Raw genomic sequence first — 143,514 nt, 5'->3', positions numbered from 1 at the left:
CCCCAGAAACCTCTTCAATAACATCAAACACTCTGCTGGCAGAGAGGGCTACCATACCCACTATTCCGCTCTCTGTCGGATAGATGGCGCTAAGCGCCGTAGTGACCCATTATATGTCACTACATATGTATGCTGAACTTATTTCACGACGTACGTAGCCAACCACGCTCATTGGAGGTTGCGGGGTGAAGGACAACAAACTAAACACAAAAAGGGGGTTTAAAGAAATGAGTTTTCAATCTAAATGATGTAAAAGTACACAGCTCCCAGTGTCTTCCTAATATCGGAAGCAAGAGCGTTCCAGACGGCCGCAGAAGCCGCGTCTGCAAAGCGCCGCGCAGTGCGGTGGCCGTCGTCTTTGTTCGATGGTTGAGCCAAAAGCCGCCGCCGCCGCCGCTGCTGCTGCGAGGATGACCACCGGAGTTCGCGTGATGATGGTTTATGCTCCTTGACGAGATCAGCGGCGAGGTAATGTGGTTCATTTGTGGAAAGCACTCGGTGGTAATTGCTGGCAGTTGCAGTACAATTAGCATCTCTGCCTCACAATGTACAATCAGCTGATAATTATAGAACAATTACTCGGATAATTGGAAGGTGATTGCCAGTTTAGGGTTTATGGGTAGCAGCCGAGGAACAAAGGAGTTTAAAGCTTGCGTCACAGTGAATAAGCGACAGCAAAAATCAGATTGATAAAATAGTGACATATAATCAACAATTCCTCCGCCCTCCCAACCGCCGTGATTCTGAAGGTCGACACTGCGAGATGGCCGGTCGCGACTGCGGCAAATGGTGAAAGGCGGCAGCGGCCAGAGTCGTAGTGCGGCATCGGGAGGCGCTGCCGGTCAGTGAACGACCGGCTGCGGCACCGTTCACAAAGTCGCTCTCCCGCTGACGATCGCCGTCTCTTGAGGAGGATCGCGCCGAGTTGCGTCGTTCCATAGACATTGTAAGATGCGTAATAAGATGCGGTGTGTTGGAGAGCCAAGCCGCAACATTTACAATTTGAGTACGACGTTTCGCCAGTAATTACAACTAGCTTCATCAGCTAGTTACAACTGGCTAGCTTCATAAGCTAGTTACAACTAACTAGCTAGTTGTAACTAGCTGATGAGCTAGTTGTAATTACTGGCGAAACGTGGGTCACCAAAGTGACAAAAAGCAAAACGAACAAAAACCGTAGTACAGCGATGAAGTCAAGTAAATCAGAGAAATTTAACCTGTTAATGTAATATCGGAGAGCTCAAAATAACAACTAGCATCGGAAGGTGGCAGGATGGGAAGATCACAGCAAGTTATGACTAAAACTGATTGATAACGTCCTTCCAATGATTGCCAAGTTTGTACCCATCTTCTCGGCATCACACGGATGCTGCGAGCAGCTCGAGAAGGCAGGATGCCGGGTTGGGGGGGGGGGGTCTTGGCGACCAAGATATTGAAGAAGAGTCTTTGTTGAACGGCCTCAGTCTCCCCTTTCATCCCCCTGACTTCAAGAGCCCGGGGTCGCGTTGTACCGCACGGCCAATCACGCTCCTACCTGCGATTACAGCCCGTTTTTCTACCTTACATGTAGCGTTGCGGCGGGTACTTCTGCGACCCATTGTCTGTCTGGCACCTGGAAACCGTGGGACTTTCCTCCTAGGGACCCAACCCGTTGTGCCAGGCGATCCCCCATCAGGACACTCCGTGTGTGCGCTGCGTGTGTGTGCTCAGTGTGGGGGCCAGGGGGGGGGGGGGGGGTCGCAGCACTTGCAGAGTTGTTTCCAGGCCGTGGCACCACAGGCTAATTTGCGACTCATTTGTGGCAAGCACTTTGTGTGTGTGTAATGAGTGCAACCTTATAATGTCTTCCTAGGGGGGGGGGGAATCCCGGTTTGGACGATTGGCAAATTCTAATCGAAATTCCCTGCTCGCTATCTGCATAAACACCGAAGACGTTAACGTCAATTACATTCACCGGAAATTACGCTTCACCGCCGGCCAATTTCTCGAGATGATAATCCCACGGCAATGAATCTCTCGATATCGGGCTGGGCGCTCCTGCCATGGCCTTGGCGGTGGCGCTGACGGATGGGACCTCGCCGCGCCTCCTCTGCTCAACGTCGGCAGACAAAGCGGCGGTCGAGCGGCAGGGAGGCGCGGACTGGGAGTGGAAAGAGGCTGGGCCGTGGTTGATAACGCGCGCGCGTGAATCACATCGCAGTCACGGGTTCGTAGATAGCGCGCCCTGAATCGGACAGAACAAACGCCGCGTCCGTATTTGGCTCTCGTCGATAAGTGGACGTTTGTAATACACACTTTGTGCGCAGCGAATGGCGATTATTGATGGCCGTGGCACCGGACAGGGAAGGGAAGACGTGGAGAGATGCAGCTGGCTTATTTGTAGAGCGGGCGGGCGGGTGAATGAGGGCGGTGTCAGGCACTGTGAGCCACGAGACTGGCTGGCCACCCAACTGTAGCGTTCGGTGCCGTAGGCGACGATTCAGGGACACAGAGACAAGGTACCTTACGGGGTAGTATCTCTTGGAATCTCTCATTTACTTGATACAACAAGCGTGCTGTGACGGTTCCACCTGAAGACGGAAGCTTGTGTTGCCTCCGAAACGTCGTGATTTTTATTTTATTTTTATTTTATTTAACTTTTATTAATTTAAATTTTAAATTTTTACCTACGTGACTTTACCGAAAACAACCTAAGAATATGAATCCTTGCAGTCACGAAAGCTTCAAATCTAGAATTAAGGTACCTACCTGGCTGTTCTACCCGGAGACCCATGGACTTAGTGTGGTGGCTCTTAACCTGGGGTGCATCTCGCACCGTGGCGCCCCATACACCCGCGTGTGTGTCTGTCGGCGTTTTCCAGGAGAACAGAAGCGTCGCCGTGGCGGCCTCCGTTGCCCCCTTGAGCACCGCACGGCACGCGACGGGACGCGCCGATGGACGGAGGCCCCCGGTCAGCGGCGCGGGTGGTGCGGAGCGACGCTGCCGTGCCGGAGAAGTCGTGAATCGGACAAAGCTGCGCACGTGCCCACGCCGCTGACGACCCCCACCACCACCCACCCCGCCCCCTTGCGCCAAGTGGCGGCGTCACGAGGTCGGCACGCCGCTCCCCGTCACTCAGTCTCTGACGGGCCAAGTTCAGAAATCCCGGGCTGCGCCTCCCTCCCCGTGACGTTGGCTTTGCAGATGTCCCCCCACCGTCCCCTCCTCCCCCCGTGATGTTTCATTGTCTGCGGTGGTCATATTCCTGCTGTGACTCAATTTGAACCCGGGTGGCCCCCACTATCAGAGTTTATATCAGACTTTTAAATCTATTGTTGTTATAATTGGTAGACTCCATCGCACCCTCCTCCGCCCCTCCACACGCCATGGTCTGGCGTTCCCTTGCTCTCGTGGACGAACCAAGGCCATCCCCGTCCGGGGGTGGGGATTGGGATGGGGTCCACTGGAGATGTCAGCTGGCAAGGAGCTCCGGGGGCGGGTGCAGCCGACACGGCTCGGCGTTCGTGCCGGAGCTGCGCGCGCGCGACACCCCCCACCCCTCCTGGGCGCGTCGCGACTCCCGGAGCCCGCTCGAGAGAGACGGGGAAAGAGAGAGACGAGGGGGGGTAGAGAGAGGGGGTAGAGAGAGGGGGTAGAGAGAGAGGGGGTAGAGAGAGAGGGGGTAGAGAGAGAGGGGGTAGAGAGAGAGGGGGTAGAGAGAGGGGGGTAGAGAGGGGGTAGAGAGAGAGGGGGTAGAGAGAGGGGGTAGAGAGAGAGGGGGGTAGAGAGAGAGAGGGGGTAGAGAGAGGGGGTAGAGAGAGAGAGGGGGTAGAGAGGGGGGGAAGGGGTAAGAAGGAGGAGAGCTGAGCGTGAAATATTTTGTGAAATCTTTAATTTAAGAGGGGGGGGGGCACATAAAGCAAAGCATTGAAAAAAAACTAAATGATGAACGAAGCAAAGTGCCGACTACACCGAGCATCTTCTTGTTTCCTCTGATCGTAAAAAAAGAGACGGGGGGAGAGACGGGGAGACAGAGAGGAGGACTCACTCTTGAACGTAATGAAATGGCGCGTTGACGTCTCTGCTGGTAGCAATGACCTTGGGGTCACTTAGTCAGTCGCGTGACCTATGAAACGGTTAAGCGGCGTGACTGTTGCGATAAATGCTTTTAGTTGTCTGCGCAATGTGTTTACGTTTAGCACGGTTGGCTACGTACGGTGCGAAAGAAGTTTAACATACACACGCGGGTTGTATTCTGGATGACGGTATGTTGCATTAAATAAAAATTACAGATTAAAGTAGTTAACCGAGTCCACTGCCAGCAGATACATGGCTTCATCGTGGATGGCGGGGAGTGGGGGGGGGGGGTATTAGTGCAATGCACGTGATCACACGATCGCCCATGCTTTGACAACTCAGATTAACTGATGTGCAGAAGAAGAAGAATAATAAAGAGATAAAAAGGCCACTGGCGAGCTTCGTGAATTATTACGCAGAGTCTGGGGCTACCTTGGAAGGCGGCGGCGGCGGTGGTAATTCAATAGTCGGGCGCTGCAGCTGCAACACTCCAGATGACACAGAGGGCGGTGGTGACCTGGGTGAGATCGCGAACGCTCCTTGCTGTTTGGGGCAATCGCCTCTCTCCCAGACCGTCAGATTTGCGTTGAGATTTGGAGATCCTGTGCGAGTGGGAGCCATTAAATTCGGTACGTGTGGTGAGCCGCATGGCGTATCAACGGCAGGAGATGGGAACAGCTGTTCCTGAGAAACAGGAGACGCGGGCTCTATTGCGAACTACTGTCTCTAAGAAACTGCGGGGTGGATGGAGGGGGGGGGGGTCACACAAAGGTCACACCGCTGAACAGCGGGGGGTGGGGGGTACATCAGCAGCAGTCCCCACAGTACCGTGCCAGCATGTCTCGCCAAATTTCTCCAGCAACACTTCCTTTCCATTACGTATCTAAAATATTTACACACTTCGCGGGGAGCGCGTGGGAAGTCCCGCTCGCCGCTCTTACTTTTTGTGTCTCTGCACGCCTCATCATTTGTGAGCCCTCGGGGTGGTGGGGTGGAGGGGGGGGTGCTGGCAAAGCGCCTCGCCGAGATCGCCTCTCGGCGTCCGTGATCGAGGAGGCTTCGTGCGCAGGGCGGAGCGATCTCGTGCGCCTGGGTGCGCGAACACGAATTGTCATGGCCTCTCTCGCGCACAAAATACGGCGGTCACGAGCATCGCGAGCGCTCTCCGACGCGCTTTTTGCGGCCGTCTGGAACGCTCTCTCCTTCCGATATTAGGAATCCGCTGGTGGCTTTGCAAATCATCATCTAGATTGACAGATCTCATTTATTTAGAATTGCGTTTTGTGTTTAATTGTCCTTCCCCCGCACCTCCGATAAACACGGTTGGCTACGTACGGTGCGAAATAACTTTTATATATATACAAAGACCCACAGACACCCAGACCCATAGAGACCCACAGAGACACCCATGGAGACACATAGAGACCCACATATTAGCACGGTTGGATACGTATGGTGCGAAAGAAGTTTAACATACATTCATATACAGAGACTCAGAGACACACCAGACCTATAGAGACCCATAGAGACACACATATAGACCCACAGAGTCGCACGGTTGGCTTAGTACGGTGCGAAAAAAACTCAGCATACATACAGCATATTTACCAAGTTTCAGATGAGTCTTTTTTGACATGCAGGTGAGAACTCAAAAGAGACCAGGATGGTTGGAGTATCATGTGTGGGAGTGATCTCGGGCATGAGTCTGTCAGTAGGAGACAGGGGAGGGGGGGTGATTGCTGCTGCTCTGTAATCCCAATTGAGTCAGGTGCGTGCGGTACAATTGATGAATGTGGTTAAGATGGACACTCACGCGGCCACACAAGGGCCTGATCCCGCCAATCACGACACGGAATCTGTGCCGTCAACATCGGTTGGATGATGATGCTGCTGCAATTACTGGCGAAACGTCACGCTACTCCAATGGTAAATGCTGTGGTTTTACTCTCCAACACCCCCGGTGTGCTCAGCTAGTAACGAATTGGCTTGTTTTGTTCACGTGACCGAACCTTACTAAGTGGCCGTGTCGGGTGGTGGCGGGTTTAACGGCACATTTATATTCACGCGATAGAACCCACAACAAACCTCTTATGGGCCGGCTCAGAAGGTTACAACAACAACAATGAAAACAACCCACGATATGCAGTGTGCAAAGGGCAGCATAGGAAAGGCAAGCTAATTCACTCAAGTCCTGCAAGCAGCAAAGACACTGGGAGATGCGCACTTGCATTCACCCAATGTCTCTCTGGGCCTCATCCAGACCGGCTGCTCTCACAGCGCTGCTGCTGCTGCTGTTGGAGCCCTGCGCAGGTGCCGCCGGCACCACGGGAACTCCTCTCGACCTTCGCAGCTCGGAACCATCGCAGCCGCACGAGCGGCAAAAGGGGCACGGGACACCAGCTGGAGGTTTGCTACCCAAACCCACACACACAAACCCACACACACAAACCCACACACACAAACCACACACCCAAACCCACACACACACAAACCCATACACACAAACCCCGGCCACGCCACGCTGTACCGCATCCCTGCGGAACGGATACCGGGGGTTTGGGGCACTTCACGCGTAGCCCCCCAGTGGGGGGTCCGCACGGGGGATCCTTTGTCCCAGCCGGGGGGCGGGGGGGGGGCTTCCCGCACGGTCGAGCTGCGACACCACCCGACGGGGAAGAGAGCGAGAGAGCGAAAGGGAATCTCCCTCGGGGGTTCTCGAACGCGCCACTCGCCCCACCAGCGCTCCGTAACGGGGCACAGGCCGTGAAATCCGAGCCTAGCCGCCGTTCACATCACTTCTCGCATCCATATTTCATTTTTTCTTCCTCCGTCTGCTTCTTCTTAGATGCCCACCCCCCCTCCCCCCGCTTTGAAAAAGGAGACGCGATCCGAGTTGACCTCTCCGTGTGGCCTTCAGCAGCTGCTCGCGTCTAAAGGTGCAACACGCGGGCGCGCGACTACCACCAACACCCTTTCCCGTCTCTCTCTGCTCCTGCACGGGCACCCCCCCCCCCCACCTGCGTTCACTGCCGCGTGGCGTGAGAGTGTGTGTCGGGTGGGAGAGAGAATGTAGAGTGGAGTGGATGGCCACCGTGAGGGTGAGCGTGCGACTCAACACGCCGCCCCAGCAGTGACCCCCCGCGCGACTGTTGAACGACACGAAGATGATTTGAATATCACAGAGGCAGACGAGTGGGAGACTACCAGTAAGCGAGAGGGTGGGGCGGATATTGACACGTGGTTTTTGCCAAAGCAAGTGATGTAATGTGTGAGTAATTTCTCAAAGTCGGCACACACACACACACACGGGCCACTCCGGTGTACGCGGCATTTATCGTCAGCCAAATAACGCGGCTCGAGCCCAGCAGCCGCCCTGGTTAATACTGCCCTGGAGCACACCACTGAGTTCTCCGGATTGTAAGGCACGAAACCCGTGCCACTGGCTGTCACCGCGTGCGGGGGTGGGGGGGGGGTTCCCACCTTCGCGAGGCAGCATGTGGAGACGGACACTATATGTAAGGGGGTCTAATTGCTCATCGTGATCATTTAGATGTGTAAGGCGCCCTGAGACGATGGACATGAGAGCACCGCGCTCCCCCCAATCCCCATCACTGGTGCACATCGTTGATGTTCATGGCGTATGGCTGATTTTTGGATTCGTTATCAATATTCGAGGTCGGCACGGGAACCCAACGCCTCCGTAGGTCAGTACTATCGATCGGCTCATTGCGAATGCGCATCGTTCGCGTATCGAACGCTGACATTTCACAGCCGCCTTTTCCTTCCCGATGGGGGTCTAAGCCGAGGTCGTTCATCGCGCAGGGCGCTCGCTGTCCCACGAGACGTAGAGCAGCCCTGCCCGTGAACCGGCTGAGCTCTGCGCATGAGCTTGAGGATTGACCGCTGTCCCACGTGGGGTGAGGCATCGGACCGCGAAGAGTAAATTAAGATTTCGATAAAATTCGGATTTTTATTAGAGCCATCTGACAACAGATATCCGAGGTTGTTCAATAATCTGCGATGAAATACAATATGTCTAAACCGAATCTAAGATTTACCGAGCAGGTGAACGAAACCACTGCGTGGCTTAACTTAGTGGACGTGCTGGAGATGTACCGTGTCCAAACACGGAACTAATATGTTGACCCCGAAGGTCAAATTCTTAAGGTCATATTTTGATGGTAAAAATACAAAGAACGCAATGGGAATCCTGCAGGTCGCTGTTTTCCCATCTCAGCCTCGAATGAATATCCTCCTCCTACTCCTCCTCCTGCTCATCCTCCCCCTACCTCCTCCTCTTTCACCCCCCCCTCCTCTCTCCTCCTGCCGCATGGACGGCTCCGCTTAAACCCTAACGACAAACCCATTCGTCCAGAATCACAATCGTTATTTATATTGGAGGAGGAATCCGTTCAGCTAAAAAGCTATTTTTTCTCACAGATGTCCAGTAAGGGGGCACGGGGTCAGAACGTCACAACAACAAACAAAACAACAACACCGCAGGAGTGCAGAATATAGCAAAGGGAAACAAATGACTTCAAATAATAATAATAGGGGTTTTCCTCTTTTTTCTGGCAACAAAACTGAAACCTTTTTACAATGATTCATGTCTGCATTAACCACAATACTTGCAGTCAAAATGCAAACATAAACACACTATGATAATATATGCATTGTCCTTGAAACTGATTGGTCCACACCAAGGGACGGCTTTCTTTTGAGCCTCGACCCAATTGGTGCTCGACCAGAGGACGCCAAAAGGCGTACAGCTCAAATCACTTCAAAATATCACTTCAAAATATACAAATACAATAAAACCATATTGTTTTAATATCATCACGTAAAGCCCACTGAGCTATTAGCTTCTTGTTTCAGCAGCGACCTGGCTATCGCGAATGATCGCTCAGCAAAGTGGCTTATCAATATCATCATCACGTGGACATTCATAGCAGGGACAAAAATCTTCGAAATCATCAAAACTCCCCGTTGCCCGTGGCTGTTACCCCGCGTGTCAAAATCGCTTCCCTCTCGCGCGCGCAATGCATCTCGTTCAGTTTAAGTTCGGCTTCATTGACCGTGGAAGACTCGATATTTATATTTGTTAAATGGCATTTTTTTATTTGGCAGGGGGCGTGGGGGGATGGATGGAGGGGTGGAGAGGGGGGGGGGGGAGAATCGATAGCGGTGATTTCATTTTTTTTCGGAGAGATTTTAGAGGCGCGAGGAACAGTCGAAGGGGGTCAATGGGTGATGAAAGGGGCTGCCACATGTTATAGTTTTCCTTGGATCGTCTCGTCGCGTCTTCTCTCTCCTTCGTCTTTTTTTACGATCAGAGGAAACAAGAAGATGCTCGGTGTAGTCGGCACTTTGCTTCGTTCATCATTTCGTTTTTTTGTTTTTTCAATGCTTTGCTTTATGTGCCCCCCTCCTTTTTAAATGAAGGATTTCACAAAAGATGTCACGCTCTGCTCTCCTTACCCCTTCCCTCTCTCTTTACCCTCCTCTCTCTCTACCCCCTCTCTCTACCCCCTCTCTCTACCCCCTCTCTCTACCCCCTCTCTCCCTACTCTATGCCTATGTTCCCCCTATTTTCTATGTACATATTTGTAAAAAAAAAAAGTTTTTACTACGACAAGTGCTGCATCTGCACCCAGCCCCTTCTCGCAGTCCTACGGCCTCCGACGGGTCGCTCATATCTGCATTCAGACCTCTCCGTCTTCTGCCACCGAGCACACGGCCTCCTCCAGCGCCCACTGCTCCTTGAAGGCCTTTGTCTTCTCTCTCCTTCGTCCGTCGGTGGCAGCGCCTGGGTTCGATTCTCCGACTCGGGCGCACCGTGATGAGTTTATATTTCTGTCTCTCTCTCTCTCTGTGTTCTGCATGGGATTCCTCTGGATTCTCCGGTGTCCGCCTATAGCCAAGGAAACACCGCACGTTATCAATCTCGGCTGAGTGGAGGGTGTCCAGGAAACGAACTCAGATCGCCAGGTTTATGGCGCCAGGAGCTATGCACAGCCTCACACCTCTAAGCTCATTTGTGTATCACAAGACAAAGCCTCCCCGTCTTGACACCGACCGCCCATGCCGTTGTGGAATGGAGGAATGATGCTCTTCGAGCCTTCACCGGGAGACGAGTTACCACCATTCGCTCCATCACACTGCCTGCTCCACCGTGCCTATCAGAGCCAGGGTGCTGTGCAAGTGCACGTGTGCGCGTCTCCGCTCCGCTGGTCATCGTGACAAACGACGGATTCTGCCCTCGTGCCCTGCGGCCTCGATCATCCCGTCCTCGTACATCGCGACACCGCTGCCCCGCGTGCTGCCCAGCCATCAGCGGCGTGAAGGTGGGGTCACGACCTGATATCGCCCCGGGTCACGTCGGGTCATTGCCTCCCGTCCGCGGAGGGGGAGGGCGAATAATTCACGACGACGACAGCCACGGTCGGGCGCCGTCTCCTCAGGGTTGAGGAGGCCCCGGGCATCATCATCCTCGTGGGCCCGAGCCTGCCGCTCACAAGGAGCCGCCAGTTCGAGAGCGGAGCAGCGCCCCTCACCGCCGTCCCCCCCCCCCCCGCGCGCCGCCTCTCGTGGCTACGAAGAGCCCGTCCTCCCCGCCTCGTGCGGCTACGAGGAGCCCACTTCGTCATCCACAGCGCTCCTGGTCACGTCGAGGACGGAGCCGGGACGGAGCGACTTGCCGCCCGAGATGGCCTCGCGCGCAGCGGCCACGTTGGGGTGGCGGCATCGCGAGATCCGCGAGAGACGAGGACGACGTCGCCCCTCGGTCCAGCAGTAGTGGGATAAGTCAGCTTGATGGTGGGGCGAGGAGGAGGAGGGGGGTGGTGGGGGCTGGTTGATGGTGCGTGGTGGCACGATCGAAGGGCCGCGTACGCGTGGTCTGCCTTCGGCGTCGCAGAGCGGAGACGGAGAGAGCGTCAGCGGGCCCATGCGCGGCACGCAAGGACACTGCTGCTGCTGCTGCTGCTGCCACGATCGCAGAACGCGTGGCACAACCACACGTGGGTAGCAACCGCCGCGAACAGAGGCGGTGACGACTCCTGCAGACAGCCGCGTGGGGAAAGCAGTCGCGGCAGATTGTCAATGACGCTCACCAAGCAGGGCCTAGACAAAATAAACCCCCATCGCTGCTCTGTAGGTGTGCGAACCTCCGGCTAGCTATCATCCCACGAGAATAGTGGCGCGTAATGACCGTCAGATCCATGCACGGTCGGTGTCCTAGCAAAAAGCTGCCTTCATCCGCTCGGAATGAGCGGGTGGGGTCCACTTGTCACCCGCGGTTTTCTCCCAAATTAGCCAGATAATCCTTCACATGTTTTTCTGCATTCTCTCTCTCTCTGTCTTTCTCTCTGTGGTTTTCGGCTCGCATCCATGTTGGGTTGCGGGTGCTGTTCCTGAACTCGTTCGGAACTTGTCGCGCATCCGTCTCGTGTCTCTCTTTCTCCCCCCCCCCCCCCACGTGCACAGAGTGTGCGGGCCGCCACGTTAACCAAACTTCACTTAGATTATTTGGACTGTTTTGATGCGATAAATTGTCCGCGTGATTTGCCACTTTGTTCGGCTGTCATTTGCGACAGCGAGGCCGCGTCCGATTTCCTCCCACATGTTGTATACAGAACTCTCAGTCATTTGGCTGAAAACATCTTAACGTATGGAGGATCGCAGAGCTTGGGCAATTGTTGGTAGCGCTGGCTCCTCTCCGCGTGGCTGCTGCTGTCTCCCGCTCGTTTTTTTCTGCTTAAAATTTTGTTGAGTAATTATTTGTGTCCAGGTCGCTTCTGAAAAATAAGCTAATAGCTCAGTGGGCTTAACTTGGTAAAATTAAAATAGTTTCGTTTTAATTGTATATATGTATTTTCAGGTTATTTGTTTAACTTCCCAATACTTTGAAGTCCTATCGTGTGTTTGTACTGTTTGTTGTTGTCACCTTCTAATCACAGTGCCGCGACTGGACATCTGTGAAAAAGAGCTTCATAGCTCATCGGATTCCTCCTCTGGCATCAAATAAAGATTCTGATTCTGCACTGAACGCCTCCGTTTGCGGTCGCTGCCTGTGCCCTACCGAGCGACGCTAACGGGGAATGTTGTCACGGCAATTGAAGTAGAAATTGAAGAGTAATTGACACGTTCGGACTTGGCAATGGGGAAAGTGGGCGGCCATGCAGCGCAACATTGAAGTGGGATCGTTCGTAGTTTGGAAAAACGCGTCCGGTTTCACCTAACGGACAGCGTTTTTCGTCTTGCTAACTTGTTTTTTTGTTGTAGATTGTGCTTTTTTAGTCTTTGGTGACATTTCTAAAATGTTTTTATATTGTTTTGCTTTGGTAGTCGGGGTTTTCGTTTGCTTGGTGTGTGTGTGTTGGGATTCTTTTGCGCCGTGCGTAGCCAATTGGGATTTGGTCCTAAAATATAATGTAACATACAGCGTTGTGGGATGCTGTTGGCATGAATGACGCCGCTATATGAAATGAAAGCAGCGCGGGAGGTGGGCACAGCGCTGGACGCGGAATGCGCGGGCGCCAACGCGTCGCCTTTAGCCAGGTGACTGTGGTGGCGGTGGTGGCAGCGGTGGTGGTGGTGGTGGTAGTGGTGGTGGTGGTGGTGGTGGTAGCGGTGGTGGTGGTAGCGGTGGTGGTGGTGGTAGCGGTGGTGGCGGTGGTGGTGGTGACGGTGGTGGTGGTAGCGGTGGTGGTGGTGGTGGCGGCGGCGGCGGCGGTGGTGGTAGCGGTGGTGGTGGTGGTGGCTACGCTGCTGCACGTGGCTGCCAGTAATCCAGCACGATGGAGACAGTGGCGAGGGTTGGTGGATCACCACGCGTGTTGTGAAACTCCCTTCCCGCGGGCGCTGACGTGCCGTACCCTGGCTCGCCACGATAAGTTGCAGTCCAGCAAAAAAAATGGGATAGAGTGTTTCCCCCTCGCACATGTGGGTTCTTGCTGGGTGCTCGGGTTTCCTTCCACACGTACGCTCTCATAAATTTGTCGATAACGCCTTAAATATATAGAGAGCACCGCAGAGTTTGGCCAATTGTTGGTGCCGACTAGCCGAAGAGGAACTTCCGAGCACGACGCTCAGACACCCTGCCCGCGCGTGACGCGTCGCTTGCCGCGGTCGCAAAAGCGATTGCCGGAGATTTGGACGCCGGTGAGTGATGGTGGCTTGTCCTGCGCGTGCCTCACCCGTCCTGCGCGTGCCTTCGGCCTCCTCTGTCCGCTGGTGGCAGCCGCAGATTGATGCGAGAGGCACCCAACACGCAACAGCGGAGGCCCAGTTTCACGCGCACTTGCTGACAGCGTCTGATGAGGCCCTTAATAGAAAGGAATGGAGGTCATCACATCTCTGACCTTATGGAACAAAAATTGATTCCTTTAAGGAAATGAGCAATTGATAAGAGTTGGCCCTGTCTCGGGGATGAATAATACATGTGTTACAGAGGAATAATCTCCCTCTTGGGGCGTGGATTTATTGCCTCTTACAGAAGATGGTTTCATCAGATCACACGCTCATATATCTCTAAACTATCTGGGTACGGACAATGATTGGAGGTGAAATGGTAGTGTCGTGGTTAGCGCACCGTGCTATCAACCTGCCGACCTGAGTTAAATTCCCAGCCGTGGCCAATATCCAATCTGCCGGACAAGTCCTGGCGCCCCATCTCTCCGGCACCGCATAGTGACCGGTGTGGTGATGTATGGTCAAGCGACTGCCGTGATTGATACGTTGTGGGAAAACCTTAATCTAGCAGAGAATTTACGAAAGGTTCACGCATTTTATCATTATTATCTCATAAGGTGAACTTCGGATGATCCGTGGGTGAATAATCTGCGCTGTGGACTAACCGCGAGATATTAACTACTTCGCCTGGTATACAGGAGGTTGTGGGTTCGATCCCGACCCTTCTTCCTGTATTTTTGGAGTTTTGCGTGTTTCTCTCCCCGTGCTCACGTGGATTTTTCTCCGGGTCCTCCGGTTTCTCTCTCCACATTTATAATCAACATCCCGCGTTTAGAGTATTTGGCTGTTATACATTTTCACGTGATAATAATAATAATAAGCCACTTCGTTGGGCCATGATTTGTGATAGCCAGGTCACTTCTGAAAACATATCTCTACATCTCAGTGGGCCTCATATTGTAAACAAAAATAGTAACATTTGTTTATTATTTATTTATAGACACAAGTTGCTTTCAGTTGAACCCATAGGCTTTTGCGACAAATATTATCCAAAATAGAGGTTTTTTTGGGGTTAGATGGCGTAAATATAAATGTGTCGTTAAACCTCCCACCATCCGACACAGCCAATTAATAAGATGTGTCACGTAAACAGAACTTGCCAATTCGTCACTAGTACAGCACTAACCGGTTGTGTTGGAGAGTGAACCCACAACATCTACAATTCGAGCGCGACGTTTCGCCAGTAATTACCACGAGCATCATCAGGCGAGGGCCATATTTGTGGAGAAATCTTCCTGCTGTTTCGCTCTTCGATAGACGGAGTGCAAATGTGATGACGTCATGAGCCAATCAAGTGCGAAGGTCAGAGGGGGGGGGGGCGGAGGGGTCAATGTGTTCATATAAATTACAACGGACATCCGTTACCGGTTAGGGGTGTTCATCGGGTAATCAACGTACGTACATTATGCGCGCACACTATTGCAAGTTGCTTTCATTGTGAGCCATGTCACACCAGTGGAGAGTCCGCGGCTCTGCGCCCACGTGACCTCGCGTGACCCTGCGTGACCCCACGTGACCCCGCGTGACGACGACCCTTCAAAGACTGCGGCGAGTCAACCGATGCGGCTCTGAGAGGGCAGTCGACACGGACGCCGCGTCGTCCCCACGCCGCGTCGTCGTCCTCCTTCCTTTGTTCTGTCGGCAGCGGCTGTGCGACTCGGAGCGACGGTTTCGGAAAAGGGCACCGCTGAGACGCGTAGCCCCCCACTCCCCCCCCCCCCCCGTGGCTGGTGCTGCAAAGACAAAGATCCCCCGTGTAGCCTCAACAGACCGTTGGGGCAAGTTGCTGTTAGCGAGCAGCACCCTATGAAGGCCGGCACGGCACACGCGCGGGAGTGGGTGGTCAGCACCATTCCCGGCCGCCTTTGTCTCCCCAGTGGTGATGTTTTTTTACGCACCGCACCAGGTTGAGGCTGAGTCGACCTAGGGGAAGCCCAGGACCGGGTCTTGACCGTGAGCGGGAATCGAACTCGGGTCGCCGGGTTCGTAGCGCAGCGTAGCGCTAACCGTTCCCCCACACAGCTGGTGCCACACACACACAGGGCGCTCGATTGAGAGCCTCAGCCATGCCAAGCACGGTCAGTGGAGACTGAAACACGTCGACATGTTTATTTATTCAGCTTGCAGACTGAAGACTCGATTCATGGCCCGTGCCGCGTTCTTGTAAAAGCGGCGGCTCTGTTAACAGCCCGTTGACTCGCGCAGAGGTTAGCCAACACTGTGTCGATTATGGAAACATCAATTTGGATTCAGTCACAGACCTCGCGCGTGCAGAGAGGGGCAACGTGAAACCACCCCGCTGTTCACGGCATCCTTGAGTGTGGTGGAGTGCGGGCGAGGTGACGGGGAGGGTCCGGGGAGATGGAAGGATCTCGAGTTTCGAGAGCCATGAACCTGCCCTCTGGCAATTAACTTGACGAAATGATGAACGAAGCAAAGTGCCGACTACACCGATCATCTTCTTGTTTCCTCTGATCGTAAAAAAGAGAGACAGAGACTGAGAGAGAGAAAGATTACCGATGCATTAAAATGTCCACAACTTCTTTCGCACCGTACGTAGCCAACCGTGCTAATCGGAGGTGCGGGGGAAAGGACACCAAACTAAACACAAAGAGCAGTTCTAAATAATTTAGTTTTTTTCAATCTAGATATCAAAGTGCACAGCTCCAGTGGCGTCCTAATATCGGAAGGAAGAGCGTTCCAGACGGCCGCGGAAGCGCATCTGAAAGCGCAGCGATACAAGTGGCCGTCATTGTTCGATGGCCAACAGCTGCTGCCGCTGCCGCTGCGAGCATGAGACACGGAGTCTTGAGACTCAGTGAGGCCATCCTGGGTAAACATGCACGTTCATAATAGCGCCATCCGTGTGCTCTATAAGGGCATATACTCGGCACGCTGTCAGTAAACGACAGCGCATGTGATCCATTGAGTACACAGCTCGCAAGAACACGCGCGCGCTCTCTCTCTCCCTCTCTCCGTGGCCTCGAGTTGGTCACGACAGCACCCGGTGTGTAAACAACCACGGGGGAGGCGATGCGCAGACGAGGGCTGCCGTGATATTTGCACCGCCGAGCTGCTGGCGGCGTTCCCCTTCTCACATTCATCAAGCGTGGAGACGGTGAGACACAAGCCCCAAATGTGTGTAGGGGGGGGGCAGGGGGGGGGAAGTCACCCCCCCCCATGCCACAGCCGACCTCGCCCCGCCGCTCCCAAGCCCCCCGCCGGGCTGAGCGTGAGCTCTTTAGACGATCTCGCAGGCCGGCAAGGTGCTCGACACCTGCCCAAGGCATGGAGCCGAAATCCCGAGGGGGGTGGGCGCCAGTTGTTCTTTCCTCGCGAGAGGCGACCGGTTCGAGGCGTCGCTCGCCGCTTGCCATCGACCCCACGGCCGGGGACCCACAACTCAGGTGCAGGCCTCGGGGTTCGTGGTAGCGACAAGTGCGCGAACCGCCGAGCCGCCGCTGCCCTCGAAGTGCCGCCGGCGGGCAGCGGTCGAGGGCGAGACGACGCGAGACAAAGGGGGCCGTTGTGGGGGTCATGGGCCACGTGGGGTCGCCTTCGTCTCTCCGGTGGCGATGTCTGCGCGAAGCCTCCGCGACTCGTCAAAGCTCGGGGCGAGCTCGGGGAGACTCGGGACGCGATGATTCGTTTGCAAAGTTTCATTGCAGAGAAACCAGTGCCGGATTATCCCAGCAGCACAAGTAGCTACAAATGTAGTAGCTACGGGACCCGCACTTTCAAGGGCCCCGCGCTAAATGCGTTCAAGCTATCAATTCCGGTTCAGTGATTCTGCACTTGCTCTATTACTCGAGTACTATACCGCCTTCAACTTGTATGAATGACTGGGTATTTAAAATGAGCGATTTGTGTTTTTAAATTTAGGGCCCCTTTATAACATCATGCTACAGGCCCCGCACTCGCTTAGTCATGAACTGAGAGAAACGCTTTGGTACCGCGCCCCGCACACAGACACGACAACAGACACACACAGACACGACAACAGCTGCAATTTCTCCACCAACGCTCGTGCCAGGCTCGGTGCACTTTGAGGCCACGTGAAGTGTCGACGGCTCCCTGGTCGTCACAGGTGCCGTGTGTGACGCCGGGGCTTTCTGACGCACGAACAACATCTCCCGAACAATCTGTTTGTCGTGTGTGGGGAGTGGTAGAGTAGCGTTCAGAGCGCTACGCTACGAACCCGGCGATCCGAGTTCGTTTCCCGCTCACGGCCACCAACACCAGCGGAAACTATCTGAATCGGTTCTGGGCCTCCCTAAATCAGTCTCAAGTGCAGTGCGTTAACATCGCCACTAGAGAGACAAAGGCGGACGGGCGTGGTTCTAGCCACCCACCCCGTCGTGCGCCGTTCCGACCTGCACAGGTGCTGCTCGCTAACGGCACTTGCCCCGACAGTCTGTTCCAGGCTATACGGAGGGGGCGAATCTTTGCCTTTGCGTGCGAACGTGAGTTGGTGGCGCGGTGCGCACCGCCCGCGTGTGCTCCTGACGGCCGCTGAGAGCGGTGATAATCTGCGAGGCGCTGCGTGCTGCTGAGCTACCCGAAGCTTCACGGCGCCATCGTCGCGAGACTCGGGGCGACCGCTCTGCGTCTTGCAGGAGACGCGTTCATTATTTTTCCCCGGCAGGACTTAATCTAAATCGCGCGATTGAGTTCGCGTCTCACGGGGACGGCGGATTTAATTTACGTCCTCGCGTTCGATTTCGTCGAACACGAGCGGGAACATCGCACATGGCTTCGGGCATTTTGATTATTTCAAAAAGAAGAAACTTTAAAAAGCCGCTCATCGCGCGAACATTCATATGAGACGGATTCGGGAATGCACGCAGCCTCGTGGCACGATCTCGGTGCAGGGGCTCTTTTCCTCGCTGCAGGCCACGTGGCACGGCAGCTGCCCCTACGGCGGCGTTCTCACTCGCTCGTGACCTCCTCTAGGACTGTGGCCGAGCGACGGTGCGCGACTTGGAGCGGCGCCAGGATGTTGCCCATGGTGGTGATGGTGCTGGCGATGGTGGTGATGGAGGCGATTGTGGCGATGGTGCTGGCGATGGTACTGGCGGTGACGGTGGTGATGGTGGCGATGGTGGTGATGGTGGCGAATGTGGCTATGTGCTGATGATGGTGCTGGCGGTGACGGTAGTGATGGTGGTGATGGTGGTGGCGATGGTGGTGACGATGGCGATGATGGTGGTGGCGATGGTGATGGTGCTGGCGGTGACGGTGGTGACGGTGGTGATGGTGGTGGCGATGGTGGCAAACAGTGCCGGATTAAGCTAGTGCGGCAGCCTGTAGCTGATGTAGTTGCTCTTGCTCCTAGGGTCACCCGGCACTGCTAATGTGGTCGGGCGACGCTGGCCCCAGAAGCGCTGTCGGGTTGACGCCCGCGAGGACCGCGGCTCCACGCGAGCCCGCCGGCTCCACGCGAGCTCGCCGGCTCCACTGCCCGTGGCCACACAGCGCGGTGGGGCGGGCATTAACAAAGCCATCGGCTTTGGGGAATTATAAACGCAAAGAGACATATTTCGCAGACAGGCTCGCAGCTGCCGTTAAGCTTCTCGTGAAGCCATTAACGGGTCTCGGCTTGCCTCTCGTGAAACTCGAGATCGAGAGAGAGGGAGGGAGGGAGGAAGGGAGGGGAAAAATGCGGCAAAGTCTCGAGTTGGATGATGGCCAAGGCGGCGACGTCGTTCAAGAGAGGGGCGACAATCAGAGTTGCCGCCCGGGCACTCGCAGCGGTCGCCGTCATCTTGAGCGTCGCAGAAGAGCGCGGGGCTCGTGGCTGTCTGGGTGGGATCGGCGCAGAGATGCGCGCCATGGAGCACGCGGTGCCTCTTGGGCGAGCGTCGGCGGGAGGCTGACGATGGTGGTGGGGCCCTCGTGGCGTAGACGCAGCGCGAAATATCGCTCAGGAGCTCCAACATTGACACGTGGACGAGGGCTCGACACGTGGACGACGACTTGCCGTGGAGGCTGCACGGGCTGTTGGTGCAAATGAGCGCGTGCGAAGGCCGGAATGGGGCATTTAAGACGGGGTGTGACCAGGAACACGCCCGGCCGCCTTTGTCTCCCACCGATCTGTGTATGATGAAGCTATTTTGTATCCTTAGTAGCCAACCGTGCTATCGGAGGTGCGGGTGAAGGACAAGAATCAGATTATTTATTTATACTGCAGGGGGAATCCGATGAGCTATAAAGCTATTTTCCCAGATGTCCAGTCGGGGCGGGTAAGAACGTCACAACAACAAACAGTGCAAACACACGACAGTAGTGCATAGTACAAAAAAGTAAACAAATCACCGAAACACAAACAAATAAAACTGAACCATCCCCATTCTACCGGGCAAAGCTCACCGAGGTATGAACGTATTTTTCTGAAGCGACCTGGCCGCAAATGAAAGCTCAACAACGAAGTTTACCACGTGGAAATTTCAATAGCAGTAAAATAATTCAAATAATTTCAATGCATGTTTCTGAATGCGGAGGACCCGGAGAAAAAAAAATCCACGCGACCACGGGGAGAGAAAGACACCCAAAGTCCGAATATTCAGCAACAGGCGTCAGGGTCGATATCAAACCCACGACCTCCTGTGTACCAGGCGAGGTCGTTAACACCTCGCCGCCGTGGGCAGGGCTCTCGCTTCGCCATGCAAGGGCCTTGTGGTGGCTCAAGGCTCGGATCGTCGACGACGTGCGCCCTGTGATCGTCAATGGGCTCGAGGTGGAGTGGGCGCCGCTGGGAGGCGTCGATCTGGTGAAAGGCGCTTCCTGCAGAAAGACAAATTCACCACCCCCCCACCCCGCTTCCATCCTCGCCAAAATCGTGGCCATTGACTAAGCCTGGCCTAGAGGGGACAAATGTGTCCTATTGAGCTGCCATCACCGCTTTGTGGAGAAATCCATCGCCTCCCCCCTCCCCCCTCCCCCCTCCCCACAGTGTGGGCCCATCAACGTATTGACCAGGGCGCATCCTTCTTGGCTTTGAGACGCGTCGAGATTAGGTTCCGAAATGATGCAGCCGTAAGGCTGTAATGTCGGCCAGCCATCCATCATCATCCCCACCACCACCTCCACCACGTGACATCTTCCCAGCGGAATGCTAATGACCCCGTTTTTTGTGCGAAATGATATTGCCATTTGTCAGCGGCAACTGCAATTACTTATGGCCTAAATATGACTTATCATCGATACGCTTAAAAGCAAGTCAATTATTTTATGGTTTTTCAATTCCCCCGCGGATAACCCGTGAGGTAACGATACGGGGTCTGGGGCTGAGCAGAGATGAACTCGGCTGATGGACGAGACTCGTCGAGACGGGAGCCCGCGGCTGGACAGTCCGTCTGGGAAATGAGCCCGAACGGTTTAATTGTCACAGACAGGTACGAGGCAGAGGCGCAGCCCTGCAATTGCTCATTTGCGCCACTGCTGGTGGAAGGCCCTCCCCACTGGACCGAGCTCGAGAGAATTCGTCTTGGCGTTTGTTTTTTCCTTCTTTGTTGGCCGACTCCTTCACGCTGACCCGACGTGTTGGAAGGGGTGGGCGTACTCACACTTTACCTCCCCCAACACACGCGACCTCGGAATATTTCAGAATCAGAATATTGATTGAAACTGGAGGAATCCGATAAGCTATAAAGCTTTTTTTAGATAGCCAAATAGTTATTTTTTTCACAGATGTCCAGTTTTTCACAGACCTTGCCGATCGACTGACTGCGGTTGAACCCGCTCAGGCCGCTGGGTGGAAGGCACCGCGGGTGCTGTAAGAAACTCGACCATTGCCTCAACTGCCGCGCAATGAAATCCAACTGGTGACCTCTGGATTGCGAGTCCAGCGTGCTGACCATTCAACACCGGGGCATTGCCACCTCTGGGTCAGCTCAAGGAAGTAGCGAAATGACAAGGGTTTGCGTTTATTTATTTGTGTTCACAAATTTGTTATGGAATATTCAGTGATGTTTTACTTGACTTGACTGTCAGACGGGCCGATGAAACAACGATTAATGATCGGTTCAGCTGTTGGGTTTGGTCAGTTGTAGCAGTCGGTGTGAACACACGACTCGAGTCGACGCGTCTTGCCAGGCACACGAGGACCGCTGAGATTGTGCAACGCGTCGTTCAGGAAGTCGAGGGATTACGATGGTTGCTATTTGGGCGGCACGGTGGTAAGATGTTAACTACATTGCCTGGTATACAGGAGGTCGTGGGTTCCATCCCGACCCTGACGCTTGCATATTTGGAGTTTGCGTACATCCGACATACACACACAAAACAAGGAGGAATACACAGGGCGTCCTGCCTGATTCAAACCGTGCACATCTACAACCAGCGGCAAACGCGCCACCGCTTGGCCGCTACTTCGTAGCCGATTGGCACGGTTGGCTGCGTACGGCGCGAAAGAAGTTCAACATGCGTACAGGGGCAGGTGTGCGGGTGTCCACGTTGTACACCCGCACTCGTGAATCGAGCGGACATCAGCAGCAGCAGCAGCATCGCGCTTGGGTGTCGGAAAAGTACAGAATCTTGCGTCGAGTCGGAACCAACATCGGCTACTCGCCGACATTCGATTGCATTTTGGTGCCAGTGGCCCCCCACACTGCGCTGTCCACTCGACTTGTGCCTGTGCGTGGGTGGTGAAAATGCAATGCGCGTCATCATATTTCACTGCAATTGAACTGAGATGGGCATCTTTCCGTAACGTGTTATTGCTCTGGAAGTCCGTGGGGGTTTTTTAAGCGATCATACTTCATTGCTTCCCAAAAATCAGACCGCTCGCAATAATTTGGTCTTTGACAAAAATGTATCCCAATTGGCCGTCGCCCCCTAATCCATGTTTTTGGTTCTGTAAGAAAGACATTTCTGGGTTCTCGTTTTGTTTAAATCAAAGTCAGCCGAGCGCGTCTCAAACAACAACTTTTACAGAGCGACGGGACAGAGGCGGACACGGAGGCAGAGATGGAGGCGCAGGAAATGTGCCCGCCACCACCGCCATCGCAACCATCACCACCACTCGCCACCACCGCCATCGCAACCACCACCACCACCACTCGCCACCACCGCCATCGCAACCACCACCACAACCAATCGCTACCACCGCCACCGTAACCACCACCACCACCTCAACCACCACTACTACCACCAATCAAAACCACCGCCACTTCCGCCGGCTCGCAGCGGAACGTGCGGAATGGGTAGACAGAGCGGCGTCGTGCGGAACGACACAAACATCGTGGCAGCGACGCGGTGGTCTGAGGGCCCAGCACACGGAGAGGGGAAATGGCGAGTGGCGTTTTTATTTAAACAATGAAACTATAAACTACTTTTATTTTAATTTACCAGGTAAGGCCCACTGAGATAAATGGCTCATTTTCAGAAGCGACCTGGCCGCAGTAAATGATGAGCTCAGCGAAGAGGCTCATCAGCATCGTGTGGAAACGTACAGCAGCCAAACACTCGAAACGCGTGACGTTGATTCTCAACGTGGAAGGTAAACACGGAGGACCCGGATAAAAATCCACGCCAGCACGGGGAGAAGACGCGAACTCCAAATATACAGCAGCAGGCGTCGGGGTCGGTACCGAACCTATGACCTCCTGTATACCAGGCGAGGTAGTTAACATCTCCTAGCCACCGTGATGGTCGTGGTTCTCGGTGTGGTGCTGAAAAGGTAATGCGCAGCCCTGCAATTGCTCGCTCACGCCCCTACTGTGGAAGAGTGTCCACCCGAGGGGGCCCTTGAGAGCACTTTTGGGGGATATTTGGCCTATTCCTACACGCTGATTCTCTGGGTATACAGAATCATTTATTCTAGGTTTGAAGCTTTTGTGACTGCAAGTATTCATATTCTTAGGTTTTTTCGGTAAAGTCACGTAGGTAAAAAATGAAAATTAATAAAAGTAAAATAAAAATAAAAATCACGACGTTTTGGAGGCAACACAAGCTTCCGTCTTCAGGTGGAACCGTCACAGCACGCTTACTTTTATTAATTTTAATTTAAATTTTTTACCTACGTGACTTTACCGAAAAAAACCTAAGAATATATACACAATCATCATAATCATTTGTGCCCCATGTAATAGGTAGTCGGAAGTAATTTTTTTTCACAGGACATCTGAACTATCCTTCAACTTTTTTTCTATCATTTACAGTTATGGGGGACACTTTTCCACACGCTCTGCTCTGAGTATACTCGTTGCTTGATTGTCCAACCGATATAATTCTTGTTTAGTTCTAAATGCTGTAATTTAGCCAAATCAAGTGTAATACAATACCGAATTCAATGTGATGGGGAATGTTTGTATGTGTCTGCGAGCTGAGACCAACTCACTGCGCGTGAGAACCAATCGCGAGCGGCTGCGTGGATTCGAACCCAGGTTCTCAGCAGGGCCGGCTCAGGGCGCTGACCTCTGGGTCACCCGGCACAACTCGAAAATAGTTTTGAAGTTGTGAACGACGTTCAAGTGACACCGGGCGCCTTGTTTTTGTGAATGGCCAAGGGTACAATCATGGCAGATAGCTCAAGTATGTAAACATGCGGGAGTGTGGTGAGGAGCGGTGGCGCAGTGGTTAGCGCACTGCCGCGACAAACCTGATTACCGCTCACGGCCACCAACACCGGTGACGATTATTTGAACCGGTCCTGGGCCTCACCTAGGTCGACGCAGCCTCAAATGAGTACCTGGTGTGGTGCGTGGTAAACTTGAGCACTGGGGAGACAAAGGGGGCCGGGCGTGGTGCCGTCCATCGACACCCTCGTGTGTGGTGTCGGCCTTCGTAGGTGCCACTCGCTAACGGCACTTGCCCCAATAGTCTGCTAAAGCTACACAGGGGTTCTTTGTCTCCAATTTCCGTTCAGATCTCCCCCCCCCCTCGTCCCCACGTGTGGCATGGCACAGTCTCACCCCCTGTCACAACGATGATGATGACGATGATGACGACGACGACGACGATGATGATGACCACGACGATGATGACGATGATGATGATGGATCAGCTTGGAGAGAGACTTTCACTGCATGGTTGAACTCATTATTAGGACGTATATTTGTAAGTAATCTATTTACCTTCCTATACTTTGCACTCCTATCGTGTTTTTTTGTATCGTTTGTTGTTGTAAACCTTCTGACCATGCGCCCCCTTATTGGAACATCTGTGGAAAAAAAAGCTTTACAGCTCATCGGATTCGCTCCTCCTGGAGTATAAAATAAAATATTCTCGTGCGAGCTTGTAGCATGTTATTAAGGGGCCCTAAATAAAATAAAATAAAACACGTAAATATTAAACACGAAATTTTAACTTGCTTAGTAAAGTAATTCTATTTTTTCATTTGTTATACATCCAGATAATACGACAAACACCCAGTCGTTCATACAAGTTGAAGGCAGTCTAGTACTATAGTAATAGAGCAAGTGCAAAATCACTGAACCGGAATTGACAGCTTGAAAGCATTTAGCGCGGGGTCCCTTGAAAGTATGGGGCCCGTAGCTACACGTGTAGCTACTTGTGCTACGCGTGTAGATACTTGTGCTACGCGTGTAGCAGCTTGTGCTACGCGTATAGCAGCTTGTACTACGCGTGTAACTACTTGTGCTACGCGTGTAGACTACTTGTGCTACACGTGCAACTACTTGTGCTACACGTGTAGCTACTTGTGCTATTGGGATAATCCGGCACTGGGCCCAGCAGCGATGTCGCTCGCATTTCGTGCCTGTTCGGCAGAGGAGAGTGCAGGGTAACCTTGGGCTTTTCGCGACAACACACGTCCGCCAACTCCTTCACTGTTACACGGAGGCCTGCGCCCTACGATCCTCCGACACCCATCAACTCGTTTTGCCTCCCACCAAACTCCACTCCATGGGTGACAGGGGGGCTTTTCCTCGGTCGCCCCTCGGCTGTGGAACACACCGCCTGCTGAGACGAGATCCGCTGAGGCAATCTCCACCTTCAAATCTCAATTAAAAACTCATCTGTTCAACAATCTGGCTTGAATTCCCTCCTCCACTCTCCCACCTTGTACGTTCCGTCCCTTGAATGCTTTCTATGCTTCTCTAATATCGTATACATATGCCATTGTTTTTTTAATGTACTCGTTTTTTTATGGACAACATTAAATACGCTTTAAGCGTGGGAAAATCGCTTATATAAATACAATGCATTATTATTATTTCGATAATTATTGTTTGTCGGATGCCCTCTGCCTCATCGCCGTCCAAATGGCACGATACCCCCCCCCCCACCCCCTGAACGTTTAAAGCCGAATTTAGCTTTCGAATCAATGGATTTTATTTTTTAAACATCCATTTGCAGACCGTTGTGATCCCACTCTCAGATGTTGCGTTCAGATTGCCACGCTGAGGAATGCCTGGCAGTCCTCGCGGAGTGGTTAACCAGTGGGACTTGGTCACAACGCCTGCACTCGTGCAGTTCGTGTTTTCTAAGGGGCTGTTGAGTTGCCAAGCAACCGGCTTTCCGCATTGCCTCACCTGAATACGAGAGGTCATCAACATGCAATGTGTTAGGATTCTGCCCAAAACCAGACTTTAGATATTTACATGGCCAATGGAAAATGAAAATAAAACTCACGTGAGATGAAGCGATTTTGGGGGAAATGCGGCCCAAGCTCAGCCTCGGTGGGTACGACCAGCGAGATGTTAAACCCCTCGCCTGGTTTGCAGGAGGTCGTGGGTTCGATCCCGACCCTGACGCCTGCGGTATATGTGGAGATTTTCGTGTTTCTATCTCCCTCCGTGGATCGCGTGGATGTTTCTCCGGGCCCTCCGGGTTTTGCCTCCACATTTAGACTGAACGTCGCGTGTTTATGGTATTTGGCTGCGATAAATTGCCACGTGATGATGACGATGGCGAGCCACTTCGTTGAGCTATCCTTGATGTTGGCCAGGTGGCTTCTGAGAAATACCTACAATAGCATGTGTGGGCCTTACCTTGGTAAAATAAAAAAAAGTTCAATATCGTTGTAGCTGCCCTCAGGAAACCCCGCGAGGAGATAGGATCGGCTCACGTGGGAAGTTTTATGTTGGCGAGGAACGGGCAAGACGCGCTCCTTTCGGTTGGACACAATGTCCACTTATCATACTCAGAATATGTATTTACACTGGAGGAATCCGATGAGCTATAAGCTCTTTTTCCCTACAGATGTTCAGTAGGGCCACGGGGTCAGAACGTCTCAACAACAAACAATATAAAAACACGATTAGGAGTGCAAAGTAGAGGAAAGGCAAAATAAATCACTAAAAATATACAAATAAAACAATATATATTCGTTTATCTTACAAGCCATCTGAGGTATTAACTTATTTTCTAAAAGCGACCTGGCCAAGAACAAAATGAGCACAATGCAGTTATTCTGAACTGGTGGTTTTGCACAATGCGTCCGGCCGGTTCGCTTTCGTGCACGTGTTTGTCGAGTCGTCGCGTCTGTGGCCACATCTGTTCGTCGTTGCACGCTGCGCAATAAACGGAGATGCGTGTCCAACGCACTCGGCCCAATTTGCATAGAAACGAGTTGCCCACACCGCGTGCTGCCCACGGTGTTTGGTAAACGCACGTGGGTGTGTGTGGGGAGCGGTGGTGCAGCGGTTAGCGCTACGCTGCGTACGCACCTGGCGACCCGGGTTCGATTCCCGCTCACGGCCAACACCGGTGACGATGATCTGAACCGGTTCCTAGGCCTCTCCTAGATCGACTCAGCCTCAAATGAGTAGCTGCGTCTCGACTCTCGTGGCGAGCACGCGGTCTCTCCGTCGAAGGTGCCGTCTCAGTCAGAGGTCCCATTACGACAGAGGGGGCCCTCCTCACCGTGGCTGTTAAGTTTGAAAGCCGGTGACATTAACGGAGAGAGTAATTACGGCGTAAGTATCCATATCATTCCCATTATGAAGACGCATTTATTGTTTAATGTTATCAGCGCTGCTACGCGCCTGCACTCGGAGGTTTATGATTTGTTTACAAACGCGACTAATTAAGGATGCGCCTACATCTCCCCCCCCCCCCCGTGACAAACGCCGTCATCTGTGTCCAATTACTGAAATTGCCCTTCCCTTATGTAAATAGGCCCCAACGTCCCATTAAGCGTTTAATTAATCGGATTATCTGCTTAAATTCGAACAAAAAAATCTCATCGTGCGGCCGCTGACGTCTCTCGCGTCTACGGTGGCAAGGGGAATTGAAACCGCGTGTTGATTAGTGGGCACGTGTCCGTGTTAGTTAGTGGGCACGTGTCCGTGTTGATTAGTGGGCACGTGTCCGTGTTGGTTAGTGGGCACGTGTCCGTGTTGATTAGTGGGCACGCACGCAGGAGCAGCGGGGAGTTTCAAGGGCGGCGTGGGGGGTGGACGGCGAAGCGCTCGCTCGTTGTGCCAAATCGGGATGATGATTTACGGCCCATTGTCAAACCACTGCGCAGATGAAGGCCACCACCCCACCCCCCACCCCCCACACCCTTAGGTGTGAGCAGCTGTTCAACCATACTTCACCACAATGGCAATGGCTCATGAAGGAGGGAGGGTGGGTGGTGGGGAACCCAAGGAAACCCAGGACCAGTTCAGATAGCTCAACGCCGCTGATGTTAGCCGTGGCCCCCGGAATTTAATTCAGGTGGGCGGGTCAAAGTGAATGTGCGCTATTCACTGTGCCAATGCTCCGTCGCTATTCTGACCGCGTGCACGCTTACCTGGTGTGTACGTCGCAGTATCACAGGTACACAGAAGTGGACGTTATTATTGGGCAACTACACTGTGGGTAGCTGACAGGTCACAAAGGGGGTGGAATTTGCTGTGCCTCTTTCGCATTTAAATCGCACTGCATTCATCTATTGTGACGTTTAGTCTACGCTTGTTAAATATAATTTCGATTTTTTTTTATATCGTGTTCTTTAATTGTTCTCGATGGAACAACGCAGGTTGCCCTTGCAAGAGGGGCGATGCTGCTTCGCGTTTCTCGATGGGTTCACTTCACCTAAAGGAGACACGCACAGCCAAAAAGTTTGGACGCTGCTGTGGCGAGACGTTAACTACCTCGCCTGGTACGCACGAGGTCGTGGGTTCGACCCTGACGCCTGCTGCTGTATATTTGGAGTTTTCAGTGTTCTCGCAGTGGTCGCATGGATTTTTCTTGGGGTCTTCCAGTTATTCCCTCCAATTAAGAAGCACGCGTTTCGAGCGTTTGGCTGCTCCACATTTCCACACGGCAAGCCGCTTCGTCGAGCTATCAATTGTGGCCAGGCCGCTTCTGAAAAAAGAGTTACATAGCTCAGTGGGCCTTAACTAGTAACATAAAAAGTAGTAAAAAAATATTTTTTATATAGTTTGGCCTTGCCACAGGCCCGGTAGGTTTGGTAAGCGGAGTAAGCAGCGATGATTAATTTGTGAATCGAATCGTTATACAACAGAAGCCCCTCTTAACGACGGTTATTGGTTCAACGAAACCGGTTGTTAAGTGATTTGCTCGTTAAGCGAGGACAGGGAATACACGTTAAAGGCTTAATTCGTTCCGATAGCATCCAAAGTTACTCCTTCTCACCCAAAACAACGTACTCGATCATATTTAATCAATGGATATGAATACACAAAGATACCATACTCGATCATATTTAATCAATGGATATGAATACACAAAGATACCAACAACACTATGAACACACAAGGCCCTTCGTGAGTCGACGAGATGTTGACATGGGTGCTCGTTCAGAGGGGTCTGTCCCGAGGCCTCCTGCCGGCAGCGAACCTTTGACACTTCACGTGGGCCTCAAAGTGCACCTGGCCTGGCACGGACGCCGTGGTGACGTCACCGACACTTCGTGTGCGAATGGCCGGGTGCTGGTATATTGGTATTGGTGTGACAGCAGGAGTCGAGAGCATTTCATATACCTGTCAACCCCTTCTTACAGACCAACTCAGACCTTACTGGTCACCCCGTGCCCCTTATAATTCTCAACGTTCATCCTACAAAGTCCCATCACAAGGGAGAAACACAAACAAAGAGACAAACATTTTTTGCCCGCATTGAAACGGCTGTTCTACCCCGTATGGACCTGAAAATCAATTTCCCTGTACAGGAACACGGGATTAAAAACCGTACGGATTGACAGCTGTGATTTCAACCAACTCGTTCGATAAGGAAAGGTCACCGGCTGGAGGAAGTCTTCTGTAAGTTGGGATTGCGCTGTACACCACCCACTCGCCACCCCCAGTCGCTCACAATGCCCCTTTGCCGGACAGCACGCGGTGGTGACCACCACGGCGCTGTGTGACTCTCCTCCTTTTGACTTCGGTGTCGAAATCCTGGGCGTGTTGCTGTTTGTGTCAAAGTACACACCCGCTCGTGTGTGGGGGGAGCGGTGGTGGTGTAGTGGCGTGGGGCGCAGCACTACACATCCATCGCTGTCAACCCTTACGGTTTACCCCGTGTTCGTGTACAGGGAAATTGAGTTTTCAGGTCCGTACGGCGTACAGCCGATGAAATACGGGCACAGTTTTGTATCTATTGTGTTTCTCCCCACGGGGTGACCAGTAAGGTCTGAGTTGGTCTGTAAGAAGGTAGGGCACTGAAAGGGGTTGACAGGTAAGCGAACCCGGCGTCCCGAGTTCAATTCCCGCTCACGGCTAGCACCAGTGCCGATTATTTGAAGCGGTCCTGGGCCTCCCCAATGTCGACTCAGCCTTAAACGAGTAGTTGGGGCGGTGTGTAAAAAACATCGCCACTGGGGAGACAAAGGTGGCTAGGCGTGGTGTTGGCCACCGACCCCCTCGTGTGCCGTTCTGGCCTTCATAGGTGCTCCCTAACAGCACTTGCCCCAACAGTCTTTTTAGGCTATACGGTGATTCTTTGTATTTGGTCTGTGTGTGTCTGTGCGTGTCTTTGTTAGCGTGTGCGTGTCTGTGTGTGTGTCAGTGTAGTCGCTAACAGCACTTGCTCCGACAGTCTGTGGCAGGCGAGCCGAGTTCGATTCCCGCTCATGGCCTGCACCGGTGTCGATTACCTGAACCCGTCCTGGGCTTCCCCTAGGTCGACTCAGCTTCGAGTGAGTGAGCTGGCGTCACGTGTAACATCGCCACGAGACAGACAATGGCAGCCGGGCGTGGTGCTGGCCACACGCGACCGTGTTGGCCTTCATAGGTGCTCGCTTACAGCACTTGCCCTTACTGTATGTTAAGGCTACACGGGGGGGGGACCTTTGTCTATAGTGCGCACGGCATTGTGAAGGTTTGTGTCTGTGCTTGCACGTGCTCTTGAATGTGTTCACCCATGCACGTGTGCATTGTGCACAGGCTGTCAGGCAGCAGGAGCCACTGTGACGTTTGTCCCAGGGTTTGGCAGCTTTAATGACCCCCAGGACTCCCAGAGAGGGCCGCCTCAGTGTGATTAGGGACTCCGTGGAAACCAGCGGATAGCACCTTCATCCACACACGCACACACACAGAATGTGCGCGCATGAGCCGGCTCTGAGCGTGCTCGGAATTTTTATGGAGCCGAGCCTGAGCCACGGTTGAGCCGCTCGTGTATCTTTGAAAGCAACTGACTTACGCATCCTTGAGCTGAGCCCCCTCGAGCGATACGATCCACTCCGGTGCTCCACTACCATCGGCCCTAATTGCGATTTGTAAATTTGGAGAGCTGCGAATTTAATTAGCATGGAGAACCCGACACGAGTCTACGGCGCTGTTTAATTTAAAAATATATATTTAATTCGTGTCTCCTTTGCTGCCGTGAAGATGCTCGCGGCACGGTGAGGTTGAGGGAGGCCTGAACTATTGAAATTGGGCGCCACGGTGGAGAGATGTTAACTACCTCGCCTGGTATACAGGAGGTCGTGGGTTCGATCCCAACTTTCCGTGGTCGCGTGGATTTTTCTCTGGGTCCTCCGGTTTTCTCTTCCACATTTAGAATCAACATCACGCGTTATATTTGTCAACTATACATTTGAGCCGTTTATTTGAGCTATCATTTGTGGCCAGGTCGCTTCTAAAAAAGAAAGCTAATGTAGCTTACCTGGTAAAATAAACAAATAGTTTAGTGGCACGGCGAATCCTGGCACGTCAGGGGCACCCTGAGGGGTGGAACACCACGTGGTGCCTGCCCCATTATTCCACCATTCATGTCCGGAGATTAAACTGTTACGGTTGGAGAAGCACCTTCTTGATGAGATCATTCCTTGCCTATAATTGTTTATATATTAAGTCCAAATCCAAACCGGGCTGTGGTGGCTATGCACACCGCCTTTAATCCAGCACTGTGGAGGCAGTGAGGGTTGGTAGATCACCGCACAAATGTTTGCGAAACTCCCCAAAAGCGTCCAAGAGGTGCTATACCAAGGCATGCCAGTAGAGGGCAGTACAGCAAATAATGTAGACTCCACCTGTTCTGTCTGTATGGGATAGAGCGTTTCCCCCTCGCACGCGTGGGTTAATTACCTGGGTGCTACGGTTTCTTGCCGCATATAAACTCTCATTCATTGGCCGATAACACCTTAACATATCGAGGATCGCAAAGCTTGGGCAATTGATGGCGCTGGCTTACCGCGTGACTGCTGCCTTTCCACTTGTCTGTGGTTCCCCCTCGTGCCTCTCGAGTCGTCCTCTGCCGGCGAGAGCGAGCGAACACTGCGCAGCGGCGGCGCCTTTACAAGTCGACGCCGTTATTATTGTTTGTAATCCACTGGTCCGTCGTGTGGTCCTCTCTCATGAGATGTTAACTACCTCGCCTGGTATGCAGGAGGTCGTGCGTTCGATCCCGACCCTGACGCTTGCTGTATTTTTGGAGTTTGCGTGTCTCTCTCCGTGGACGCGTGGAGTTTTCTCTGGTGTTTACTTCCACACTTAGAATCAACATCATGCGTTTAAAGTATTTGGCTGCTATGATTTACACACGACAATCAACTTCGTTGGCCTAACATTTGTAGGCAGGTGGCTTCTGAAAAAGAGCTATATAGCTCAGTACGATAAAATAAAAAGTTTAGTTTTTAGTTTTAATATATTGGCACTTCTGCACTCACCCCCATCCTTGGTGGCCCTCCCTGCTCCACGCACAGGGACCCCTCCCTCCGAGAGGCGGACGCCGGCTGCTACTCGGCCACGCGCCTGCTGCCGACTCCCCCCCCCCTCACTCTGCCCCCCTATCTCATCGCATATCCGCGGGGCCGACTGCGTGATGAATGGGCGAGTAAATGAGGCAGCCGATGAGCCATCGCTCGTGAGCAGTGTTGCCAAAAGCAGTTCTAAATGATCGTTTTCTGCAAAGGCACACACACGCACACACGGATAATAAGAGTGTCGCGGACGCCAAGAGGGCAAAGTTGGGAGAAGGTGGCATCTCCGATTATCACAGTTGGCTACGTACGGTGCGAAAGAAGTTTAACATACATCAGCAACATACAAAGTGGTCCCAACAGTGACTGAGAACATCGGCAGGTCACCCCTGCATTTTTCTCTGGGTCCTCCGGTTTTCCCCTCCTGGATGCTGTACATTTCCACTTGATGATAAGCCACTTGGTTTAGCCATCATTCGTGATAGCCAGGTCGCTTCTGAAAAAGAGCCGTATAGCTCAGTGGGCTTTAGCTGGTAAAATAAAATAAAAAAAAACTAAAATTTTGATTTAATGCTTTCGTGACTGCAGGGATTCATATTCTTGGTTCTTTCGGTAAAGTCACGTAGAAGGGAAATAATAAAATTATATATTCAGCGGTTTTGATGCCCACTGCAACCACGTCGTTTATATTACGAGGGGGGCATCAATTTTTCATGCCACGTGGAGGGCGTCCTTTCCTTTACACCGGGACAAAGCGCTGCGGGGGGAACACGCGCCTCTCGAGTGAGAGGAGGAACACGCGCAGTGTACATACACACACGCACATACACACACACACATACACACACATACACACATACATACACAAACGCACATACACACACACTACGCAGAAAAGCGAATGAGTCGGTAATCCAACGCGGGATCCCCCCCCCCCCCAATCACTGTGGTCTGGCTTTGAGAGGATTTACTGTTCCTTAGATTTGGCCCTCGCGAGTGATTACCCCCGGAGTTGCCTCTCACGCCTCCGACTCGGCCTCCTGAGCTCATCCCGAGGCAAACATCCAGCCCAGCATCGCGGCTCCAGTCCCTGATCGCTGCTGTCCGAGACTCCGGATTGCACAATCCAGACTCCAACATCGATGCCGCAGGGAGATGCAAACTCAAGCACCGCAGCCCGCCCTGGAGACCAGAGGTCGCAAACGGGTTTTGATTCCTTACCCGTACCCGTACCCGGCCGCACCAGGGTCGTAAACGGGTACCCTACCCGTACCCGGCCGGGTACGGGTAGGGTACGGGTATCGGGTGCCTGATTGCGACCTCTGGGATGAAGCCATGTTGCAGGCGCGGGTGGGTTGATTCTAGGAACTTGAATTGTGAGAAGAGACAAGACGTTGGGAAATGAGTGACAAACGGTGACTCACCAGTGACTCACTGCGTACCCGTACCCGGCCGCACCAGGGTCGCAAACGGGTACCCGTACCGGGCCGGGTACGGGTAGCCGGGTATCGGGTAGGGTACGGGTATCGGGTACCCGGTTGCGACCTCTGCTGGAGACTCACCCAGACCCGGGACGAGGCGACCAGACCCGAGCCCCGACCCACGGCGGGTCAAGGTTCGATCACGAGTCGCAGGTGGAGGCGGCTGCAGCCCCACCACGCGTGCGGGTTCAGACCTCACCCCCACGCTCCGGGCAAGCCCCGCACCCCCCTCCCGCTCCTCCTCCTCCATCTCCATCTCCCACCCTTCCCCCCCACTCCGCAACTCATCACTGCAGCTCCCCCCGCGGAGCCCAGGGCCTCCTCCCCCCCTCCACTGCCTCCCCTCGCTTCCTCCTCATCCCCTGCTACATTCCCCTCCCCCTCCTGCCTTCTTCCCCTCTTCCACCCTCCTCCCCTCCTCATCCCCTTCTGCCCCTATCCCCCCCACTCCCCTCCTCATCCCCTTCTGCCCCCCCACTCCCCCCCTCATCCCCCCTTCATCTTCGCCCCCCTCATCCACCCCCCACTCCCCCCCCTCCCTGAAGCAGCGCGTCCGAGTGATGGGGGCGCAGATTCACGGCGAAGCGGGGAGGGGGGGGCAGGGGGGGGGAGGGAGGGGGGGCAGGGAGGGAGGGGGGGCAGGGGGGGAGGGAGGGGGAGCAGGGAGGGAGGGGGACAGGGGGGAGGGAGGGGGGGCAGGGGGGGAGGGAGGGGGGGCAGGGAGGGAGGGGGGGGCAGGGGGGGAGGGAGGGGGAGCAGGGAGGGAGGGGGACAGGGGGGAGGGAGGGGGGGCAGGGGGGGAGGGAGGGGGGGCAGTGAGGGAGGGGGGGCAGGGGGGAGGGAGGGGGGGCAGGGAGGAGGGAGGGGGGGCAGGGGAGGGAGGGGGGGCAGGGGGGGAGGGAGGGGGGGCAGGGAGGGGGGGCAGGGGGGAGGGAGGGAGGGCAGGGGGGAGGGGGGGCAGGGGGGAGGGGGGAAGGGCAGGGGAGGGAGAGAGAGAGAGGAGGGTGAGAGGTAGGGAGGGAGGGTGATGAGGGCACGAGGGGGAGGGAGAGTGGAGCGAGCAGAGAGCGCAGGGAGGGGGCAGTGGGGAGGGGGCAGTGGGGAGGGGGCAGTGGGGAGGGGGCAGTGGGGAGGGGGCAGTGGGAGGTGGCAGTGGGGGAAGGGGGAGGGGGCAGTGGGATGGGGGAGGGGGCAGTGGGGAGGGGGCAGTGGGGAGGGGGCAGTGGGAGGGGGCAGTGGGGAGGGGGCAGTGGGAGGTGGCAGTGGGGAAGGGGGAGGGGGCAGTGGGATGGGGGAGGGGGCAGTGGGGAGGGGGCAGTGGGATGGGGGAGGGGGCAGTGGGGAGGGGGCAGTGGGGAGGGGGCAGTGGGGGTGGGAGTTGGGGGAGGGGGCAGTGGGGAGGGGCAGTGGGGGAAGGGGGAGGGGCAGTAGCCAGCGAGTCGCGCCGTTTTGGAGTCGAGCGCGAGTGAGCCGCGCGGAGCGAGTTAGTGGCGAGAGTGGTGGCGGTGGCGGTCGCTGTTGGCCGTCGTTGTTGTTGTTTGTTGTTGTTGTTCTCGGCGAGTGAGCGAGTTGGCGAGTGCCGCGTCTGGCTGGAGAGGGCAGCGAGTTGGTTGGCGACGGCGGAGTGGAGACGCCGCCCGCCGATGCCGCGGCGCGCCGCGTTCGGGGTCCGCGCCGCCGCCTGCTGCTGCTGCTGCTGAGCGCGGGGGGGGCCCGGGGACATGGAGACCGGCGCAGGGGGCACCCCCGTGGGGGGCCCCGCGAGGAGGACGAGGAGGAGTGGGGGGCCAGGGGATACCTCGGGCCCCGTCGCCATCCTCGCCGCCGCCGTCGTCGTCGTCACCCTCGCGGCGTTCGGGTTCACGCCCGGTGAGTGAACCCCACGGGGACCCCTACCCCTACACACGGGGACCCCTACACACGGGGACCCCTACACACGGGGAGCCTGCACCGCGACCCCTACACACGGGGACCCCTACCCCTGCACGGGGACCCCTACACACGGGGACCCCTACCCCTACACACGGGGACCCCTACACACGGGGAGCCAGACCCATTCACCCTCCCTCGTGAATCCACGCGAATACAGTACACACACAGTACACAGTACACACAGTACACATCACACAGTACACACACACACTACACACAGTACACACCACACTACACACACACTACACCACACACGCTACACACAGTACACACACACTACACTACACCACACACAGTACACATCACACAGTACACACACACACTACACACAGTACACAGTACACACAGTACACACCACACAGTACACACACTACACAGTACACACACACACTACACACACTACACACAGTACACACCACACAGTACACACACTACACAGTACACACACACTACACACACTACACACAGTACACACCACACAGTACACACACTACACAGTACACACACACACTACACACACTACACACAGTACACACCACACAGTACACACACTACACAGTACACACACACTACACACACTACACACAGTACACACCACACAGTACACACACTACACAGTACACACACACACTACACACAGTACACACCACACAGTACACACACTACACAGTACACACACACACTACACACGCTACACTAGACCACACACACCACACACACTACACAGTACACACACTACACACAGTACACACACTACACACAGTACACACACTACACACACACTACACACGCTACACTAGACCACGCACACTACGCGGTGCACGTCGCGCTTTGTGCGAGTGGAGGTTTCCGCTCGCGCGTTCACCGGCGACTCGGGCATCGCGTGCGGGGATGTTGGTGGTGTTATTGGTGGTGTTATTGGTGGTGGTGGTGTTGTTGGTGGTGGTGTTGTTGGTGGTGTTATTGGTGGTGTTATTGGTGGTGGTGGTGTTGTTGGTGGTGGTGTTGTTGGTGGTGTTATTGGTGGTGGTGGTGTTGGTGGTGTTGGTGTTGTTGGTGGTGTTATTGGTGGTGGTGGTGTTGGTGGTGTTGGTGTTGTTGGTGGTGTTATTGGTGGTGGTGGTGTTGGTGGTGTTGTTGGTGGTGGTGTTGTTGGTGGTGTTATTGGTGGTGGTGGTGGTGTTGGTGGTGGTGTTGGTGGTGTTGGTGGTGTTATTGGTGGTGGTGTTGTTGGTGGTGGTGTTGGTGGTGGTGTTGTTGGTGGTGGTGGTGTTGGTGGTGGTGGTGCTATTGTTGGTGGTGCTGTTAGTGGTGCTGTTGTTGTTGGTGCTGTTGTTGGTGGTGCTGTTGTTGTTGGTGGTGCTGTTGGTGATGCTGTTGGTGGTGCTGTTGTTGTTAGTGGTGCTGTTGTTGTTGGTGCTGTTGTTGGTGGTGCTGTTGTTGTTGGTGGTGCTGTTGGTGATGCTGTTGGTGGTGCTGTTGTTGTTGGTGGTGGTGCTGTTGTTGTTGTCATTGTTGTTGGTGGTGTTGGTAGTGCTGTTGTTGTTGGTGTCTTTGTTATTGTTGGTGGTGTCATTGTTGTTGTTATTGTTGTTGGTGCTGTTGTTGTTGGTGTCGTTGTTGTTGTGCAGTGATGCTCCGAGCCTGCGACCCTCGAGTCGAAGCTCACTGCTGCTGCTGCTGCAGTGTCTTTGTGTTTGTGTGTACACAGCTGTGTCGTTGTGTGTCGTGTGTGTAGTTGTGTGTAGTGTGTGTTGTGTGTAGTGTGTGTATATATATAGGTGTGTGTGTGTAGTAGTGTGTGTTGAGTGTATTGTGTAGTGTGTGTGTGTTGTAGTGTGTGTTGAGTGTATTGTGTAGTGTGTGTGTGTTGTAGTGTGTGTTGAGTGTATTGTGTAGTGTGTGTGTGTAGTAGTGTGTTGAGTGTATTGTGTAGTGTGTGTGTGTAGTAGTGTGTGTTGAGTGTATTGTGTAGTGTATGTGTGTAGTAGTGTGTGTTGAGTGTATTGTGTAGTGTGTGTGTGTAGTAGTGTGTGTTGAGTGTATTGTGTAGTGTGTGTAGTAGTGTGTGTTGAGTGTATTGTGTAGTGTATGTGTGTAGTAGTGTGTGTTGAGTGTATTGTGTAGTGTGTGTGTGTAGTAGTGTGTGTTGAGTGTATTGTGTAGTGTGTGTGTAGTAGTGTGTGTGTAGTGTGTTGAGTGTATTGCCTACAATAGTGGGGAGCGGTGGGGTAGTGGTTAGCGCGCTACGCTGTGAACCCGGCGACCCGAGTTGGATTCCCGCTCACGGCCACCACCGGCGACGATCATCCGAACCGGTCCTGGGCCCTCCCCTAGGTCGACTCGGCCTCAAATGAGTACCTGGCGCGGTGCGTAAAAACATCGCCACTGGGGAGACAAAGGCGGTCGTGCGTGGTTGCTGGCCACCCAGCCCCCTTGTGTGCCACAGTGCTAACAGCACTTGCCCCGGACAGTCTGTGGCAGGCTACAGCGGGGGGATCTTTGTCTTTGTTATTGCCTGCTGGCTAGACAATTGGAGGCACCTTCTGGACTCGACTGGCACACAACAACCACCACCACAACAACAACCACCACAACAACCACCACCACAACAACAACAACCACCACCACTACAACAACCACCACAACAACCACCACAACAACCACCACCACAACCACTACAACAACCACCACAACAACCACCACCACCACAACCACCACCACAACCACCACTACAACAACAACCACCACAACAACCACCACCACGTGGTTGTTGGAGGCACAACAACCACCACCACCACAACCACCACCACAACAACCACCACCACGTGGTTGTTGGAGGCACAACCACCACCACAACCACCACCACAACAACCACCACAACAACCACCACCACGTGGTTGTTGGAGGCACAACCACCACCACCACCACGTGGTTGTTGAAGGCACAACCACAGAGATGGTGTGGCCACTGCCGCCTCGCACATCGATCCGAGACACGGACCCACCAGGCAAGAGACACATTTGTAATGGACACGGCGGCAAAAGTCGGCTCGCAGATTTAGTACATCAAGGACTGCATTGTAACAATCGCCCTTTACGTATCAGGAAGCCGCTGGGAGCAGCTAAGTTTGGCAACTAATTTCTTTAGAACTGCGGCTTTGTGTTACCGTAGTATGTTGTCTTCCCCACCTCCACCGCACCTCCGATTAGCTACGTACGGTGCGAAAGAAGTTCAACATACACACGCATCGTGTCGACTGACTAAGAGAAGGCGCTTGGGCTTGGGGGCGATTGTCTCTGGCCGTCTGTCAGCGGTCGACAAGAATTGCAGTGGCAGCCACACCACGGCCAAGGGGCTGGTGGGTTGGGGGTGGACACAGTCAACTCACGTGGGTTGTCAGGTTGGGGAGCACGTCATCCAGCAGTGGATCGATCGTGGCCGATGATGTGTTTGTGTGTTCACACCGCATGTCACTCCAGCTGTGTGTGTGTTTGTGTTGTGTATGCAGCGTGTATGAACGTGTTGATTAGTGTGTGTCTATTGTGTCCACGTGGGTAGAGCCTTCACGTTCTACTGCATACACGTGTCCCAGTGCATGTTTCTGAGGTGTGTCTATGTAGTGTAGTGTGTTTGTGTTGTGTGTTTGCGTTGTGTGTTTGTGTGTTGTGTAGTAGTGTATCCGCGTTGTGTAATGTGTGTTCTGTGTGTGTAGGCTGTGTGTGTTCACGCCGTGTGTACAGCCGAAACTCAATGTTTTCTTTGTGTATGTATCTATGTATTTATATTGTGTATATTTGCGTGTGTATCTATGTATTTTTATTGTGTATATTTGTGTGTGTGTGTTTTTGCGTGCGGTGTGTAAACATCAGCACTGGGGAGACAAAGGCGGCCGGGCGTGGTGCTGGCCACCCACCCCCTCGTGTGCCCTGTTCGCTTTCATGGCTGCGTCTCGCGAACGGAAACTTGGCTCGGGTAGTCTGCCCAGGGCTTGCATCGGGATCTTTTGCCTTTGTATGTGTACACGTGTGTACACGTCACGGTGTACGCGTCATTGTGTACGTGTCATGGTGTGCACGTCACTGTGTGCACGTCACGTGTGTGCACGTCACTGTGTACACGTCACTGTGTACACGTCATGGTGTTTGCGTCACTGTGTGCACGTCACTGTGTGCATGTCATCACGTCACTGCGTACACGTCACTGCGTATACGTCTGTCTCTGCGACTCAAACTCTCCGGCCTGCATTTCAAAATCCGTATTTACGATGCTCCAATAACACATGATACGGTATTTATAGACGCGGCTAAATTTACCATCACAGCGAATGAGCAAATGTGTGCACGCGCGTGAGAGACACGAGTGAGTGAGTTGGTGTGGTGGAGTGTGAGAGACACGAGTGAGTGAGTTGGTGTGGTGGAGTGTGAGTGTGAGAGACACGAGTGAGTGAGTTGGTGTGGTGGAGTGTGAGTGTGAGAGACACGAGTGAGTGAGTTGGTGTGGTGGAGTGTGAGTGTGAGAGACACGAGTGAGTGAGTTGGTGTGGTGGAGTGTGAGCGTGAGAGACACGAGTGAGTGAGTTGGTGGTGTGAGTGGAGACACGAGTGAGGTGGTGAGTGTGAGAGACACGAGTGAGTGAGTGAGTTGGTGTGGTGGAGTGTGAGTGTGAGAGACACGAGTGAGTGAGTTGGTGTGGTGGAGTGTGAGTGTGAGAGACACGAGTGAGTGAGTTGGAGTGGTGGAGTGTGAGAGACACGAGTGAGTTGGTGTGGTGGAGTGTGAGAGACACGAGTGAGTGAGTTGGTGTGGTGGAGTGTGAGTGTGAGAGACACGAGTGAGTGAGTTGGTGTGGTGGAGTGTGAGTGTGAGAGACACGAGTGAGTGAGTTGGTGTGGTGGAGTGTGAGCGTGAGACACGAGTGAGTGAGTTGGTGTGGTGGAGTGTGAGCTGTGAGAGACACGAGTGAGTGAGTTGGTGTGGTGGAGTGTGAGTGTGAGAGACACGAGTGAGTGAGTGAGTTGGTGTGGTGGAGTGTGAGTGTGAGAGACACGAGTGAGTGAGTTGGTGTGGTGGAGTGTGAGTGTGAGAGACACGAGTGAGTGAGTGGTGTGGTGGAGTGTGAGAGACACGAGTGAGTTGGTGTGGTGGAGTGTGAGAGACACGAGTGAGTGAGTTGGTGTGGTGGAGTGTGAGTGTGAGAGACACGAGTGAGTGAGTTGGTGTGGAGGAGTGTGAGAGACACGAGTGAGTGAGTTGGTGTGGTGGAGTGTGAGCGTGAGAGACACGAGTGAGTGAGTTGGTGTGGTGGAGTGTGAGTGTGAGAGACACGAGTGAGTGAGTTGGTGTGGTGGAGTGTGAGAGACACGAGTGAGTGAGTTGCTGTGGTGGAGTGTGAGTGTGAGAGACACCAGTGAGTGAGTTGGTGTGGTGGAGTGTGAGAGACACGAGTGAGTGAGTTGGTGTGGTGGAGTGTGAGTGTGAGAGACACCAGTGAGTGAGTTGGTGTGGTGGAGTGTGAGAGACACCAGTGAGTGAGTTGGTGTGTCTCTCTCTGTGCTGCAGTGTCTCTCTCTCTCTGTGCTGCAGTGTCTCGAAGGAGAGACGCCATCACAGCTATATTGCTCTCGTGCCGCTCTTGACGCGCGCGGTCCTTCTCTGCGCTTGACCTCGTGCATGTGAAGTCGCGGTTGTCGCTCTGCGTCTTCATCAGCGGCCGTTCGAAGAGAGAGAGCGTTTGCCGTGCCGCGTGTGTGTTCGGGCTGCATTTGTGTGTGTAAGAACACGCGTGTGCGTTAGAACATGTGTGTGTGTGTTAGAACGTGGGGAGCGGTGGCGCCGTGGTTAGCGCTACGCTGCGCTACGAACATGGCGTCCCGAGTTCGATTCCCGCTCACGGCCAACATCGGCGACGAATATTTGAACCGCTCCTGGGCCTCGCCTAGGTCGACTCGGCCTCAAATGAGTACCTGGTGCGGTGTGTAAACATCGCCACTGGGGAGACAAAGGCGGTCGGGCGTGGTGCTGGCCACCCACCCCCTCGTGTACCGTTCCGGCCTTCATAGGTGCTCGCTAACAGCACTTGCCCCAACAGTCTGTTAAGGCTACACGGGGGATCTTTGTGTGTTAGAACGTGTCTAACACTCACTGAACTCTTACCAGTGCTCATTGCGACGTGCGGACTGGGATGTGTTAGCAATTAGATTGTGTGATGTGTGGGGAGGCAGATGGTGTCGAGATGGAGGCACATAGCAGAGAGGATGTTGAACGTCTTTGGCACCGTACGTCGCCGACAGTGCTAATCGGAGGTGTGGAGAGGAGGGGGTGTGATGAAGAGGGGTGTGATGAAGAGGGTGTGATGAGGAGGGGGTGTGATGAGGAGGGGGTGTAGTTCAAGAACAGCACGCCCCTACCTCTCACAACGCATCCTCGCAATCTTGCCGTGGTGCTGTTATCCGGGCGAAGTGAACGCTCGTGAAGGTCAGACCGCGGTGGTCCCAGGCTGTGTGCACACAGCCAGTGGCTGCCGGCATGTCATTTTCCCCCCCAGCTCGAGGTGGGGTTTGGGGGGCAGAGTGCCACACGGACCCCCCCCCCCTTCATTCCACCATCTCCAGGCCATTGTGGGGGTGGCCCTCTTTTGTGTGCGAGGGCTGCGGCAAATTGCCTGTTCACCCTCCCTCCCCCTTCCTTCTCGGTGACCCTGCGTGTTGACCTCTGCGTAAAGGTGCCGAGTGAATCGGTTTTGGAAAATGTTTGGGAGCCTGCCAATGGTGATGTCTGCCTGTCTCTCACCAGTGCATGGCCACGTGAATCTATGCTCCACCATTGGGGCACTCAGTGTGTCTCAACAATAGGTGAGCAGGCTTTTGGGATGGTTGCGCCAACCATTGTATCGTCTCATGGGCGGCAAGGGTGGTGTCGCCTCGCAACAAGAAACGGGGCGGCCTGGGTTTGATTCCCGACTCGTGCGCCTTTCAGGGTGGAGTTTGTATGAACTCCCCCTGTTCTGCATGGGGTTTCCTCCCATATCAACAGAAAGAAAATAGAACGTACAATCTTAAACGACGTTGGCAAAATATATTCGTTGCTGGTAAAAAAATTACCTGCAAATTAATTGGGATGGCACACAGCTGAAAAATAATTTTGGGGCTCGTGAAGTTTTCCCGGCTAAACAATGATTACAGTGCATAAATAGCCGAATAAGTCTAAACATATCGGCATGTTGGCGTGTTCTCATCAGATGCTGTACGCCAACGCCGTCTTTCTGCCGGTGTGAGTTGGGGCCTCGTCTCTCAGGAGGGGCCCCCACGTTGAGTCCGTCGGGCACCGGTAGCTCTGGTAACCAGCGTGGGGGTGGGTGGGGGGGTCTGTAGGTTACGTATGTTGAACTTCTTTCGCGTCGTACGTAGGCAAACGTGCAAATCGGAGGTGCAGGGAAGGACAAACTAAACACGAAAAGTAATTCTAAAGAAATTACTTTTCAATCTCGAAAATTGTAAAGTGCATAGCTCAAGTGGCTTCCTAATATCAGAAGGAAGAGCGTTCCAGACGTCCGTCGGAGCGCGTCTGAAAGCGCGCGACGCGGTGGCCGTCTTTGTTCGATGGCCAGCAGCTCAAAGCCGCTGCCGCTGCGGGGATGACCGCCGGAGTGTCGCGCGGTGCTTCACGCTCCTTGACGAGATCGGCGAGGTATCGCGCGGGTTCATTTGTGGCAAGCGTTAGGTTACCGGCAGGCTGTGAGAACGAGAACTGAGCGATCGGTGAAGTGCAGCGGCGGCGGCGGCGAAAGTGGATTATGACCGCGAGCATTCCAGAGGCAGCCTCGCTTTGGAGACGAGCGCGAGCTCGAGCACACAGCCTGGAGTGCGTGCTGTGTGCACTCAGAGGAGGAGGAGGAAATGTGAACGCACCAAAGCCAGCCGTGTCTTTGTGCCCGGCTATTGCATTTCTCAGTTGGCCTTTGTGCAGAAATTCACGGGGAAAATAGATAGACGCATGCTTGCGTGCGTGCGGCGTCGCGATCGGATAACCCGAGACACTTAAACGCGCAGCGGCTCTTCGTAGCCCGTGTATAGATTCGCAACTGATAGAATTGATAATGGCGTGGAGCAAAAAAAAAACACCGTTCCCGTCCAACCGACACAGCCAAGCGAATTAGAGGTTTGAGAAACGGTGGCGCAACACGACTGCCTCCCCCCCCCCGCCCGTGCCCTCCCGCGTGTGTGCGCGTGAAACGTGTGCGGGAAAGGTTGGCAAAGCCGCAACGGGCGTGCAGAGTGGGCTACAGTGCGCTGCTGAGGAATGCGCGTGTGGGTAAGTCACCGCCACTTTCGCAGTGTAAATCAAACGCGAACTAATGCACACGGTGGGGGGGGGGGGTGCACACGTAGAGATGGCTCCTCCAGCACGGATAATGCACCGCAGCTTTATTAATAATTCCGTGGCCGGTTTTTGCTCAAGAAAGCCTCCCTCCCCTCCTGTGGAAACCCACACGGAACCATGGTTGGTTCCCTCCAACAAATACGAAACGACCGCCGGAGACTAAAGAAGTTGCTTTGATTTGCGGAGAGTCTGTGCGGGGTATAGCCCTGTGAGCCATTCGGCTCTTGAATTGGGTGCAACCGCAACAAACGAAAACATGAACAAGAAAACATCTTAAAGTGACTCCGCGCAAACAGAAAAATCCAGGAAAAAAACAGACGGGTTGGGTGAAGTAGAGAGACGCGGGGTGGTTGTGGCGGAAGGCGCCCTCGGTCGGTGCTAAGAACGAGCTCTGGAGAAGGGGGCCTGAAGCCGGTGCTCGAGGGGGGGGGGGCTGATTCTTGTTGTTGCATTGGGCCCCCCTGGGTTTCGCTTCGAGTCAGCAATGAGCGGGAGCGGAGACATCTTGAAAGAATGTTTTGGAAGCTGTGCCCGCATTTCAGTTGTGACCAATTGCGATCCTTTACGGAGCCGTGTTTGCCACCCACTGTGTTTGTTCTAAGGTGACAACTCCCCCTCTCCCTTCCCCCGAACTGCCAGGGATAGATGGGAACGACAATTGCTGAACGTGGAGTGTCTGTGTGTCCGCCGTGCTGTTTTTAAATCCTTTATATTAAGTTCACTTGCTTGCTTGCGCGCTTACGACCGTGCAAATCTTTCGGTCGTTTTTTAACCCACTTCCCGTGATCCAATCGAGCTGACATTTTGCACACAGACTCGTGCGTGACAATTTATTTTCGTGAAGTTTTTTTTCCAAAATTTTACACTTTTTAAGAAAAAAATAAATTATATTTAATTACCAATTGCTTAATGGTGGCAGGCAATCATCTGACCCATAGGTGGCAGCCATCTCAAGCCAGAGGACGAGAGGACTCTAGCCGCCACGCATATAAAGGATTTATAGTGAAAAACTTTTTTTACGGGTTAATTGTTTTTGTGTTCCAGTTTCGCGTGTTCAACGCTCCCTCTTCACGCGGCGCCTTCGTGTTTTACCGCTACACCTCCCTACACGTGCGGCGTGGTTTCACGTCGCGTTTTTACTCGCGTACACATTGCGCGTGTGCAAAATGCACCGTGCGTGCACGCGCCACGCGCTGAAACGAACGTGCCATGGGTTCCATTCCGTCCCGCGGAATGGACGCCGTTGTGGCCGAATTGGAAGCCGCAATGTCGGAACAACGTCGTGAGTGAGCGGTGCGCTCTGTGTTAGCGGCGAGCGTGCCCACTGACGTTGGACGCACAGATCCTTCATTGTGCACCGTGCACTCCCCACCTGCTTGAACGGTGACCGATCTGTCCGTCTGATGTTTGTATATAGGGTGCAGTACCGTGTGTGTTTATACACCGCGCGGTCGTGTGTTGTATGTGAGCGTCGTCTCTGGGCGCTTTGCACGCGATAAGCCACTTCGCATTTGAAAGGGCACCCCCAGTGGTAGCTGCCCTCTTTAGGCACAAGCTGATTTGAACACCTGGCCTGCAACCGGACATGAGTCTGCCAGCAAGGGGGGGTTTGGGGGTGGGCACGACGGAGCCGGGGGTGATGAATGCAGCTGTTTGTGCGATCCCAATTGAGTAATTGGCGGCCACTTTTTCGAATTTGGCGAAATTTTGACCATGACGTCGCCGCACAATGGCTGACTTTGTTTGTGTGTAATGTCGCCTTGTTTGTGTGTAATGTGGCATTGTCAGGGCTAGGAGGCAACGCGAGTTTAATATCCTCGTCCTCTGGTGTTTCGGGGTGGATCGGTGGAACCCTGATTCCCATGATTCATGATTTTTAGTGTCTCTTGTATACATTTCTTGAACCGCGTATGCTGTTTCCTCTTTTTGTGTATTTCAAATCTTATTGATGTCACGTTATGTTCACGTGCGAAGCGCTGTCCGTGGCAAGTCTTTGGCGCGAGGGGCACGATGTTCGATAACAAAGTTTGATTGATCGATCGGGAATATTGTGGTGAATGGTAGTGCCTCTAGTGGCTGTAGGCATGACGCGAGCCTTTTGTTCACAGCGGATAAAAAAACACGGAATTTCGTGCGCACGTGATGAGTTTTATGAGCGCAAGAATGGATAATCGAAATCAATCAATTGATATCCATTTCAATGATTGATATTCATATCAAGTATTTTTTTATTAATTGATATCCATTTCGTTCCAGATTACTGGCGAAAACGTTGACCTCGAATTGTAAATGTTGTGGGTTTACTCTCCAACACAGCCGGTGTGCCATACCAGCAACGAATTGGCACGTTTTGTGTTACGTGACAAACCTAGCGAATTGGCTGTGCCGGGTGGCGCCGGGTTTAACGACACATACATATTGACGCGATCTAACCCAAAACAACCTCTTCGTATGAGCACATGCTGTCGTCCTTGCGCACGAACCTTCGCTTTCTATGGGCAACGCCGCCACAGTCGTTCCCATCGTTGTTCAGCTCCGGCGGTCACGAGGGGCTGTTCGACTCTCGGTGCCGTACCCACCACCTCATATCCCATCCCGCTGCGGTTTGTTTTCTTGGGAATGTTTCTCGGCGGTGGGAGAAACGCCAGCGGGAAACGGCTTCGAGGTACGGGCGCCGTTTGGAAAAAGTGCACACGGCTGCTTCTTGAAGACACGAAGATAAAAAAAAACCCCGCAAGTGATCAAAGTCTGCTGCTGCGTGCTGCTGCTGCCGGCCTCGTGCCCGCTGGTGCCTCCTGGGTAGAGACCGGGCTGTGAGTGCACACGTGACGATTATCTGAACCGGTCATGGGCCTCAGCTAGGTCGACTCAGCCTCAAATGAGCACCTGGTGCGGTGTGTAAACATCGTCGCTTGCGAGACGAAGGCGGCTGGGCGTGGTGCTGGGATCCCACCCCCTCGTGTGCCGTTACGGCCTTCATAGGTGCTACTCGTTAACAGCACTTGCCCCAACAGTCTGTTAAGGCTGCACGGGGGATCTTTGTCTTTGTTGCCTCTTCGTGCCTGGGCTGCGTGAGATCCACCGGCGTGCCTGCTGTCCCAGAGGGGGAGAGACTTTGACCGCTTGTTCAGCTTCTAAAATATTTCCAGCGAGTGTCTGTGAAGTGCGCGCCGTGCAGGGTCTGGGGGGGAGCGGGGTCTCGGGGGGAGGGGGGAGCTGGGTCTAGGATGGGGAGCGAGCGGGGTCTAGGGGGGGGGGGTCTGGGGGGGGTCTAGGGGGGGAGCGAGCAACCGTTCCCTTTTGGCAGCGCGCGGCCACACACGTGGTTACCGTGCCGCACTGTACGGCGTTCACCAGCCAGGCTGCAGGCTGCGTGTGCTGTGTGAGCGCATAGAGAGGGGGGAGGGGGGGGCACGGCGGGGCGTGCCCCCCCCCGCTTGTTTGCTCAGGGGGGGAGAAAGTTTGCGTGCGGCGTGAAAGATAAACCGGCTCTGTGCGAACGTCTCGTGTGCGAGCTCAAAGTTCACGAATGCGCGACGCTGCGGGTCGGCGCGTCGACTTCGCCGAACGTGCGGGGCAGCTCACGGGGCAGCTCATGGGGCAGCTCACGGGGCAGCTCACGGGGCAATCGGTGAACCCGTGGGGCCGCAGCTGCCGTGGCCTGCGGGGGGACCCTCCGTTGTGTCCTTTGCCACGCGTGGAGAGCCGCTGACGAGGTGTTTACACCCCACGCGTGACGAACGGCGTTCAAAACCCCGGGTGTCGGCGGCACACAAGGGCTCGGCATTCTCACCCGTGCCAAAGGTTATTTGGGGAGGTTGATTGGCACGCGATAATTGAATAAAAACGAGACCCAACGATGTCTGGACAGAACATTGTTTGAGTTCCGAGTTAATTTCAGAGAGAAAACCCCATTATCCTCAGCCGTCATGCGCCAGATCCTGCGTTGGCTCCCTGTCTGCATTCCTCGTGCGTCTCCCCTTGCCACGGTCATTTCTTAAGTCTCGGGCGCGAGTTTTGGAGAGAGAGAGAAAAAAAGTTTTCGGATCGAGTTTGGGGGCCAAACAAATTTCTGGTTTGTTTCTCCTGGCAGCAGAGGTCGATGAAACTCGGAAGAAAGGCCAAGCAAACCGAGAACCCCATTTCAAAAGACGGTACAACTGTAGCGGTCACGGCACGTGGCACCACGGCACAGCGCATGGCACCCCAAGCCCCTCCTGCAGCGCTGTCTCTGGGAGAGAGGCAACTTGCAAGGGGCCTTGGTTTCAAAGCACCGCACACGCAGGCGTTGCTCGCTGTACAATAAACTCCGTTGTTGATTTTCACGGACGCCGTCATCTCCCCCGGAGGCTAATGAGTAATCGAAAGTAACCGCTGTCAGGCCTTGGTTCACACACTAATGAAAGGGATCCCGGTATTTAATGTAACCAGGGCGCTTGTGCGATGGGGAGGGGTGGTGGTCGTGCAGTGCTGCTCAATGTCAAGAGGTTCAGCAGCTTGCAAATCAAGTCGTGCGCGCGGCACGAAGTTGCATCGACCGCCTTCTCGACGACGCTCAAGCGCGTCGCGACGCGGAGCTGAACGTTGCACAGACGTCGCTTCGCCATGGACATGCGCTCTCTGCGCGTGTAAACGGGCCGACGCGGGCGCGTGGCTCTCCCCACACGCCCATGCGCCTGGAGCCCGGGAACAGCTCGCGGATGGCACCGGGGCCCAGGGTCTACCCCCCCCCTCCCGTGCGCTCCGTGAGCCACGAGGCGCCGCGGGCTCGGCTCCTCCCACTCCGTTCCCCCTGCCGCCCCCTCTCTGTGCCCTCTGCAGCCAGGCAGTGGGGGTCAGGAAGCAATCTTTAAAAAAAACTGTGTTTAAAAAAAATGGTGCCGCGTTCCCACGGGCGTTCCTGAGCCGCGGCGGCTTGGATCCTGCTCCAGAGTGAGCCCCCCGTCGGCTCAGCCTCCAACCACCCTCCTCCGTCCGTCCCCTGCACCAACTTTCCTTCACTTCGCTCTGTGGTCGGAGAGAAGCAATCGTATATATTTTATACGAGATGTTAACTACCTCGCCGGGTGTACACGAGATCGGGGGTTCGATCCCCTGAACCTGACGCCTGTTGTATATTTGGAGTTTGCGTGACTCTCTCCGCAAGGTCGCGTGGATTTTTCTCCGGGTCACGCGTTTAGAGTATTTTGCTGCTATACATTTCCACGTGATAAGCCATTTCGTTGAGCAATAATTTGTGATAGGTTGCGTCTTACCTGGTAAAACAATAGAACGTTTTTTGTTTCAGTTTAATGAACGTTTGAGTTGGCTCACGCTTTCCCAAGCTCGTATCTGTCCGGGCGGTTCACATTCTCGCCGCGCGTTTCTGACGAAGTCGATCTGCATGAGGCCCTCGCCGAGGCCGTTCTCGTCCTCCGCGTCGGCCCCCTTCAGGCCCGTGACCGCCCGGAGGTTTGCGCAGTGCCCCCTTCGCGGCACAGCCACGGCCCGCAGGCCACTGCAGGGATCCGGTGGGGGCTTGGCCCGCGGCTTCGAGACGCGACCCCTCCCCCCACCCCGGGCACGCTTCCCAGTGGTGGTGGAAGCGTGCTATGGGGGGGGGCAGGGGGAAGGTGGTGGGGTTGTTGAACAAACGCGTGCTGTAATTGCATTGTTGAGGAACTGTGCTGCCTGGCTTTGTCTTTAATTTGCTGGAACGGAGCCTTTATGGGTTTCTGGTGGAGAAACTCTACCCCGCCGCTCTGGGGGATGGGAGCTGAGCTGGGGTGGGGGGTGGGGGGGGAGCGGCTTGGAGACGGTGGCGCCGAGGGCCGAACGGCGCGAGAGGCGGCCGCTCTCGCGACGTCCCCCGCTGAAGGCGCTCCCAGCGCCCCGGCGCCCGCCGAGGGGGCCGGGTTGGGACTGTGCCGCTCGGGGAGCTGGAGAAGCAACTCGGTGTCGTTTGTGGCAGGGGGGGGGGGAAGTGGTGGATAGCTTCGGCTGCAGTGCCGCCCCCGTTAAAGCCGCGGCTCGCCAAGGCGAGTGCAAAAATGAATCGACGGCGCACTGCTCGAGTTGTTTAAGTGGCCAAAAGCAGCCGCGCGCGATCGGAATTTATTGCTCGAAAATTACGTCTGCTGCCTCCATCGTGATCGGTTTTGTGCGCCCCCCCCCCACCACCGCCGCCGCAGTTTCACACTGCATTTGCCTACCCCGCGCAAGTCGTTCACACGGATAGTAAATCGTGCACTGCTGTTTGGTCAGCGGCGGATTTATTTATTGAGTGTGTTTGTACAGGGAAGGGCTATTAGGTTGCAGACTGGGGGGGGGGCGTTCCACAAGGGCGCCCTGTGCCATTGAACTGTCTTCACAGAGTGGCCCCGCTGCTAAGCCACCGCCTCCGCAGCGCAGGCCTTGTTTACAAAGAGGGCCCAGGATTTTCCATCTCCCCCCCCTCCCACTCGGGGGGGGGGGGGGGGGGGCGCCGTGCGCTCGGCGCTTTGAAGCGACTCTTTGCGCGCGTGCCGATTGTGCGCCGCCTCCGCGCCCGTGACGCCGGCGTTGACGGTAAACGCTCTGGAAGGACAATTGCCCCGGAGAATTCCAATTTGCGGGGCCGTATGTGGGAGCATTCATAACGCCGGGGCTTGAGCGTGCAGCCTTTCTGCGGACATTAAACACGGCGCCCAAACTCCCCGGTGGGGGGCGGCTTGGGGCATGGGGGCGGTGAGCGGGGGGGGGGGGTGTTGGGGGCAGCTTCCCTCGCTTCACCTCACCGGGAATGCCGCCGCCGATGGAAAGTCTCGTGAAATTAAACCATCCTCCCTCCGCGTGGCGAGTTCTTTGCTCGAGAATTCGTTCCACCAGCCGTTTGCAAGGGCAGCCCGCGTAGACTCACGGGCAGGCGGGGGAGGCGGAATATTTGCGGTGCGGCATTCGGCAAAAGCCGATGGCTGGGGGGAGGACGGGCCCCGTCGGTAGATTGGCGTGAAGCCGTTTTCCACTTTTTCGAGGTTTCAAAACGGCGAGACGAATCGTGAGGAGCAACGGCAAGGCTCGGGTTGTGTTGAACTGACACTACGCCGGCTGCCTTTGGTGTGGGCCGAGGAAACCCTTAATTCGGCCGCGGTGAACGCGGTGCAACCAAGCTGGCCCACGTGTGAATGGACTCGGCAGGTCGTTTGCCCGCTGCGTTCGTTGTACAAAAATTCGCAGGCCCAGCTCGGAGAGAGGAGTTGTTGACGTTGCGCTTGCTGGGGTGTGCACGGTGGGGCCTTGCCACCCTCTTCATAGCTCCCGAGCACAACGTTCTAGCACCACGATAGTTGGAGAGCCGCATCACATGCCACTTGTACGCAAACACAGCAGCGAGTATACAGCAGATGACAAACTAATTCTGATTTAAATAAACAAAATAGGTGATGGAATAAACTAGGTATTTAATGTATTTCCCCCAGAGTTATTCTTTAACAATACAGTTTAACTGTACATTTTGTTGTCACCAAGATATTCCATAGTGACCCATTCCCTGCCATATTTGATAAATTATCTTAAAGTCAAATTACTTTTAAGATTTACGTTTTTTTATAGACCGCTGCCCGTAAGGGGGGCAAGCCAAACAGCCACAAGGAGGGCAGCCAAAGACGGCTGCCCTCAAGGGGACAAGCCAAAGACGGCTGCCCTCAAGGGGACAAGCCAAAGACGGCTGCCCTCAAGGGGACAAGCCAGAGGGCTGCAAGGGAGGAAGCCAGAGGGCCACCGCATGCGGCTCCGGAGCCGCAGGTTGCCGACCCCTGGCCTAGCGGCTCCCATGGCCGCCCCGCATCGCCGGTCCTCGTCCCCGCCGACCACCGCCGCTGCTCACCGCGGAGGGCCGCGCATGAGGGCGCGGATGTTCTCCAGCGGTGAGGGACGTGGAGGCGGCCGCTTTTGGCACACGGAGGATTCGCCGCTTTATATACAAGGACGCCGCGGGTTAGCTTAAAGTGGAAGGTGTGTTTTGAGTTAGATGAGGCGAGATTACGTTGAGAACTACTGTAGCGAATAAACATTCCGTCGCACCTAAAACATGCCCAGGTGCGGCCCTAATTCCTGTTTTGTGGAACCCGTGCTCGTGCCAACAAAGGGGGGGTGGGGGGGGTGCCGAGGCCTTGCAGTCGCTGGTGCTCTCAAGGCGGGCGCGCTAGCGCGATTGTTTGTTAATTTCACGTAAAAGTAAAACACTTAATCCTCTTGACGAAGCTGTCATCGCGACCCTGAGCAAACACAGAGCCTCGGCGGAGCAGCTGGCTGCTGGTGGCGGCAAGGCCGCCGCCGCCGCGGCTGCATGGGGGCTGTTGGCGTTACACAAAACGAGCGTTACACAAACACGGTGCGCCGGGCGCTCATGCCGCCGCCTCCTCCGCGGTCGCCCTCATTGCGGCGGCGGCGGCCGCCCCTATTGTGCGTAACGCGTCACCCGCCGGCCGTGGGAGACGCGGCGCTCGGTATGCCCGCTCCGTCGGGCGGATGCCACCATCGGCTTACTTCTCTCCATCACGGGGGTCGCGGCGTCTCCCCAGCGCAGAGATACTGATCACATCAGCCGCGTGTTTTCTATGCCAGTGTGTGTGTGTGCGCGTCAGGGCACAGGTGGTGCATCTGCCAGTCATCTGAGTCAGTCAACCCATGGCACGTGGGTCCGTCCGTGACCTGTCAGCGAGCCTTCGACACTTGACATGGCCTCACAATGCACCTGGCCTGGCACAGGCATCGTGGTGACGTCACCTGCCACTTAGTGGAGAATGGCGGCTGTTGTCAGACATTCATAGATTCACTCCCACAGATGTCTGGTCGTCACAAGTCAAGGTGGCCACTCGAGTCCCAAAAATTGTTTCTCCTTAATTTTGGCCGTCTCATTTGTACGTTTGAAAAAAATTATCATGTCACGTGTTGGCCAGTTGATTGGCAGGTCACGTGTGGTGAGGTCAAGTGTGAGCTCCTACCACCTCTTCCGAGACATCTGGCTAGTCGAGAGCGACTCTCTAGAGCTCCCTCGAGTGGAGACCCTTCCGCCAGCAGTGGCATGAGCGAGCGTTTGCAGGGCTGCGCTTTCACCTTGGCATTTGTACCCTCTTCGTCGTCCCCTTCGTTAATCAGAATCTTTATTGAGACTGCAGGAGAAATCCGATGAGCTACAAAGATTTTTTTCGCAGTTGTCCAGTATGGGCTGCTCGGCATAAACGTGGCAGGAGCGTTTAGTTGGCTGCTGAAAAATAGCTAGAAAACTCAGTGGGGCTTAGCTGGTAAAATGAAAAATAGCTCGAGCGAGCTTTGCACGATAGGACCGGCGCTCGTAAAAAAAAAAACCCATCGCCATTCATCAATAACCACTTGCGTTAAAAGGAAAACATGTATAAATCGGGCCAGGTTAAGTGTGAATGTCTGAGCAGAGTTCTGAATATCGGTGTAATTTTACGCGGATAGGTCACTGGGTCGCGTAAACGGCGTGCGTTGTTACGCACAACATCAACGGCGATTTTTTTTTATATTCGTCCGGTGTCACGAGCGCACTCGGAGACTTGCGCGGTGCTTACGGTAAACACCGGGAGCCGCCGCTGTCCCCACGCGGTGCTGCGAGCGGAGAAATGTTGGGCGTCAGCTGCCGCTGCAGTCTTCTTGTTGTGGTGCGGCTGCTGATGTAGATGCAGAGCGACGACGACAATTTCACGCGCGGCTGGTCAAGCCAGAAGATAATCGCGTCGGGAGCGGCGGAGGAGGAGTGTATCATCGCCGTGATGTCTCCTTCGTATTTGTGGATCGGGGCGTTGCGTTGTTACACGTTGGACGGGTCCGTTCTGGATGACCACAGTCGCCGCACTACTACTGGAGAATTTTAAAATTTGCGTTTGCGCTGCCATAAATTAAGTCACTGTTACTGCAGTGACTTAAGGCAGCCCCCCCCTGGTCTATTGTAATAAAAAAAATCTAATTGTGCATTATTAGAGGTGTTATCTTCATCGTCGTCATCATCAGCCATGGTCTATCCACTGTTGTGTGAAGGCCTCCGCCCCCCGCCACCATACGTTCACCGTCACTCTCGGTCCTGCGACACCGCAGTCAGTTTCGTTTGCGCCCGAGCCGATCTCATCGTTCCGTCTCCGCGGTGGATGAACCCTCGTTCCGGGGTCCTGCGATCCCTCCTTTTGCTGCCGTCGTTCCGTCACCAGTCCCGTGGGTCGGTACATCATCGCGCCGGGCGAGGCGTCCTGCCCAAACCCGCCGACAGCCCCCCCCTCCTACGTTACATAAAGCGGAACCGAAGATGCACTCGTCAAACAAGCGAACGCCTCCAGATACTCTAAACTGTTTTTATTTTAGCAGGTAAGGCCCACTGAGCTGCATAGCTCTTTGTCAGAAGCAACCTGGTCACAAATGATAGCTCAACGAAGTGGCTTATAGTGTGGAAATGTATCGCAGCCAAACACTCTAAACGTATGTTGACTCTGAATGAGGACCCGGGGAAAAATCCACGTGATCACGGGGAGAGAGACACGCAAACTCGGGATCGAACTCACGACCTCCTGCATACCAGGCGAGGTAGTTAACATCTCATAGCCACCGTGGGGCCCCAAGAAGCTGCGGGGACGCGGCTGAATGGACCGACTGTGGCTACGTGGACGAGTGGCGGGGCCTCGCCACGACCCGCACGCCGTAAGCACAACAAGCGCCTGCGTGTTGCTGTGAACGCGCGCGCGTCCGAGATTCCATTGACACCGACCGCGCCAATAAATTGAGCGTCAATGCCCCCTTTTCATTTGTACATGACTCCCCAAAAGCAGTCTCGGGAATTACTTCGACGGATTTTTTTGTAATCCTTGTTGTCGTTAATTAAATTGCTTAAGGAAAAGAAAGTGCCATCAGAGAGAGAGAGAGAGCCGTATCAGATCGTTTCCAAACAATCCCCGTAAATAGAGAAATCCATTTCGAGCGCACTTTGAGCACCCAGTGCCTCTCAGACCGCCGCCGACGGGCATTGAACCGCCGAGAGCCGAAGTCTATTAATCACCTAATGCGGGTACTTAGTAAGTCAAATATTTAGTTTCTTGTTGGGGCGTGGGTGGGGGTGGGTGGAGGTGGCCGATCGTAAAGTTATCGCGTCGTGGAGCAAAGGGGGTGGCTGGGGGTCAGAGTGTGCGTGGGTGGGGGGGGACACAATTTAGCGTGAAGCGACGCCCCCCCCCCCAGGTCTTTGTGCTCGAGATAACCCCCCCCCCCCACCACGCGGGAGAAAGCAAGGCCCTTGGCTTCCAGCTGAGCCACTCAATGAGCAAACACAATGGGTGGCAGGGAGGTTGGCGGCGGTGGAGGAGGGGGGGGGGCTGGGGGCGTTGGGGGGTAGGCGGCCCCTCCCGGCTGAGTCCCGTTGGTTCGCGCCCGGACACAAAGGCGGCCGTTGTGGTGCCACGCGGGGGCCTGTGCAGCCGAGCTGCCCCCCCCCACCCCTGCCCACCGCCCACCGTGTCTCAAAGAGCAGCGCGCCGCGGTTTACCGCTAAGAGTTCACGGGATTGTTAGGGGGCTCGCTCCTCCGAGCCTCCATTGCGCTGCTCGCTTGTTGTCGAAGATGGTGGTGGTACAGAGAAGGTGGCGGTGGTGGTAGTGGTCGAGAGATAGTGGTGGTTGTGGTAAAGAGAAGGTGTGTGGTGGATATTAAAGTGGTGGATGTTGTGGATGTAGTGGTGGCGGTCATGGTAGAGAGAAGCTGTAGCGGTGGTGGTGCTGTTCCGCTTGAGCGGATGACGCCGTGCCCGTCTCGCGCCTCCGCGCCCGCGGGCTCCGTTGGTTCGTCTAGAGGGGCGGTGGTGCGACGTGCGTGCCGGTGAAACGCGGCAGATCCCGCGGGGGGCGGCCGCAGCGCGGCGGGAAGTTTCTCGCGGCAGCGTAATCGCCGTTTCCGAGCGTCGTTGGGGATAAGCCCCAACAGTTTCCTGCATTGCAGGAAATGGATATTTTGATGACTTTTTCCTTCTTTGTAGGACAAAGCAAACGTCCTCCGGAGCCGCGGACCGCCGGGCCGGGCTGGGCCTGGTTGGGGGAGCTGGGCAGCGCCAGCGCTTTGCGTTGTATCCATTTCACTGCACACGCCGATCGCTACAGGGCACTGACTTAATAGAGTAGTAAGTAGCACACGATTAATATTCCGCCCCCGGGGTGGAAAGTGGCCGCCAGTGTTTAGGGCACATGGTTATTAAATGGCAATGTTTTCCGAAGCCCCGACGGCCGCTTGCAGGTACCTATTTATTTTTGTTATTCGTGGAAAGATCCGGCAAACGGTCACTTCGTGCGCAAGGACGAACGGGCGGTGAATGGGTGCGGCGCGTACGCTTTTGGGGGGGGGGGGGGGGGCTCGCGTAATCGTTACTGTGGAGGGTGCCCCCCCGCCCTGTCCCCTCCCCACTCCGCCCCCCTTCCCGCGCCAGCCCCGCTCGTTACGTCCTCCCGTGTCCATTCTCATGTAATTACTCGCTCGCTCGGCTGCTCTGTAACGCGAATAAGATTTATTCGACACTGGCCGCCTCTTCTTCCTGTGGTCATTTCTCTCGCCGCATGTGCGGCGAGCCTGGGCGCGCCGTGCCGCGGGAGATTAAACGGGTCCACCCCCGCCCCGCCCCTTCGCTCCGGCGAACCGGCGCCGTCCGCGTTTCCTGCGCCGAGCAAAAGCGGCCACGGTTCAGCCTCCTCCCGGGAGCCGAGGGGCCACAGAGTAGAGGCCCCTCGAAGCTTGCGGCGCGACATCGCCGGTCCGGGGGGACGTCGTCCGTGAGATGTCCGCGGCGCTTGTGAACGGTTCGCTGCCGTAATCGGGCCGTGTTGGGCCGCGTCGCCGTTGCAAAAGGAGCTTCTTGGCTCGGTGGGCCTTGCTCGTAAGAGACCGACCGACCGATCCAAAAACAAAGAGCCCCGCGCAGCAGAAATGCACTTCTGGGGTGGGGGGTAAAGATGAATTGTTCCTAAGTGAGAAAAAAGAAAGACTTTAAAGTTATGCTCCAGAGTGCAGTGCCGTTATATGGGTAGGAACAAGTCCATAGCAAATGGAGACATCACAGAGATGTTCTAGATCTCTCCTGACCATGACTCTCAATGCTTTTTAGTCATTCACGAAGCTTTGAACGCACGGTGCGGTAGGCCCGATGTGCAGCCCAGGTGCGCGCGTGCCTCGCAGGGCAGAGCCGCGGTGTTGCGATGGTTTTGGTCGTGTCCTTCGATCGCAGTTGGCCACAGAAAATCCCTTTGCCCACAGGTTCACGCGCGACAGAGAGGGCCGCGCGTGGATAGCTGGGAGACTCACAGGATCGCCCGGGCCCATGCAGCGGTTTGCGAGCGTGCGTTTGGGGCGCTCACTACGGCATTGAGCACGTGAGCCGGCTCGGAGATCGTCCCCGAGACCCGACGAGGCAGATATGTCCAAAAGGCTTCGTTTTCACGGCGAAAAAAAAAAAAATGATGTCATCTTGTACCTCCACACCGCGTGGCGCAAAGGCAGCTCAGAGGGAGAGAGACAGCACTCGTACTCGGTCGACGTGCGTTGAGATCAAGTGACGGACGCAATGTGTGTAAGGAAGTACGATGAACTTCTGTCGCACCGTACGTAGCCAACCGTGATAATCGGAGGTGCGGGGGGAGGACAACAAACTAAACACGAAAAATCGGTTCTAAAGAAATGAGTTTTCAATCTCGATTATTTACAAGTGGAGAGCTCCAGTGGCTTCTTAATATCGGGGTGTGTCAGAGAGAAGGGTGTCAATCGCGTTTGTCGTGGTTTCCCCGCACCTTCAATTAGCTACGGTTGGCTACGTACGTCTGCGAATCCCTGCCCAGAGGAGGCGACGGGAGTAAGGCAGAGCCCGTTTGCGAAGCACAAACGCCCTGCGTGTCGCCCGCACGGCTAACGCAGGGGAGCGGAAGTGATCGGTTGTGTTGTGACTCGTTATCGTTGAATCGAAGGGACTCGTTTTTCTCATTCGTTTCTATTATTGTATTTCTCATTCGTTTCTATTATTGTATTTCAGTGATGACGATGTTTCTAAATACTTGAAGGCTAGCCGCACAGGTAACTGCGGTGATTGAGTGTGCGAAAACGACGGTTACACGGTAAATAAATACCGCAAATTACCACGAATCCGGGATTAGTTCTTCTCTCGCCTGCCTTGGAAGTTTCAAATAAAAGAAACCCGACTGGCGAGTCGAGCGTCGCGCACGCCTCGCCCATGAACTCGGCAAGGGTCACGCAACGCGGCCGTCGCTTCGGCACCGGCCACGTGGTAATGATCATCCCGACACACAGCGGGGCCATCTCAGGTTTCGCTCAACCACGTGCGCAGGACAACGATTGATAAAGGCAAACTAAAAACGCGATGCCAGATGACACAAGCGAATCCTTATTCGCCACAGTAGATGATACTAGCAAATATTTGGAAGCCGCTGGAGCTAGGCACTTTTTAAATCATCATATACATTGAAAACGCTTGTTAAGAACTACTCGTTGTGTTTTGTTTGTCTCTCCCGCGCACCTCCGTCTAGCAGGGTTGGCTACGTATGGTGCGAAAGAAGTTCAACGTACATACGTACGTAGGATTGTTTGTCTAGCTGCTGCACGAACAGTTCGTTCTCGTGGTACAGCGTAATCGTGCTGATTTTTGCAGCGCTGTGCCATCTCGCTGCCGGATGACGGCTCCCCCCATGCCGCTCGGTGTTGTGGATAAGCGAATGGGGAGATGACCCAGGGGACAGGTTCGGATCTCACCCGCCACTGACATTAGCCGCGGTCGGCGATCGTTGGCCGCAGCGCGCGAGCCACTGGGCCCCCTCGTCGCTCCACCGCTCGTTCCGCCGCGGCGACGCGGTCAGCTCTTGAGTGAGCGCAGCCTGTGACTCGTTCCCAACAGGGTCACTCGGATTGGGAAAGGTTAGAATTCCCCACATCTGTCTGGAGTTAAACGTAAACCTCACACCGGCCAAGATAAATAGTAGAGCCCTGAGTTGAAAGGAAGGGGGCTTATCAGGCGAGGCAGGAATGTGAGAATAAAACAACCCATTACGGTATTATCACTTGGGTATGATAACCCTGTGGGCTGGGCACCCAGCCACCCCGACCCTGCCCGTCCCTGCCCTCCGTGCCCACACACCGCGCGCACACGCACCCCCACAACTCCACCGTGCGCGACCCCGGTTGAGTAATTTTTGCAGGACATTTTTTTGTTCGCGTTGGGATGTTTTCGGCAATGCCAGTTGACATTGTTTCGCGTGGATTTTTGTTTGAGCTATGGGGGGAAACCAGAGAACCCAGACGAAACCAGTCAGGATTCGAACGCAGGTACTTCTTGCTTGCGAGGCACGAGCATCACCACTTCGCCTCCACTCTGCCGCCCATTAACACGCGATGATAATTATCCGAAGATCATCCAAAATTGTCCTTTAAAGATCCGAAGAACCAAAAACGGAAATGTTTAAATCTAAATCTGCACTCATTACACACAAAGTGCTTGCCACAAACGAGCCACAATATCTTGGCTGGTCACGTCAAGGAGCATAAACCATCATCACGCGAACTCCGGTCATCCTCTCGCAGCATCGGCTTTTGTCTGCTGATGTGCTGCTGTGGCCGTCTGGAACGCACTCTTCCGATATTATTTGGAAGCCACTGGAGCTATGCACTTTTAAATCATCTAGTTGAAAACTAATTTCTTTAGATCTGCTTTTTTGTGTTTAGTTTGTGGTCCTTCTCCGCTCCTCTGCTACGTGCGGTCGGCTACGTACGGTGCGAAAGAAGTTATCCGTGCGTGCGTACGCACATAGAGACAGGTGCGTTGCCGCATCTCGACGGGAACGGCGAAGCGGAAAGGATTGTGGCACAGTTTTGGTTGCGATCGCCGGTGTCACGCCAGCCGGGGACACCGGCCGCGGTGGAAGGAAGACTTGGTAGAGATCGCATTCTTCTCATCACTCATAACGGCTACGTCGCATTGATTTTATTCATTTATTAAAAAAAAGAGTGGCTTCATTTATGCTCAAACCTGGGGCCAGTGGCTTGGAAGTTCTCGTCTCAATTCGTCATCATTATCACTTTCTTTCGGAGTTTCCTGCCAAGTTGTTGCAGCAGGCAGGGACGATGTTGCTGCTGCTGCGTGCATTCCCAATCGAGTAATTTGCAGGTCATTTTAGAACACTAGGATTTTTGGCTAATCCCAGTTTCATGGTGTGGGGTTTTTTTTTGGGTATTATCTTGTTCTTCTTCAGGATAACATCACGATGTTTGTGTCGACGCTTTGCAAAAGTTGTCACAAGAGTGCGTTGAGGACCTCCAACGCTCTACGGTGAACTTCGTCACCTCCATGGAGGGATTCCCTCGACGATTTCAGGAGCGCCGAGCGTCTCGGACTTGCTCACGCCGATCGGAGCCAGCCAGTCAGCCAGTCAGCCAGCTGGCCCCTTCCTGTCGCAGCCTCGCCAGAAGCGTCAATCGGTGCAGGCCGAGCGCTCCGACGCCTCCTCCCTCCCTCTTCTCCCTCCCTCTTCTCCCTCCCTCTTCCCCCCCCTCTCCCTCCCTCCCCCTCCTCCTCCTCCTCTCCCTCCCTCCCTCTCTCCCCCATCGCGTGAACTGCTCTTGCTGCCATACACAGGTGTCTGGAGTAATTTCTTTGATCCACGTACCAGTGGAAATTGGAATGGGAATTGGTTTGTGGCTTTGTCACACTTGCTTGGACCCCTGTAACTTGAGTTAATAATCCGCTCGTGTTACCTGTTTGGCTTGTTGGGAGTCGTCGGTGGTCTTTTGCCTCCAAGACAAACCTCTTCTGTCCATTGTTGCGCTTTGTGTCTGGGCTGTCGATGTTCGTTCGTGGAGGCATTTGCTTTATCGTTCGCCCTCCCGTCTTCACCAAATGTCTTCGTCTTGCGGGGCTGATTTCCATCTTGGGATTTGGGTAAACAAGAGCGCAGGCTCCTCCTTCACGCTTCCAACGAGAGAGAGCTCATTTCTCATTTATTTTTGGAAGGAATGCTTATTTAAACTAACGAGCAGCCCCGAAAGTCAAAAATAAGTGGCGGCTGTCGAGAAGGCGAGGAACGGTGAGATTAGACAAGCGAACGGTGTACGCGAAAAAAAGGACTAAAGCAAACATCTCCTTCGTTGAGATTTGCAGGGAAGCCCTCATAGCTCCCCGTCGCACTGATCGTTATCCAGCTCCAAGCCGGGGCCGAGTGACCTTACGGAGAGGAAGCAGAGACTGCGCCGCTTCTGCGATGGAATGAACCGAGGATGCCGTACAGTGTGCCGTGTTCCGGCGAAGGGGATCGCAACAAAGCCAATCATCTCCAGGAGCTGATTGGCGTTTAGCTCTGCTCGCAATCCAGCGGGACTGAGGTCGGCGGTCTTTCGCACCGTACGTAGCCGACCGTACGAAGCAGAGGTGCGGGGAAGGACCACAAACTAAGCACAAAAAAAGCAGATCTAAGGAAATTAGTTTTCAATCTAGATGATCTAAAAGTGCATAGCTCCAGTGGCTTACTAATAATATCGGAAGAGTGCGTTCCAGACGGCCGCAGAAGCGCATCTGCATTATTATTCCCTCATGTCCAGAGTTCACCAGGGCTGTCTGTAGATATTTTAAAAGTACATTTTAGCAAGTCGTGGGTTCTGCCGCGTGGCTTTTCGCGGTTGAGCTGCGGTGCATCTCTCGGGCCGCGTGTCAGGGTCACGGCACGGTGGCTAGGAGATGTTAACTCTCTCGCCGGGTGTGCAGGAGGTCGTGGGTTCGATCCCGACCCTGACGCCTGCTGCTGTATATTTTGAGTTTGCGTGTGTCTCTCTCTCTCCCCGTGCTCGTGTGGATTTTTATTTGGGTCCCCTCCACAATTTAGAATCCACATCACGCGGTGAGAGTATTTGGCTGCTATAAATGTCCACATTGATAAGCCATTTTGTTGAGCTATCATTTTTGATAGCCAGGTCGCTTCTGAAAAAGAGCTGTATAGCTCAGTGGGTACCTTACCTGGTGAATAAATAAATATAATAGTTGTCCGAAGTTCTGCTCCACGCGCTGGGAGGTGGGGTCGTGTTGCGGGAGCTGACATCCACGGGGTTCACAAAACACGATCGCCTTTCCCTTAACCCGCACGGCTCCCTGAACGCCCGTCAATAACAATGACGGCATGGCACGGGCCACGGACGTGAACAGCGGCGCTGCTCCGATATGGGGCTGTGTTTGCTAGGACGCGTTCACGGCGCTCAACTTTCACGCAGTTTCTTTAGACTGGAGGAATGCGATGATCTGTGAAGTTCTTCTTCACGGATGTCACAGAGCCCCGACCGCCAAAGACGGCTTTGGTACTAGCGGGCCCTCGATTTACGTTTTGTGGACCGTGTTTATTTGATTTGAAGTAATTGCGTCTGTGTTTATTGCTGCGACTGTAAATTTCAACTCCGGCGCGAGTGCGTTGACTGTGAATTGTTCGCAGAGCTCTTGAAGCCGCAGTTTTATGGCTCTGTGCTCACACACACACACACAGGGCCGGTAATGCTCTGTGGTTATTTCTTTATTTTGAGTCCGATTCGATGCAGTTGGTGGAGCAGGGGGTAGATTGGGGAGCCTTTTCTTCCAGCAGTGGATTGACGGTGGCTGATGATGAGCGTGGAGTAGATGATAAGATGTTGAAGATCATTTATGTCTGTTAAAATCGCCTAACTGCCTGGGTCACTAATTGAGAAGAACCATTACCACGTGTTCGTCGGGTTAATGAATGAACACAGGGACTCATGCGTGATGTTGTGCGCGACACATTTATTACTGGGATCTTGCATTTCAATCGGCGTGCGATTTAAACATTGATCTCCCGATTTCGCAAGAAGAGGTGCTTTGAATTTATCGTCGCTGGTCCTCTACTCATTCTGTCCAGGGGACAAATAGACAACGTGGAGATAGAATTCTGTTTGAAGGCAAATTCTACCGATGGATAATATAATCGGATTTTGGCAAACTCAAGTATTGTCCATAGAAGCTGGTCACGCATTTCGTGATAACAATCATTTACACTTCCCTCTGTTCTTCCACTGCTGGACGAAGTTCTGCCCAAGCCTTCCCGGTTGTGGGGGTTGGTTGACCATACTTCACCATGCTGGTCAGTGTGGGTTGGCGAATGGGGAGAAGCCCGGGTGCTGCTTCAGATATCACTTAGCCATGGCTGGGAATCGAACTCGGCTGACCGGGTTGATTGTGCAGGCTGCTATAACCGCTCCACCACCATTCCGCGCCTTATTGGCTCGTATGGAATTTAAATTAGCATCGTGAGGCATTGAGGGAAGAGGGCCTTCTGACCTTCTAGGATTGCTCACAGCCGGGCGGAGTAATTGATACCGCTCGCCATGCTCATTCCACTGCTGGACAAAGGACTCACATCCGTCAGCCTTACGCAGCCGCAATTAATCTCCTCCCGACCGATCCCCGTTCACCACTCCGCCTCCGTCTCCGCTGCTCTAGAGGAGTGGTTCTTCACCCGGGGTGCACCGCACCCCTATATTGGGGTGCGAAATGCCCTTTCTGGGGGTGCCAGACATGGCCAGATTTAGTTTTGAAAAGGTAAATCATCGAAATGCAATTTGTTTTCCTGACTGAGAATCCAAAGGGGTGCGAGGCTGCAGTAAAGAGCCCACTGCTCTCGAGGGCGAGCGGTCCCAACCTGCGGAGCAGAAAACCCTCGAATACGTTCGCATGCCCAAGACATCTTAACGACTCGTGGAAGCGCCGGTAAGTTTGAATATTTTTGGTATTAAAAAAATCGACCCAAAAAAATCAAACAAAAAAAATCGAACAAAAAATCACGTGGTGCTTCGTGAAAAAAAGATGCAAGCATCTGCCACAGTTCCGGGGAGGGGGGGGGGGGTCGCCCCCTCTCCCCCTCGCCCCCTCGCCCCCTCGCCCCCTCTCCCCGTGCCTCCGATGGCGGTGACGCCCGAGCCGCCTGCCCGCGAGTGCTGTGGCACAGCAGTCTGGGAAGCGGTGTGCTTTACCTGGGCGGAGTGGTGGGGTTTCTCCCCCCCCCCACCCCGCTTCGCTCCAGGTGATCGTTTATGGGCCCCATTGTCCATTAATCACCTTTATGACTACAAAAGGTTTTGTAAACCGAACCTGTTCGGCCCAGCAGAGGAAGCCTTTGCAGGCAGCCTCCGAGGTATTTTCGAGCTGGCCAGTGCTTTCCTCCTCCTCCGCCTGCTTCCCCTGCAGTTGAAGGGGTAATCGGCTCAAATTGCAGGGTGAGCCGCGAGCCTTTCATCAGGCGGCTGTCACGGGCGGCGCTCCCTCCCTCTCCTAGCCCTCCTCTCCCTCCTCCCTCCCTCGCCCTCCTCCCTCTCCTCGCCCTCCTCTCCCTCCTCCCTCCCTCGCCCTCCTCCCTCTCCTCGCCCTCCTCCCTCTCCTCCCTCCCTCGCCCTCCTCCCTCCCTCGCCTTCCTCCCTCCCTCGCCCTCCTCTCCCTCCCTCGCCCTCCTCCCCTCCCTCGCCCTCTTCTCTCTTTTTTTTACGATCAGTGGAAACAAGAAGATGCTCGGTGTAGTCGGCACTTTGCTTCGTTCATCATTTCGTAATTTATTTTTTAATAATAACTTTGGTTTATGTAAACCCCCACCTCTCGCTCACTCTCTCGCCCTCTCTCATTCTGCACGCATCCCTTTTCGCCCTCCTCCCTCTCCTCCCTCTCCTTCTCCTCGCCCTCCCTCGCCCTCCTCGCCCTCCTCCCTCTCCTCCTTCTCCTCGTCCTTCTCACCCTCCTCCCTCTCCTCCCTCTCCTCCCTCTCCCCTCTCCTCCCTCTCCTCCTTCTCCTCCCTCTCCTCACCCTCCTCACCCTCCTCCCTCTCCTCCCTCTCCTCACCCTCCTCACCCTCCTCCCTCTCCTCCCTCTCCTTCTCCTCGCCCTCCCTCGCCCTCCTCGCCCTCCTCCCTCTCCTCCTTCTCCTCGTCCTTCTCACCCTCCTCCCTCTCCTTCCTCTCCTCACCCTCCTCACCCTCCTCCCTCTCCTCCCTCTCCTCACCCTCCTCACCCTCCTCCCTCTCCTCCCTCTCCTCACCCTCCTCCCTCTCCTCCCTCTCCTCACCCTCCTCACCCTCCTCCCTCTCCTCCCTCTCCTCTTGCAAGAAAACTGAGCGGCCCTTATCTGGAGGATGCGCCGTGCAATTTAAATGAAACGACGAAGAGGCACGCGGGTCGTGATGCTCGAGATCGTCGGCTCACGAGGTTAGCTGCTAATGATGGTAAACAAAGCGACGTAAGGCTGTCTACAACGGCAATTAATTTATCCCTTACAACATTGTACACCTTGGGGTGTCCCCTAGCCCACTGTGTTTACACACGTTTCCCAAGCTGTTTTTCCTGCGTGGGTGTGCGTGTGCGCACGTACACGCACACACGCACACACAGACACGTGTCTTTCTCTTTCTGCGGAGAGCGGTGGTGCAGCGGTTAGCACTCCACGATGCAGACCTGGTGACCTGAGTTCGATTGCCGCTCACGGTCTACACCAGTGGCGATTATCAGAATCCGTCCTGGGCCTCCCCTAGGTTGACTCAGAAGCGAATAAGTACCTGGTGCGGTGTGTGCCGTGCCGGCCTCTATAGGTGCTGCTCGCTAACAGCACTCGCCCCAACAGTCTGTTAAGGCTATACGGGGGATCTTTGTCTTTGTGTGCGTATAGTGCATTGCATGCAAGGGGGGAGCAGTGGTGCGTTGTTCACCAGCGGTGCCGCGTATCTCGTGGCCTGGGTTTAATAGCACGAGGTGGGATTGTTATTGGACCTTGACCGATCGGGCCTTCCTTAGGTTGACTCGGCCTAAGGTGGAGCACCTGGTGGCGTGTCAGCATCAGCGTTGGCTGGACGACAGCTGCCCCGGTGCGAACGCTGCCCACGCCGCTCCTCCCCATGCAGTGGGCAGCCTCGACAGGCGCCCGTTAGGAGCGGCGCTTATCCCGAAACGCCTTGAACAATTAACGGGGCAATCTGCGTCTTTTTCGCGCGCCCGTGTGTGCGCGCGCCAAAGTGCAGCATCGACCTAAACCCTTTATAGACAGCCGACCCTGCCATTTCCTCTCTCTCTGCGCCCCTAAAACCCCTCTAGGCCCACGGTGATAAAACCTCGGCAGAGTGGCAGGGTGGCGGTGGGGTGGGGGGCACCTGGGCGTTTGGGCCTTTTAATGGAGGGTGCGCGTGTGTGCGTGTGTGCGTATGCATCGCTGTGGCGCTCGCCCCTAAATCACGCCCGCTCCACTCGGCCCGGCCTTCCCCAGGGTTAACCTTCGTCCTGGATCGATGCGCATGGACACTGCGAGAGCTTCACGGGGGGGGGGGGGGAGGTTCATGTGACAACTTTATGAATCAGCGGTTTCGGGTGGAGAAGGGTTTACGACACACTGTGTACTTGCGCGATCCGAACCACAATAAAAACAATCCATTATGAACGATGGTGTTGGTCGCGAAGGCCCTGGCGCATCTTAAAAAAGCTCTCAGAGCACGGAAGTAGCGTCTTGCTTGTCCGATACACGGTTGGCGCATGGCGGTCCGCGGTGTTGTTTCGGGGGTTGACGGCACCCGGCGGGTCCCGGGAGCCGGCGCCCCGGCCGGAGGCGTGCGCTCGCGCCGGACGGCACGGCGGTTTAACGATCGGTCCGTCGTCCCGGTCGGGTGGTGGCGGACGCGGGGGCCGGGGCGGTCCGTGCTTGCGACGGGCGCACCGCTCGCGTGCGTGGCCGGTGTCGGTGCGACCACGCCGCTACCGTCCTCCCGCGCGAGGCCCGGTCGTGCGAAGTTGGCCGGGGCACGTCGGGGCTGGCGTGTGTGCGTCGCTGCGACGCCGCCCCGCTCCGGGTTCATTCCGCAGCCCTCCGTCCGAGTCTTGATCAGAGCGCCACGCGCTTGCAAAGACGGTGGTCACCGCATCGCGCGGCGCTTTCAGATGCCCTACTGCGGCCGCCCAGAACGCTCTTTCCTTCCGATATTAGGAAGCCACTGGCAGCTGTGCACTTTTAAATCACCATCTAGATTGACAAAACTCACTTCTTTAGAACTGCTTGTTGTTGTGTTCAGTTAGTTGTCCTTCCCCCACACCTCCGATGAGCATGGTTGGCTACGTCTGGTGCGAAAGAAGTTCAATATACATACACACGCGCACACGTACACGCGCGCACTCACAGGCACCGGCTGTCACAGACGCTGTCAGTTCATCGACTTTGTTGCTTCACTCCAAGAGCCCCAGGCGTTTGTGATGAATGCGGCGCAATAACAAAGGGTTCTGTGCGAGCACGTTTGCGATGCGATATAGAGGCCATTGTTCCCTCATTATGTCTTTAAATATTCGCCCTCGAGTGAATAACACTCTCCATGTCCAGAATTCAATGAGGATGTCAGCCGACGAGCGTTTTTGCCTGGCAGGATGTCTCCACCTGGTCGTTCAGAGACAGTGGAACTTGGGTCTCATTAATTCTTGAACGCGCAGTGACAGTTTAATTCGCGGTGGTGCTCATCCGTGGAGTTGGCCGCCGTTAACCTTTTCAAAGTTTGGCCTTGCACGTGCCGTCGGTCGGCTGACCTTTTCCGTGACGGTGTAGATTTTGCCTCCGCGCTGGCTGGGCCGGGCTGCTCTGCACGAGCGGTAACGCGAGATGCCGTGCAAGCGGACGATGCGGCGTGGACGATCGGGGCCCGTGCCGACACTACACATGCCCAAGTGCTGCCGAGCGAGGCCGCTGGCCGCCACGGTTGATCCTCGGACAGAAGCGGGTGAATGAGTGGCGGAGGGGGATGGTGAAGCACAGCACCGGGGAGGCAGAGGCGGGGGGGGGCGGTGAGTTTGAAGTTTGAGGTGCCTACATCGATGACCGTTACTGCGCACGGTCCGCGTGGCGTGACTGGCCGGGCGTGAGCGCACGTGACGCGACGCATGGAGGCTCTCTGACCGCGAGCGTCTCTGGGTGGCTGGGCGGATGCGGGGTTCAGGGCGCTGAGATTCAAGAAACGCTGCCCCGTTGTTTCAAAAGTGCGGTAACGGGCAGCGTCGCGTGTTTTAAATTGGCGCAGGAATCTCGCTCGACCGCCGTGTGGACGGCGTGGCAACGATGGCCCCCGATGTCTGACCGCAGGCGCGCTCGCGTCCTTCCCGCAGGCTCGGCGGCGCCGGGATTCGCCACCGCGCTGCGCTTCGTCACGGAGCCCTCGGACACGGTGGCGGTGCGCGCCTCTTCGGCTCGGCTCAACTGCTCGGCGCGGCCGGAGCGAGCGTCGGGCGCCGCCGGCGAGGACGACGTGGGGCCCGCCGTGCGCGTAGAGTGGAAGCGCGACGGGGTCATCCTGGCGTTGCCGCTGCAGGCCGAGGGTGAGCAGCAGCAGCAGCAGCAGGAGGAGCGCAGGGTGGTGCTGGCGAGCGGCGCACTGCTGCTGCGCTCTGTGCAGCACGGGAGGGGCAGCCGCTCGGACGAAGGCCGCTACGAGTGCGTTGCCACGGCTCCTGGCATCGGCACCATCGTGAGCCGCGCTGCTCGGCTCTCCATCGCCGGTACGGGCACACACGGGCACGCATGGGCACGCATGGGCACGCATGGGCACGCATGGGCACATTGGCACGCACGGGCACACAGGAACACGAATGAGCATGCACGAGCATGGACGAGCAAGTTTGCACTATCCACATGTGTGTGATTGCGTTGGGTGTGCGGTACCGTATGAGGGTCATTTTGATTGTAATTTTGTCTTTGTGTGGCTGTAATTGTGCATGTGTGTAATCGTTATTTTCGTAGAATGTTGATTAAATGTTAATTAAATACATATTTTTTCAGGAATTAAAATATGATTTAGTTTTACGAGACACATTAGTCACAACGTCACGATGTGTTGCTGAACGGACGACACGGTGACCGCGTCACGGCAACTCGAGCAGCCACCGAGAGCGCGGGGGAAGGAGAGAGAACACGAGCGCAGTCGTTCCCCATGCCCCCGGTTGCCCTTTCGTGAAGCCTCGAGCACTTGCGCGCAGGTAATTGCTCTCTCGGTAAACATTGCGGGGGGGGGGGGGGGGCGGAGTTGTGATTGCATTGGCTCACACCTCGAGACTGTGGAGAGCGGTTAAACTCTGCGGCAGCGCGTGCCGAGCGATCGTGTCTTCACGCGCACATCTATTGCCGCTCCTTCCCTCGCGCATTGTTGCATTGCACGGCCACGGTCGGGCGACGCAATGCAGCGCGGCCGGTCTCGTCGCCCGTAATGAACGCCGACGGCACAAATATCCGGTCGCTCGCATTTTGATGGACAAACACAAGAGGTCTTTCTTCTTTTGCTTTGGTTTTTTGTTTAACGAGAGCCCGGCACACAGCAACGAACCTTCACGGAAATTGCGTGGACCGAAGTTCAAACTCGCTGCAGCTCGGTGTCAAAGCCAGGCACCGCATCCGGCAGGTGCCGCGTTCGGACACGGTGCTGGCCGCCGGCAACGCGTCGCCGGATCCGTGTAAACAGAATCGATGAGTTCATTTCCTCGCGCTTTACAGCGTGTGTCGGTGCCACCCGCGCCCGTCTGCCGAGCTGCGGTAATGACGTCTGATTGTATTGGCGGATAATTAATCTTATTCTGCAGACCAGGGAGGGGGCGCGAGCGGTCGATAGTGCCCGCGGGCCCCCACCGCGCACGCGTGCGCTGCCGTGTAAATGACACCCGTTGGTTAGCGGGGCGTTCGGATTCACCACGGCCAGCCCCATCACCCCGGCCTTCTTTAGAATTACAAATTCATCATCATCAGCATCAGCCATAATCAACCTGCCCCGCCCACCCCTCCAATCCGTCATCATCTCTCACACTCCTGCGATGTAACAATGTGCATCGCACACCTGCACAATGCCAATTCCATCACTCCATCTCCGTGGTGAGCGTGCTCTTGGCCCCGCAATCCTCACCCCTCCCGTCTGTCGCTCCTTCAAGACTCACGCATACCGGCCACCATTATCTCTTCTAGCCACGTGGCTTGCCGCCCCCGAACTTGTTTGGTGGAGGGCGGCATTCACTGGGCAAACTAAGGTAGAAAACCGAATTTACCGGAGTTTGTTCTCTGCTCCACGTTTCCCTCTGTGACTCTCGCCGCAATCCCAAGCAATCATCTCTCCGTGCTTTTCACTGCCAAGCACCTTCGACAAAACCGGGATGTGACTCCTCGCGGCACCGCGTAAACACAGCGCAAAATATCACTCAAGAGCTCCAACCTGACACAAAGACAAAGACCCGCTGTGGAGCCTACACACGCTGTTGGGGCAAGTGCTGTTAGCAAGCAGCAGCTGTGAAGGCCGGCAGTGGTGCATATAAGACACGGTGTGACCAGGACCACACCCGGCCGCCTTTGCCTCACACCAATGTACGTATGTTGAACTTTTTTTGCACCGTACGTAGCTAACCGTGCTAATCGGAGGTGCGGGGTGGACAAGAAACTAAACCCACAAAAAGCAAAGGTTGATCGACGGACGCCCCAGGCGGGGCGGTCAAAGGGGAATCGGAGTCGAGCAGCGGAGCGTCGCGTAAGCGCTTGACAGAGCCGCGATTGGTCTGCGCGTGCCAAACAGAACGGGGAGCGCACGCTCGAGAGAATCTCCCCGCTGACCCCGCGTGGCGGCGGAGCGACGGGCGGCGGTGGCGACGTCGGAGGGGGATGGGCCGGGCGGCTCGAGGGGCGGCATCACGGCGCTACGAGCGAAGCGGCGGCCGTGACGATCGGCACGGCGCGCCGGCTCGCGAGGCGCCGTGTTCTCCCGATCGGGGCGTTCAAACCGCCCAGTCGAGGGCAGCCACCGCTGGCTGCGCTGTCAACCGAGGATGGGAGAGCAGAGCGAGCGGGAGGAGGGAGCGCGGGGAGCAATAATCGGGCAAAGCCGTCGGGCGCGAGTCGACGTCGGTGCAGGATGTTTGGAGGCGGCCAGGGAGGTCGTGGAGCGGATGCGCAGAGTCCAGCGAAGACACCCAGAGAAGCCGCGGGGACCTCTCCGCTGCGAGCAGTCAGGCGGCCCAGCACGAGCTTTCCGCGCCACGCTGACTTGTGGAGAAGGGGAGTCGGGTGTGCGGCGAGGAGAGGGAGAGCCGACTGGCCGCTGCCGAGTGCTGCCTTTGTCCCGCAGAGGGGCCGCTCCGCTCTGCAGCTCTGGGGGAGGGAGGGGGGGGCACAGTGTGGGGATCGTAAAATAATAATCCCGGGCACAGCCGAGGGAGGGTGCAGCAGAAACACGTGGGCCCTGAAAGGAGCAATAAAGGCAGCTTGCATAATCATTGCAGGGAAAGTTTCAAAAAAACGTTGCCGATAGAGCTGATGGGGGTCTGTGAGTGCGGCAGGTGAAAGGTCACGTCCTGCAGTTGGCGGTGTGGTGCGGTGCCGTGCGGGATTGACTGCCGCTGTCCGCTTGCCGTGCAGGCGGAGGATTCTCCGACGCGCGGTCGCCCAGCGGGCGGCTTCCATTTCGCCGAGTTAGCAAAGAGGCGAGCGTGGCGGCGTTTACGTTTCACTTCCGGGAAACACGCAGTCGGTCGCGTGGCTAATTGTGGCGGGATTTGCACGGGGTGCACAATTTGAACGCGCGAGTCGTGCGAGACCTCCATTGTAAATCGTCAAACCTCGGCACGGAGGTCGTTATCCTCAATGATAACAATGGGGAGGAGGAAGTGGTGGGTGCAGGGCAGGTGCAGTGCAACTCAAACAAACAAACAAACTACAAACTGTTTTTATTTTACCATACAAGGCCCCACTGAGCTTATGTAGCTCTCTTTCAGAAGCGACCTCACAAATGATAGCACAATCACGTGGAGATTTGTCACAGCCAAATACTCGAAACGCGTGTTTATAACGACCACGGGAAGAGAGAGAGACACGCAAACTCCAAGTATACAATCGTCAGGGTCAGGATTGAACCCACGACCTCCTGTATACCAGTCGAGGTAGTTAACATCTCCTAGCCACCGTGACTTTATGAGACGCTCGGTTTCCGACAAACTCCCACCCTGTGCGCATGAACACTCAAAACGCGACGTTCGCAGTTAATAATAAAATTATTATGTGGGGGTGAGGCTTCTCCCCCCACCGTCTGGCGCTGGTGGAGCTGGCACGGTGCTTCCTTTGGGCCCAGGCCAGCATCGCAAGGCCCCGCCGAGTAACCATGGTGACGCCGACGATGAGGACGACGACGGGTCCCCTGCTCGCCGTTGCGAGGCAGCGTCCCGGAGGAGGGTCTCCCCCGCGAGCGTCCCGCTCGTCAATATCTACCCCCCACCCCACTCCCCCCACCTTGTTAAAGAGTCAGGAGGGGTTGTGGAATGTCCACCAAGAAGAGCGCCGAGGCGCTGGGACGCCGCGTGGCAGGAAACTGGTCAGGCGGCCCACACCGCCGACTTGGTGAGAGCGACCGTTCGTCCCGAGAGCGTTGCCGCGCGGTGATGCGCCGGCCGAGGTATCCCGCGGTATTCGTGACTTCTCGAGCGGCCTGATCTTTGCAGATTGCAATCGGCAAGCTATATACAGTCGAGCGAAATGCAACGTTGAAACGGGTGTTTTTGTTGGGTTCCCCCGAGTTGCATAGCAGCGACATGCAATACCCCGGTAACTCGAGTCCCGGGCTGCAATAACAGCGCGCTGCGCCACCCCTCGCGCTCCTCCGTTCCAAAGCTTTTACAGGAGCCCGACCCTTTTTTATTGTTTTTTTTTTTTAAGTGGCGGAGAAGATGAATGCGCCCCGCGCGCTAGAGTTACATTAGGCGGGCAGGAATTTTCTGAGCAACGGAATCTCACTCAACTGAGCAAACACAACCTTTTGCCGTGAAAACTCTTCTCCCCTTCGAGCCACCGCTGCGTCGCCACCCCTCCTCCCCCCCCGCCCGCTCCCCTCCCCCCCCCACCGCTCCCCAGCACAGCCACCTCAGCGCCCGCCTCCCATCAACCGCCATCCTCACGTGTTCCGCCCGCCCGTCCGCTCTCTCGCTCTCAAGAATGCCACAGAGACCGGCATGATGGATGAGCGCCCGACTCGCCCGCCCGCCTGTCCTCCTTTCCGCTCGCCGCCCCTCTCGCCCTCTCGCCTGCCCGCCGTGTGAATGCGCCCGCGTTTTCCCGAGGCCCGATTTCGAGGGCTCGCTTTCCACTGCCCCCCCACCCCCCCCTACAATCTCTTTTTTTGACCTTGGACGCAGAACGCGGGCACGTATTTTGCTAATTAACTAAGTTAATTTGCGAGCGTGTCGCTCCGTGCCGCCGTCGGCGACGGAGAACAAGAGACGGGGGGGGAGGGCGGCAGCAGCGTCGCCCTCCCCCGAGGGTTGAATGTCTCCGGATATGTCGGTGATTGCCGGAGCGTTGAAGTCGCGCGCCGTGAGAATGCTCTTAGAATAAGCCACCGGAGTCCGCGAACGCCTCCGTGCGTCTTCGAGGTACCGCCGGTGTGCACGCGGCTGTGCCGTGTGCGGGCGGCCCTCGGGAATTACTTTCGGTGCCGGGATAAACGGGTGCGTCCCGCGGCGGAAGGGACGACGCTCGCGCGCGGGGACTTTTAATATGCAGAGTCGACCGCAACTCCCCCAGACGACTTTTTGTGGTCCCTGGGCTCTTCCCCCGCATCAGGGCCCTCTGTCAATGAGACGCAAGCACACACGCACCAGTGCCTTGCTCTGCCTCGGGGTGACTGCTGGAGTTGGCCCAATGTATGCTCATCCACCTTGGTTATGTGACGCTGAGTGACGCTGAGTGAGGTTGCTGAGTGAGGCAGAGTGAGGCTGCTGAGTGATGCTGAGTGCCGTGAGTCGTACTGGGTGACGCCGTGAGGGCCGTGCGTGAGTGTCGTGCTGAGCTTGAGCGTCCTTGCCGTACAGGAGCGGTGCGAGTGGCGGCCGGCCCGGGCCACGTGTCGGTGCACGCCGGTGACGGCGCGGTGCTGCCGTGCGAGGTGAGCGGGGAGCCGCGGCCGTCGGTGCGGTGGATCAAGGACGTCGGGGAGCCGGGCGGGGAGCCGGGCGCGGCGCGCCGAGTTGTAACGCTGCCAGACGGGGCCCTGCAGATCTCCCGCGCCGAGCCCTCCGACGCCGGCACCTACCGATGCGTGGCGGAGAACGCGGCGTTTTCCCGGACGGGCGACGACATCCGACTCACGGTGGTGCCTGGTACGTCGCGGTCGTCAATCACAACCAGCAGCAGTAGCAGCAGCAGCATCAGCAATAGCGGTTGCATTCGCAGCAGCTTCTCAAGCTGACAAAGTTGTCTGAAACTTTGCATTAAATCCCACCACGTACGTTTTGTATTCACGGCGGTGCGCGTGTTTTTTCGATTTAAAGCTTTCGTGACTGCAGGGATTCATCTTCTTGGTTCTTTCGGTAAAGTCACGTAGAAGGGAAATAATAAAATAATAAAAATCAAACAATAATATAATTCTCACGACGTTTCGGCCACAACGCAAGCAGCCGTCCTCAGGTGAAGAACAGGTCTGTCGGAAAGACAGCGTCTGAATGCGTGCACGTGTGTATTTGCGCGTGTGTGCGCAGAGCCGGGGGTCGCTCGGCGGGCCGCCTTCCTGCGCGTGCCCAAGGACGTGGAGGCGCTGCTGGGCCAGGCCGCCATGCTGGAGTGCTCGGCCAGTGGGTTTCCCCGGCCCACTGTCCGGTGGGAGAAGGGAGGCAAGGCCGTGCACGAGAGGTGAGATGCCCAGCCCGGGCGGGAGCCACACTCGGCGCTCGTAGGGCCCGCTGCCTTTGGGCGCTGCGAGGCCACGGGCACGCGACGCCCGGTCCACGCGACGCGAGATGTTGACTACCTCGTCTGGTGCGCAGGAGCTCGTGGGTTCGATCCCGGCCCCGACACCTCGATGTTCTCCCCGTGGTTGCGTGGATTTTTCTCCAGGTCCTCCACATTTAGAATCAAGTGCGTTGTAGGGTATTTGGCTGCTATACATTTGCACATGATAAGCCACTTAATTGGGCTATATAGCTCAGTTAGCCTTACCTGGTAAAATAATTATATTTTTTTAGTTTTATTCACAGCGACCCCGAGAATGACCCTCCCCTTGACTTGACCTGATAGACCAGCATCAATCCTGGGGTCACTTGAACGGTTTTTTCCACCTAAATATTTTGGAAGCGGTATCTTGTACACCTAAGGAACACCCACGGTATGCTTAATGCTTAATGGGATAACCGCTCGGCGAAAAGTCGACAGCTGCTATGGATAGACGCGGCCCCGGCATAGCAACGTGGAACCGTCATCAGATGTTCTCGGTAGCTGGCGGCCGATTTGGCACCACAGCTCATGAGACGCTGGCTGGCGACGGTGGAGCGGCTGGCACGGCGGCGGCGACGGTGCCCACTGATGCCAAGCGCTCGACGCCCCATCCCCCCACCCCCCCACCCCACCCTCCGCAGCGAGCACGTGAAGGTGGTGGGCGGGGGCCACCTGCTCGTGGAGGTCGTGACCCCGGGGGACGCGGGGCTCTACTCCTGCACCGTCGGGGAGGGCGCCGACACCATGCAGGCCAGCGCCGTGCTCACCGTACACGGTGAGACTCCTCCTCTTCACCCAGCCTCCACCTCCTCCTCACCCAGCCTCCACCTCCTCCTCCTCCACCTCCTCACCCAGCCTCCACCTCCACCCCCTCACCCAACCTCCACCTCCTCTTCACCCAGCCTCCTCCTCCACCTCCTCCTCCACCTCCTCACCCAGCCTCCACCTCCACCCCCTCACTCAGCCTCCACCTCCTCCTCACCCAGCCTCCACCTCCACCTCATCACCCAGCCTCCACCTCCACCCTCTCACCCAGCCTCCACTCCACCTCTTCATCCAGCCTCCACCTCCACCCTCTCACCCAGCCTCCACCTCCACCTCTTCACCCAGCCTCCTCCACCTCTACACCCAGCCTCCACCTCCACCTCCTCACCCAGCCTCTACCTCCTCTTTACCCAGCCTCCACCTCCACCTCCTCACCCAGCCTCCACCTCCACCTCTTCACCCAGCTTCCACCTCCACCCCCTCACCCAGCCTCCACCTCTTCACCCAGCCACCTCTTCTCTCACACCCTCACTGCCCAATCCTCCCTCGCATCCACACAGCCGCCTCCTGTCTCTCTCCTCTGCGCACGCACACACAGGCACGTACAGACACAGACAGAGATTCCCCATATACCCTGAACAGGCTGTTGTGACAAGTGCTGTTAGCGAGCACCTATGGAGGCCGGCACAGCAACACGAGGGGGTTGGTGGCCACCACTATGTCCGCCCGCCTTTGTCTCCATAGCGGCGATGAGTCGACCTTATTAGAGGCTAGGGGAGGCCCGAGTCTGGTTTAGATAATTGTCTGCACATGCGTACGCACGCACGCACGCATGCGCACGCGTCACCTCGGATACCGGGTCCAGCAGGGGGAAGGAAGCGATGGCGCGGTGTGATGGCATCATTGGAATTATGACCTCTCGACCTTCACCCTCAGCGGTGGGGAACGTTGTCCTGCGGTCGAAAACAGGATTTTCAAATATCCTTAGCGGTCAGCCACACACACACCAAGGTCACTTATGTGACCGCATGAGGTCCGCGCGGTGAGGGAAGTGACTGTGGGTTGTTTCCAAGTGGTGGGCCTCGTTAGTGGCCACGCTGAACTGGTCGCAGGCCGTAGGTTTCCCCCGCCCCTGATCTGTAACCTTCCCCTCTCCCCCCCCATTTGTGTTGTGCCGCTTCGTGTGACGCGGACAGCCGATTCGATCGTTGCCAATTTCTCGTTTTACCCTCTTCGTCATCGAAAAAGACAGAAAGTCGTGGAATCGTGACTGCCGTCTGTTTGTTTGTCAGCACGCCGGCGGCTACAATTCCGAACGGGAACCTGTAGGGAACCGTTTGCCAGGCAACACGGTCATAGCTGGGTTTGGCGGACCGAGGCGCATTAATCGTCTATCGCGGCAATCGATGTCCTAATCGGCTGCGTCGTTGTACACGTGGGGTGGGGGGAGGGGTTGATCGCAACAAACGCGGGCGTGTGTGAAGAACACGAGGGGTCGTTAGATTTGAGGCTGACACAGTCTGGGGTCGTGGTGAAGCATGCAAACAAGTATGCTTTGATAATATACGCATTAAAGGAAGGCTGTCTCTGGTATAGGCCAATCACTTTCAAAGACAATGCATATATTATACGAGCATGCTTGTTTGCATTGTTTTGCCACAAATATGTGTGGTTAATGCAGACCTAATGCCTTGCAAAGGGGTATCTATTTAGTGTTTGAACATCATTAACTTACTCCTGTTTTATTTCCAGAAAGGGTAAAAACCTATCCTTGCTTTATTTTTTATTTTCATCATTTTGAAACTGGCAAAAAAGTCCCGTAGATAATGGGTATTTAAATTTTTTTTTTATTCACTAGTCTTCGAAGAGCTCAATCCAAGTGGACAAAGCCCTGAGTGAGTTGGCGACCTTGCCCACCGCCATTTCATTTGAATTTCATCGCACAAATTGAATCCCTCGCGAGCAATTAGGCGTTCGATTGTTCACCAATATTACAGCGCGCTACTTGGGTTCGTTAGCAGCTTTTATCTATTTAAACGCAATTATTGGGTGTAAGTTGCCACTCAATATTGCCGAATTTAATCGCGTGAATTAAATTGTCGCGCGCACGTCTGGCTTCGCGCAGTCGGGGTTCCCGTCCCTCCCGTCGAAGACGATGTTTTGAGAGAAGCATTTTAAAATACCGTACTCTCGTGGCAATTCAAGTTTGAGTTCCGTTCGTGGTTTCTCATTCACGACGGTGCTCCACGCGCGCCGGCTCGTTCGCCGATGGCGACGGCAGTGGCAGACGGGGTTTAGTCGACGCCGGTGGCTGCGGTGGGACCTTTGGCCCCCTTCCCGTGAGCGGTGCGGTGTCAGAATTCTCCGCTGGGTGCTCACAGTTCGCTGGCAAGCGAGAGAGCCTTTAGCGATCTCATCCGTTATAGGAATTGACGAGGTGGAATTGATTACAAGGATAATTGTGACAATGATGATGATAATTGTGATTAGCACAACGATGAATAATAGTTTGAAGGTTTGATGATGATGAAGATGGCGATTAAGGTAACTGTGATGATGGTAATAAGTAGAGTAATGGTGCGGACGAAGATACGGATATTGGTGAGTTTGATTTTGGTGATGAAGGTGACGAATTATTCTGGGTCTCAGAGTCCCACGGAGAGACTTCCCGTGAGCTCGTTCTCCCATTAGCATTATCGCAGCTGAAACACAGCGTGGTGCTTCAAAATGTTTTGAACACTGCTGAGACTTTGCAACAAAACCACGAGAAATGTGCTGCCACCGGGCTCTGGAGACCACCTGGAGAAGATTCCAGGCACGCGTTGACAACGATGGCAAGCAAGTGGAGACTTTGACTTTTTGAAGACATTAACATACATTAGTTATTACGTTACAGTGCATTGTCCGTTCTTTTTCCATTAAAAACGATAGTCCAATATAAGTGTTAACATTTTTTTGAAGCACCCTGTATCCCCCGTCCCACTGCACGTTTCCAGCTCAAGGGCACCTCTCCGAGGCCTGCCTCGGAAGGCCCACAACGAACAAAAGAGTGTCCGCGCGGCCCAAGCGATCGCTTTTCATTTCTGTTACCGACCCCCCCGCCACGCTGCCGTTGTCTTGGCCGGTGCCGGCCTCCCAGGGTCCCTGCCTCCATCAATTATTTACTCCTCGCGAGTTCATTGGGGACGCCCGCTCAGGCTGCTCCCTCCGCCGCCCCCCCGCGCTCGCTCCGGAGGAAACCAGCTGAGCACTTTGCGAGCGGTGCGTGCGCTTTTGCGAGACGCTGTTTTTTTTTTTAAACAAAATAAAAATCAATAAATTAAATTCCACAGCTGGCAATCGCGTTGTGCGGCACCACCACCACCACCACCCCCACGCACCGCCCCCGAATCTGCAGGATGCCTGAAAGCCGCTGCTACCGCTACTGCCGCTTAAGTAAAGGTCATTAATTAAGTCGCACAGCATGAGCCCTGGAGCCAAAAGGTTCCTGAATTAAAGATGTGACGCGGTCGAGTGTTTTTGTTAGCGCTGCTGGTGATGGTGGAGCTCGCTCGCTAATCTTGAAGGCGGAAAAAAAATGAGCGGTGTCGCGAGTGAGGCTACGGAGGGGGAGATGGACATTCATTGATTCTCCTGTCCAGTATTCCTTCGGGGCTAATGAGAAGATTAGGGAACGTTGATGCGGGGTGGAGGGGATGGTGCTCGTGCTGCTCGTGGGGCCTCCAGGACAAAGGGGATGTTAATGTTGTTGTTGTTCCCTTAACCCAGGAGATGAAATAGAAACATTGGGACGCTTGAAACAACAAACGGTCTCTCTCGCAAGGGCAGACCTGCGTCACGCCCCCCCCCCCCCCCCCCCGGTCTAGGAAGACAAAGGTGGTTGGGCATGGTGCTGGCCACACAAATCCATATTTTCCTCCGCTGGCTTGAATAGGCCCTTGTAAATAATGCTTATGCCCCCCCGCACCTCTGAATAGCACGGTTGGCTACGTACATGTATGTACATGTACGTACATGTATGCACATGTATGTACATGTATGTACATGTATGTACATGTATGCACATGCTCCTCCACGGGTAAATCTCTGCGGGCCGGCAACCGTTCAGGAGTGGCTGGCGCTGCCCGTGCGCACAGGGCACAGGCTCAACGGCGCCAGTGCATCTGGGCAGTCCTGGCATCCTGCCTCGTGCCAGCCACAGAACCGTGGGCATTTGAAATCAACTCTGTTGATGAGCCCATTTACGATCGCAGCTCTGCTGGCTTCGTGCGTGCGCTAATGAGCAGCAGTCGACTGAAGGTCTTTCGCTGCGTTGCTGAATTATAATCAAGCGCTGGCGTGGTGAGCGGGTAGTCGTACAACAAGCAACCTTCTTGATGTGAATGACTGCATTGAGCCGTGCCTTGCATTGCTGTGCTCGTCGGCTGCTCTGTGCGTGCGTCTCGCCACGCACCGCTTAACTAGCTAAGAGCAGGAGCATCACGGTAAGTAAATGTCCTTATGTCTATAACTGCTTCACAACGAACGCTATTATTCAGCGTGGATAATGTGACGTTTTCACGACGCGATTAGCTCAATGCAAAGCATTAAATGAGAATGTTTTGCATAATGGCCTCGCTCGCAGGCCGACATCAAGTGCAAGACTCTGATAACACGGTGGACGGCGTGGGTCTGAACGGTCGCGCGCGGTGTGCCGGTGAATGATGCGAACGCCGCTGTCCCACAGCTCCCCCGCGGTTCTCGTTCCCCCCGCGGGACGCGCTGGCGCACGAGGGCGCGGATGTGGAGCTGGCGTGCGGCGTGGAGGGGAACCCCGCGCCCTCAATCAAGTGGCTTAAAAACGGCGACACCGTCATTCCCGGCGACTACTTCCACATCGCGGTGAGAACCGCGGCCCGTGGCCTTCACGGCCCCCCCCCTCCCCCATTGTCAATCCGTGGCCGGACGAAGGCCTTCCCACGACGTGTCGGTCGGAGGGCTCGTTTGACCATCACGCTGGTCACCATGCTGGTCATTACAGGTTGGTGAAGGGGACGGGGGGGGGGGGAGCCCCGGGACCGGATTCGATGTTGCTCGCAGGGGAGCAAATCCGGGGTGCTGGGTGCATCGCGTCGTGTGTGCCAACCACACCGCCGCCACTCCACTGCGATCAATATTAATTGCCCTCAATCCAGGAGAGTCTGACTCATTGTACAGACTCTAATTGGGCTGCTGGGCCAATTCGTTATCGGTGTTAACGACCTGCTCCCTTGCGATGCTGCAACGCGCTCCTGACACAGCGGGCGGTCTCATGTCGTGGAGACCTTTGCGACCCCGATTTTGACCACTTACGCTTGCATACGTTTGACGATTGTTATATATTAATTATACCACAATAATAATATAACCATAATAATGAGTGTGATTACACCGTGAAAATACCACGTAAATAATTCAAATAATAATTATGAAAACAGCAATAATTATCATAATCATTATATATTATATTGCACACATGGGACAGGCACGGGCAGAATTCCCTCGCCACCCATCGTCCGCGCAGAGCCCTTGGCGACGGAGCAAGCAGGGGAGCAAGCCCCTCGCCCGCTCGCACCGATACTTTCGCGGCTGTGCCCGCGACTCGAGCGTAACGTGCGAGAGAGAGACGCGGGCCTCGTTCATTGATGCTTTCCGCCGCCGCCGCCCCGGTCTAGGAGGAGCACACGCTCAAGATTCTCGGCGTCGTCAAGTCGGACGAAGGGATGTACCAGTGCGTCGCGGAGAACGAGCACGGGAACGTGCAGGCGGGTGCGCAGCTCCTCGTCGCAGACAGAGGTGAGTGACCGTCCCCCCCAGCGCGCGGTGCGGGAGAACTGGGCTGCACAAGATTTAATTTAGTTGTTTTATTTGATTTTGTTTTCACCTACGTGACTTTACCAAAAAAACCAAAGAGTTAAGATACCCTAGGCGACGAGACACAAGTCGGCGGCCCTGGCACCTGGGCGGTACGGAGCGTGGCGCCCAACGCCTCGGGCGAAGAAGGGATGAGTCTCGCCGCGACCCTTCGTGCCGCCGGACGGCGGTTCATCTGGAAGCGACGCCGCGTATATCTGCCTCTCAGATAGCCTGCTCGACGATGAGGCCTGCACTGCTTCTGCTGCTATATAAAAAAAAATGCGGCAACAAATGGCGGCTAATGGCGTGTAATTGTGCCTCCCGGAAAGTCAAATTGCGAGCGCTTAATAGCTTTTAAGAAATAGCCATTTAAAATTCTTCGTTACAAAGTGGCTCGCGAAAAAAAAAGAGGGGGGTGGGAGGGAAACAACATCGCAATAAAGAACACGTGACCCGTCGCTCGCCACATTTGCGGCTACCGCGGGGGTGTGTGCGGCACGAACGCAAACAACAGCGCCTCTTCACGGCGGTTGCACTCAAGCCGTGGGTCCCCCCACCACCACCACCCACCCACATGAGCCGGCCCGGCGAAGTCGTTTAGAATTCTTTACATTCGGAGGAAACGGCCAAGACCGATAACTTGGAGAGCAAATTAAGGAAGTCTATCGGCAGCAATCAGAGTTATGGGAGAAGCACTGCGAGCCAGACTGCACAGCTGCTTTGCTTTAAAGGCAACAATAAAAGTGCAATCCACAGCTGCGGCCATCCCAGCAGTCCTTGCAGGCATCCCTCTCTCTCGCGGGCTCGCCGATGATCGTATTTACCTGTGAACGCGACGACACAACGCCCTCTCCGGTTACGGCGTTCAACGCGTGATCGCATTCAACACGCGATCGCGCGACGTTAAATTACCCTGTCCGTGGGAATGGCGCGAGAGCCGACTGTGCGTGGAGAAATACCAATCCATCGCGGCGCTTAACGCCAGCGCCCAAAGAGAAACCCGACTCCTTGTCCCTCTGCCGTTGGTGCCCCCTGCTTTTGCGTTCGATGTCGCGGTTTGGATTCGTGTTTTGGGATGGCCGTGCGGGATCTGTTTTGGTTTTTGGGATTGTGTCTGCGTGTGCGTGTGGGGATCGGTGTGCACATAGCCTGGCACAAGCGCCGTGGTGACGTCACATCCACTGAATGGAGAATGGCGGTTGTTGTTGTTGTGGGGAGCGGTGGCGCAGCGGTTAGCGCGCCGCGCTGCAAACCCGGCAACCCCGAATCCGATTCCTGCTCACGGCCGACACCGGTGACAATTGTCTGAACCGGTCCTGGGCCCTCCCCTAGGTCCGCTCGCCCTCAAACGAGTAACCGGTGCGGTGCGTGGTAAACGTCGCCACTGGGGAGACAAAGGCGGCCGGGCGTGGTGCTGGCCACCCACCCCCTTGGTGCGCCGCGCCGGCCTTCGTAGGTGCTGCTCGCAAGAACGGCACTTTGTCCAAACCGCTTGTTCCAGGCTGCACGGTGGTGGGGGGGGGGGTGGAGCCTTTGTCTTCTGAGCGCGGGCTCTCGTGTTCGGCGTGTCCGTGTGTTCAGTTTTAAGAAGGGGAAGAAAAAAACCCTGTGGTGGCGGCGGCGGTGAAGGAATGCGGCGGCGCTTCCTGGCCCGCCGCGCTGCTGCTGCTCGTGGAGCGGCGGGCGGTGTGTGGGGGGGGGGGGGCTGTGTGCGGGGGGGGGGGGGTGCTGTGTGCGGGGGGAGGTTACGCCGAGTCGCCCCCATTAGCTCCCATTACGAAGCCCTCGTCGGGACGGTTCACTCGGCCTCACTCGTCGCGAGCGCGCGCCAGTTCCCGGGGCTACGCCAGAGAGTTGTGCGCTGACGCGACGCCGCCTGCCGCCCTGTGCGTGGAAGGGTACTGGCGGGTGTTCGTGTTGTCGAGTCGTTTGCCAACCCAGTTAAAAACAACGACAACAACAACGACAAAAACAACGACAACAACAACAACAACCCCACGTGTTCCTCACGTCGTCGTTACTGCTCCTAAGGCCGCTTGGCTGCATTGATTTTTTTGTTAAATCGAGTTTGACCCAGAAGGCGGATTCTTTACAAAGAATACGAATTAAATCGAGACGCAAAAGCCGTACTTTTTACTTTTTTCACTGGTGCGTTGGTGGCGGCTTTCGTGGTAATCCGATCCGGCCCCGGCGTCTCGGCAGTTGTGAGCGGCACTCGGGACGCTGGGAGCTCACGTTCTGGTTGAGGGTTGACTCGGCGAATAACTCTTCCGGAGAATGATAAAACGAGCACTGCTTTTTGGGGGGAGTCAACAGTGGTTGTCCAGTGGAGAAACTCGCTCCCGCCAAAGGAACGGCCGCGAGAGATGCTGCCGCCGCCGCCTTCCCGGCTCGTTGGGCCGATCGCTCGCGCAGGCCAGGCCGTGCGGCGGCCGTTGCGCGCCGGATTTTTGACGCGGCGCGAGCACGGGGAGAAAGGGCCGAGCCTGGGGAGGTAGCTCCACAGATGTGACGAGTCACTTCTCAGCCACCGTCTCCTGAAAGAAAATACCGAATCATAATAATTCACAGCCCTTTTCCAGTCCACTGCTGGATGAAGGCCTCCCCTAAACTGTCGGTCACGAGGGCTGCGTTGGCCGTACTTCACCACGCTGGTCAGTGTGGGTCGAAGGGTGGACGCTCAGGACTGGTTCAGATATCACCCCGCCGCTCATGTTAGCCGCGGCCGGGAATCTAACTCGTGTTGCTCGCCCTCCTTCAACACCCGTGGCCCGCGTAGTCGAACAACTCCCCCCTCTCTCCCCTCCCCCCATGACCGACGTGGCATGGGGAGGCGTTCACCCGAGGCGTCGCACCACCCGTGGCCGCGGATTGGGCACGCGTGCTCCGACCCCTCGCGCTCGAACCTTCACTGCGCAGATCGAACGGCGGATCGTAGAAATCGCGGCCGTGAACATCCGAGTCGATTTTTGCGGCCGCCGCCGCGACGGGCTTTCCCCGTCGTCACGTTCTTTTGAACCGTTTTGATTCGGGTTGCCACGCTCGTGCTGTTTCTTGCGCGCGTGCATCGAGGGTTTTTACTTGTGGGATTGGTAGAGTGGGGGTGGGGGGGGCAGTTCCATCGGCAGGCTGAGAGAGAGACTAATATTGGCGTAGGCCTTGTAACGCGAGTCTCGCTCTGCGCCCGGAGGAGGCTTCTCAGTTGTTGGTCCCAGCATCCACCTATAAGCTAACAAAAACTCTTTATGAACTATGTTTATTTAACCAGGTGAGACCCACTGAGCTATATAATAGCCCTTTATTTCAGAAGCGACCTGGCTATCGCAAATTATTGATGAACGAAAATGTGGCTCATCACGTGGAAATTTATAGCAGCCAAACACCCTCGAAACGCACGCTTCTGGATGTGGTGGGAACAAACCAGAGGACCCAGAGAAAAATCCACGCCACCACTGGGAGAGAGAGACACGCAAACTCCAATTATACAGCAGGCGTCAGGGTCGGGACCGAACCCACGACCTCCTGTATACCAGGCGAGGTAGTTAACACCTCGCCACCGTGGCGCCCCAACCACCTCTGGGGTTGAGCAGCTGCTGCAGTCCACTATGTTGACGTGGGTTCCGTCCGCCTCTCTCAATTCCCCCCTGCGGCTCTGCTCAAGATAACAAACAAGGACGTCGTCAGTTCTACGGAACAATCTCCGTTCAACGGCACCAACAACAACAGCGCCAACAATAGCGCCAACGATAGCATCAGCGATGAGGTGACAGTGGTGGATTTTATTTGAACGCAGAATTCGTATGTGCCAAATGAGCCGTGTGCACGTGGGGGTGGGGGGGCACTCGGCGCATCTATTCGCTGGCTGACGTGGAAATCTGGCTCTGGCCTAAAGCCCCCCATGGAGCGGCGAGTTTGAGAGCTCCGGGCCAAAGAGTGGGAGCTGCCAGTTGTCCGTTTGGCACAAACACCTTCCCCCCACTCCCCGTCTCTCACCCACACTCCACTCGCCACCGCCCCCTCAACGCGGTGCCAAAAACCATCGCCGCACGGTGACAACTCTGCATTTGCTGAGATAGCAGAAGCAACAGCAGCAGCAGCAGCAGCAGCAGCACCAGTAGCACCAGTGGCCCCGATTGCCGCATGCATAAACCATCTCACGAACTCCGGTCATCCTCGCAGCGGCTTCTGGCTAACCATCGAACTAAGACAGTCACTGCATCGCGCGCCTTCAGACGCGCTTCTGCGGACGTCTGGAACGTGCTCTGCCTTCCGGCATTAGGAAGCCACTGGAGCTATCCACTTTTAAATCAGCGAGATTGAAAACTCATCTCATTTATAACTGCTTTCTGTGTTTAATTTGCTTTCCTTCCCCCGCACCTCTGATTAGCACGGTTGGCTACGTACGGCGCGAAAGAAGTTCAACGTACTGTACGTATATATGCGCAGCAGTTGCTCACAGAGGTGCTCTCAAAAATGTGCAAAAAACCCCCAGCACCTTTCAGGTTCTTAAGACTCTCCCGAGCCGGTGTCGGGTTTCTGTGATCCTCGTTGATAAGGCAGGGTCCGGTTCTCGCCCGCCCACCCACCCACCCACTCCCTGGCCGTGTCGTGCCACGCCGAGTGCCGGGCTTGAGTCCTCGCTTTTAAGCGCGGGCGCGCAGGGAGTTATCACCAGGGAACATCGCCACGGCTTCCCGGGGACGCGCAGTCGTAACCCGACACACACACACACGTGCAAGCAGGGCCCGCTCGGCGCACGCTGATGGACGCGTTCACAAAGCGACATCGCACAGAACACAAAAAGAAAAGAAGCTGAACGCTTTGTCTGTGGTGGGGGGGGGGCAGAAAGACGCAGCGTGGACGGAGGGTTGCGCCGCCGAGTGCCGATCGCTTGACTCTTCATTTTAGCGACAGGCCCTCTTGTTATCAACAGCAACGGTAATCGGTGCGATTCATATCCGCGCGCAGAATTCGTGCGGCGAGCTGCCAAAGGCCCAGAGGCGAATTCCGGAGATGTGCTTGAGGGCAAAAATCAATCAAAAGCGTTCGAAAGGTAATTGCCAATAACAGAAGTGACTTTTTTATAACGGGAACCGCGCGGGGGAGACGTGGCACTCGCGAGAACGTACGCTGAGATTTCATTGGAGCGGGGAATCGTGGGAAGTGGAGCACGGGCGTTGGATGGATGACATTGGAGGATGGTTAACATTTCGGACTTGTGAAGAGGTTGTTGGGAGAAAGGCAGAAAAAATTTAATTTTAAGAAGAACATCTTCTGAGTCGAAGATGGAACCCGAACTGGTGATGGTGCGGGCCTCGCTCCCCTATTAGTGATGGTGGGGGCCTCGCCCCCCTATGTCCTGAGCGTGTGCATGACCAGCGGCGTGTGTGGCATCGCCGTGGGGGTCGTGATGGGACGCCCTCGCTTGCGCGTGTGTGTGTGCGGTCGCCGCCTTTGTTGTGGGTTCGCGTCTCCGCGCGTCGTTCCCATCGTGCCTTCATATTTTTTTTGCCTAATGTTCGGAATGTTGTGCATTCGTAGCCACGCGCCCGTGACCCTATTTCCACGCCCGCGCGCGCAGCCCGCGCGCCCTGCGTCCGCTCCGTGCGTTCGCGTTGAGGCCGACGAGAGGGTGTGCGGTTCTGATCAGCAACTCGTTCATCGCCGGTGTTGTCGGGGAGATCTGGCGAGGAGAAGAAGGGAAAGAAGGGGTGCTAATGGGGTGGTAGACGTGAAGTCTGGGATGCTGGGCGCGTCGGATAAGCCCTGGAGGGGGGAATGGGAAGAATGGATTGGGGGGGGGGAGGTGTTGGTGGGGTGCCGGGTGTGAGGAGGAGGAGAACCTGTGGGGGAGGGGAGATGAGGCTGTAATAGTTGGGGGAGGAGGGGAGGAGTTGAGGGTGGGGGGGTTGTGCCGGATTGCTCAAATTAGAGGTGCCTGCCCCCACACGCTCATTTTGCCTAATTAGTCACGCCCGTGCGAGCAATGGCTAGCATCTGGCCTTGCCAGGGACAGGAAACAGCAGCAACAGCAGACTCTCCTCCGTGCGCACTGCCAGCCCCCACGTGTGCTGCTTGCTGCTGGCCGTGCCATAATCGCATTTTCTCGGGCCGCAGAGGGGCGAGCGGCCCAGGTCCACCGTGGCGAGATGTTAACTACCTCGCCCGGTGTACGGGAGGTCGTGCGTTCGATCACGACCCCTGACGCCCGCTGTATATTTGGAGTTTGTGTGTGACTCTCTCTCTCGACCCCCGTGGTCACGTAGATTTTTTCCTCTGGGCCCTCCGTGCCAATTCGTTACTAGTACAGTACATCGGTGTGTTGGAGAGCAAATCCACAACATTTACAATCTGAGCACGACGTTTCGTCAGTAATTACAACTAGCTTCATCAGGCGACAGCCAGATTTGTGGAGAAATCCTCCTTGTATATTTACGCGATCTAACCCAGAAACTGTTTTGTGGGTGATATTGGTCGCGAAAGCCTACTACGTGTGAAAATCAGTCCGCGTGTTTTCGAGTATTTGCCTGTTGATGTCAATGTCCACGCGACGATGAACCACTTTGTTGGGCTGTCATTCGTGATCGGCAGGCCGCTTTCTGAAACAGAGCCTCACACACGTGAACACACTCAAACGGAGGCCGTCTCAGCCACGCACGTGACACTTGACACGCTGACACCCAGACACGCGCCCAGACACCCACAGACCCTCGCACAAAGGGCCAAACAAAGACAAAGATTCCCAGTGGAGCCTTGACAGGCTGTCGGGGCAAGTGCTGTTAGCGAGCACCTATCAAGGCTGGAACGGCACACGAGGGGGTGTGTGGTCAACACCACACCCGGCCGCCTTTGTCTCTTCAATGGCGATATTTACACATCATTTGGTGCTGAGTCGACCTAGGGTTCAGATAATCGTCACTCGTGTTGACCGTGAGCGGGAATGGAACCCGGGATGGCCGGGTTCGTAATGCTAACCGCCACACCACCACTACACACACGACACTGACACACAGACACACAGACCCTTACACGCTCACCATAGGGGACTGTTTGTCCAGCTTGAAGCTCAAATCAATTTTCACCCACAGCCCCTGGGAGCTAATCTCCTGGGCTCCCTTCCCCCACCCAGCAGCCCCCAACGCTTCAGGAGGACCACGAGGCGGCGATGTTTTATGCATGAGATGATTAGCCCAGCAGGAACCGAGGGAGGGTGGGCGATAGGTGATGCGAGAGATATAGGTACAAAGGCAAAGATCCCCCGCGTAGCCCCTAACACGCTGTTGGGGCAATTGCTGTTAGGGAACACTTTGAGCGAGTGGTCAAAACCATGCCGGGCCACCAGTGCTGATGTTACACATCACGCCAGGTACTACTCATTTAAGGCTGATTCGACCTCGGGGGAGGCCCAGGACCGGTTCAGATATTCGTCACTGGTTAAGCGGGAATCGGAACCCAGGTCGCCGGGTTCGTAGCACGTCGCGCTAACCGCTGCACCACCGCTCCCTCTCCACACACGCACGCACGCACGCTCACAGATGCTTAACAAAGACACACAGCACAATGCAGAGGCGTGCATAAAGGCCTCGAAGCCCTTTCCACGATATGATCACGAGTGTCGTTGCTGAGGCCTCAGGCGACAAACGTAAACATTCTGACAATTCCCTGCGCCACGCCGCCGTGCCTTGCACACGTCTCTCGATTACCGCACCCCTGCACGTTTACAGGCACAAGTGCGCGCACACGTACACGGACACGTTGACACACACACACACGCGGCGCACGCGTCCACTGGCGCGTGCGCGCGCACACGTCACGTCGCACACAAACAGACCGGTGAGTAGACTCGCACAGCACGTGGGCGTGCACACATACGCACGGCATGGCACGCATACGCACGGCATGGCACGCATACGCACGGCATGGCACGCATACGCACGGCATGGCACGCATACGCACGGCATGGCACGCATACGCACGGCATGGCACGCATACGCACGGCATGGCACGCATACGCACGGCATGGCACGCATACGCACGGCATGGCACGCATACGCACGGCATGGCACGCATACGCACGGCATGGCACGCATACGCACGGCATGGCACGCATACGCACGGCATGGCACGCATACGCACGGCATGGCACGCATACGCACGGCACGGTTGCGCACGGCGATGGATTCGGACTGGGCAAATAGACACGGTGGTGTGCTGACAGAGTAACAAAAGAAGACGACAAAGATAATCCAAATAGCCGAATGCAGACTGTTGGGGCAATTGCCGTTAGCGAGCAGCACCTATGAAGCCCGGCACGGCACGCGAGGGAGTGCTGTTGGCCAGGAACATACCTCGCCACCTTTGTTCTAGAAAGTGCTGATGTATAAATCACTACACTAGGTAGTGGGTACATATCCATTGAAGCTGAGTCGATCTAGGGGAAGCCCAAGACTGGTTCGCTGGCATGGTGACACACATGCACACGCACAGAATGATAATAAGGCCAGGGCATTTTGCATAAACAAATAATCTAATGCAACAAAGGCCCCTTTGTTCTGATCCATTATTAATGTGCTACTCGAAGGGCCTATAAAGCTGCTTGTGAATTATGCGTCAGGCAGCAGATGATGGGTTGGCGTTATGGGTTAGCGAGTGGCACTGCTGTTTTGATCGTTGAGTATCGTCTGGCTCGGGCGCGTCAATTGCGACATGAATTACGGCGCATTAATTAACGATGGCTCGCTAAATGGGGCCCCGTCCGTAGCGCAGCACTTTCCCGCTCACTCCGACGAGGGACGTCGTGGTTGAGTGCGCCGTCGCTCGTCTTCCTGCTAACGAGCGTCGGTGCCGGTCCTCTCGTTAGCAGATACGAGAGGCCCGCTTTGTCCGCGGTTGCCCCGTTCGGCGGGCGGCGGCGGAGCAACGCAGGGGCAAGGTGGCCGTCGGCACCAGGGGTCTCGGCGGCTCTCGGGCGCCCGCCTGCCCGCTGAAGGGCCGGCGCGGTAATTTTTTGGGCAAGCGGTTTGAACCCCCCGGGGGTCAGCGCGGGGTTTAAACTTTAACCTCTCTTGAGGCGGGAGCGTGCGGGCTGGCGGGGGGAGGAGGGATTTGGCGACACAAAAAAGGCCAACGCGGGTGATGCTCTGCCGGCGGACGCTTCGTGCCCGCTCACTCCCCGGCGGGAAGGAAGATCCCGCGGTGAATTTGGCTGGCCGATGTTGGTGCTTGCCTCTGCAAACGCTCGCTAAGTGTGGGGTAAGGGTGCGCCGCTTTCCTTGGGTGTGAATAATTCATCGCGGCGATTATTGTGATTGCGTACACACGCGACGTAGCCGTGGACGCGCGGTACGGCGCCCCGCGTCGAGGTTGCTCCGGGCGTCGGCGCGCGCCCCCAGCATCTCAGCTGCAGCTGCCGCTCACGACAAAGGCGCCGCTCGCTGCGCTAATCGTGATCAGGGGCCCACCTGGTCACTCGCGGGTAACGCGCGCGCGCGCGTGCTGGAGGGGCTATAACGATTCCGTGCGAACAAGATTTCGATCGACGCCGTGGTGTTGCGATCGGTAGGAAGAGGCGTTGTCGTACGTCGTGCCGTGCCCAATGTGATCGCGACGGCGTTGGCTCTCTCTCGCTGGCAGCGCGCACACGCAGCACGGCGGTTCTGCCTCGGCGTTGATGTGGCTGAGACCGACCACCTGGCGGTTGAAGTGGTGTGACTTCCCGTGGTGACTCTCTACCGAAGACATCGTCACCGAACGCAGATGTCTCTCATTGGGTGCACAAAGAGGAAAAAAAACCCCACTGTGTCTCATCACGCAACATATATTGCATTGCATCAGCGTCACATGCCCTTTCACTTTTAATAGATTTGACCTCGGGTGTTGTACGAGTCCACTGATTACATGCGGATGAGTCAACGCACGAAGGACGGCATCAGCAGCAGCAGCACTGGGCAACGAGCGGGGCAGTCTTGTGTCCACCCCTACCCCCGTCCCCCCCGCGTTGAAACGCAACGGGACACACGCCCGCCGCGCCCGTGACTTCACGTCGCAGATTTGAGCGCAGACAAATGTCATCGCTGCCAGTGAAGGACTCGAGCCGTCAGTAGAAATTCCATGCCACTTCCTGGGAACGATTATAATGATGCATCGTCGTGCGCTGCTGGCTGGGCTCCTCACCACCCCAACGATAGTTCTACTGTTCGTGGGTGCTGCGGGCCTTTGCCTCCCAAAACTAGCTGGGTAACTGGCTACACGGGATTTTTCCGTGAAACAAATAAACATTGATTGGAATTTAAGTTTGGAAGCTATAATAATAATACTATAAAAATATTTTACCAGGTAAGGCCCACTGAGATTTTTAGCTTTTTTTCAGAAGTGACCTGGCCACAAATGACAGCGCAACGAAGTTGCTCGTCATGTGGATATTTATACCAACCAAATACTCTAAACGCTTGTTTCTAAATATGGAAGGAAAAACCGGAGGACCCGGAGAAGAATCAACACGACCACGGAGAGAGAAAGAGAGAGACACGCAAACTCCAAATTAACAGTAGGCATCAGGGTCTGGATCGAACCCATGACCTCCTGCATACCAGGTGAGGTAGTAAACATGTCGGCACTGTGGCGACAGCGAAGAGGAGGGAGTAGCAAATACAGGAGAATGACCACAGTTAATTTAAAATCGCTCTCACTTTTTAATTGTTGTGCTCCTTTTAATGTGATTCTTTCACCGGAATATTCTTCGGATCCTCACGTTACGTATCATCATGGCACTCTATCGCGTTATACGTGCACGGTGGGGGTGGCCTGCTGGCTCGGCGAGCGGAAATCATAGCGCTGAGACGGCGCTGTTGAGATCGTGAGATTGAATCCAGGAACCCCCCTCCCCGTGAGTCACCTGGGCTTCTCGTGTGCAGCGAGGGGCGGTGGGGTCGGCCCTCATCGCCAATGACCACAGACAATGAAACAAAAAAAAACTCCCACAATTAAAAACCGGCTTCCTCGCAATTCCACGTGTCAACTCTTAAACCAAAAGATGACCGTGCGGCGGCAAACACTCTTTGCAGGGCGTCTAGAAGGTGTGCTTCTTCCCGTGCGGATTTGTCGAAGTGACTGCCCGAATGGTGCCGATGGCATCGTCATGCTGGGTACATTATCTGACACGGGGTGGGGAGGGGGGGAGTGCACCGCTCGCTGGCGAGAGTTCTGTTACGTAAATATCTTCACGTCGTGACTTTGCACCGAGAGTGCAAGCGGAATAAACCTGTGAGAGAAAAAAACGAATGGAATGGTGCTTAAATGCATTTAGTGACATTTAACAGGCTCTGAACAGCACAGAGAGAACACGGTAATTTCTCCAAATCCAAAACAAATGACTCTGGGTCACGGGGGCGGCTTTGAAAATGCGAGCAGGTGGGTTACCGGCCCGGGGCAGGGAGGTGTGAGAGGGAGCGTGGCGCTTTTTAAACGTAGTGGAAATACCGGGAGGTGACTACCTTGAACCACCCTCGCCCTTACGAGGCATCGTCGGTGCAGCGATACCCTGCCGCAAGCACGCGACGAAGACTTTTGTCGCCTTTCAAACGGCCGCTCGCCGTGTCTTATTCCGCCAGGGATCTATCGAGCTGGAAGCGGCGTTGGCGAGGGAGGGGGACTCGCTCGCTGCGAGAGGCTCGCATCTCGTAGCGATCGGGCGGCGTGCGTGCATGGGTGGGAGCGTGAAGGAAGAAGCGGACAAAACGGGACGGAGCGTGCATCCGGTGGTCACCGTTGGGTTTACCTCGGCACTCGACCGTTGTCGCGATCTGCGTTCTGTTCCGCGCCGTCGCCCCCCCTCAAGCGCCGCGTGGCGCTCCGCTGGCGAGTGGCAGCGGCGCGGCGGGAATCAGAGCGCGGCCCCGCGACCGTGACTCGCTCTTGTAGTCGGTGTCACTGCCAGCTGCCCACAGACAACTTGGTAACACGTGGTAACCACATGGTACGCACAGGGTGAACCTGCTCGCATCTCGTGAAGACTTTGGGTCGGTTGTGAGTCTTCACCTCGGACTGGTGCGTGAGAATTGAAGACGCTTTTCAGCAAATACCCTCCAGGAAAATCCGCGTAGGCCTACGGACATATCTCGTTAGCGATTGCCGAGTCTTATCAGAGCAAGAGCACATTTGGAACAAGTCTTCCAAGATCACTGCCAGAACCAACCGGAGAGCTCCTGCATTCCGGAGAGCTCCTGCTAACATGCTTGTTTTTCTGTTTTTCTGTTTTGACCGTGGCGGCCTGGCTTCTGTGGTCATCCTGCCGCGCTCGGCAGCCGTCGGTGCTGGGCGGCGTGACTTTGTGACGTTTCTCTGCTCGCGAGCCGACGTCTTTCCGCGGCTTCCTCCCTCCTCCCCCGCCGCTCATTTATCCCACGGACGCATCCCTTCTCCCGCCGCTCGCTCTGCGCTCCGCTCACCGTTGACCCCTCCATCGGCCTCCCAGCGAGGACGCGTCTTAATTAAGAGCGATGCAGAAGCGAGGGGGAGGAGGAGGGCACGCGTGGCCGAGGGGCCGCACGGGGGATAGGGGGCGGCGTGCGCTCGGGATCGGGGGGGGGGGGGGGCAGGTGGCGGTGGGGCAGCTGGCCCGGGGGTCGTGGCGGGGAGGTCTCGCACGAGGGACCCCACTCGGCTCCCGTGGAGCCATCTGCCGGGCTGCCGTCTTGGCTCCGGCGATCTCGGCTCGCGCTCGGGGCGGCGTGGCGCTCGCGATGGCCCGGGGGGGTGGGCAGGGGGTGGCCGCCGTTGCCGCTCCCCCGCCGAAAACGCGGCGCGACTCCGCGGTCGACGAGCGTGATGGCGAGGCGCCGGTGGTTGCGGCCTTCGCGACGGTGCCGGTGTCGGTGGTGAAGGATTATATTTGGGCAAATCGGCATCTGCACGTAAAAATAAAACAAAACAATAAGAGGCAACGCACGTTGCTCCATTGTGTTAGCGGTCCCTTGCCGACTCAAGATGCGACTTGGTGCTTGAGTGGACCGGAGTGGACTTTTCATTATTTTTCTGCTCTGTGGATGTGTAGAATGTTCTAGGATGTTCTACACATCCACAGAGCGCAGACACGTGTGTGGCTGCTGTTACTGCCGCTGCTGAAAGTTCATTTCATTTCAATGTCAGCTCAAATAATAGCAGCGGGCCAGCCCTACGTGATGCGGGAGGTGCACTCGGCGATTTGACAGGGCCCCGATTTTTGAGTACTCCTTTTGCCGAATCTTTTTTTATCTTCGTAGGATCGGAGTGTAATTCACCGGTTGTTCTCGTGCGTATGTATGTTGAACTTCTTTCGCACCGTACGTGGACCACTGTGTTAATCGGCGGTGCTGAGCATTGGGCAACTCCTCCGGCTGACTCTGTAAAACAGGATGAGCAGTGTAGGTGCTGCGGATGCTGCTGCGCCTTTGATCCAATTGCCTGATTTCCCCTCGGTGTCCAGACCGCTCACAGAGGCGGGTGACTTACTTTTGACCGGCCTTGATGGCTCAATTCACCTCCCTGGGCGAATTAATGACGAGTCTACAGCAGTGGTTCTTAACCTTTACTGCAGCCTTGCACCCCTTTGATTCTCAATCGTTAAAAATTAAACAAGTAGCTGTACTTACGTGCCCGTGCTTAATTTGTGTTTAGATGATATTTACTTTCTAAAAATATACGGCCACGTCTCGCTCCCCCAAAAAGGGCATCTCTCACCCCCAGGTGGTAGAGCGTGCACCCCCAGCTGGTGCAGAGTGCACCCCCAGGTTAAGAAGCACCGGTCTACAGGAAGCATTACAAATTGAGTGCCTGCGGTGGGCAGCTGCCGCTACCACCTCTACCGCCGCCGCTGCGAGAGGCGGCAGAGATCCTAACACGGCCACAATGCTCCCGAGCGTCTCGCACGAGGGGCGCTCGACGCTCAGCCCTCGGCACCGTCTCACCGCCCCCCTCTCGTTACCGTGCCTCCATTATCATCTCACTTGGGTCATGATGCGTTGCCCGCTTCTGCCCGATGGGTGGGTGGCGTGGTAACGCGGTGCTCTCGGGAGGCACGGGATGCTGCAGGCGTAGGGGGGCCTCGTGCGTTAGAGGAACGAGACCCAGAATGCACAGCGGCCAGCGTGGCGATGTGCGGCCTAAACCCGGTAACGTTCTGCGGTCGCGCTCGGCGCACACAAAGTGCGTGCCACAAATGAGCCGAAATGCCTCGCTGGTCTTGTCCAGGAGCGTAAACCATCTCGCAAACTCCGGTGGTCATCCTCGCAGCAGCAGCAGCAGCGGCTTTCGGCTGCTCGCCATCAAACACAGACGGTCACCGCATCGCACGCTGTCATATGCGCTTTTGCGGTCGTCTGGAACGCTCTTCTTTCAATCGAGGTTGAAAACTCAAGAAGAGCTGCTTCTTGTACTTAGTTTGCACCCCTCCCCCGCACCTCGGATTAGCACGGTTGGCTACGTACGGTGCGAAAGAAGTTCAACACGTAACGTGGAGCTGTTAGAGCGGTCCGATGCGGTACACGAGCGGTGACCGCTGGCAAGAGGCGCGGTGTACGAGACGCCCCCCACCCCCCACCCTGGGCGGAGTGCCACGTCTGCCAGGGCCGCGAGAGAGAAGCCGGGAGCCTGAGAGGCCCGTTACTTCTCCTTTCGCTTGCGCCGGGGGCCACCGCGATTATTTCCTCCCCGCCTCGCAAACGCCTCGGGGACACCTCTTCCCGATTATGAGTCCCGGTGATTCATCGAGGCTCTCTGAACGTGTCGCGTTATGACTGCAGTGATATTACCCACGTGCACACGGCTTTTTTGTTGGTCGCCATGGCCACGGCTTGTTGTCAGGCGTTTTTGAAGTAAACACTGCGGTGTTTGTTCACAGCGGCGCGATGGCTGTAATTGTGCCGCTCGTGGTTTACGAAGGCGAACCGAAACACCGTAGCCCCACCCACGCTCCCAAAAAAAACCCGCTTGTTTGTGTCTTTATGTGGTTTCAACAATACACCTCTTGCATGTAACGCAAAGCAGCTGCTGCCCCGGCTGCCTGCCATTTAGCATAAAGAGCGCCCTGTGTGCAAGTTCAGAGCAATCAGGCTGCTATCCACAAGGGTGCCGTGCATAAGGGGGGTGGGGGGGGTTGGCGGGGGGTGGGAGGGGTGGCGTCCGGCTCAGCTGGGAAGAGCTCGGTTCAATTTAAAGGGGCATAAAACCCATAATAGCGCAGCCTCCTCACAGGCTCGCCTGACCGCCCTCCCCCCCTCACACTCACCATCCCATCTGTCAGCCCAGAGCCGCATCAACCCCGTGCCCCCTTTAATTGGCGAATGTGTGAACTCCGTGCAGTGTTGCCACCTTCGTGCGCAAAAAGTGTGGCGAGTGACGTGCGGGTCCCCCCGTCGCCCGCGGTGACGGGGTCTGCCCGTTGCTCGCGGTGACGGGTCCTCCCGTCGCTCGCGGTAACGGGTCCGCGGTGACGGGTCCTCCCGTCGCTCGCGGTAACGGGTCCTCCCGTCGCTCGCGGTAACGGATCTGCTCCGTTTCCTAATTTGGGAGTCGTTTTAACCCCGCGCGGCACCGTTGAGCTCGTTGTTATGGGGATGTTGCCGGGGGGTACAGGAACATCGCGCGGCGCTCGCGGAAATTCTCGGAGCAGCCCCATGCATCTCTGCCGTGCATGGTTGACGTGATCCGGCGTGATCCGGCGAGAGCCAGCGGGAGCCAGCGAGAGCCAGCGGGAGCCAGCGGGCCTCCGCTAGGCCGTCCGGTGCCCATCGGGGCCCGATCTTCTTGCCCGAATCACGACGCCGGAATCGAGATCGGAATTGGGCCAGTTCCGCGTACGAGGCGTCGAGCATGTATTTCGGGAGCCACTCCAATCGATACTGGCCAGCTGGTACCCAGATTGATTCCAGTTAAGTAATTTGGCCGATATTAACCGTTTTACATATCCATCGGCCAGACGTTACAATGGCAGTACTGGTCCTCACAGGCCCCAGGGACCCTCCCTGAATACCATGGTGGGCTCCACGCAGGCCGCCCCCCCCCACCCCCCCCATGATTCCATGTTTATACCGTGCCCAGGATCCAAATTCTGAATGGGTTCGGAATTACGTAGCTCATCGGATTTCTGCAGGATAAATAAAAATTCTGATTCTGATTCTAGTCTCCCGTAGCCCCGAGGCACCTCCAGCAAAGCAAGCGCTGTGTTTGTGGCGCCATTCGAAATCTGGCACCGGTTTCACTTCAGCTCGAAATGCACTTAATCTTGCAGCGTGAAAGCAATGCCGCTTTATAAATGCAACGATGTGCAGCTATATTTCCTTTGTGCGTCGGTGCGCGCACGCTGCCGCGGTTTGTGTTTGTGACAAGAACTATGAGCCTTAAGGGGGATAGAGTCGGCAAAAACAATCACGGGAGGAATGCGTAATTGCAGGGTGGGATTGACGGGGAGCTGACGGTGCCCGCGTGAGTGCGGTGATGCGGTAGCGAGCAGCAGGCACGGGCGCGCCTCACAGGTGTGCCCACAGCCAGCGAGCCATGCCGCTGGAAGCGTGAGAGCGGGTGAGCGAGCGGGTGAGGTTCGGTGGGTGGTTGAATGGGAGAGCGAGTGAGTGGGACATTCGGTGAGCCGGTGAGTGAGTAAGTGAGCGATTGGGCGAGGGTGCGTGGGTTGAAGTGGCGTGGAGGCAGCACTGAGCGCCTCCCTTGCTTGTCACGCCGTGATACCGCACGGACGGGCGCTCGGCCGTGCCCGCACAGCTTGGGTTACATGCGGGATTACCGCGTTAGTCCCAGCGTTTCCACAATCGCCGCGGTCTCTGGGATGGCGCGCGCTGTGCGCTGACCGCCGCTGCACTCGAATCCAGCGCCGCGTCGCGAGCGTCAGAAGTATCAAGTTGCCGCGGGTCTTCATAAGCGCGTGAAGAGAAACGAATGGCAGTCTGTAAAACGGTCACTCCGCCAAACGCCTGCCGACATTTACCCTGCTTGTAAACGAGCGGTACACACACGTGGCGTCGCTGCCGTTCTGCGGAGAGATTCCGTCTGACTTGTCGCCGTGTCGATCTTATCACGCCCCGGCAGCGTAACGCTTCCACAGTTGTTACTGGCGGAGCGAAGAGAGAGCCGCTCTCTCCACTACTTATTAACAACGCACCTTTAAGTGATGGTTCAAAAACACGTGGCATCTGCGTCTTAATTTCTCCCTTCGCTGGAATGAACCGTTTATGAAAGAATATCAAACAACACAACTGTGTCGACGCGACGACAACGATGCACAAATGCACGAGAGGTGGATTCGGTTTTGTCTTCGAGCGAGTTTCCGTCGCCCGCCGACGCCTCGGTCGCATGAGAGACTTTGCTATCGCCGCCATTCAACGGCAACAGCAGCAGCTCCTCTGCTGCTCCACCTTGTGACCATGGTGCTCCCCCCCCCCTCTCACCCCACCCCTTCCCCCGCCATCGCGTTGTTCAGCTGGAGCTCGGACCGGTGGCGGTTCCGGAGGGGCGTCCCCGGCGCCGTCGGCCCCGCGCGACCTCGTGGCGGCCGTGGTGTCGACGCGCTTCGTGCGCCTCGTGTGGCGCGCGCCGGCCGAGCCGCGTGGCGACGTCACGGCCTACGCCGTCTTCCACTCGCGCGACGGCGCCAGCAGGTGCGCGACGTTTTGTGGAGCGTACGATCGCGCGCATTCGCAATTACACGCTCGCGCAGAACCGGCGATGTGGCACGGATCTCGACGAGCCCAGGGGTTTGCGTTCTGAGAGCCCGCGTGGCTTTGCCGACTACCGCATGATGATTCACGCACTCCTCCTGCGAGCTCTCCCCTTGTTTGTCCTGCTGCTGTCACGCATCGCACCCTGTTTGAGTCCTTGTTCTCCTCTGTGCGTGTGAGCGCTGAACACAAGTTGTGAGGTACCCCCTCGCGATTGGTCTGACGGGTGACAATGAGGACCCAGGCTACGGACGGGCGACTCACGGCCGTTTGTGCGTGCGGCTGCAGGGAGCGCGTCGTGAATACCAGCAAAACGGGCGACCTCCAGATCACCATTTCTGACCTCCGACCCGAGACCACGTACACCTTCCGGGTGGTGGCCTACAACAGGCATGGGCTGGGCGAGAGCTCCGCGCCGCTCAAAATCTCTACCCAGCCGGAAGGTGAGACGGCGATGAGAGAAGGGAAAGGCTGCCCCGGGCCCGAGTGCTCGCCGTGTCTCGCCAAGACAGAAGTTCTTTGTGTTTGTGTTGTGTGTCTCACTGGACGGGTGCTCGCTAACAGCACCTGCTACATCCGGCAGCCTTGAGAATCGCGCAGTTGCCTTCGCTGTCCTCTCGGGGCCGCCGGCGGAGACGAGTGCTCGCTGCTCCCATTGCTCGTTTTGAACGGCGAGAAACACTGACTTGTTTACTTAATCTGAAAAGATTTTTATAAATGTTTTGTAAAAAAATTAATAACACAGTTTGTTGTCCTCCCCCCCCCACGGTTGTCTACGTACGGTGCGAAAGAAGTTCAACGTACTGTACATGCCTGGGTATTTAAATGCCCCGTTAGGTTCCCGGAGAGTGGAGAAGGCCGGTGTTGCTTTACACAAAGCCTGTAAATTCTGTACGGCCTTTGACCTCCCCGTAGTCGTGCTGCGGCCCCGAGGGCGAAGTCCCTGCAGTGGCTCACGTGGCAAGGGGGGTGGGGTGCGACTCGCTGGGGCCCAGGCGCGCTTTGAAGAAGTCAGACTTCCTTCAATAATACAGTTTTTTCTTGGGTTAGACCGCGTAAATATATAAATGTGTCGTTAAACCCGCTACCACCCGACACGGCCAACTAGTAAGGTTTGTCGCGTTAACAGAACGTGGCCAATTCGTTACCTGTACAGCGCACCGGTGTGTTGGAGAGCAAAGCCACAACATTTAGAGACCTTTTTCATGGACTGCAGGCGCAAAGCGACGTGTGCGCACAGCGGACGCTTCGCCGCCGTGAGGCTCGGAGCCATTGGCAGCCACGCCGACATTGCGTCATGAGTTACCGCGAAAACTTTGCTTTTCCTGAGTGTAAAACTCTCTCGCGCGGGAACGACGTAGCGTTTGTGCGCGGCTGTCGCGCGGAGATTTTACAGCTGTGCTTGTTTAGCCCATTAAGCGTCTCGCGCGTCTCCCAGCGTAAACGGTGCACTTAATGTGTCCACGCAGCCCAGTGGGTCACTTAAAAAAAAAGTTACTATTTTTATTTGACCAGGTAAGGCCCACTGGCCATCACCAATGATGGCTGAACGAAGTGGTTTATGAAATGGAAATGTATAGCAGCCATATACTCTAAACGCATGTTTTCTATGTGTGGAGGAAAATACCAGAGAACTTGCAAACTCCAAAATACAACAGGCGTCAGGGTCGGGATCGAACCCACGACTTCCTGCACACCAGGCGAGGTAGTTAACATCTCGCCCCTGCCCCCCCCCCCCCCCCCGCGGGCACACCTCACCGGCCCCGTGAGCCGGCGGCTGCCTTCGTCACGGCGGTGCGGTCGTGTCTTGCGTGCGTGCGGCCGTGGGGCCGGCACTGAAGAGACGCCGTGTGTTTCGTGTTGGCTGGGTGGGGGGGGACAGTCAAACGTGTCTCAGTTTCCCTTTGCGTAATCTCGGAGCCCTTTGTGCCAGTACAACAGAGGGTTGCAAAAAAAAATTTATACCAGAAAAATGACAAACAACCAACCCGTGAATGTGGCAGGGGAGAATATTTAATACAAATGTCGTGTTTCCACGCAAGCTCCGTTAAAAACCCCCCGAGACGGTACTTAGCGGTGATCCCTTCCCGGGAATTGGTCAGCGTTGCGCGGCCCATGATTGTGTTACGGGCTGTTAAGCCGGTTTCATTAACCGTCCACGGCGCGTCCATCAAATCGTGCTTCATTCTAACGCAGATGCCAGCTGAGGCGGGTTGATTAAAGCCCGACCGGGTGATGTTTAATGTTCCCATTTAAAAGTGGGCGAGAGTCACTCGAATCTGTTTCAATGCTCCTGGGCTGCATGCTGTTCCAATTTGGCCTCAGGAGCAACTGCCGGTGGAGTAATATATTAAAAACGTCGGCTGATGCATTATGAAACCAGGGGACATTTGCCTGAGTTTAAAATAATATCACGTTACAATACATTCGCACGCTACGAAGGCACGTAAAGTGATGCCGAAGCGAGGCGTGTGGAGTTGTGTGTATGTGTGCATCGTGCGTAGCCAACCACGCGAAGGAAGGACAACAAACTAAGCACAATAAGTAATTCTAAAGCAATGAGTTTGTCAATATAGATGATTATTTAAAAGTGCATCACTCCCAGTGACTTCCTAATATCGGAAAGCAGAGCGTTCCAGACGGCCGCAGAAGCTCGTCTGAGTGAACTGAAGAGGTGCAGCCCTGGCAGAACCCTCGTCTGATAATTAGCAACGTGGATCGGCACTCTGCCCCAAGTGCCGTAGTTTGAGCGATCCAGCAGCGATTGTTACCAGCAAACCTGCTGATGAGACTCAAAGAAGTTGAAACCAGCCCAGAGTTTTGCTGCTGAGATAAATATTCAAAAATAAACCATGAATAGATTTTTTTTGTAATTATTTTACTTTGGTGATGTCACAGACCCTTTCCCGGTTCGGTCTGTTATTTTATAATTATTTTGTTGCAAATTAATTTGCGTTTAAGTCGAGGAGAGAACCGGGTTAAAGTTCGTACATAATCGGCAACAAACGTGTCATCTGCTTTAAATCGCAAAATGAACAGACCCTGCGACATCAATTCACGAACAGAGTAGGCGCCAATTACGTACCCCGGCGTCGAAAACCCAAATCCCAAATGGGACGTACCTGCAAACTAAACCGCGAAAGGTGACCGCGGGGTCTTCCACTGCCCGGAGGGAACGAGTCCTCGGTGGGCTCGCTGCCGACTCGTCGTTAGGCGCGGGGGAGTATTTATGGGGCCAATAACCGCTGTCGGGATGTGTGCCCGTCTACCACGGCACAGCATGGGGGTTGCAAGGCTGCCCTGTTCGGGGAGTAGTGGTGTGGTTTAATGCATGTACGTACGTACGTTGAACTTCTTTCACGCTCTACGTCGCCAACTGTGCTAATCGGAAGCGTGGGGAAAGGACCACAAACTAAACACTAAAAGCAGTCCTAAAGAAATGAGTTTTCCATCTAGATTTGAAAGTGCATAGCCCCAGTGGCTTCCTAATATCAGAAGGAAGAGCATTCCAGACATTCGTATTTGAAAGCGCACGATGCAGTAAATCGTATTTGTTCGATGGCTAGCCAAAGGGCCGCTGCTGCGAGGCGTTCGCGTGATGGTTTATGCTCCTGGACGAGATCAACAACGGTTATAATGGAGAGCCTTCTGTGAGGGGCACCTTTTTTTTTGTTATTTATGGGACCGTGTTCCCCAAACACGGAACAAAGAATGGCGAAAATCCTGAACACGAGTCGCAGCTGCCCAGTCTGCGCGTGCTGCGCCCTCCGATAGGCTGCCCAAAGTTGGCAAATTCGCGGAAAGTAAATCCCTGTCGAGAAAGTGAAGCGCGGCCTGCGTCGGGCGCCTGCCGCCGTTTGGCCGCAGCGGCGTGCCCGGGTGTGGGGTGGGGCGGAACCTGGGGCCCTCGGAGGGCCCGCTGCGCCGGCGTCGTCGTTAAGGTGAAAGGGGGCAAAGGCGGCGGCCCCGGCAGTTGCTCGCTCGGCCCCACCGCTGCCGGCAGAAGGGCCTCCACTCGAGCGAGACGTGGTGAACGCCTCTCGCGGGCACTTCCCCTGCTCGTCTGCACGGACCAGATGTGTAGGAGGAGGTGCGAGCGCGCACACTGTGCCCCGTCGCACGTGACCTGTCCGCACGTCTAACCGTGGCGCTTACCCCGTTTTTTACTGCTGGGTGGAACGATGCGGTGGGGGTCAAGTAACGTGGACGGACTGATTGACATCTTGAGGAGTAGTTGCGAGTGTTCTGATGGTTGTGAGTGGTAGAGTCGTGACGGCTGCGAGCCTTGCACGGTTGCAATTGTCAGATGTGGTGTGGAGATCTCACGGTGTGCCCCCCCCCCCCCCCGCCTCCTTGGTTCTCAGTGCAAGTGCCGGGCCCCCCCGTGGGCCTGCAGGCGACGGCGCTGTCCCCCACGTCGGTGTCCGTGTTCTGGCAGCCGCCGCTCTCGGGCAACGGGCCCATCCTCAACTACCGCCTCCTCCACGTGGAGCGTGGCAAGGGCCCCACCGGCGAGCAGGTCGGGGTCGCGACCTCACCGCCAGGCCGCAGCCTCGGCGGCCCGAAAGCGGGCACACCAACGGCGCTTCGCTCTGTGCGGCGATCGTCTGTTTCCGTTCACCGTGTGCGCGTATACGGTCAACGGAACGGAATCGGAATAAAAACTGAAGTCAAATAACTTTGTCGGTTCGTCTTCAGGTCGGAAGACGTACTGAGGCTCCCGCAAGGCCATGCGGGAGGACGTGTGGCACAGTTTGGCACCTGCTATCATAGAGTGTGGTCGTGTCGCTACGGTTCTGTGCGGTGAATACGATGTCTTTAAAAACGGCGACGCTACGCCTCTCTAATTAAAATTAACGCTGGACCGCTTGTGCGTTCCGAGATTCAGTGATGAACGGGACACCCACCCCGCAACTTGCAGACGTCTCAGAACGAGAAAGGGTTTTCGTGCTGACACTGAGCCCGTCGAGATCGCTGTTGCCAACCTGCGGGTGTCCTCCGGTCTCGGCAGGTTTGCAAGTTGAACGCGTGTAGCGAATTCTTGTGCCGCACGCGTTCGCCCGACCACGGAGTCTGGGGAGGGGGGATAGCGGCATCCCGGCGCGTGCAGGCTGGTCCTCGTGCCACCTGCGGTGTTGACGCGGCGCCAGCCGTTGAGATGCCTTCGTGAGCAAAGTGGTCGTCTCCACTTGCCGTGAGCTAAACGCGCTGCTCGTAGCCTCAGGCTACCTTTGTTATCAAAAAAGCTCTCTCCGGTGGGTTTTTGATCGTCGGTGTTTCAGTCTGCCAGGCATCTCCGGTAAACGCTTTATATTTGGTTTCACGCTCCTGTTTTTAAACACTATCCCTCACCCCACCCCCTGCATTTAAACTCGGCACAATAACGTAACCGCTCTTAAGCCGTGTTTGTGGATTTCCACAAAAGTAATGTTGTTATTTTCTAGTGTATGCGCAGCTTCATCATGTCAAAATTGTCTTTATTAATATAATTAAAATTTGATGTACAAATGTAGACTTCTGTGATTAGATAGCCTTCCATAATATGATTTCATAATAATTGGTAAAAACAAGGTACGGAGTAAATTGATTTACGGGATATTGATGGATGTTTTCCTCCCGTCAGGCTAATGGATAAGTGAGTTACCCTGATGAGCCCGACTATTGAGCATGAAGAATACGGGGAAGACCCCATCAATACGAGGATAATAAAGTGGACAGTAATGTGAACGTAACAAGTTTTGAAATTGAAAATAGTAATTTGTTAAGTGTGAATTACGATTGATGAGTGGCCGTTTCCATTCAACCCTCACCGCTCCTCTCCCGTGGACGATAATGGATCGTTAATTAATTATCTTTGCAGGCAAAGGGGATGGCACGCACACACACACACACGCACGTCCACAACAACAAGGGGCGTACGCCACCAGGTGGCGGCGACGTTGCCACAGCTCCTGTGCCAGGTTAGGTGCACCTTTAGGAAGGCTGGCCAACAGGAGGTCACATAACACAACCCCAAACGGCGGCCGCCATTTGTATAGGGGCACGAGTAATCGGCAGAGGGTGCCACGGTGGCTAGGAGATGTTAACTACCTCGCCTGTTATGCAGGAGGTCGTGGGTTAGATCCCGACGCCTTTATATTTGTAATCTGCACGTTCTTCCCGTGGTCGCTTGGATTTTTATCCGGGGTTCTCCGGCTCTTCCACTCCACATTAAGAAACGTGCGTTTGGAGCATATTTGGCTTGCTGTAAATTTCCACGCGATGATAAGCCGCTTCGTTGAGCCATCATTTGTGGTAAGATCGCTTCTGATAAAAGAGCTACATTTGTTAGCTCAGTGGGCCCTTAGCCTGCCTAAAGTAAAAAAATATCGCGCCAATCGACGTGGTGGTGAAACGCGGTCGAGCAAGCGTGAGATTGCGTGCGATGCGGTCTTTCGTCCATGGACAAAGAGCCGTCAATGACAGTGTGTTTGTCTTCACCTTAAAACGTCGCCGACTGGGTCTCCGCTAAACGCTCGCCCCCTGTGCCCCCCGTGCGCGCGCGCCCCAGGAGGTGGACGTGGAGGGCCTCTCGTTCGTCGCCCACGGCCTCAAGAGGTTCACCGAGTACAGCTTCCGCGTCGTGGCCTTCAACCGGCACTGGCCCGGGCCTCTCGTCCGAGGACGTGACGGCGCGCACGCTGTCGGATGGTACGCACGTGCACACGCACACACAAGAACAAATATCTCCCCGTGTAGCCTTTAACAGACTGTTGGGGTAAGTGCTGTTAGCGAGCACCTATGAAGGCCGGCATAGGACAGCACCTCGCCGTTACGAGCACACGAGCGCAGACGTACGCACGGACAAACACGCACGTACGCACGCGCGCAGTCTGATGTGGAGCTAGTCCGGTGCTGAGCTCCTGTTCGCTCGCTCGCAAGGAGAGGGGGTCCCACGTCTATCCCCGTAAACTCTTGGGACAGTCGCTGTTAGCGAGCGGCCGTCAAGGCCGGCGGGCGAGGCTCACGGAGGGTGACGTGGGTAGTCACGCACCCAGCTGCTTCTGTCCCCTTGGCTCCGATGTTGATCATCGCACTGCAGCAGCGAGATTCTTATTTTTACACCGAGCGACACGGGAGAGATGGAGGCCAGGATCACGCGAGCCATCAGCTGCTGGATCACGCTGATGGTGGTGGAGTCAGGGTTTTGATCACCACCCCTCCACCCCCTCCTCGGCTGCCTCTAACGATGGCGTTTGTTTGCAGTGCCGAGCGCACCCCCCCAGAACGTGACGGTGGAAGTGCTCAACTCCAAGGTAAGCTTGGGTCACACTCCCACACTCCCCAACTCCCAAACTCCCCCACTCCACCGCTCCCCAACTACCCCACTCCACCACTCACTGTCGCCAGACTTGGCTCATGCTGGGCTCGGCTTGGGCCGGGGTTATGCGTCTGAGCGACAGCAAGCGTAGTAACTTCCTCCGTGCGCGCTGCACAGAAACCTGCAACTCATAAACCGTGCAGACTTTTGAGACACTCCGCATCCTCTGCGTTTCATTTCCGTTCGGTCCCGCGGTAAGCCTTGCTCGCCGGCAAAACCGCAGCGTAACGTTTCGGTAACCTACAATTATCGGCGGTTTCTGATTTATGCTTTCCTACGTAACACTGAAAACCGCATTTTAAAGGAAGGAATAATGATGCCTTGTAATGGAAAGTGGAAAAAAATACAAAACCTCTGGGAAGACCGAGGCGTAGGGAAATAAACTTGAAACATACGCCGTCCGGTCGCTGCATCGAATCACCGCCCTGCCGCCCCGGGCTCCGTGCCCGGAGCGACGCCCGCGGCCGCTGCGGCACCGTGAGAGAGCGCGGCCCCTCGGGCGCGACGCCACCGGCCGGCGCTGACGCGGACTCGCCGGGCCCGCCGTGGTTGGCCAAACGTGTCGGAGAGCGAGTCTTGCGTCGCTCCGCGTGAGAGGGGTTGGAAACCGTGAACCTTCGCCGCCCTTTCCCCAGTTCCGAGACGCCGAATCTGGGAACGGGCAAAGCCGCACCGTCTTTTTTCAAGACGTTGTCGCTCGCCACAGAGAAGCGTAGCGACACGGCCGCACTCTGCGATAGCTGGCGCCAAACTGCACCACACGCCCGCGCGTGGCCTTTTACTTCCGTACGTGTACGTACGGCGTCGCGACGGGAAAGGGTGAGCTGAGAAATGCTGAACAACGCCATCTTAAAACGGGAGACATTGGCAAGCCGCTGCTCACGTAAATCAGGCGCAGCGATTCCTAGCAATCGATATTAAATAGACCGGGGCGATGGCAGTCGTTACGCACGTGACGTGCACACTTTTACCTGTTGCTCTATGCCGAACAGTTAAGACGTTGATCGGCATTGCATATTGAACGCAGCCGCATCTCAAAGCGCGGGAGGGAGGCTTCCGTTATCCATTCGGACCGTGACGACGAGACGGGCCGCGCACGGGGAGGGGGGGAGGAGAGGAAAGTCCCGAGCCTGGACCTGAGCGGAGGCAGGGAGTCGACAGCACAGATGGCTGGGGGGGGGGGGGGGAGACGTGCGATATTTTAATTAAATGCCAGAAACGTGTCACGCTTGGTGGCATCTGCCGTCATCGCTTGGAGAAGGATGCGTGCCTCTCCGCTTGCCCCCGAGGGTGCTTGCAGATGAACGGCGGCCGGACTGCACCGACCCTCTGCTCTCAATCGGTGGTGTTTGTGTCCGGGTTTCGCGGCCTAGAGCTGCTGCACAGCTGCTGTCTCGGTGTGCTCTCACTTGGGTTGGTTGAACAAAGGTCTCGTGAATATCCAGGGAGTGTTTGTGGATATCTCTGTAAAGCGAGGGATTGTAGTGATGAAGTGACTTTTGTATCGAACATAAACATTGAACTGTGTCAGGAAAGTGGCGTTTTAGGGTTCTTTTCTCTCACACTCTCCCCACGCTCTCTCCCCCTCGCTCTCTCCCCTCGCTCTCTCCCCCTCGCTCTCTCCCCCTCGCTCTCTCCCCTCGCTCTCTCTCCCCTCGCTCTCTCCCCATCGCTCTCTCCCCCACGCTCTCTCCCCCTCGCTCTCTCCCCCCTCGCTCTCTCCCCCTCGCTCTCTCCCCCACGCTCTCTCCCCTCGCTCTCTCCCCTCGCTCTCTCCCCTCGCTCTCTCCCCTCGCTCTCTCCCCCTCGCTCTCTCCCCCACGCTCTCTCCCCCACGCTCTCTCCCCTCGCTCTCTCCCCCACGCTCTCTCCCCCACGCTCTCTCCCCCTCGCTCTCTCCCCCTCGCTCTCTCCCCTCGCTCTCTCCCCCACGCTCTCTCCCCTCGCTCTCTCCCCCTCTCTCTCTCCCCCTCGCTCTCTCCCCTCGCTCTCTCCCCCTCGCTCTCTCCCCCACGCTCTCTCCCCTCGCTCTCTCCCCCTCTCTCCCCCCTCCTCCCTCTCTCCCCTCGCTCTCTCCCCCACGCTCTCTCCCCCTCGCTCTCTCCCCCTCGCTCTCTCCCCTCGCTCTCTCTCCCCCGCTCTCTCCCCCTCGCTCTCTCCCCTCGCTCTCTCCCCCACGCTCTCTCCCCTCGCTCTCTCCCCTCGCTCTCTCCCCACGCTCTCTCCCCTCGCTCTCTCCCCCACGCTCTCTCCCCCTCGCTCTCTCCCTCGCTCTCTCCCCCACGCTCTCTCCCCTCGCTCTCTCCCCCTCGCTCTCTCCCCTCGCTCTCTCCCCTCGCTCTCTCCCCCCCCTCTCTCCCCCTCGCTCTCTCCCCTCGCTCTCTCCCCCACGCTCTCTCCCCTCGCTCTCTCCCCTCTCCTCCCCCCGCTCTCTCCCCCACTCTCTCTCCCCTCGCTCTCTCCCCCTCGCTCTCTCCCCCCGCCTCTCCCCCACGCTCTCTCCCCCACGCTCTCTCCCCTCGCTCTCTCCCCCACGCTCTCTCCCCTCGCTCTCTCCCCCTCGCTCTCTCCCCTCGCTCTCTCCCCCACGCTCTCTCCCCTCGCTCTCTCCCCCTCGCTCTCTCCCCCTCGCTCTCCCCCCTCCTCTCCCTCCCCCATCGCTCTCTCCCCCACGCTCTCTCCCTCGCTCTCTCCCCCTCGCTCTCTCCCCCACGCTCTCTCCCCTCGCTCTCTCCCCCCACGCTCTCTCCCTCGCTCTCCCCTCGCTCTCTCTCCCCTCGCTCTCTCCCCCACGCTCTCTCCCCTCGCTCTCTCCCCCACGCTCTCTCCCCTCGCTCTCTCCCCCTCGCTCTCTCCCCCACGCTCTTCCCCACGCTCTCTCCCCTCGCTCTCTCCCCACGCTCTCTCCCCTCGCTCTCTCCCCTCGCTCTCTCCCCCTCGCTCTCCCTCGCTATCTCCCCCTCGCTCTCTCCCCCTCGCTCTCTCCCCTCGCTCTCTCCCCCTCGCTCTCTCCCCCTCGCTCTCTCCCCTCGCTCTCTCCCTCTCGCTCTCCCCTCGTTTTCCCCCCCCACGCTCTCTCCCCTCTCTCTCCCCTCGCTCTCTCCCCTTGCTCTCTCCCCTCGCTCTCTCCCCTCGCTATCTCCCCCTCGCTCTCTCCCCCTCGCTCTCTCCCCCTCGCTCTCTCCCCTCGCTCTCTCCCCTCGCTATCTCCCCCTCGCTCTCTCCCCCTCGCTCTCTCCCCTCGCTCTCTCCCTCTCGCTCTCCCCTCGTTTTCCCCCCCACGCTCTCTCCCCTCTCTCTCCCCTCGCTCTCTCCCCTTGCTCTCTCCTCGCTCTCTCTCACGTGCACATTGATTGACACCGCATGCCCCACGCGTCTCTTGGGGTGTCGCTGGAAGAAATGAACTTTATTCACGCGAGATGCGATTCTTGTCGGCAGCCCTGACAGGAAACAGGCCGCCTTGATTAGATGGAATTTCGATGCCCTGGAGATTGGGGTCGGAGGGCAAAGGGCAAATCCATTCCTGCCAGTCATATTCTGCCATTCCTTGCTAATTACGGTATTCCAAATACCGAAGAGCCGCACATAATAGGCGTTTTTCCCTGCACTTTATTATTGTTCATCGGTGGTGGGACTTTTTTTATTTAATCATCTCGAGGCGGCGCGTACGCGTCGCGTATGCGGGCCCTGGCAAGAAATCGATATGACGGGGGGGGGGGGGAGCGCAGGGAGAAGAGGTCTGGGTGGGGAGTCGCTGTCCAGCCGCGATGCATTATTAATCACAAACGTTTCCGCGCTCCTCGTGCATCACGAGCCGTCCTCGTTAACATTCGGGCTCGCCGAGCCGTTAGAGAGCGCGGCTCCCGGAGCCTCGCTCGCCCGGAGCCTCGCTCGCCGTGGCACTGAGAGCCTCGCTCGCCGTGGCACTGAGAGCCTCGCTCGCCGTGGCACTGAGAGCCTCGCTCGCCGTGGCACTGAGAGCCTCGCTCGCCGAGCCTCGCTCGCCGTGGCACTGAGAGCCTCGCTCGCCGTGGCACTGAGAGCCGCGCCGCCGTCGCGAGCGGGACAGCCGCTGAGGACAACTCGCTAAACGCAACGACGCCAACCGTAGCCCGCCTGATGCTTCACTGTCGCCGGGATGGTGATCGCATGTGGACGTGGCAATGAAAGTTTCGTCCTCACTTTGGGATCGTCGGCGAGGTGAAACAATACCCAGAGATGTTGTGGCATTGCACGTTCAAAGGCTCTCGGCCTTACCCAGACCAGCAGCTCGGTGGCCATTTTTGTCGTTTCGAGAATTCAGAAAATGTGGCCGTCCCAACACGCGAGTTCTTTTGAGTTGGTGGTCTGGGTAAGGCCACAAGCTTTTGTACCTGCAAAGCACACCTTTGCGAGTGGTTGAATCCGCTCGTGTTTCCGTGAGCTGCGCGTGAGCTGCACGGGGTGCGAACGCCGCCGAGCGTGGACGCGCCGTCCGACGAAGTCATTTCGATCGTAACGGCGGCACGCGTGGCGGCTTCCCCTCTCTTTCCTAATAACCTCACGCGATCCTCAATGTTCACTGTGAAGTAGACTGTCGCGTAGTTTTTTTTACGGTCAATACACCCGCGCGGCATTAACCGGGGGTGGCCGTGGGCTCGAACCAACGAGCCTCGGTGAACAAACGGGCGAGCGCCCGGGCAGGTCACAGCTCCCAAAGGTCCCTCAGGGCCGGGGAAGGAGTGGCAGGCCGCAGGGGGAGCCGGAGCCCGCGGACCAAACGAACGATGGGAGACGGCGCTTTACCAAGCGGAAAATAAGTCGTCATTTAATCTGAAAGGTGACATTTCACCTCCTCTTATTTTTCCTCGGAGGGGTAAGCTAAATATTTAATATCGCCGCTGTCACAGGCCGAAACCTCGAGCTCTGCAGAGGCAGCATCCAAGGCCTCCCCCCCCTACCCCCACCTCCTCCCGCCACCCCCCCCCCCCCCCCAGGGCCTTGAGCTTCAGCCCAGTAGGGTGGCCCCGTCGGCGGGCAAGCTCAAGAGACGTTCACGTTCCACGCTCTTGTAGCCGTTACTGCTTGAGCCGAGTGGACCGCGGCATTATCAGCCTCGTGTTGTTTACGGCATCAACTGGATTCCGAGTATACTTCCCCTTGGATTGCTGATGGATCGTACCTACTGTATAAGCAACGCAAGTCGCCGTGGTCAATTGTAGGTAAAGTGCAGCTAGAATTGCGCTCGTGATGATAAGCGTTCAACAAATGAATCGCAAAGTGTTTTTTTTTCAGCCAATCAAAGCGGAACTGCTGAGGCAGCAGCGTGCATCAATAATGCAGGCGTCTCGGGTTCTCAGCGGCCGCCTCGTGTCGGTGGAGGTGTGAGGGACGGGTGTGGGGCAGCGCCCTCTAAGGAGGAGGCAATTCTGACAAAGCGGCCCAACGGCCCAGCAGGTGCTCCAGTGTCGATAGGACAGTGGAACCTGGCAGTGGGAAAGCGTTCGGCAGGAGCCCATCGCCCTCCGCGTCCGCTCCGCTCGCTCTGCGCTCCAGAAGAGACGACGACCGTGCCTGTCAGATCCACCGAGGCACTTAACACTCTGCCACGCGCGGCGATCGTGCGGCTTAAATATGACGAGCGACGTGAAGGATGCATGGCACCACGTCCTCCTGCGCGACACTTGAGCATGGTTGTCGCTTTGCGTCAGCGCCGCCGGCGAGAGAGGGACAGACGCTCGCATCGCGCGCCCAGGCACCCTCCTCTCTGCCTGGGCACTCGGCGGTCGATCGCCCCCTCCCCCCCACCCCGTGACCTTCGCGATCTCGGGAGGAAGAGGAAGAAGACCCTGTAACCGCACAGCTGCTTTGAACAGCACTTTAATATTTTATGAACTGGGGCTAAATCGGGCCCATTGTACATTAAGCCAATAGAAAGTAATTAATTTCTGGAGATTGACATTCGGGCAGTTCAAAGCAGTCGGGGTTAAGAAAATTCTACGGACGGCATCGACTGCTGCGCGGAAACACGGCCTGGAAATACCTCGCCGCCCTCGTCGTGATGGAAGCCACCGGAGTGGTAATAATAATAGTGCGATGGTTCTCCTGTTACAGCTCCGTATTCCATCGCACCCCCCCACCCCCACCCCCGCTCTGCCTGCAGTGAGGCCACTTAAGAAATGCAGCTTAATAATCGCATTATTAAGTCATCGGGCCGCGTGTGAGTTACAACTGCGGGGGAAGTGAATCCAGCCAGCGGAGGTTCGGGTTTCCTGGGCGTTTTGAGGATGACGGTGCCACGTGCCCGCGCGCCCGCAGCCTCGCGGCGTCTCACCCAACGGATTCATGCGGCGCGTGGCAGGCGAGGGGGACGCTCCTCGCCGGCGACAATGATGATGGCGTTGATTGCCTTCGCTCACGACGAGGTTGGAGCTCGTCCGAGACCCCGAGGGGTTTTATTTTTTTCGAGGCCCGGTGGGAAGGGGCGGGGGGGGGGGCTAACTAAGTACGGCGCGACGTCGCGCGGCGCAGATTCCAGGGTGCAAACGATTCGAATCGCGGATCGAGTGTAATTGGTGGTAGCGGCTCCCACCGCTTTCCTTTCATCAGCCGCCTCTCGTTTGTTTATTGTGTTTGAGCTTCACGGAACGGTGAGCACTGTTGATTTTGCATCGGCGGCATGCACGCTTCGGGAGGAATCGCCCCCCCCTCCCCCCCGCTTCATAGCCCCCCGTGGCCCGTGAGCTTCGTCGGTGCAGTTGCACCGCCTGCGCACGGCCACTGCCCTCGTGGTTGTACGCGTGCCTCGCGACCGACGGGGCAGGCAGGAGAGTTTTTTCATCAAGTGCAGGTTACTCGAGGGTGGTATTGACCGACTTGTGAACACGTCGGGGCAATTGGCGAATTGCCCGTGCAGTAAATATTCCAGAGCGAAACCCACGGTGTTCTCAGATTTGCCCTGCAGCTTCGTATTGTAATCTCTCCGAACGGAAGCCTTGGTGATTGAAGAAACAATTAAATCCCCCAAAAAATGATGAAACTAACAATTATTGCTTCGTGTGTTTATTTTTTTAAAGAAAGTAATGTTAAATCGTTCACGAATGAAGCGCTATTGTTTCGTCTTTAAGAGTTGGCGAAGCTGTGCGAAAACGGAGGCCTGCGTGGGTGAAACGTGCCCAAAAAACAAGCCGAGGTGTATGAATAATAAGAATAGGTTTTACCCTTTCTGGCAATAAAACAGGTGTTAAGATGTTCAAACACCAAATAGCTACTTTTTTCAAGGAATAAAGTTTTCATTAACCACACGTACATGTGGTGAACATGCTAGTTTACACTAGTTTTAAAAAAAAATTGTTCAGTTTGAGTATCTATAGTTTTCTTGGAAAGAACATTCTTGGTCTGGACTCGGTGTGCTGGTATAAATGATGAGCAGAACTGACACGTGACATAGGGCATGAGATCGAGTAACTTAGCCCCCTTGCGAGAGAAATGTGGAACATTCACAACTCACTCTAGGGTTGTCCAGCAGGGGATGGCACTATCCCACACTCATTTGAGCATGAGGGCAGACCCCCTCGACTCACTCAATGAAAGTCCTGCCTTGAGATGTGTGGCCAGTCACTGGCCACAGAATACTTCCAGTATAAAGAGATATTCAGATTGAGTGGTTTTCTACTCGGGCCGTGAACTGCAAGAACCGGAGAGAACCTACGCCACAGTATGAGTGGGATACCAGCGCAACGTTTTCACTCAGGGTCACAAAAGCCCACTTTGCTGTTACGCCCGCTCCATGCCACCTCACAATCCGGCGGGTTTGTGGTGCCGGCAAAGGGTGCCACGTGTACGCGTGTACGCGTGTACGCGTGTATGCGTGTACGTGTGTACGCGTGCGCGCAAATCCACGAGACGCAGAAGTCCACGAGCCATGCTCTCGAAGCGCGTGTGTGTGAGAGAGCGTCGCTCGGTGACGAGCCCCACGGCCCTGTGGGTGGGAACACCCTCGGAGGAGCCTCCCCCCCCCCGCTGCGGCCTCACCGCCGTCCGTGTGCCGCAGGCCATCCTGGTGCGGTGGCAGCCCCCGCCCCCCAGCGCGCACAACGGCGTCATCGTCGGATACCGCATCCGGCACCGCAAGACCGGGCGGCGCAGCGAGGCAGAGGTCACGGAGAGCAGCCAGCTGTGGCACCAGCTCGCTGGTGAGACGCTCGGCGTGCGCGCTCGTGCGTGTTCGTGCAGGCGTGCGTGTGCGTGCGTGTTCGTGCGTGTTCGTGCGTGTTCGTGCGTGTTCGTGCGGGCGTGCGTGTTCGTGCAAGCGTGCGTGTGCGCGTGTTCGTGCAGGCGTGCGTGTTCATGCGTGTTCGTGCAGGCGTGTGCATGCGTGTGCGTGCGTGCGTGTATGTGCGTGCGTGCGTGTGCCTGCAGAGACCAAGACCCTTGACGCACCCTGTAGCCTCAGCAGACCGTTCGGGGCGAGCGCTGTTAGCGAGCACCGGTGAAAGCCGGCGCGGCACCACGCCCGGCCGCCTTTGTTCTCCCCCCTCAGGGGTGGTGAAGTTTACACTCCGGCAGCAGGTGCTCATTTAAGGCTCGCCCGACCTACGGACGAACCGGAGATCACGTCGGATATTCGTCACTCGATGTTGGGCCGTGAGCGGGAATCGAATTCGGGTCGTCGGGTTAGTGGTGCGGTGGTTTTGGTCAGCCCACGCCGCCGCATACGCGTGTTTCACGCGCGCCTGCGCACGTGCAACATATATACGCTCCAGCGAAACGCGCGCAATCTCACACGACCGAGCAAGGACAAGACCCGCATGTTGTGCGATGATATGCCCACTCAATGTTCTCTCGTGTTTATAAAAAGATGCTGCCCTTGAGAGTTTCAGGCCCTCGGAACACACGCTTGTTAGCCAGCTCCCATTAATGCTGCATGACACATGACGGGGTGCGGGGAGCGTTGGCGCAATGCTTAGCTATGAAGCCTGCCCTGTTAAAGCAATGCCTCTCGGTATCCTGACGTTATAAAGCAATGTCGGCCAATAGATGCCGAGTTTGACTCTGGCCAGGCACATGTGGTACAGCCACATTGCAAAGCAAAAGCATTATTACAGAATCCAGTTACCAAAGACTGCACACACACACTAAAAAAAACGTTATTTTTTTTGGCGGTGTTCGCCACCCTTCAGCTCTTCAGGAAGACCGATTTCTGTTCGGTCGTCATGCAACAAGAACCACTGAGAGGCGGCGTAACGGAGTGGACAAATGCCAATTGAAGCAGCTTGAGAAGGAACACATTTTTCAGAGCCGTTGGCCAACGCGGCGCGGTGCCGTGTGGTGTTGGCGGACGTGCTTCGATCGCTACGAACGGGGGGTGCCTCCTGTCACTTGATGGCGGTCGCTCGCTCACAGAGTCTAAACTCAACTATATTTTTTTGTTTTACTGGGCAAGGCCCTATGAGCTATGTTTCTGTTTTTCAGAAGCGACCTGGCCACAAATGATAGCCCAACGAGAAGTGGAAATGTATAGCGGCCACATACTCTAAACGCGTGTTTCTAAGTGTGGAGGGAAAGAAACGGAGAACCTGGAGAAAAATCCATGCGACGACGGGGAGAGAGACATGCAAACTCCAAATATACAGGCATCAGCGTTGGGATTGAACCCACGACCTCCTCTATACCAGGCGAGGTAGTTAACATCTCGCCACCACGAGTCGCTGCGGATCAACCAGAAGCACACCACGTGTGAGACCAGCGCCAGTGTTTAATTGCCTGCCTGTGACTGCCTGTGACTGCCTGTGACTGCCTGTGACTGCATGTGCTGCTGCTGCTGCTCTTGTTGCGACGGCCGCCGTGCTCGCCAGGCCTGGAGCGCGGCACCGAGTACAGCTTCAAGGTGTCGGCGCTTACGGTGAACGGGACGGGGCCCTCCTCCGACTGGGTCTCCAGCGAGACCTTCGAGGAGGACTTGGACGGTGAGACCCGAAGCTGCTGCCCTCCCCGCGCACGTTTCCACGCTATTTCAGTCTCACGCGCGTTCCGTGAGTGAGAAAGCCAGAAACACATAGACTTATCCGTCGTAAAGGTGTTTTGGCGAAAGCCGAAGTGTTAAATTGCTTGTAAACTGCAGGAAGGCACGACTCCCATGATGCTTTGCATTCACGTGACCGCCACGTTGCATGCGCGACATTCACATATTGTCGTGTTTATGTTTAGGCCAGCAACTCGACAATTATTGTTTGAAATTGGTGGTTTCAACAATAATATGACCACTTGTTCAGCTCCTTTGAGCGAGTGGTCTAGACAAGGCTGAGAGCATTGTGCATGTAATGTGTCGGTCACGTGATATGCATGCAAGGCAAGATGGGAGTCGTGCTTTGCCACTGCGTGTGAACAGCACACCTCTGCTTGTGGTTATTTCCATTCCTTCAATATGTTTTATCTCCGTGTCTTGGGTAGCGTTCGCAATGAACACACGTGTGGCTGAGAAAGCACCAATCCGACCGAAGAAAACCTCTTTGTTATATTTTATTTTTGATCTCCACGACTCATCGTGTCACATCTCAGAATATACACCGCAAAGTCCAAGAGGATTTGCTGATCCTTGCAAATGCTATCGAGGCTTACTGGCACTGGGCATGGGCCGAGCGTCAAGACTGTAACCGTATCGCTACACTCAATTTGCACAGCTGCTCCTCGTGAATTCCCGTGTTGTCGCGGCTCAGCGTCGGGTCATTGTGCGAGCGCGAGCGTTTGAGTCATCGCTGCTGGCCCGCCGCTGCGAGCGATCCCTCCTGAAGGATCTCGCGACAGGAGTCGCAGTGGGCCCCGTCTCCACTGCGTAGGCCGCCCCCCCTGCCGTGTAGCCGCCGAGTGATGAGCCCTTGAAACCGTGACCGGATCCGCCGCGGTTGTGTGTCCGGCGCAACCCCCCCCTCTCCACTCCACTCCCCCCACCCCCCCTCACCGGCCAAGGGTTCGGTTCGGCTGTCCCCTCTGCCCGGTGGCTGAGCACGCACGGCAAGGGGTCCGTTACGGTGCGGCCACGATTGGCAGAGGGTCCTCTAGGACCACAAATAACATTGGTCCTCTGAAACCCAGAGAGTCTGGGTGGTCCGAGTGAGTTTAGAATTTCACAAAGCGTGGCAAGCTCTCCCCACCTGTTCCACACGGGATTTCTCCGATTTTCCTCCTATAGCTGCTAAATAACTTAATTAAAGAAACGCGCAGCAGTAAATGGAATTGGCAAAAAAAAAACATCTCGATGGTGAAAAATGACCGGCGCGTTGCTTTCATTTGTCGCTACACTGAGCGAGCAACGTCAGCTCCCCGACTGTGAAACTGCAGCAGGGACTGCGCCTTCGCGATAGCCGTGCGCAAAACGTGCTCGATACGTTGTTATTATTATTAAGCCAATAGTACGGATGCTTGTCGTGGGAATTGTATCGTACTCGGTGGGAGAGGAGCAGCACCATGAACCGGCGGGATTTGACCGTAACATATATTGGAAACTCAACAAATTCGTCAATTACACTGTGACCTTCAAAGTAAAAGTATATAATCGGTGAAGTTTTGGGCAATGGCCCTTCATCACAGAACCCTCCGATGAGCACGGTTGGCTACGTAAGGGTGCGAAAGAAGCTCAACGTTGACACGTACAGCACATGGAGGCTATGTTGGTGTGCCACCGCTAGAGGGCAGCACTGATCAGGTGGTGGAGGGCAACGCAACGGATGTTTAGGCTCACTCATGGAAGGTAATTTCGGTAAGGATTGAAGGTAAGAAAATCGATTTGCTCTTACTTTGGACAGTGCGGGTATTCGCACTCCCGCGTCTCCGCGCTCCCCTCCTCGCGCGTCTGCGCCGTCCCGCACTCACCAGCGGGCGTCTCTCTCCCCGGGGCAGAGTCGCGCGTGCCCGAGCAGCCGAGCTCGCTGCACGTGCGCCCCCTCACGACGAACATCGTGGTGAGCTGGACCCCGCCGGCCGGCAGCGACGTCATGGTGCGCGGCTACTTCATCGGCTACGGCGTGGGCAGCCCCTACGCCGACACGGTGCGCGTGGATGCCAAGCAGCGCTACTTCACCATCGAGGGACTCGGTACGGGGCACGCTCCGCACCCTTCTTGCTGCGACGCGTAGGCCTGTTGAGGGTGCGACAGATACCAATAGCAGAGATGCCGATAATTCGCTCTTGTAACTGACAGCACAACGATAACATCGTGCCGTAGCAACCGGCGTCGCTTGCCGTTGTCCATGAAGCTCCTGAATACGCTCCCAGCGCCCGGAGCGAAACGTCGGACGTCGTGCCGAACAAAAAATCGTCGGCACGACGGGAACGCGTGTCGGAGCGCTGCGACCCATGGCCCAGTTTGCAGGGCGAGGTGCAGGCTCCGCGTGGGCCCCACTCCGCGTGACCCCTCCCCCACCCCCGTTGTGTGCCCGGCCGTGTGGTCACAGAGCCCAACCACCAGTACGTGATCTCCCTGAGGGCCTTCAACAACATGGGCCAGGGAGTTCCTCTCTACGAGAGCGCCACCACTCGCTCCATCACGGGTACGCGCACTCGCCCCTCGCAGATACTCACAGATACACTCACGCATAGGTACACTCACTCACAGATACACTCACTCATAGATGCACTCACTCACAGATACACACGCTTACAGATACACTCATTCATAGATACACTCACTCACAGATACACTCACTCACAGATACACTCACTCACAGATATTCACTTACAGATACTCACTTACAGATATACTCACTCACAGATATACTCACTCACAGATACACTCACGCATTGGTACACTCACTCACAGATACACTCATTTACAAATACACACGCTTACAAATACACTCACTCATAGATACACTCACTCACAGATACACTCACTCACAGATACTCACTTATAGATACACTCACTCACAGATACACTCACTCACAGATACACTCACTCACAGATACTCACTTATAGATACACTCACTCACAGATACACTCACTCACAGATACACTCACTCACAGATACACTCATTTACAGATACACTCACTTACAGATACATTCACGTACAGTGACACTCACTTGTGTGTGTGTGTATGTATGTTGGACTTATTTTGCACCATACATAGCCAACGGTGCTAATCAGATACACTCACTCATTCACTCACTCACAGCAATACCTACTCACTCCACGGTACACTCACTCACCCTAGAAGGCTGTACAGCAAAGTGTAGATTAATCTCCACCTGTCGCTTCTGTCTGTCGCCCCCTGGCACGTGTGGGTTTATTTTCCGGGTGCTCCAGTTTCGTTCCACATTCATAAACAGTCGTCATTAATAATTGGCTCTAAATATATTTGTATTCAACTTTTCTTCAATTTTTATTGTTCAAGAACGTTCAAAATATCATCGAGGGAATCGCAGGTCGCCAACCCAGCATTTCGGGGGGCAAAACCCCCCCCCTTCAGAAAGGGGACCTGCTAGAAGCACTTGGGGCTCCTCGCAGCACGACCATCGTCGGGATGACGAGTGGCAAGGGGGAGGGAAGGGGAGGCTAATGACACCTTAATCTCTGCGCCTCCGTGTGTGGCGGATTGTGCAGTGTTGTGTGAATGTGAATATTGTTGTAACTGTTCTAACCCGCGCTGCTGCGACAAGCTGTGAACTGTTTAACTGCACACGTGACTAACTGTGACTTCTCTCTTTTTTCATGTTAACATCTTTTCGTTTACCATCTTTACGCCCCTCGCTGTGTTTTGTCGCCTTTGTTGTCTGTGGGTTTTTTTTTTACGTTTTCATCCATTCTGGTGCGATCTGAATCACCATCTGTCCCACGCGGGCGTACGTACGCGCCTCCACGGGGCCGCCCCGCTCCGCGTCGCGCTGCCTCCGTGCACTGCGCGCCTCTCAACCCCTGCCGTGACCGCCCTGCACACACCCTGCACATGCCCTGCACGCACCCTGCACACTCACCGCACGCACGCGTGCGCCGCCCGTGTTGGCCGCTCGCATTCCCGCTGCTGCGCCCTGCGCGTCTCCCCTGTGCGCCGCGCGCCCCTCGTCCGCACCACGTCACTACGTGGCCTTCCCCTCCCCGCCCCCCCCCCCCCGCACGAACCCCGCGTGGTCGCCGCCTCGTGGCCTCCCTCTGGTCCCGCCTCCGTCCGTCCTGTCCCCGCCTCTCCGCCCGCTCGTCTGTTCCGTGCGGCGCCCGCCCCCCCCCCCCCCCCCCCCCCCCCCCCCCCCCCGCTGCCCCCGCCGCTCTCCGCCGCTCAGACTCGATGGACCCCTCGGAGCCCGACCCGTTTGACCTTTTCTCGGACGCTTTCACGGCAGTCCCCGAGCCGCCCACGCCCATGCTGCCCCCCGTGGGCGTCCAAGCGCTGGTGCTGGGGCCCGACACGATCCGCATCACCTGGGCCGACAACTCCCTCCCCAAGAACCAGCGCATCCCGGACGCGCGCTACTACACCGCGCGCTGGAAGACGTACTTCACCAACAACGCCAAGTACAAGGTGCGCCGGGCGGGGGGTTGGGGCGCGTTCCGCAAACCTGGGGCTATGGGTGGTGGGCGGGTGACCTCTCCTGCGCCCGGAGTTCAGGTTCAGCTTCCTTCCCATTCATGGTCCTGTTAATGCAGAGGCGTTGGCTCGAGAGTCGGTGATTACGTTTGATTCTGAAGGAAAGTATTCTTTCCTTCACGTATTCTTCCTTCGCGTGTTTTTCTTTCCCTGCGTGCAATCCTCTCGGCGGCTGTGTTGCTGCACCATTTGTGCTCCACCTCCTTGCGATCCTCCTCTTTACCAAGGGCGCCACGGTGGCGAAATGTTAACCACCTCGCCTGATATACAGGAGGTCGTGGGTGCAATCTCGAACCTGACGCCTGCTGCTGTATATTTGGAGTTTGCGGTGTCTCTCTCCCCTTGGTCGCGTGGACTTTTCTCCTGGTCCTCCGTTTGTTCCCTAAACGTTTAGAATCAACGTCACGCGTTTAGAGGATTTGGCTGCTGTACACTTCCACATGATGATAAGCCTCTTTGTTGAGCTGTCGTTTGTTATAGCCATGTCGCTTTTTAAAAAGAGCTGCAGAGCTCAGTGGGCCTTACCTGGTAATAAAAAAATAAACTTTAATACCCCCTCCCCCCCACCATCGTCCCTCCTTGCCACCCCTTCACCTCCGGTCCCCTCCCACGCTGCGCCGCGCCGTCTGCTCGCACGCGCTCTGCGATTCCCCCCCTGCCGGGAACACAGAAACCGTCAATACTTCTGACAATGTGATGACGGCCTGTGTGTGTGTGTGCATGTGTGCGCGCGCGTGCTTGCATGTGTGTGTATGTGTGTGTATGTGTGTGTTTGTGTGTGCGCGTGAGGAGCAGTCGGGTAGCAGTTAGCGCACCGCGCTACGAACTTGGCGGCCCAAGTTCGATTCCCGTTCATGGCCAACACCATTGACGATTATCTGAACTGGTCCTAGGCCTCTCCTAGGTCGACTCAGCCTCAAATTAGTACCTGGTGCGATGTGCAAACATCGCCACTGGCGAGACAAAGGCGGCCGGGCGTGGTTTAGGCCACCCACCCCCTCGTGTGCCGTGTTGGCCTTCATAGGTGCTACTCGCTAACAGCACTCGCCCCTACATTTTGCGAAGGCTACACGGGGGATCTTTGTCTTTGTGCGCGTGCTGCCGCCGCAGATGGCAAACTCGACGACGCTGAGCTACCTGGTGACGGGGCTGAAGGCGAGCACCCTCTACGAGTTCTCCGTGATGGTGACGCGCGGACGCAGATCCAGCACCTGGAGCATGACTGCGCAGAGCACCACCCTGGAGGCCGGTACGTCGCACCGAGGAATCCGGTCGCAACTAGGGGGCAGGGTGGGGGGGGCAGTGGGGGGGGGGGTGGGCGGCCGCGAAGGGCGAGTGCGCTCACCTCCCGTACGAAATGTAGCCGTTCTTTCTTTTCATATGTCTGCCAGTGCCCACGTCCGCACCGAAGGATCTCACCATCATCAGCAAGGAAGGGAAGCCGCGCATCGTCATCGTGAACTGGCAGCCTCCGTCTGAAGCCAATGGCAAAATCACAGGTGAGCCCGGCAACGCGCGAGACGGGCCCGGGTGAGCGCACGCACCAGCGACGCTGCTCTCTCGGCGAGTCCCCTGCCGTGCAGTGGTGAGTCCCAGGGCACAGCAGGGAGGCAAGTCGGAGTCGCGGTGCAGGGCTCGGCTCAGGCCCGCCGACCCCCATGGGTCGGCACGGTCGCCGCTTTAACGGGCGGACGCTGTGAACTGGGACAGCGACACACTGGCCCTGGCGAGCGTGGTGTGTTTGTGACGGTGTTATATTATATAATACCGTTACATGTGTGCAATGGCGATATTATACAAACTGCTGACTTGCTGCTAATTGCCAACCGAATCTGAAGGGATTTGAACATTTTCACCTCCCCCACCGGCTTGTGGTGGGGAGCAACCGGCCACGGTTCCGCGTGGCCGGACGAAGGCAACGTCCACGGTCACGCGGAGGCCACCGTTGTTGGGTCGCGATGACACGGGGACCCCAGGGGGGGGGGGAGCGCGGAGTTTTCTACCGCTGACCGTGTCTCCCCCCCCACCCCCCCGCACGTTGCAGGCTACATCATCTACTACACGACTGACAAGTCCGCGGAGCTGCACGACTGGGTGATCGAGCCCGTGGTGGGCGACCGCCTCTCGCACCAGGTGCAGGAGCTCACGCTCGACACGCTCTACTTCTTCAAGATCCAGGCGCGCAACTCCAAGGGCATGGGCCCCATGAGCGAGCCGGTCACCTTCCGCACGCCGCGAGGTCAGCAGCAGCGGCCGCCGCGCTCTTCTCTATCGCGCACGCACGCACGTCGTGACTCCGACTGGCTTCCAACCTTCCTCTCGGCGCCACGCTGCTTGAATGCAGCCGGGCTGGGGGCCCAAGGGTCACATCTGGGGTCACATCTGGGGTCACGGCAGGGCGGCTACGACCGCAGCGTCTGCCGTGGACCCCTATAATGTGCACCGGGGGGGGGCGCCGGTGCGTTGATGTCGACTCGACCGGGCGATGGCCTCCGCTTTGACGTTGGCACAAGGGCCGGAGGGATGCGGGGGTGCGCGTTCCTCGTTATGAAGTGGGGGGGGGTGGGGGGTGGCGGGAGAGGGAGGGGAATCTCCCTGACGGATTTGCCGTGTTTTGATTGCGCGTGAGCAGCGCGGGTTTCTGCGCTGTCCCGAATCTGTAAATGACGACAGAGCCGTCATTTACAAGGTTTGAGAGACGCGCGCGGATGGCCGAGCGCCTCTCTCAAACTCCCGTGGCCACCGGCGGTGAGGACCTGCTGCTTCTGGGCTCTGCTGGTGTCGTTTGCTTGCCACCCCACCTCCCCCCACTTCGCCCCCCCACCTGCCCCTCCCCCCGCCTCCCCCCCAACCCCCTTCAGCCCCGCCCTTGACGGCACGATGTTAACACGGAGACTTGCTTCATTTTAACGCGGTGGCATCGTCTCTCTCTCGCCCCTTCCCCTCTCGCCCCCCCTGCTCTGCCACACCTGCGAGTACCCTGGATGCCCCCCCCCCGCCCACCCTCCCCTCCCCCCTCGACCTGCTGCCCCCCCCCCCCCCCCGGGATGTCCCTGCTGATAGCACCAGCTTCTGGCAGGGGCGCTCCAGGCAGTGGCATCGCTTGGGCTGGGAGCCCCAGTCTCCTAAACCGTGCCACTTCTAATGGTAAACTCGCTTCTTCTCCTCTCCTCTGCGCAAAAAAACCTGCGGTGCCGTCGCGATCGTGTGTGCGCCGTGCGAGCGATGCGTTTGAGTCCGTGTGCCGTGTGTGCCGCTGTGCGTGTGTTACTGTGTTGGGGAGCGGTGGTGCAGCGGTTAGCGCGCTGCACGGTGAACCCCGTGGACCCGAGTTCGATGCCCGCTCACGGGCAACACCGGCGACGATTTTCTGAACCGGTCCTGGGCCCTGCCTTGGGTCAACTCAGCCTCAAATGAGTACCTGTGTATACGTCGCCACTAGGGAGACAAAGGCGGCCGTGCGTGGTGCTGGACACCCAACCCCTCGTGTGCCGTGCCGGCCTTCGTGGGTGCTACTCGCGAACACAGCACTTGCCCCGACAGTCTGTTGAGGCTGATCATCGAGACGCTGCGCCCCCCCACCCCGCCCGCTCCCCCCGCCCCGCCCCACAGACGGCCCCACGGGGCAGCAGCACCCCCTGCAGAGCAGCCGCGGCTCGGCGCTGGACAACAACCTCCTCATCATCGTGATCGTGACGGTGGGCGGCCTCACCGTCATCTGCGCCATCGTCGTGGCCGTGGTGTGCACGCGCCGCTCGGCCGCCGCCGTCAAGAGGTGAGGGCCCCAACGCACTCACGGCTGCAGCCAGGGCCTCGTGCTCACCCTCCACCTCGTCATCGTCACTCTCCCTTCTTCTCAGCAGAACCACGGCTCCAGTCAGACCCTCCCTCCCTCCCTCTCCATCCCTCCCACCCCCCTCCTCCTCCTCCCCCTCTCCCCTCCTCCCTCTGCCTTCTACTGGGTAATCACTGAGCCCTTATCGGTTCTGTCTGGCTCTTACTGTCTAACCACCTTGCTCTGATTTGAATCTACCTTGCCCCTGTACCGTCCACGTAGCCTCCACATTTTGCCGTTAACGTGGAGAGGGGAGGGAATGCCTTGAGGTGTGTCGTCCATCCCAAGCGCACAGTGTCCGCGGTGCCTAACGACGCCACGTGACGTCACCCCCCCTCCTCCTCCACAGCAAGCGAGCCGCGCCAAAGTCTCCAAACGGTTCGGGCAAGCGCAAGGGCAGCCCCAAGGACCTGAAGCCTCCGGACCTGTGGATCCACCACGAGACCGTGGCCCTCAAGCCGCTCGACAAGGCCCAGGGCCCGGGCGTCGGCGGGGGCCCTGGCGGCGGCGGTGGGCCGGGCCCCTCCGGCCCGTCCGGCCCGGCCGACCCGCACTCGGCGGCTCTGCAGTGCGGCGGCGGCGGCGGGCCGGACGTGGAGCGCGGCGACGCCTACACCAACCACCAGAGGGGCTCCTACTCAGGTGCGGAAGCCGCCCCCCGCCTGGGCCCGGCCTCCTGCGAGCGCCGTGGCCGTCGCGCACGACGTCGGTGGGGGAGGCGGTCGAGATGGATGGCGGGGGGGGGGGGGGCCCCAGTGTATTTGTTGTTTATTGTAGATTTAGATTCTAGCCGGTTAGCCGCGTGTAGCCGGAGGGGAGTCCTCACCGAGTCGGGGCTCGGGAGCCCTTGGCGCTGACGATTGGTTTTGTATTCCTGATGTTTCAAGTAACTTGCAGGTAATGTCTCAAATTAGGACGATAAGGCCAACATCCAACGGGCCTGCTCTTCTTTGTATTTTGCGGTTGACACACACCCGCAGTGTTAGTCACGGCCGGCCCGTGAGATTCAAACCGCAAACCACTGCAATAAATGCCAGGAGACAATCAGCGTGGACCGGTGAGGTCCCTGGTTTAAATGGGGAGCCTCCACTAACAAGAATAACGATGATACATATGAGGAGCCACCAGTGATAATGAGACCAGGTTCTCATGTGGATGGTCTCACGGAAAAGGTTCTAAGTCATCACCTTCTGAGCGCTTCACGCACTTTCAGGGGCTGCACGTTCGAAGGCCCGGAGGTCGCAGGACGCCGCTCGCGTCGGCCCCGCAGGACGGCACCGCGGGTTTTATTTCGGTAACTCGGCGCGGCCAAAGAATGCGCTTCGTCTTGAGCGCGGGCGGAGCTTTGTTCTGCCGCCCCATTAGCGAGCGTCGTGGGTCGCACGCAGCGGCCGCACGGCGAGCTCCGTCTCACGGAGAGGCTGTCCAGAGGCGCGGCGCGGGTCACGCGGTCACGTGGCACGCGGCCCGCGTGCCGCTGCGCTGGAGCGCGCCGATGACGGCGGCCGTAGCGAGGGTCTCCGGCTAGTGACGGACGGGGTCCCGAGTAACTGCGCATGGGCGGGCGTGCGGGCGGGCGGGCACGACCTCGAGGCGCCGGTCCGCCCAGAAGCGGCGGTCGAGGCGGTGGCGGCCCCGGCTGAGGGCAGCGCGTGTTGTGCCCCTCGCGCAGGCAAGCGAGGCGAGGACGGCATCTCGTCGTCTCTGGAGCGCTCGATAGCGGCGCGCCAAGCCATGCGCCTCAAACTGGCCGTGCCCTCCGAGCACAAACACGCGGCGCGTACGTACTCCCACACCGCCGCTCTTCTTGCCATCCCATCGTCGCGAGCACCTTTGTGTTTCTGATTTTATTTTTTATCACGTCGATGTTTGGTTTTATTAATATGTGTGTTTTCCTGCTCTCTCTCTCTCTCCCCACCCCCTGTCCCTCGCCCCCTTCCCTCTGTGCATCTCATTCTGTCTCTGCGGATGTTTTTCTGTTTTTACTTTTAATTTTATCCATACTTCACCGCCACCCTTTTCAAACCACAAAATCTTTCAACGCCTACTTCTTCAAATACGTACAAACACCGTGCATTATTTGACCAATAACGCCCCTTTCGCAAAATTGGTTGCCTACTACCCAACCGTTCAAATTGACCCAACTTGATAACCCCTCACAGCGCACCACCACCACCACCAGCAGCAGCAGCACCACCACCACCACCACACGCACCTCAGCCACTCGGCCGCGCTGCTGCCGAGCCCGGCCCCTCCCCCCGTGCCGTCCCCCCCGGCGTCCCCCTTGCGCCACCACTACCCCCCCTGCCAGCCGCCGCACTACGGCGCTCACTACCCGGGCTCCCCCCCCGGGGACCCGCAGGAGCGAGGGAGCCACCTCGTCGGTGAGGCCTTCCTCAGCGAGGGCGCGGCGCACGCGTGTGTTGTCGTCGTGTTTGTGTGTGGTCGTCGTGTTTGTGTGTGTTGTGTGTGTTGCATTCCGTGCATGGTATGAAGCATGCAGAGGCCGATAACGAGGGCAGCGCTGTGACTCGTGGTGGTGGTGTTGCGTGTTGTGTTTTTTGTTGTTCTGTTGTGGTGTACGGGGAGCGGTGGTGTTGCGGTTAGCGTGCTGCACTACGAACCCGGCGACCCGAGTTCGATTCCCGCTCACGGCCAACACCAGTGACGAATATCTGAATCGGTCCTGGGCCTCCCCTATTTAGACTCAGCCTCAAATGAGTACCTGGTGTGGTGTGTAAAATCATCACCACTGGGGAGACAAAGGCGGTCGGGCGTGGTGCTGGCCATCCACCCCCTTGTGTACCGTGCCGGCCTTCATAGGTGCGTCCAGAGAACAGCACTTGCCCCAACAGTCTGTTAAGGCTATACGGGGATACGGGGGATCTTTGTGTTGTGGTGTTTGCGTGGTACATGAGGGTGGCACCTTAAGATGGAAAATCTGCAAGAGGCTTTATGTTGTCTTCCCTTATTTCCCGTAATGCGTATAGAGGTCACTTTGAGCAATCGACCATTCCATTTCACAGAGGTGTGTTTCGGCCAACTGTAGGTATTAATTTTACTTTAATTACGGTGTCGCTAAACCATTCGCAAAATGCATCGGTGCCCGAGTACACAAAACGATCTTAAGATTTCTCGTGAGTCCAGAAGGCTGCTTGTTGTAGCGCGATCACGAACGTGCCGTAGTAGAAAACGGATCGTGAGTCAAAGTGAAGAGGGGTCAAAGCGAGATTGTGGCTCTCACGCGCATGAGAGCTGTTGCTCGGTGACACGTCATCATCGCTCCCGCTGCCAGTAAGAGACAAACATGGCCGGCATGACATCATCAGCCAGTTGGTGGCCGAGGTTGATGTTGTTAATGTTGTTTATGTTGATGATGGTGTTGTTACTTGTGGTGACTGCTAGAGGCCCTCACCACTCATACGTTTCTCGTGGCTTCACGGACGCTTCATATAGTGTCCTTATTTGCTTGGAATCGGTACAATATAAATGTACCTTACAGTGCTGCGGAGGTGAATAGAGTCTTGTAAATACCGTTTTACGTAAAAACCTCGGTGAAAGCGTCGGACAAATTGTTTTCAAATATCCCTAGGAAATTCATCTTCTTGGTTCTTTCGGAAAGTTAATTGAGATTCGTGAATCCACAACAAACAGGTTTTTTTCTTTGCCTTCAAAATTCCCCCACGTTGTAAATTGTGTTTTTGGGCGGCACGGTGGCGCAGTGGTAACACATGTCGTGCCTCGCAGCAGGAAAGAGCCTGGGTTCGATGCCCGACTCGGGCGTCTTTCCGTGTGCAGTTTGTTTTCTCAAACTGCACACCTTAAATCAGCTACAAACACCACACCACGTGACCTGGTGTAGGCCCAAACATTATCAATGCTGAAACATGAATCAATTGGGATTGCAAACGTGGCAGGAAAAAAAAAAGTAACGAGGCTCAGCGAGGCTTTTCCTGAGCCAACGAGCGGAATAACAGCAACGATATTAGCCAGCGCCCGGGAAGCCACCGATAATTCTAAGTGAGTTTGCATCGTTTGAGTCCGACGCAGCGGGGGGGGGGGGGGGGGGGGGGCTGACCAATCCGAGTCCTGCTGCTCTCCTGACGTACGCCCGTCGCCCCCACCCCTCCCGCGCGTGGCCCCCCTCGGCGCGAGCAGAGATCGTGGGAGTGGACGTGGAGGAGCTGCGGAGCGGGGGGCTGCCCCCCCTCCCGCCGGCCGGGGAGGGCTCGTCGAGCGGAGAGTACGAGGAGCCTCGGCCCGTTGTGCCCACGGCGCACGTGCGGCCCACGCAGCCCCTGCGCAGCTTCGCGGTGCCCCTCGTGTCGGCCCACGGGGCGCTGCGCCCCTCCGACAGCCCCCTCCTGTCCCACCACGCAGGTGGACACAGCCCTCTCCTGTCGCACCACACAGGTGAGACACCGCCCCCCACCCCTGTCCCACCACGCAGGTGAGACACAGCCCTCTCCTGTCCCACCACACAGGTGGACACAGCCCTCTCCTGTCCCACCACACAGGTGAGACACGACCCCCACTCCTGTCCCTCCACACAGATGAGACACAGCCCTCTCCTGTCCCACCACACAGGTGGACACAGCCCTCTCCTGTCCCACCACACAGGTGGACACAGCCCTCTCCTGTCCCACCACACAGGTGCGACACGGCCCCTACTCCTGTCCCACCACGCCGGTGCGACACGGCCCGCTCCCGTCACCTGCTGGGAGCTATTCACTGAGTCGACGTAGTTCTCTGCCCGCTGTGAAGATCTCAGACTCGTCGCTGGTGGTGTCACTCGGTCGGGTCCTGTGCCTGAACCAGGCCCTCTGCCACTGCCAGTCTCTGTCAGAGCGGTCTCGCTCCAGTAACGCAACTCATTTCTGAAAATTAAGAAACAAATTAAATGCTGTGCGAGCTGAAATTGTTGTCGTAACGTTCTGACACGCCCCCACTGAACATCCGTGAAAAAGAGCTTTATAGCTCATCGGATTCCTCCAGTATAAGGGACCTCCTCTTGCACATTGTCAGTGGAGTTCCACGGTAAATGTCATTTTGTATAACCGTATTTATAATCTCTACGCATCCCAAGGGTGTTGCATTGAGCCGCGATCGATCCGCGTGCGGAGAGCGCTCCGCTCTGAGCCCCGAACGCCGAGAGCCGTGAGCAGCGACGCGTTCCCCGTCGTTGCAGGGAGCGGCTCGCCAAAGGTGGCGACGCTTGGAACCCTGGGACGGCTGCGCGTGCCGCTGCCCGTGATCCTGCCCAGCGCCCCGGACTCGTCGGCCCACGACTCGCAGACCTTCGAGGACTCGGACAGCGTGAGTTCCCGCTCGCTGCCGCGTCGTTTTCGCCGCTTTCATTTTTTTTTTGCTCTTGCGGCCGCCCCCTGCTTCACCGCCGCTTCGCTTCGCCGCTTTTGTCGTCCGCTTCGCGACGCGAGCCGCTCGTCCCGCTCGTCCCGTACGGCCGTGGCGACGGCCGCGTTGTTGGCACCGCCGTCGAGTGGCGTTCGTTTGCCCCGCCCGGCGTGCGCGTCACGGGCGGTTCCGCGTGCGCGTTTCGTTTCATCATACACTGCCGCTGACCCCCAGCGCTGACCCTGAGCAGATGACCCCCGTGTAAACCACTCGTGCGTCTGGAGAACTCCATCACGGGTGTGGGGGTTGGGGGCGAGTGGGAGGGATACATCTGTCGTCGTGGCAACACGCCTGATCGTACAGATCGTGGGGCGCTACGGTGGCAAAATGTTAACTACCTAGCTTGGTATACAGGAGTGCATGGGTTCGCTCCCAACCCTAATGCCTGCTGTATATTTGGAGTTTGCATGCCTGTCTCCCTGTGGTCGCGTGGGTTTTTCTCCGGGTCCTCCGGTTTTTCCCTCCACATTTAGAATCGACGTGCGTTTAGATCAATTGGCTGCTATAAATGTCCACACGACAAGCCACTTCGTTGAGCTTTCACTTGTGGCCCGCGTCGCTTTTGAAAAAGCGGACATCACCTGGTGAAATAAAATAAATGCGATTGTGACATCCTCCAAGGGCGGTTAAACCCTGTGGTCGTACGGCAGCGACGGCGAGGCTTTTTCCGTGCCGTTGCTCGCTCCGGATCGTGAACTCTCGCAGGGTCCCAGTTTGCGTTCAAGCAAACTTTCGTAGGGGATGTTTTCTGCGAACGACCGCTCGCGGCGTGGCGAGAGTATTCGGAGCTGAGCCGCGGTGAACATTGCCCTGGAGAGAGGTGTGGGAGGGGGAGAGTCCGTGGGTCGGTGCTGCTTTGCGCCCTGAGCATTTGCAGGCTGAGCTGGAAGTGGCCACCCGTTCGCATGCGGCTCAGAATCTCAATCTTTATTTATACTGCAGGAGGAATCCGATGGGCTAAAAAGATATTTTTTTCACAGATGTCCAGTAGGGGCGGGTCAGAAAGTTACAACAACAAACTGTACGAAAATACGATAGGAGTGAAAAGTATAGGAAAGATAAGGAAATCACTAAATATATCTATGTTTATTTTACCAAATAAAGCCCCACTGAGCAATTAGCTTCTATTTCAGAAGCAACTTGGCCACAAATGATAGCGCAACGAAGTGGCTTGTCATGTGTGGAAATTTATAGTAGCCAAATAATCTGACCACAGCTAACAAGTGGACATTACAGTTGGGAGTTTAACACTTTGGCTTTCGCGACAAATATCATCCATAATATAGGTTCATCTTTTGGGTTAGATCGTGTAAATATGGGACTATAAAAGCGTAGTCCGTTGGTGGATAAAGGTCTCCCCATGCCATGTCAGTGACATGGGCTGCTCGACCATGCTTCCCACGCTGGTCAGTGAAAATTGGTCAAGTGCCAGGGCTGGGTCATGGCCCGTTCAGATATCAGCACTGCAGCTAGCCACGACTAGGAATCAAGCTCGGCTCACGGGGGGGGTCCATTGCGCAGTGCGCTAACCGCGGCACCACAACTCCGTACCTGGGAATGGTTTACACAGTAGTAGTGAATGATTGCAAAGAAATAAAATTTTCATCAGGTAAAAAACAAATCTCCCCGCTTTGCCGTCCGACTCTTGCAAGGTTTGGTAATGCGTCAGCACGCAGTCGTTTTTTGTCGTTGAACTGAATCTTTTTATGCTGCTTTGCGCACTGCTTGTTGTGGACTGAGCTGCCCCCATCATCTCCCCCGCTGCTCCTCATCCTCCTCCTCCTGCTGCTTCTGCTGCTTCACACGCCCGTGCACGCTTCGCTCCTGCTGCTGGTGCTCTCTCCTGCTTCTGCACCCTCCGCTCCTGCTTCTGGCGCTCGCTCCTGCGCCATGTGATCTCGAGCTTCGTTCCCCCCACCCCCACACTTTCCGTTTGGCATTGCTAATAATCAAAGTTTCTTGTGGTAACAACACTGTTACAATCCACGAACCTGTGCAGTGGAGGCTGCATGTTCTAACCATGTTCTCTCGTCTCTCTCTCTCTTTTCACATTGTTTACCTATTTTATTTTTGTCTGATCCTACATTTATTTAACGTCCTTTTTTCCATGCCCCCTTTTGTCTGTCTCACTCTCTTCCCCGTGATTCTGTCTCTCGCTGTTGCTGCCAATGACGATAGCCGGCTTGGTGAGTCACATTGTTCGAACCAGTCGCCCGTTACTCCCGACGGCAGCGAATCGGCATTGCCATGAGACCCGTAAACCGCCTCACGCTGTGGCTTTGGTGGCGATCCTCCTTCCTTGCAGACCTACGGGCACGACGACGACGACGACGAAGACGACCTCAGCGCTGAGATGGCGAACCTTGAGGGCCTCATGAAAGACCTCAACGCCATAACCTCCGCGGGAATCTGACCCATTTCTTTACAAATGGATCTCTGGGCGAGCGAACGAGAGTCGCGTTAATAGTTCGCGTTGCACGTCGTTCCGGCGGTGTTTTTCATAGCTCTGGGAACCGTAAAGCAAGCCGCCGCTCTCCAGGAGATCTTGAAAACTCGGGAAATCGCGTCGCTCCGCAAGATGTTCACGACGCCGACAAGCGTGCGTGTAGCGCGCGACGGAGCAGCGTCTTCAGAGAGCAGCAGCGTCTTCAGAGAGATCCTTCGAGAGACGCCTTCCGTCCCTGCTGGGTGGGGGGCACGCGGGCGATCGGCCACGGAGGAGGAAGTCGAGCTGCGGCGGCAGAGCGCCGACGGAGGAGGGAGCCGAGCGGGGCCCTGGGACCACGCCGATCTCCTGCCCCTGGGGCAGGCCGATCTCCTGCCCCTGGGGCAGGCCGATCTCCTGCCCCTGGGGCCACGCCGATCTCCTGCCCCTGGGGCCACGCCGATCTCCTGCCCCTGGTGGCAGGAGATCTCCTGCCCCTGGGGCAGGAGATCTCCTGCCCCGGCTGCCCCCGGGGAGGCAAGCCCGGGCGACGACAAATGGGGAATAATGCCGTGAACTTTCTTTATACGTCGGAGGACATTTTATAAATAGGTGTTTTGCTTCCTACTCAAGCCCCGTTTATACTTGTACTTTTATTTTTAAAGCTTGTAGATAGCAGTTGTTGTTGTTGTTGTTGTTTTTATAAATTGTTAAATGTACATAATTATTCAGTGGGTGTTGTTGTTCAACGAGTGCTTTGCTACGTTGCATAAAGGCTAACGGTTGGGATTTGCCAGCAGCTTTGGGTGTTACCGCCTCCGACGTTGTCGCGCCGCTACCGCCGCGCGCACCGCCGGTGCATGTACAAAGCCGTACCGTGAGGTCCGCCGTGATCGTGTTCCCAATATCGACGTGCGTGTTGTTGTGTTTTTTTATACGCAGTGAAACGGATTTTTCATATGAAATATTTCGTTTTTTTTGTTATCATTTTGTTTGTAAGTTATACTATGTATAGAATTAGTCTTTACGTAAGTGTTTTAAAATAACTTGTATAAACATGTTTTTTTTTTGTTAAAGGATTTAAAACAACAAAAATTTGGAAAAATCAAATATGCGGTTAAAGGGAGTAACCACGGGGTGGATTCAATCAAAACAATATTTGGAAAAATCAAATATGCGGTTAAAGGGAGTGACCACGGGGTGGATTCAATCAAAAATATTTGGAAAAATCAAATATGCGGTTAAAGGGAGTGACCACGGGGTGGATTCAATCAAAAATATTTGGAAAAATCAAATATGCGGTTAAAGAGAGTGACCACGGGGTGGATTCAATCAAAACAATATTTGGAAAAATCAAATTTGCGGTTAAAGGGAGTGACCACGGGGTGGATTCAATCAAAACAATATTTGGAAAAATCAAATTTGCGGTTAAAGAGAGTGACCACGGGGTGGATTCAATCAAAACAATATTTGGAAAAATCAAATTTGCGCTTAAAGGGAGTGACCACGGGGTGGATTCAATCAAAACAATATTTGGAAAAATCAAATTTGCGCTTAAAGGGAGTGACCACGGGGTGGATTCAATCAAAACAATATTTGGAAAAATCAAATTTGCGGTTAAAGGGAGTGACCACGGGGTGGATTCAATCAAAAATATTTGGAAAAATCAAATATGCGGTTAAAGGGAGTGACCACGGGGTGGATTCAATCAAAAATATTTGGAAAAATCAAATATGCGGTTAAAGAGAGTGACCACGGGGTGGATTCAATCAAAACAATATTTGGAAAAATCAAATTTGCGCTTAAAGGGAGTGACCACGGGGTGGATTCAATCAAAACAATATTTGGAAAAATCTAATTTGCGCTTAAAGGGAGTGACCATGGGGTGGATTCAATCAAAACAATATTTGGAAAAATCAAATTTGCGCTTAAAGGGAGTGACCACGGGGTGGATTCAATCAAAACAATATTTGGAAAAATCAAATTTGCGGTTAAAGGGAGTGACCACGGGGTGGATTCAATCAAAACAATATTTGGAAAAATCAAATTTGCGCTTAAAGAGAGTGACCACGGGGTGGATTCAATCAAAACAATATTTGGAAAAATCAAATTTGCGGTTAAAGGGAGTGACCACGGGGTGGATTCAATCAAAACAATATTTGGAAAAATCAAATTTGCGCTTAAAGGGAGTGACCACGGGGTGGATTCAATCAAAACAATATTTGGAAAAATCAAATTTGCGCTTAAAGGGAGTGACCACGGGGTGGATTCAATCAAAACAATATTTGGAAAAATCAAATTTGCGCTTAAAGAGAGTGACCACGGGGTGGATTCAATCAAAACAATATTTGGAAAAATCTAATTTGCGGTTAAAGGGAGTGACCACGGGGTGGATTCAATCAAAACAATATTGGGAAAAATCAAATTTGCGCTTAAAGGGAGTGACCACGGGGTGGATTCAATCAAAACAATATTTGGAAAAATCAAATTTGCGCTTAAAGGGAGTGACCACGGGGTGGATTCAATCAAAACAATATTTGGAAAAATCAAATTTGCGCTTAAAGGGAGTGACCACGGGGTGGATTCAATCAAAACAATATTTGGAAAAATCAAATTTGCGGTTAAAGGGAGTGACCACGGGGTGGATTCAATCAAAACAATATTTGGAAAAATCAAATTTGCGGTTAAAGGGAGTGACCACGGGGTGGATTCAATCAAAACAATATTTGGAAAAATCTAATTTGCGCTTAAAGTGAGTGACCACGGGGTGGATTCAATCAAAACAATATTTGGAAAAATCAAATATGCGGTTAAAGTGAGTGACCACGGGGTGGATTCAATCAAAACAATATTTGGAAAAATCAAATATGCGGTTAAAGTGAGTGACCACGGGGTGGATTCAATCAAAACAATATTTGGAAAAATCAAATTTGCGGTTAAAGTGAGTGACCACGGGGTGGATTCAATCAAAACAATATTTGGAAAAATCAAATTTGCGGTTAAAGTGAGTGACCGCACCCCGAGCGTGTTGGGTTCGTGCCGCCCTGCCGTGCCGGCCACGCCGGGAGTCATGACCCGCGTGGCCGGTGGCGATCTCCAGGCCACGAGCGCGCGGCATAGACGCAACGCGGAGCGAACCGGGGGCGGGGAGAGGGGGGTTTGTGCTAAATTTATAATTAGTTTTTTTGTTTAAAAGTTGCTTTAAAACAAACGTGTTGTCGTGCAAACCGCCCCCACCACACACCCCCACAAATCGAAATAAAGAATGAATATGCAATTGTCTTTCCGCAAGAGACATGGACGCCGAGGTGTTTTTTTCCCCCCGTGTTGGTAAGATGAACGATGAGCGTCGCGCGGTTGTTTTATCACTTTGCTGGTTTTTTTTTTTTTGCCTCATTCCACTTTTGCTCTTGTGACTGATGAGCCGCCGGGACACACCATGAGGGTGAGCAGGGCCGTATTCAACAGGCACTGTGCCTAGGGCCTCCGAAAACTTAATGGCCTACGAAAAAAGATGTGACCGTGTATTTTCGTTTGTATGATAAAAAAATATAACCAAGATATATTCTTGAATAAATATATTCATATAGCAAGGATGGCAACAGTGTATACACGAAAAGGCAGGGTCATGTCAATCTTTTTTTCTTCATAAGGTGAGAGAAATTAACATCGGAGAGGAACTTTTCGAGATTGTTTTCATTGCAAAATTAGCAAGGACATCTTCAAAACGGTGTTTTTTGCACATTCTCATTCTCAATAGAGAGTCGTGCGAGTAAAGACAAAGGCGACATCGTCCGATGGTTGATCGGGGACAGTTTTAGCTTCGAAAAAGAACGCTCCCCTTCACAGTTAATTCCCAATATGGCAAGCTACATACAGCAATGTAAACATTCGGAAATATGCTGATCATCTTGTCAGATATTTGGGCTTTGACCATATCTATATAAGGTAAACTGGGGAATATGGCAACTCATTTTTAGATGCAATAATTTTGACAAAAGTTTGTATTTTAGAAATGTTTTAAATTATTTTTTGCCACAATTTGTTGGCTGCTCGTTGCAATTTCATTGCAGTGGTAACAAGTCATTGACTCGTTGGAAGTGAGGCATATTTACACCTAAAATAAGAGTCAAATCTTTAACGAAAGCCAAGCAATATGACGCTCGCCATGCGGTAGTCCCGTCAGAACATTTAATTTGTTATCGATGAAAATGAACGGCGTCCTTATAAAGCTGCTGCGTCATCTGATATGATAATCATAGTAAAAAAAAGAGTTGAAGAAATTTACGCTTGTAATATTTTTTGGCTTGCCTTGTTTTTTTAAAAATAATTTCAAATTAAATATGCTTATCTGCAGCACCACAGCGTGCTCCCATCGAATTAGGGTACAGACCAAATAATGGACCTATCAGTCGCGACATCTTTCCAGCGGCTGGACGAAGCCCGCATTAAATGAGCGGAGTGACAGCGGCGGTAGTAGTGACGTGGGGCAGCAGCGGTAACAATTTGTAGAAAATTATCACCGACTGCCTCCGAAACAGAAGTGCCGAGGGATTACAAAACCTTAATCCGGCCCTGGGGGTGAAGGCGTTAATGAATCGTACACACGACGCAAATTACAAGCGGCATAGACGGCAGCCGCTTCTATGCCGGGGGAAAAGAAAGCATTTTAAAACGACATACATTGTGGCCATATGAACATGAAAAAGGGCAGAGGCTGAAACTGCACGGAGGAGTTTGCATCCAAGAGATTTCCCGACAACGGGAGCAGAAGCCGAGAAGGAGCGACCTCCCATAGCCGGACCTTCAGCAATCCGCACCGAGGGCTCCCCCCATTCAGTCCAGCCAGCTGAGGTTTTACTGCGTCTTCTATTTCGCATTAATAGGAACCTATCCACCTTTAGCCATTTCAGCCTCTGGTGGACTGCATTCCAAAGGGATTGCCCTCAAATCAATCGCTTACCGCCAACCATCACCAATCCCCAAACATCAACGAACACCGTTCAACTACAAGAGAACTCCATGCACGGCGGGATTGATGTTCTTGTTGGCCCAAGTCACTCGTGTTTCGTTGGCCTTCAGTGATCACTCTCTACGATTGCTGTTACTACTGCCCCATGTTGCTACTACCGCCGCTGTCACTCCGCTTGTTTCACGCGTAGCACAACAACGCCTTTGTCTTCGACTTGCTCTACTCTCTGTTGAGATATGAGGTTGTCCGATAAACACAACTTGAAGATTTTATTTGCTAATTTTGCAATGTAAAAATCTCGAAAAGTTCATCTCCTCTGTTCATTTCTCTCACCTTAGGACAAAAAATCCGATTGACATTACTCTGCCTTTTTGTATACACACACTCCACCTATCCTTGCTAGATAAAACATTTATTCAAGAAAATATATTTGTAAAAAATGTGTGATCATACATACAAACATTCTTTTCGTAGGCCCTAGGCAGAGTGCCCGTTGGATTATACGGCCCTGACTTCATGTCGATGTGGGGGACTCATTGCATTTTATCATCTGTGGGGGTGGGCGATAAAACGACTCCACTTTTCCACGGGAGGAAACATCGCAGCTACGAGAATGAAGCTGCCATGGGGACTCAACTTGGCCTGCAAAAGAAATCACGGGTAAGATGAGCCTCAACTTCAGGGGGTCCCTAAAGAACCATATTGTCATAGATGCCCCTTTCTGCAGAGACCTGAATATTCCGCATCTGCAGGAACATCAGACTCGACCAATGTGTGTGTGTCTATGTGCAGTGTACATATGTTGAACTTCTGGCCAACCCTTTGCTAATCGGAAGTGTGGGGGAAGGACAAAAAATGACTGTGTGATATCCAACCACTTGTATCATACACACTAAACTCTGTGATATCCAATCATTGTGAAGAGGAGTCGAGACTGGTTAAGCACTTCTTTATTCTTCAAACCACAGCCACACTCGTTCCTCATAACCAACCCCGAACACGCAGCCCCTTTTAAACTCTCCATCTCTGCCCTCCTTCCCAATCCATATCTCTGTCTCGCGTGCCGAGTCCGTGTGACGTCAGTTTCCCTTAACCCTTGACCCCCGTCGAGTGCATTCTTATGCGTGTGGTTGGTGTGTGCTATGTTGAGTCCAGAGATTGTGTCTGTGTGGTGCAAGTGTTTGAGGATGGCTCGGACACACCCTACAATTGTATCATACACACGATACTTGATATCCAACCACTGTTGTAGCATACACACCACACTGTGGGATATCCACCCACTATTCCGGGTGGAAGCTCCACTCTGCGAAAGCGACACGTCCCGGTGGGGACGGCCGAATGTAATTGTCTCGAGGCGTACGCGACATTACCTGGCACTTAACATTCATCACTGACCGAACCCTAACGTGGCGAGTGCCGGGCATGATGGATCTGTCCTGCAGTAATGAAATCCCCATCATGTTTATGGTAATGAGCTTGGGGAAATTGGCAAAGGGATGGAGCTGTTCGGAAGCAATCTGAGCGTACAATTTGGGTCACGTGCCCTTAGGGAATGTGACATATCCATTTAAAGTTAGCAGGCAATCTATTCGTAACAGAAGTGCATTGTTGAACTCTTATATGCAATATTGTCGAAATGCAGATTGATAATTATCAAGTACCCATGTACGTACGCATGGCTATTTTAAATACATTTCAAGTGGCCGGCATATGTGGGGTTCATTTGTTGGCATTCAAACTCCCACTATTCACTTGGGGAGTCCCGGCGTGCGGTGGCATGTAAACCCATCATCCTGCGTGCCCTTACCCACCACCACCGTAGATGGGTAGAGCGACTTGCCGACACCACCCTCGTCGGTAAACTCTGACCCTTGCCTCCCTCTCGGCGAAAAGGAAGAACCCGCCCGCCGTGGATAAGGATCACTGAAGCAGAAACGGTTGCTCGGCCCGGCCTGCACGAAGCCCAGGAGGCCAACATCCGCCCGACGTGGCGAAGAAACAGTTGTGCACGCAGCTTTTATTTCCAAATCGAGCACAAGAGACGACAGGACACGTTCCAGATGTTAGTCTGTGGCGCAGCTCAACGGTCACCGCATCCCTGACGTTTTGCATTCTTAATACCACGTTAAACGTTGTTGGATGTGCCGCACCGGAGGCCTGGCGGTGGGCCACTGCACGATTTAGTGTCCAAATGGTCTGTTTTACGGCAGACATGGGGGTGTGTTTATACAGGATCTTCTTGCTATGATGGTAATGTGACCAGAAAGTTATGAGTTAATGGTGTCGAAGCCACGAGGCAAGGCAGGGGTGTCGGCCATTACAAAGAGTACAAAATGGAGGCACAAATAGCGTCTCAGTGAAGACGGGCGCATCTGTTCATTGTGGGACTTTAAGAAGCATTGTCTGCAAGTTCGTTTATGTTCTTATAATACTATGAATGCCGTTATACTGTTAGGATTGCTGTTATAATGCTGTACATGCCTTTATAATGCTTTATAATGCTGTTAAATTGTTATGATAAATATGAGGCCTAGTTTACAACGAAGCCTACCACTTGCATTATTGTGAATGTTATTTGTAGTTGGATGAGTCAAGTGAGACTTGTGCCCATGTAACTTTAATGCGTTCTTGAGAGCAGGGATAAAGAAGTATCTCATCCACAGTTCAGTGTTACTTGCAGTGCTGTACATTTGGGCTGCAGTATGGTGATTACACAAAGTGACCTTATTTAAGATGGTAGATTATTCTCGTTGCATAGCTATTCAGTGCTAATGTAGGTTCCTGGTCCATCCAGGACCTATTATTCAGAATAAAGTTATCTCAGACAATGTTATGATGCTGCAGTGTTCATTAATTGTATTGATATTGCAAGTATTAACAGATGCTGTATTTTGTGATGTTTTTCCTTGAGTTTTACCTCGTTCTATTCATTCAATACGTTGGAGTCGGGTGTTCACCCTGGCTCTGAAAGTTTATTGAATGCGAGGTTAACTACTCGGATAGTGGTGCAACGCAGCACACAGCGAGACCGAGACACCGACTGACTCCACCGCCGAGTGTGGGTTTGGGGGCGTTGGGCAGTGCCGATGTCGGCTGGCGGTTCTGATTCAGCGGTGGGATGGACGCGATGAACCTTATTCCCCCCGTCGTTTAAACTCTTGACCTTCAGATTGGGCGTTCTGCCAGGGCCGCTACCATTGTCCAAGCATAATTGGTACAATAGTGAAGTGGTTTGACGTCACTCGGTGAGATGGTACATGAGGAGACAGAAATGGGAGTGCTGTTTCTACAGGGATTTGCTTTTACCTGTAACGTGTAAGCGCATTGTTTTAGCCTGGCAATCCCCTCCATTTCTAAACAGGAATGGGGAGATAATTGTCCGTGGATTTTTCTCTGCCTTGCGGAGGCGGCTGACCTATCTCTAGCACCGGTGAGAGGACTGTGGGGACGTGCGGATGCTTTTGATGATTTGTGACACTCGCTCCACTGAGGCACAGTCAACTGAAGGCCAAAACACGTGCTGAAAATTACTGATGTGGGATTTGTTGAAACGTGGGACGGGAGTTACCTCATATGCCAAACAGCCATAATAACCTAAGTTCAATGGCTAATATAGGTTAGTTAATGGATATCTTTTCACGTTTTATTTCCCACTTGTTTATTTAATATATCGCATACTAAGCCCAAACACAATGGAGAACTTCACTTTTTATTGAAATATAAACCTATGATAATTTGGACAATTTTGGCATGTGAATATGATTGCGAATTTCACACGTTTTATTTCATGTATATAACACTATGCTTAAACACAATAGAGAAATTAACTTATATTGAAATACGAAGCTATGAAAAAAAAAACGTGGCCGATTTTGGCCGATCTTTGAATGTGACAAATGAGCGTGAAACTTCCCACTTTGTTATTTCATGCACAGCATGCGAAACCTGCACACAATGGAGTTCACTTTGGTCATAACTGCATTGAGAAGGTTTAGATCTTAAGTTTTCGTGACTACAATGTCCCATACTCTTTGGTTCTTTCGGTAAAGTCACGTAGGTATAAAATAAAATAAATGAATAAAAACAATTATTCAAAATAAAATAATTGATTTTTTTATTTTATACCTACGTGACTTTACTGAAAGAACCAAAGAGTATGCATTGAGAAGCCCTACACACAGACTCTGTCCCTCATTACACTTGCATGGATGGTACAAATAGGAAATCAAACGTTCTTCTTAACATGTTTTATTTAGTGTATTGAATCGTGAACATTTTACATGCAAGATACTAAAACTGCTATGTAGAGTATTTCAAATACCCCAAAAATCTCTCCGGTTCCTTGTTTGTATAAATGTAAGAAAGTTGCACACATATCTGCGCGTAAAACAACTTTCATAATACCTGCAATAAGTACAATAGCTTCAAACAATGCACCTTCCCTGTAGTAATATACACATCACATCTCAATTATGCTGATCATATAGTTAGCAATAACAAGTTGTATTCGTCTAGAACATAATTTTGTCCATCCATTGAGTAGGTAGCAAAAATCTGTCAAAACTTGACCCTTCCCCCCCCTCCCTGGACGCACGCGGACTTTTTACCCCCCCCCCCCCCCGAATCCTATAGAACGGCCGATATTGAATACACGCAGAAACGATCAACGATTAATAATATTAATGTGTTTAAGCAAACAGATAGTCCACTGCCGGACTATCTAACTAATTTGAAGGCCAATGTAGACAAATCATTATTATCGAGGCTTCACCCCCCCCCCCCCCGCATTCCTATGCGTTCACTGTCAGTAGACCCCCCATACGCAAGCGAACGCATTTGGGTTAACCCCCCTCTCCCCTCCATGCGTACGTACTAAATGGATGGCCCCAAATATCGCTCGCCACTCATGTTAGCCCTAACTGGGAATTGAACCCAGGATGTGCTGCTATCCACTCTTCCAAAAAGAGATGTGACTTCACAATGCATCAGGACATTTACCGATTGTGGAATGAAAACCACTTCTACGCATTTCCTGGGTTATGTATGCACGTTGAACTGATTTTGTACCGTAGGTAGCCAACCGTGCTAATTGGAGGTGCGGGGAAGGATAAACTAAACACAAAGCAGTTCTAAAGAAATTAGTTTAACAAACACTAGGACTATGCCCACTTTCTACTTGGAGGCCACAGCCATCACTTTTTGTGTAGAGGTTTCATTTCCTTCAAAACAAAAAATCAGCATTGGTCCAGGATTGTTAGAACCATAACCTTCCCAACACAGGAACTGCCACAGAAAATCTAACTCCTTTTTTCGGACAATTGGGCGTTTTACGCAATTGGAAAACAAACCAGTTTTGACTCGAACGTTTCAAAAGAATAAAAGCTCATGATTGAGATCAATTACAAATCTTGATCGGAGAGTAACATAATTTAGATAGTTTCACGAGGTACGCTATAGAACCTGCAAAGTCGTTTTATTTCTCACCATGCGCAAAGACCAATTGATGCCAACACAGTGACATTAACAAAACCTGCGAGACAATGCTCCGTTCAAATTTCCCATCCCCGACGTAATCCAAAAATGAACACTCGACTGCTGAACATCAACAAGTGCCCCCTTACAATGGGGTCTTCCCATAGTGGCCTTTCTGCCAGGGTTTTTGTAC

General features: G+C 55.3%; 1 protein-coding gene across 1 annotated transcript; it reads left to right on the top strand.

The window, feature by feature from the left end:
• The first annotated feature begins 35,282 nt into the window (after positions 1 to 35,282).
• On the top strand, positions 35,283 to 133,347 carry LOC133354300 (neogenin-like). Its single transcript, XM_061571054.1, is given in 30 exon segments — positions 35,283 to 35,713; positions 68,323 to 68,712; positions 74,041 to 74,328; positions 74,707 to 74,857; positions 75,580 to 75,713; positions 80,430 to 80,584; positions 81,397 to 81,517; positions 99,045 to 99,222; positions 99,571 to 99,725; positions 103,647 to 103,801; positions 105,833 to 105,922; positions 105,924 to 105,972; positions 106,528 to 106,577; positions 114,675 to 114,816; positions 116,479 to 116,589; positions 118,520 to 118,714; positions 119,074 to 119,169; positions 120,895 to 121,133; positions 122,310 to 122,448; positions 122,591 to 122,698; positions 123,244 to 123,438; positions 124,263 to 124,346; positions 124,812 to 124,974; positions 125,384 to 125,676; positions 126,707 to 126,814; positions 127,197 to 127,418; positions 129,193 to 129,414; positions 129,655 to 129,687; positions 130,223 to 130,350; positions 132,755 to 133,347. Coding segments are annotated over 30 exon segments (4,650 nt in total). The 5' UTR covers positions 35,283 to 35,565; the 3' UTR covers positions 132,863 to 133,347.
• Positions 133,348 to 143,514: the final 10,167 nt, after the last annotated feature.

Source organism: Lethenteron reissneri, chromosome 46 (assembly GCF_015708825.2).
Source record: "Lethenteron reissneri isolate LAM-NWPU_2019-01 chromosome 46, ASM1570882v1, whole genome shotgun sequence".
In the NCBI taxonomy this organism is placed as follows: Eukaryota; Metazoa; Chordata; class Hyperoartia; order Petromyzontiformes; family Petromyzontidae; genus Lethenteron; species Lethenteron reissneri.
The sequence above is the reverse complement of the archived record's forward strand: the minus strand, read 5'-3'. Positions and strand labels throughout refer to the sequence as shown.